The 144,179-nt window shown below is 40.1% G+C and overlaps 3 protein-coding genes and 1 pseudogene across 6 annotated transcripts; 2 read left to right on the top strand and 2 right to left on the bottom strand.

Annotated features, from left to right (window-relative positions):
• Positions 1 to 4,386: 4,386 nt before the first annotated feature.
• LOC143870938 (uncharacterized) lies at positions 4,387 to 14,320 on the bottom strand. The gene is made up of 10 exons (XM_077376637.1): positions 14,215 to 14,320; positions 13,908 to 13,958; positions 10,425 to 10,502; positions 8,444 to 8,468; positions 8,302 to 8,334; positions 7,968 to 8,089; positions 7,338 to 7,468; positions 6,964 to 7,187; positions 5,091 to 5,332; positions 4,387 to 4,744 (listed from the first exon to the last, which is right to left on the bottom strand). The coding sequence occupies exons 2-10, from the start codon at positions 13,908 to 13,910 to the stop codon at positions 4,652 to 4,654; spliced, it is 951 nt and encodes a 316-aa protein (XP_077232752.1). The 5' UTR covers positions 13,911 to 13,958; positions 14,215 to 14,320; the 3' UTR covers positions 4,387 to 4,651.
• Positions 14,321 to 26,203: 11,883 nt separating this feature from the next.
• LOC143870922 (uncharacterized protein At5g02240-like) lies at positions 26,204 to 49,772 on the top strand. Its single transcript, XM_077376636.1, has 7 exons — positions 26,204 to 26,704; positions 31,112 to 31,383; positions 31,646 to 31,682; positions 31,768 to 31,865; positions 36,332 to 36,393; positions 48,999 to 49,122; positions 49,419 to 49,772. Exons 1-7 carry the CDS (start codon positions 26,500 to 26,502, stop codon positions 49,536 to 49,538), a joined length of 918 nt encoding a protein of 305 aa, XP_077232751.1. The 5' UTR covers positions 26,204 to 26,499; the 3' UTR covers positions 49,539 to 49,772.
• Positions 49,773 to 53,689: 3,917 nt separating this feature from the next.
• LOC143870886 (membrane protein insertion efficiency factor) lies at positions 53,690 to 69,381 on the top strand. Of its 3 annotated transcripts, none has more exons than XM_077376634.1 (6): positions 53,690 to 53,991; positions 54,088 to 54,160; positions 54,264 to 54,323; positions 54,878 to 55,018; positions 63,849 to 63,934; positions 69,363 to 69,381. In XM_077376634.1, the coding sequence occupies exons 1-5, from the start codon at positions 53,830 to 53,832 to the stop codon at positions 63,905 to 63,907; spliced, it is 495 nt and encodes a 164-aa protein (XP_077232749.1). In that variant the 5' UTR covers positions 53,690 to 53,829; the 3' UTR covers positions 63,908 to 63,934; positions 69,363 to 69,381. The 3 variants fall into 3 exon arrangements, with proteins under 3 accessions (XP_077232749.1, XP_077232748.1, XP_077232747.1); XM_077376633.1 differs by lacking the exon at positions 69,363 to 69,381 and adding an exon at positions 64,015 to 64,186; XM_077376632.1 differs by lacking the exon at positions 69,363 to 69,381 and having other exon boundaries at positions 53,691 to 53,991; positions 63,849 to 64,140.
• Positions 69,382 to 100,789: 31,408 nt separating this feature from the next.
• On the bottom strand, positions 100,790 to 104,214 carry LOC143870870 (scarecrow-like protein 9 pseudogene; annotated as a pseudogene). Its single transcript, XR_013245656.1, has 2 exons — positions 101,436 to 104,214; positions 100,790 to 101,148 (listed from the first exon to the last, which is right to left on the bottom strand). The product of XR_013245656.1 is annotated as a scarecrow-like protein 9 pseudogene (transcript).
• Between the last annotated feature and the right edge of the window lie 39,965 nt (positions 104,215 to 144,179).

Below are 144,179 nucleotides of genomic sequence, written 5' to 3'. Positions count from 1 at the left end.
AGACAAACCCAATAACTTGATATTTTATCTCGTCCTAAATTTTCAGCCGAAATTATCGAAATTTCATCCGGAATTTCGGTAATTTCACCCGGAATTTCAGGAGAATATTAAATAATGTTGAAATTTCAGATTTTTTGGTTTTTCCTTAAATTTCGAGAAAAACAAAATTTCGAAATTTCAGTCGAAATTTTGTAAGGTTTTGGGTTTACCCGATTTCGGTTTCGTTCTCCACCGAAACCCAAAATTTCGAGCATATTTCGGTGATTTCAGTGGAAATTTAAAACATTGCCCGGGGTATGATTGTGTCGGGTTAGGGTTGCGGGAATGCAACCTAGGATTGGGCTAGGGTTGGCCTCAACCCTACCCGAGTTGCCCCCCTAATAGAGGTGTAGTTTTATCTTTTTAATTAAAAGCAAAAGAAACTATGATAAAGGCAAGTAGCTGCCAGTATTAAGAGGCTATTGCTGATTCCTTACTCAGCTTCCAATTCGGATTCCGTATCATTGTTCTTGGAAAATTAGTTTGGCCTAGTTTGGCTTAACTTGACAAGTGGAAGCATGGAATGGTGACCTTGTTTGCTCATTTGGTGGGGCCATAGGTCTGAAACCTCGGCCCTAATATAATCAGGAAAATATTAAAAACTTGTGCTGTTAGACTCCTTCCTAACCATAGTTACCAAAACTTCATTTTAAAATGCATTTTATTGGTGTGCCGTTGAAAACTCCGTTTAAAACTTTTAAAATGAATAAAACTCTTTTTTTTTTTTTTAGGCAAACGTTTTAAACCATTTACACATTTTTTTGGCCAATTTCCAATTTTACCCCCACCATATTTGTAAATGACAAAATTCTAAACTTTGATTGGATAAAATTCTATGTCCTTGGTTTGGTTGTATTAGGGATAGGGAAAGCTAACCCGATTGAATTTCTGATTGGATTAGGGTTGATCCCTTAGTCGGAAAACCGAACTCCATGCTCTAATTTTTATTGTAATTTTCAAAATCTTAGTGTATTTTTTGTAGTTTTTTGTTTTTTCCTTGGACCAACCCAAACCAACCTTGACCTAACCCGGCTTAGGCCTACAGATAGGTTGGGTTAGGTTTCAGAGATTTAGATGTGGGTTGGGTTAAGATTGAACCTTCTCCACCCAGGACGAGGTTTTAAATTTCGGTTTCAAAATGCGTTTCGGTCCTCACCGAAACTGAAATTTCGCGTGAAATCAGACAAACCCAATAACTTGATATTTTATCTCGTCCTGGACCGAAACTGAAATTTCGCGTGAAATCAGACAAACCCAATAACTTGATATTTTATCTCGTCCTAAATTTTCAGCCGAAATTATCGAAATTTCATCCGGAATTTCGGTAATTTCACCCGGAATTTCAGGAGAATATTAAATAATGTTGAAATTTCAGATTTTTTGGTTTTTCCTTAAATTTCGAGAAAAACAAAATTTCGAAATTTCAGTCGAAATTTTGTAAGGTTTTGGGTTTACCCGATTTCGGTTTCGTTCTCCACCGAAACCCAAAATTTCGAGCATATTTCGGTGATTTCAGTGGAAATTTAAAACATTGCCCGGGGTATGATTGTGTCGGGTTAGGGTTGCGGGAATGCAACCTAGGATTGGGCTAGGGTTGGCCTCAACCCTACCCGAGTTGCCCCCCTAATAGAGGTGTAGTTTTATCTTTTTAATTAAAAGCAAAAGAAACTATGATAAAGGCAAGTAGCTGCCAGTATTAAGAGGCTATTGCTGATTCCTTACTCAGCTTCCAATTCGGATTCCGTATCATTGTTCTTGGAAAATTAGTTTGGCCTAGTTTGGCTTAACTTGACAAGTGGAAGCATGGAATGGTGACCTTGTTTGCTCATTTGGTGGGGCCATAGGTCTGAAACCTCGGCCCTAATATAATCAGGAAAATATTAAAAACTTGTGCTGTTAGACTCCTTCCTAACCATAGTTACCAAAACTCCATTTTAAAATGCATTTTATTGGTGTGCCGTTGAAAACTCCGTTTAAAACTTTTAAAATGAATAAAACTCTTTTTTTTTTTTTTAGGCAAACGTTTTAAACCATTTACACATTTTTTTGGCCAATTTCCAATTTTACCCCCACCATATTTGTAAATGACAAAATTCTAAACTTTGATTGGATAAAATTCTATGTCCTTGACCCATCAAGTCTTGTTTAGTGTTCCCCCAAGAAAATTGAGACAGTGGATTTTTGTAGTAGTTTACCTTAGGCATGTGATGTCCCTTTAGTATGGGACCAAGGCCATGTAGCCATGTTTCATAATGTTCTACTTGGTCGGTGGTCTAGATTGCACATCATGTCCCTACCTTATGAGCAGCATCATAAAGGTCTCATTTGAATTAATGAGCTAAGCATATCTGTGGGGGACCGGTCCTACCGCTCGGGCTGAGCTTTTCAATAATTTTCATATATTTATGTTGAGGAATGCTAGATTCACAGGCGCCCTTGCAAAATAAGGGGAAAAGGACACCACAATTGGTCAAATGCCATTAAAGATGGCGCAGAAAATTACAATCATAATTGTCTTTACTGGTTTTTGACAAATACGGGCGCACTTTTCCCCGACCTTTAGATATGAAAATCGGAAACTAAATTACACCTTTTCCCTACATGAATCCAAAGGGAATGTGTAGGTCGTGGTGCTTACCAAGTATCTCAAAAGCATGGGAAAGGTCAAAGGTGCTACCATTATCTTTATTAAGCGTCCAGACCAGAGGACCACACGGCAAATCTCCAGTGCTACCATTATCTTTATTAAGCGTCGAGACCAAAGGACCACGCGGCAAATCTCCGATCTGGATCCAGTACCCTACCTAAGCCACAAGAATGACTAGAGTCGTCTCCTAGGTATACGGCCTAGGACCTGAATCAAAAGTGAATGACTAGAGTTGCCACCTAAGATAGAGCATAGGAACTGAAATTAACTCTGTTAGGGCAGTTTGTGTTGCCAATGAGCCGGGTAATTGGCTTAGTTACGGAAACAGAAGGCGTTAGGCACCCTTTCATCGCGGAATTTCCGGTCTCCTAATGTTAATTCTTAATTCTGACGTTTTATAAAGAGAAATTTACTGGGAAATTAAAGTGATTCTCTGGAAAATAGATGTTTGATCAGGGTGAATGAAACTTTCTGAAATTTAATCTTTACCAGAATTTGCGAGTGCAGGTTCTGAAATACGATAAATTCCAATTTCTCGAGACAAATATTTGTGATTATAGTTACCACTTACCAAACATTGGATAGATTCAATTTTCATCAAAATGAAAATTACGGAAATATTTTTCAGCTTAGCCAAACCTGCCCGCAATGATTTAAGCAGCCTTGGTTACAATGCATTTCATATTATTATCCATGTTTATTTATTTAAAGGCTATTGATATTGGCACTACCATGGTTTAATAATTGCACTAACTCACCTTGTCTTTTATCATTTAACCACTTTAAAATATTATATACCCATCAAAAAGAAAAAAGAAAAAAACCCATCAAAAAGAAAAAACTTTAAAATATTATAACAATTCCCCAAAAGGCTCACTACCTTTAAAAGATTATAACAATTCCCAAAAAGTTCTCAAGCCATTAAGAAAATTATTATTTAACCATCTTTCAAAGATTATTACACTTCCCAAAAACCTCTCAGAAGTAGGGGTGCAACTCGGGCGGGTCTGGTTCAGGTTGAGGCCAACCCGAACCCAACCCAAGCAACCATTTACTCAACCCAAACCCGACCCGAGTTCCAATCCGACGAGGTTCAACCCAACCCGACCTTAGCAGCCCTTTTTGCAACCCGAACCCGACCCAACCCGAGTTCAACCAGACCCAACCCAAGATTTTAAGCTTAAAAACTAAAAAAATTATTAAAAATTTCGGGTTGAACTCGGGTCGTGTTGCCCAAGCCCTGAACCCGAACCCGACCCGAACTCAACCCAGGTTGAGAAAACCCAACCCGAACCCGACTTGAACTCAACCCAACCCGAGTTTTTTCCGGGTTGAACCCGCCGGGTTCGCGTTGAGCCCGCCCGAGTTGCACCCCTACTCAGAAGCCATTTAGATAAGAAAAGACAAGATGGGTTAGTACAATTATCAAAACGTGGTCGCGCCAATATCAGTAGCCTATTTACAACTACCTACGAACTTTACCTGCATCGCCTGCAAAAGGTCTGACAGGTAAAGATCGTCCCTGCTGTTAGAAGGAGCACCCACATTTGTTTAAAACTCTCTTGGAAAACCAATAGCATTTAGATTGAAGCAAATGCATTATTTTCTCTCACAGGTTCAAGTTTTCAACATCAGAATCCAATATAACAAACTGAATTTCCAGAACACACCATAAACAAAGAAATCACAAGCACAAAGAAGGCTACAAGGCAGGCAGAGATGCCAAATTGTCTCTTTGGTTTCCAGTTCAGATGGAGAAGTTACAAAAGAATGTTATATATACAGCATCCATAACTTACCATTCTAAGAGCAACAAAATAAGTAAAACTTGGACTGGAGTAAAACAGCTTTCCAATGTGTTTGATCCATTTTCAGTAGTGAAACATCATTCTACTAAACATACTCTTAACCCCAAGATGCTTGGGAAGTAAAGTAAAACATCATCAGATAAACAAATAGATTGTCTTAACCTTTCAGAGAATATTTCTTCCCACTGAATGCTTGAAACTTCGGCTCTTCCTTCTTCGGTGGCTCCGGATTTGTTTCTTTTGCAGCAACCTACAATGAAAAGATCATTTAGGTAATGAATCAAAGAAACCAATCAAGCTTTTTACAATCTTTTCCTTCTTTCTGTTAATTTTTATGTTCGTTATGAGGGGTGTAACTGGTCAATTTTTGGGAGAATTCGGCTTTAACTTTTAACTTAAATCAGATCGGATTTGGGTTCATTCCAATTCATTTTTTAGCAAAAGCTCAACCCGACCTGACCCATGCTGCACCCTTAATGAACTACATGATGCGCTAATTAAGAAGCTAAATGGAGCCCCCCATAGATTCTTATGGGCCATGGCGGCAATATGCTAAAGGAATTACTTTCATCGGTAAACAATATAGAAAGACGTACCTTTTGTGTTCCCTTTGGAGCTTGGTTCGTGTTTGAACCAAATACAAGCTTCCCCGAAGCTTGTCGTGATGGAGCGCTTGATGAAGTGGATGCTGTCCCAGTGGTAGATTTTGATTGCGGCTCTTTTGGTGCAGAGGAAGAAACTGGCGTCACTGTTTGCTTCAAAGACTTCCCATCCAAACGTCTACCAACACCTGTAAATGGGCTGAATTTGGGTTCCTCTTTAGCAGGCTCTTCTTGAGCTGAAAGGTCAAAGAGATGAGTCATAAATTGAAGGTGACAACATACTTTCTGTAAGTTCAGACTTAAAAGAGTTTCTATAAGCCACTCATGATTGAATAACATAAGCATAGATGAACTCGAAGGAACTCATTTAACCATTTTAAGGTAGAAATGAATCATGAGTTGACTCAGGAAAAACGGGGATGTTAGTGGTCTTTGATTTTTATCTGTGGAAATGGGACAAACTTGCCTTGTTTTACATGTTTTCGCCAGCTATAAAAGGTTATTACGATTACCAATAAGCTATCAGCAGCCAATCAGATAGTGTAAAACAAAGCGGGCCATCCCATTATCAAAACATGGTCATGCTGATATCAGTGGCCTTATGAAATAGCAATGCAAACAAAAGGATCCACCTCAAAGATGACTCTCCTGTCAGAATTCGCATTGGATACATGCAGGCCATGTTCTCCACTAGATAGTTGGAGATTATATTCCAAATGGCATTATATTCAGCAACCACCAATGCAAAAATCAACATAAAAAATGTGGCAGCAGTTCTAGCAGTATGAAAACGTTATATTTTACTGTGAAACATAAGCCAAAACAAATATGCAGCTCTCATCAGTAAAGAATTGAGTCACTGAAGAATAAAAACATCTGGGCGCCAAATAAATCTTCAAACAAGAAAGTACATATAGAAATTTGACAACAAAAAAAATGAAAATAGACAATTAAAATTTCAGATTCTATCTCACAAAATAGACATAGAATCTTAAATTTTAATATGCTATTACCACAATTAAAAAAACTTAAATACAATTTTGCATTTAGAATACAAAATACAAACTAAAAAAGCAAGGTTATATGATGCAAGTCCATATTTTCCCTACGAAAATTATGTGCAGGGACAAGTACACTTGAGGGCCACTTATTTAGTCATAAAAAATTCCAAATTATTATATGCTAGCCCTTTTCATATATGGGCTACACACCAAAATTTTGCCCCACCGGTTGATTTTAAGTCTCCAACTGTGGCCTTTAAATGGGCAGTTAGAACATTAGAAAAAAAAGATAAGAAAAAAGAAAGACGGCTCACATTTATCTAAAAGAACTCCGCAGACCACAGGGTTAGGTAATCTGATGGAGGAGCATTTTGGTGAAAGAGACATCCATAATGAGGAATAACAGGACAATAGGAAAACATGGTTTCGATCATTAAACAAGTGCTTGCCACTTGTACTTCTGCCCGCTCATATTTTTTCAAGGGAACATATGGCCATGCATCATACAACAACTCTATCAAGAATGCCTACTTAAATTAGACCAACAAAAGAAACCACTTGGAAAAGAAAAAAGATACCACAGTAAAGTAGAAGGGAAAATTGTCGCTTGACTTAGTTCATCCATGCAGCAGTAAGTGTTACTAAGATTTTTTACTGGCCACAAACATAAAAGGTTCCAAACCATAGGTACAAATGAATGAAAGATGGCTCACAAAAAGCAAGTACTTTGAGACAAATGTATAAAAGACAAATGTATAAATAAACCATGGGTACAAATGCATGAAAGAACTAAACAAAAAAGTGATCAGGATCACAAACTAATCAATAATTAAAGTAATAGCAATTATGATAGCCAAACAAAATACCTTGAGCAGGTGCCTTGCTTGACGGAATAGATGGAGTAGGTTTTTCCGGCTCTTTATAATCAAGAGGAGGAGCAAAGTCCACCTCACAATCTGTCTCAATAATACTTATTGCAGCAGAGGGCTTTGTTTCGACAATATCTATGTAAAATTGCTTATTGTTATAGGCTACCATGATAGTGTCACCAGTGGTCAAGCACGAGTAGTTCCTTAATGTCGTCTCCAAACTGCATGAAACAAGAAATCAATAATTTTCCAGTTAAAGAACAATCTAGAGAATAATCAAAATGATGGTTAGTCACAAAACAAAAAATATATATTAGACAGGAAAGTGTCAACTGCATATTACACCTAATAGAATCAAAACAGAAACTTACATGGCCTTTGGATTGGATATATCTAAAAAGTCAGTTGTGTGGGGCTGCAGTTTCACATATGTTCCCTTCAAAAGAGTGGCATTTTTCACATGTACAATATCTCCTTCTTGTAAAAGCATGTTTTGCATCATCTATAGGTGCCAAGCAAAAGGAATATTAATAGAAGGTAATCGCTTAGCATCATGGATATCTACAATCGCATAGAGCAACATCAGATTACTAACCAAACTCATCCTATGTTACAAATATCTCCGATATTTTCAAAATATTGCATTTTTATTGCAACATTTTGATAAAACGACAAAATCATGAAATAATCCCGAGATTTTAAAAATATAGCGATATTTTCACTTTTATCATAAAATATCGCGATAATATCACGATATTATCCCAATATTTTTATTTTATATTTTTCTTAAATGTTACATATTTATATATTTTTTTAAATATTTTTATTTTTACAGTTTATTCCCGATATAAACCTGAAAAAATAAAAAAAATAATATATCCCGAGATTTTCCCAAAAATAATATATCCTGAGATTTTCCCTTGCCGAGAAATTCCCGACTCCCGAGAACAATATTTGTGACATAGAACTCATCAACATACAAGAAAATTTACAATGCCTACCCAATATGGCAAGTAGATCATGCCCTCATCAGCAATGAACTCCAGGACACCACAATGTGAAACTCTTTCTGTGGCAGGATTACGGAGTTCAAATAGCATTGGATAATCAATGTGCAGAGATGCTGCAGAGAGCAAAAGTCAGTATCTTAATGTACAAAGTGAAAACATAAAAAATGCATTTACTAGTAACTTAAAGTAGATGAGAGAAGTACTTAATCTGACAGCGAACAAATCATAGAAATAGAGAACAAAGGTAAAATAAAGATCAATCTTACATGCAATAGGAGGAAAGGGGGAAAAAGAAAATATTAAAATAAAGAGAAGAGTTCCTTACCTAGACGGTCAAGAGCGGAGGGTGGCATTATAACTGGAAACAACATAAAGCATAATAAATAAAACTGGTGATGCTAAGGAATAACAAGGGTGAGCATATAAACAAACAAAACTTGTATGATTAGATTGGGAAGATAACTTACTTTTATCACCAGTTTCCAGTTGGGGCTGCAAAGAGGAAAAGAAACAATAACTAATAGAACAGGAGATAGAAGAAACAAGCAAGAGAATTCGATTTCATAACATTTATCCAAAAATATAACTAAGTGAGGAGTTGTTGAAGGTTTTATTCTATTTCTTTCACCATGAGAAACTAGAAAACAAGGGTAGAGTGCCCCTTGTAAAGTAGAGAATTATCATTTTCAAATATCATTGTAGCTTGCATGCCGCTTTAAGTAAGTGGACAAGGATGTAAAGCTAGTTAATGGAGTAGAAGAATTCTATTACTTCAATTTTTATTTAAAATTAATGATATTTGTTCTGTTTTGGAAAAGATGGAACACTGAAATAGGCAGAATGTCGAAACTTAATATCTTAGTATAAAAGGCAAAATGCCCGTCAAAACAGAATATATAACTATTAGATGGGAGAGACTACTGAGTATCACATTTGGTACAGGATAACTTTAAAGCTTGCAAGTAGAATTTATTACTTAAAATCAAAGATTTAAAGTACAATTTTAAATGGGAAATGATAAATGCGCCGCTTTTCATCACTTCGGACACCCAGCTGCATTGTACGTGGCAATCAGGTGATTCAGGTCACTTCATTCCTTAAATGTGAATTACACCAGCCCCTTTGCAGTCATAGATACAATGCAGCTGGGTGTCACAAGTGATGAAAAGGGGCGCATTTATCATTTCCCTTTTAAATTCACTAAGTTCTAAATATATCCAAACATACGGATTCGCAATTTAGACACAAATTTGATGTGTTTTCTCTTTAGTATATATAAGATAGTGGAAGGCTGAAATGCATCCATGTTCAACTACTTGTTCATCAACTCAGGACTTGGCACAATCAATTTGGTTCTGTCTAACGTTGAGCACCAAATATTAACACCAATTTTGTAATGACCAGTGGAGTCTGATCAATTCAGCCCACTGATTCATTGAACCGTCACATTTCTTTATTCCTGAGGCCGAGTCAAACTAAGAAACCAGAGACTAAATTCACATTCGAGTCTGAGCTTTTAAGCATTGATTCTATCTTACATGTTTCTCAACAAATGTCATAAACTATAGGTAATTAATCTTTTTTTTAATGGTATAGGATCATTACCCAGGCTTCATGCGGTAAATATCTATCTTCTCAAGAAAATTATCAAGTAGTGAATTCCATAATTATTGTTAAGTAAATGCAACCTGGATTTGGACATTTCTTTCAAGAGGAGTTATAAAATGAAGGGCGCACTTAAAAAAAGGGATGAAAGGGCGCCCTCATTGGTTGTAAATCAACAAAGTGCATTTAATGTTCTTTGACTTTTTTTAATAGTATTTAATGTTATTTGACTTTTCATCCCATTTAATGCACTTTGGTGATTTACAGCCAATAGGAGCACCCTTTCATCTCTTTTTTGCAAGGGCGCCCTTCATTTTAGAACTCCTCTAACAGAGGTTCACATAAATTGCCTGTTGCCCCAGCTTCTAAATGCCAGTAATCCACCTTTAACATTGAATCCCAGATTCAAGGAGGCAAATGTTGTTATTCAGGGATTTTTTTTTAAATAGTATATAATGTTATTCGACTTTTCATCCCATTTAATGCACTTTGGTGATTTACAACCAATAGGGGCGCCCCCTTTCATCTCTTTTTTGCAAGATCGCCCATCATTTTAGAACTCCTCTAATAGAGGTTCACATAAATTGGCTGCTGCCCCAGCTTCTAATGCCAGTAATCCACCTTTACCATTGAATCCCAGGTTCAAGGAGGCAAATGTTGTTATTCAGGGTTATTAACCACGTAGACTAAGAGAGAGATTCAATAGGGGGAACTAAAGCTGCTAATATGTTGCAGCTGACAAGTTGGAAAGATTGAAAACAACAGATAAGATGATGAGCAGGATAAATAAACCTTTTTCAATAATTTCTTCTTCTTTTTTCTGAATGGTAAAGAGAGTTATACCTTTTCAATAAATGATGCAGGGTAGCATCGATATGTCTGCTCAAATGATCCTCTATGATAGCCATAGCCTTCAAAATACTGTAGCCATCATCAGCAAAGAGTGGAAAGTTAGAACCAACATTGCATTGCAAAAATTTGATAAACTCAAGGTATAAACACAGGCAATAGAGTTAAAACTCAAAAATCAAAATACTTAAGTTAAAACTCATTACATCAAAAAGCATAAATAATTAAGTTAAAACTCATGTATTTATGTTATCCCACAACACTGAAAAGTTACCAGTGGTTGGGGATTTGAGGATAGTAAAAAGACTACATGCATAATGGGCTTTAGGGCACGGACAAGTTGGAGAATTGTATTCAACTATTGTTATAAATTTTGCCACAGGATATTATTTCAGACCGTTCTCAGAAACTATTCCTGTTTTAGAGTTTAGACCGTGATGTTCTTCCACGCTTGCACTTTTTTGTTTTTGTAGAGCTAGCTTTCCTCCTTCCCTCATACCAGTCTTGAACCCTACACCTCATGCAACCGAGCATTTATAGGCTCTCAAACCACTAGAGCATGTAGGAGATTGGTGCTCCTTTTTTTTCTACATGACAGTGTAGGAGATTCGCGCAAACAGCCTCTCTGCAAAGCAAGGGTAAGGCTGTGTACATCTAGCCCTCCCCAGACCCCGCAATGGCGGGAGCCTCGTGCACTGGGCCACCCTTTTTCTTTCAGTGTAGGAGATTGGTATTCTTTTCTTTTATGTACTTTCTTTCTGTGTTCATAGGGCTGCTGATTTCAGTTTGTGAATAGCCAACTATCATATATGGTATCCAAATATCGTATATATCACACTGTAAGTAGGGGCACAATGTGCTACCACATTTCACTTCAAAACTATGTACATATAGTTTGATGCACAAATGATTTCTTTTTTGTTTTTGATCAAGTAAAATTTAACAAAAGAAGGAAATGAGAGCAGGTTTGGATTAAAAAAATCATTTGCACATCAAACTATATGTACATAGTTTTGAAGCAAAATATGACAGCACATTGTGCCCCTACTTGAGAGTGTGAAACATACGATATTTGGATACTATATATGATAATGGCTATTCAGAAACTCAAAACAGCAGCCCTGTGAACAAAGAAAGAAAGTACAGAAAAGAATAATCTAATCAATGATCGGGAATGGTAATAATGAGGTGACTGTAACGTTTGGATCATCCTATCATACATGTTTGATCCACCTTGATCAACATGACATGTCCATTTGGTAGGCCCCAGCTTGATTTTGGCCATGCAACATGGAGAAAATTTGCTTTGATCAGAAAAATCCTAACTATCCAATTAAGAGTCAACAAATTTAAGGTAGAAATAAAATCTAGGCAATGGTCCACATTCAACAAGCAAAAATACATTGACTTCATACTAGTATAGCATGATAAAGCAACTTTGGCCGCGGTCCTTGATATCCTAAAGGTAAAGTGGAGAAATATTTAGAATAATCTCTTATTACTTAGACTCAAATTACACATATTTGTTTTCTTTACCACCACAAGTACATAAGGCTGAACAATGCTTTCAACTTTTCTTTTCTTTTTTTATTTTTATTTTTTAAAATCGTAACAATGCTTTCAACTTTAATTTCAAAAAGCCTCATCACAATCCACATCCAAATGGGTTCTTTGAGCAACTGTGGTTGGTTTGGAAGGAGGTGAACCGTATGATTTTTAGGGTAGAGAGGCTCGAACCATTCAGAAGCAAATTCTCTTGGGTCGAGCCTCGAGGTTTCTCTAGATTTTGTAGGTATTTCAGAGTTATCTTATCTATTTGTCTTACGACATCATCTGTATAAATGCGGCCCATTTTGAATGCATTGCTCCAAGATGGTCTCCACCTCTCCCTGGGTTTGTGAAGCTAAACTTTGATGGGTCTACCATAGGGAACCAAAGCCCGACGATAATGGGAGCCTCCTTTGTAGTGCGAAGAGCATTTTTGTTATATGGGCTTTCTTGAGTCCTTTTGGAGGCGCTGATTCCATCAAGGCTGAGCTCCGTGTCCTCTTGAACGGGATCCGTCTTGTGGAGACATCTCTTCCTGATACCCTCATGGTGGAGGGTGACTCTCCCAACGTAGTCCGTTGGATGGATGGCAAAATTTTCCAGTGGAGAATTATAGGTACTATCGAGGAGGTTTTGGACTTAAGTGGAAGGGCATAAAACTTAATTCCAGCATATCATATGTTCTTCCAATGGTGAGGCAGATAAACTAGCTCAATCTGGGAGGTGTTTGATCATCTTCTCCCTTGAGGGGTATGATGTATTTTTTTTATGTTTCCCTTCACCAGCCCGGTCTAGAGGACTCTTTTTCTCTCTTTTTATCAATATATCGTTAACCTAAAAAAAAACATGATAATAGAGTTTTTAATAATGAGGTTAGAAGGGAAAACAAATTGATAGAAACCTTTTCAAGTTTGTTTTTAAATTTTTCCAACTGCATGCACAATCTCCTTCAACTAATTTTCACCCTCTTTAAGAGGCATGCATACAATAGTTCTTTCCAAAAGTGTGTCCTAGGCATAGTTCCACAAACACCCCCTCCTTGAAGGCCAGGTTATAGAAAAGCAATTCACTAACATCGTGAAATTTTTCCCATTTCTCAACGTCATCACCCTAGGAATTGCAGATTTCGGTGCTGGGTTGAATTTTTTTCCCATTTCTGCGACAATTTACGTTTGTGCTTAAGAATAAACCAAGTCATTAGAACAAAACAGCAGATGCATTAAGTAGAAAGATGACCTTATTAGTCACAGTGGCTAATGAGGTAATCAGCATGGAGTGTCTAAAGGAGCTTTATGATGTGACAACGACGAAGATTCAAAGGACACCTGGCCTAGTGTCAAATAGGTAGTCTACAGAGTTGCACATTACGGAAAGTTTTATCCTTAAAAGTAATCAGTTGTGCATTCCCAGGTGTGTTAGTTAAGCTTAAAATACTGGTGTTTACACTCCTTACCTATGTGAAATGTGGGAAGATTTATACATGGACTACTCTATTGAAGGTTCATCAAACTTCAAAGTTCAAACACATTCAGTTCTATGTTTGATTGATTAGGAGTATTTTGTTTACAGACAAGGACCGCTTCAATTGAGATTCTTCGCGAACATAAATTCAATCCTAATTTTATCTAATTTCTATCATGCCCACCTACAACCTATCCTGATTTTCGTAACCCATTAGCCCAAAAGCTTCATTGAATGAACTAAACATTGGTGTTATCTTGATAAGAATAGCAAACATATATGCGTATACTATATATACGCTTATATCCCATTGTAAACCAAAAATCCCTTGATAATGAAAAAGTACAACAACATTTCTCAAATTTGTTAAAAAAAAGAAGCTAAAACTAAGTATTTGCATCATCAAATCATTTCATAAAACAATGAGGAAAAAAAAAAAAAAAAACAGAAAATAAACAGTTGACATACCATCCTGACTTGCTTGAGACTAGGTAACCAGAAAATCACCCTTCAAAAACCCTAAGATTAAAAAAAAACAAAGAGATCAGAAAGAGAATTACAAAAATAACAAAAACCCATTAAAGGGAGACACACAATTTAATCCCAAGTTGAAGGAATTCAGCTATGAATCGCTAGAACAAGACATAACTTTCACGGCAAGTAAATAAACTAACAAACCCATCAAAGCTTTAAATATTCTTTAAGAAACCAAAAATAAATAATTAAAGATGATAATGAATATAGCTAAGATTTCAGGGAGAAATAAAAGGCATACCTTAGGTTGAAGAGGAATCCAGACAAGAGGTAAGAAGAGAAGGCGTAGAATATGGGTCAGTGAGAGGAAAGAGGGGCATATGCCCAACTATTTATAAGGGGTAGAGGAATTCTAATTTCTAAGTAACTATGAGGTGATCCAGACCGTTCGTTTATAAACCCAATTGGCCAAATTAGAGTTTAAAAAGTAGAAGGAAGGGGAAAAAAGGAAACTTATACATCCAATGGGGAAATATCAATAAACGGCTAGGATCATCTGGATAGACCCAACTATGTGAAACAATCTGGATTACCAATAGTGGGAAGCTAGAAACAATTTGCTCTCTCTTGTTTTGATATTGGCACCTCTTTTTGTTGAGAAAAGATTAATCCCACATTATTTGTGTGATCCAAACCATTCATTTGGTGGGCCCAGACATAGATAGGGGGTGCCTAGAAAATCTTATCCATAGGATGATCCTAACCCTCCAATTTGTAGGAACCTATTATCTCCTAAGGAGTCCTCCACTCCTCCGTCTCTGTGGTTTGTTGGAGTGATAAGGACTATTTGAGTCTAAATTGTTCTCAAATAGTGTATTGGTCTTCATACTTGAGAATTGAGATCGTTTTCTATTTAGGGAAGTGATATATTCGCCCCTTTTTCTTACTTGGGACAGCCACCTCTACTGTATCTTTCATGTGGGGCCCACTATCTTTTACACTAGTGGGGGCTGACCCAAGTAGAAAAATGGGGTGAATATATCATTTCCCAATGTTTTAACCTTGGGAATTGATATATATTCACCCCCTGTTCTTTCCTGGGCCACCCCTTGTAGTGTAAAAAAGGAGAAATTATATGATGGCTGGGCTGACAAACTTGTATTTTTTTTAAAGTACGGTACGGCCCACTCCATAGGATGATCCAAACTGTCCACTTGTTGGGCTACCACACAAAAGGTCGTACACAAAAAAAAAAAAAAAACCATTTCGGTAGGATGATCCTAACTCTCCAATCTATAGAGGACTGCACATTATGGAAACTTCAGTAGATCAAAGGGTTAGGATCATCCTATGGAAATGATTTTTCGGGCATAACTTATTTACGTTGTGGCCCAACAAATGGACGGTTTGGATCATCCTATGGAATGGGCCGTATTCTACTTTTGAAAAATGCGGGTTTGTATGGTTACCAATCATATAATTTCTCGTGTAAAAAGAGTAGTCATAAATAAACTAGAGGGGGTGGTAAGGGGAAGAACAGGGGGAAACTTGGGGTTGTGTATGGTGAGTGATCTGAATCATTCATTTAGTGGGTCCACTTAGGATAAATTACTATCCAAAGTTGCATCAGTTTGATGATTTAGAACAAACTATCTGAAAATCGTTATGTTGATGTAGTTATATAAGTTCTCTACATTATTGAAAAATTCTTGTAAATACCAATTTTGTATGCCTTGTTTTGCGCTTTAAAAGATCCGGAGATATTAAAAAATTCTCACATTTTTTGAACTAAAAGGGAATTAATGTAATTTTTCGAATTAAATGTGAATTTGACAATCCTCATTTTCTCATATTTTATCTGTAAATCTAATGAGAAATTTAAAAATAACCAATCTAGGTGAATACATGCATATACTTTTTCTAGTGTCTTATTTAGGAAAATAAGTGTATTAATATGGGAAATGATATGTTTGCCCTAAACTTGCCAACATAAGTTAAACCCTAGGTCATTTTAATATGTATTGATCTAAAGAATCGGATGTTTGTGTGGCATAAGACTGGGCATGATAAATGACTATAATATTTTATGAGTAAGATATGAGTGAGCAAAAACATTGCAATTTGAAGTATCGACCCTGTATAAATTAGTCGTAAAAAGCAACAACTTAGTTGAGTAGTTACTCTTGGTACAATAAGGGAAAAACTATAAAATGAAAACTGCAAAATATGGAACTACTTAAAATCAAAACTCAAATATGAGAGTGAAAAATAACCAACCGAATATATAGCTCTCAACGTCTGTAGAGTTGTTGTATGTCATCGAACGCTTCGCTTAAGACATTATTCTGCTCTATTCTGGTACAAGGGTCTAATGACCAAATTGTCTCCAGGAACACCAACGGAGTGTTGGTGTACACCTACCAAACACATTGAAGGCAAAGCTTCGAGTCTCTCTGGTTAAGCAAATCGGGCTCTACAATCTTCTTGTGGAACGTAATCTCACAAGAACGCACTGTGGACCAATATCACACAACACTTTGAGGCTTCTCCTTCTGTGGACCTCAATCTGACCCTAAGATAGTGGAACAAATCCACACGAAAATTATGGGACACACCATTTATTGGCTTTTCCTTTCTCACACCACAACAATGGTTGAAAACTTTTCTCTTTTCTGTTAGAGAAAAGCTGTACATTTTCTCTTTTTTTCGAAGCAAGCCAAGAGTCTCTTCATCTTATGGAATCACCCTTAATGAGAGCACTAAGGCACACCACTAAAATGAGAAATCCAAAGAGTCATCATTAATAGAATGCAAAGAGTTAACTAGAAAGACTAACTCTTTCGTCCTTTTGTAAAATGACTCTTAGAGTTCCAAGGAATACGAAAAGCCACCTTAAAAGCCTCTGCCCGTACTTATTTGAAACTTCGATTTGGATTCAAAATTCAATAGTTACCTTGTAGGGTAGTGATGAATTAGTATTTAAGTAGTCAACAAGTGTAATATCAATGTAGTAGTCTCCTCATAGAGTAGTCGTTAGCAGTGTTTGGTTGTCAAGTGAAGTAATTTCCTGGTGCTGAGTGTCGTCACAAAATATGGGGGCAATTGCCCATCGTCCCCAAAAACTCTTCTTTCACATAAAATTTGATTCAGCAGCCATTGATGATTTCAACTCTTTTATGCAACAAGCAGGAAATATGGCACTCCTTTTTTAAGGAATTATTCTCTGCTAACCTTTCTTAAAATGACACACCTTTTTATTTTATTTTATTTCACGGATAATGGTCGTGGTGTAATTTACTGATTTCAAAAAAGGGATTTGCTATACAATTTCCACAGAAGCCATTTTAAGACTCACTTTTGCGGAGAGAACAACCACCTCAAATGAACTAAATTAATAAGACAAAATATGCTAAAAAGTAGGGGTGCAACTAGGGTAGGGCGGGTCGGGTTTTGAAGAACCCTACGCGACCTGAGAAATATCTCGGGTCGGGTCGGGTTGGGTTTTTTTCCGGAAACCCACGATTCCCAAACCCGGCCCTACCCATGATAATTCTCAGGTCGAGGTGGGTCGGGTCGGGTTTTTTCACATTGATGCGTTGTAGAAAAAAAAAAATTCACACCAGAAATCTCTAAATTTATGCAATCAAGTGTATAAATTTAAGAAGAAAACTATATTTCCCCATAAAAAACATGATCACCTCAATGAAAACAATTAGATCAATATATTGAAAATTAATTTGCTATGTTATTCAAGAGATAATTAAAAATGTCATAGTACACCTACATAAATCGGGTCAGGTTTCGGGTTGCTTTTCTTTAAATCCGGCCCTACCCAAGATTGAACAGGGTTTTTAAACTAAAACCCAACCCTACCCAAGACCCATGATTTCTAAACCCGACCCATGCTATTTTCGGGTCGGGTCGATGCGGGTCGGGTAAAACCCGACCCAAGTTGCACCCCTACTAAAAAGTGTACTTGTGTGGCTGTTTTCTTGTGCCAAAGTAGCCATTAAATTGATTTCAACGAAATCACCTACTAGATCCCGCCAAAAAAAAAAAAACCTACCATCACCCTATTTATTCCTAGCTACAAAACAACACCAACACAACTCTACACTTTTTTGCTCATGATTAATGCAATGGGGTGTAAATATCATTTCTGTATTATATTTTTCTATTTTTTTAGAGCTTCTAAAAAAACTGTATAGCATTGTAAGCCCAATGGTTCCCACCCTTGGCATCTCATTCTTGTTTTGATGATTCCAATCTCAAGTGATTTTGTATCTGATGGGGCACAAATACGGCTACACTCCCAGATATCGCCACGTGTCATCCATGCACGAGCAGAGCCCAACCATCATGAAGAAGGGTGTTGGAAAACGGCAAAGACCACACATTCATGACACGTGTCGCCCTCTCACCACCCAGGCTTCATCATCACAAATTAGGGAAGGAAATGGCCGCCAAAGCCACGCGCGCCGGCGAGGCAGAGGGACGGCCCAATCCTGCAAAGGAAGTTTTTCCCTCCATAATGATGAAAAGGGCCGCACACCTCCCTTTAAAAGGGGAGGGAAAGGAAGAAGAAGAGGACCCTTTTTCCTTTTGGCCCCTGAAAGCAGGGAATTCACCCATCCTCCACCCCGCAATACCGGAAAAAGAGGCGAGGCAACAACAGAGGAGGCCAGGAATCCCATCCGGCCCTCCCTGATAGTCCCCTCCGACTCACTCATTTATGCACCCAGAAATATCCCCGCGCACCGGCCCTGGTAACCCTGATCAAAACCCCCTCCCTTTCTAGCTGTTATTTATATTGACTGGTCGAAGGATCTGACTTGGGTGTCGAAGTGGTCGTCCGGGACCCACCCCGGACCCCTTGACCCCCTTTTGTTTGTGATTTCAGACCCCGCGGAGGCCCTCTACCGACCGCGCGATCACAGACCCGGATCCGGAAGCCATCATATTGGCGCCATCCGTGGGACTCGTCGAGTAACTGAACGCCTTATGGCGATGAGAAACCACACCCGACAGCCAGAAACAGGGGTAATAACCAGGAGTCAGGCCCAGCGCGCACAAGCCAGCTCCTCAAGCTCCCAAGAGCGAAACTCACCGCCTTCGGACCGACCCGACGCTCCTCTAGCACGCCGCAGATGGTCCCCACCATGGAGATGTTCAACGAACTTCGCAACGAACTACTCCAGCGTTTGCCTCTTCCGGCTTCGGAAAAGCCCTGGACGACACAGGACCGGACAGAAGCCTACGACGAAGGCAACGAGGAACAGTCAAGGGAACGACATCCCCGGCGAAAGCGAGCACCGACTCGCAGAGCGCCGTCCCCATCAACAAATAGCCCCTTGCCCCACGCAGCCGGGGGACACCAGCGAGGCAGCGGGAAACAGGTTACTAACAGCCGCGCCCCCTGTCCAAGATACCCGTCTCCGGGAACCGCCCTTGGCTCGGGCAGAAGAAGTTGCAACCTCGGCACAACCGCCCAGCTTGGATCCAATAGCGGACCTGCAAAGGCAAATCCGAGAGGTAAAACTAGAAATGAAAAAACCCTACGCCCATGGCATCCTCGATGAGTGGGAAAGGGAAACGGCATCCCCGTTCACCTCCTCGGAACAGAACAGCGAGACCCCTTGGATCCTGCACGTTAACGGCTCCGCCGGCAATAAAGGACACGGAGCGGGAGTGGTCCTCCACGGCCCAGAAGAGTTCACACTGGAATATGCCCTCAGGTTGGATTTCAAAGCCTCCAATAACGAGGCCGAATACGAAGCCTTACTAGCAGGACTAAGTCTAGCCGCGGAGCTCGGCGCGGGCAAGTTGAAAGTCTATAGCGACTCACAGCTTGTCGTTAACCAAGTAAATGGAATATACGAAGCCAAGGGCTTCAGAATGAAAAAATACCTCCACAAGGTAAAAGAGAAACTGCAGGGGATGGGAGAGGTAGAGATCCTCCAGGTGCCGCGAGACATGAACAACCGAGCGGATGCATTATCAAGAATGGCCGCCGAAGAGACCCATGACTTCGGCACCGTGCTCACAGAAATCCTGCCCCACCCCAGCATCGACGAGATACAAGTTCTGGAGATTCCACCGGGGCCAAACTGGATGGACCCCATCATACGATACCTGAAAGACGGTATACTACCCGCAGATAAGCTGGAAGCCCGGCGCCTAACTGCAAGAGCCGCCCATTACGTGGTCCACGGGCCCAGGCTCTACAAATGGTCATACACATGGCCGTACCTCCGATGCCTGGTACCCTCCGAATCGGACTACGCGCTACGAGAAGTACATGAAGGGATCTGCGGAGACCATGGAGGCGGCAGGACCCTAGCCCAGAAAATCGTAAGGCACGGCTACTTCTGGCCCACGGTCCTTAGGGACGCCAAGGAATTCGTCAAAAAATGCAGCCCATGCCAAAGGTACGCAACCACCCCCCACCAACCGGCTACACCGTATACCGCGATAGCAGGACCCCTGCCTTTCGCCATGTGGGGCATGGATCTACTCGGACCATTCCCCAAGGCCCCCGGGGGGCATACAATGTTATACGTCGCCATCGACTACTTCACCAAGTGGGTTGAGGTCAAAGCCGTGGTGAAACCCAATTCCAAAGCGACGGAGAAGTTCTTCTATCACGACGTCGTTTGCCGTTTCGGCATTCCAAAGACCCTTGTAACAGACAACGATCCCCAGTTCGCAAGCGCCGAATTTGGCAGATTCTGTGATTGCCTAAGCATCGAACACCGTTTCGCCTCGGTAGCACACCCGCAGGCCAACGGACAGGTCGAGGTAACCAACAGGATTTTGCTACAAAGTCTCAAGAAGAGATTGGGAGAAGCCGGAAAAAACTGGCTGGATGCACTCCCTAGCGTCCTCTGGGCCTATCGAACAACACCACGGACCGCGACTGGAGAATCCCCTTTTAGCTTAACCTTTGGGACCGAAGCGGTCATTCCGCTAGAAATTGGCCTCCCCAGCCTCCGCACTGCGAATTACGACGAGCAGGGAAATTCCGAACTCCTCCGGAACAACCTCGATCTCGTGCTCGAGAAAAGAGAGCAAGCCCTCTTCCGAACCGCCTCCTACCAGCAAAAGGTGGCACGATACTACAACGCCCGGGTAAAAAAGCGTTCGGTAAAACCCGGAGATCTGGTGCTACGGCGTGCAGAGGTATCAGACCCCCGCAACACGGGTAAGCTCGCACCCAAATGGGAAGGACCGTACAAAGTCGTTCGAGCACTTCCACCCGGGGCCTACCAACTAGAACGCCTCGATGGGACCCCGGTCCTTCGCAGTTGGAGCATGGACAACCTCCGAAAGTTCTATCAGTGAAACGACAGGATAAGTTCTGTGTCTTTCTTTTAAAAATATGACAAGTGTTTTGGTTTCCTTTTTTTGTGTTCTAGAAGCAAAGATGTATTGTTGTCAACAAATTAATGGAAAAGCACTTCTACAAAAGCAGCGTACATCTCCACTTTCCGGCCCACGATAAATGAGGGACCCGAAAGAAAACAGGGAGTGAGACAGAGGTAACATCGGGGCCGATCCCCCCGAGAATACCCTAAAACGCTCCCCATGAAAAAAAGACCTCCCCCTTTAAGGGCAGGCGGGACCCATTAACCCCGAACTGATCATTTGAGGGGAAGATAGTCCTCCCATAAACAGACGCCCTACGGGGTGCACTAAGAATACCCTCACCAACAAAATTCGCAAAAGCCTGAGGACCAACAGCAAGAACTCGAAAACCTCGCGGCGCATCGTATATATGCAGAGATGCAATACGGTTACATACCAAACAAAAAAATAGGTAGTTCAAAAGTTATTACAGACTAAATAACCAGGAACATTAAAAGAAAAGAGCAAGCCCCCCGAGGCATTCACAACATCACTGGGCCCCCTCGGAAGTCTCGGCAACTACGCGATCCACCGGGGCGGCCACCTCCTCTCCTACCGGCTCCACCACTTCCGCCGGTACCGGCAAAGGATCAACCTCAGACTCATGCATCAGTTTATCGAGAGGGAAGGAAGGATCGACCTCTTGAACGCGCCGCCGGCATTCAGCAAACGCATCAATCTCAATATCCACGCTGAACGCAGCCGCAGCCTTAAAAAACTCCGCAGAGTCGCGCCATTCCTCCCGTGCCTTCGCCAATTCCCGGGCATGAGTTCGCCGAGCCAGCGCCAACTTATCCGACGCACGGCTCCTCCCCTCCACAGTTACCCGGAGATCTTTCCGGATTTGAGCAACAGTGTCATCAAAGGTCGCTCTCTCCGCCCGGGCTCTGTCCAATTCCTCGCGTAACTGCCGGTTTAGCTCCCCCGCAGCACTTATCTCAGCCTCATCCTCAAGAAGGCACTGCACCATCCTCCTGGCATAACTTTGGGACTGCAAAAGGCAAGTTATCAGAAAACTTCCAACATGCAATCTCGAAAACAGCGAGGAGAGAAAAATACCATCAGAAAACCGGCCACCCGTTACTTACGCAGGAAGTTGATTGAAAATACTGAGCCCCCAGGGCCCTACGGTCGTAGCCCTTCAGCTCAGCCTCGTCACAAGGAAGGGCAGTTGTCACCCCTAGCTCCACCCCAACCCGGGGATTCGCAAGAACGCTGTCCTCAACACCAATCCTCCAGCCAGGCTTAAATAGTTCCCCTCGCACCTGGAAACTCTGCGGGGGAAGCTCCGCCCGCTCCAGAAGAAGCTTGGTCATTACCGCCCCCTCCATCCGACTTGGCACGTCCTCCGCAAAGATTGAAGGACACGCCACGCGGCCGGCGACCCTCTTGGCAGGATGCTCAGACCCCGGGGGTGAGGAACTAATCGGCCCCTTCTCTCCAACCGCTCGACCAGAGGGGCTGGAAGGCATAGATGTCGCGAGCCTCGCTTGCGACCGACCCAGCCTGGCCGCGGCCATAAAGTCTGAAGGAATTTTCTTACGGCTCGACAAGCCCCTTGTCACCGCCGCAACCTCCTTCCCCTTACCAACGTCACCAGAAGAAGACATCTCTCCTGCCAAAAACAAGAAAATAACAATCGTTCGGGCACAAAAAAAAAAAAAAGAGCGCCCGGAAGGGTCGGAGCATCGTAAATCCTTGCAAACACAGAGATTCTCCATCACAAGCCAAGAACAACATTAAGAGATACGGCCCAAATACACATAAACTACCCATTGACATCCTCCTGGCCCATAGGCCTACAAAAATAAAGGGAAACAAAAAAAAAAAAACAGCACAGGGCACACAGGCCTCAGAAATCCCCGCCAGAGAAGGGGATAGACACGCAGGAAAACATAGAAAGCCAAAGCTTAATCGGAGAACGACTCTTCTCCAGAGGAGTTCCCCTCCTCCTCCCAAGAGGTCTCCAGCAGGGGGTCCACCTCATATTCCAACAACTGCTCGTTGAGAAGATGAACTTTCTTCTGTAGAACCTCGTTCTCCCGCTTCAAGTCCTCGATCTCCTGACCCATCTTCGAAACACGTCCACACAGTTCCGTTCCCTGACGATAGACTCGAGAGAAAAACTACCACTCCCGGGCAACGCGGGACCTGGACAATCTGTCCTTCCTAGGCAGGGAAGAAAGGCGAAGGGGGGGGGGGAAGCCCGACGAAGCGCCCGGGCCCCTCTTACCCTTCTTCCGACGAGCCACGAGATCCTCCCCCGGATCAGAGGACAATTCAGGGTCGCTCGACGACTCCTGGAGGAAACAGGCCTTGCCCCTAACTCGTGAAGAAGAGCCAGACATGTTGCTGGAGAATATACGAAAAGAACCCCTACTGCAAAGGAAAGAAGAAGAGCGACGAAAAGCCACAAAAAAAAGCACCAGGGTAATTCCCCTCTTTTAAACTCAGGAAAGAAGTCCTGGTGCCTCGAGACAACGCAGCCTCCCTAACGACGCTGCCGCTTCCCAAGGACAGCCGCCGGATAGAACGGCACGTCTCCTTGCACCCCGGAGCCCTCGTAAATATCCTCATCATGACTTAGCTCAAACAAAACGTTACTCCCTTGGCCCATTCAATGGACCAAAGGAGTAAGGGGGAGTTATGATGGGGCACAAATACGGCTACGCTCCCAGATATCGCCACGTGTCATTCATGCACGAGCAGAGCCCAACCATCATGAAGAAGGGTGTTGGAAAACGGCAAAGACCACACATTCATGACACGTGTCGCCCTCTCACCACCCAGGCCTCATCATCACAAATTAGGGAAGGAAATGGCCGCCAAAGCCACGCGCGCCGGCGAGGCAGAGGGACGGCCCAATCCTGCAAAGGAAGTTTTTCCCTCCATAATGATGAAAAGGGCCGCACACCTTCCTTTAAAAGGGGAGGGAAAGGAAGAAGAAGATGACCCTTTTTCTTTTTGGCCCCTGAAAGCAGGGAATTCACCCATCCTCCACCCCGCAATACCGGAAAAAGAGGCGAGGCAACAACAGAGGAGGCCGGGAATCCCATCCGGCCCTCCCTGCTAGTCCCCTCTGACTCACTCATTTATGCACCCAGAAATATCCCCGCGCACCGGCCCTGGTAACCCTGATCAAAACCCCCTCCCTTTGTAGCTGTTCTTTATATTGACTGGTCGAAGGATCTGACTTGGGTGTCGAAGTGGTCGTCCGGGACCCACCCCGGACCCCCTGACCCCCTTTTGTTTGTGATTGCAGACCCCGCGGAGGCCCTCTACCGACCGCGCGATCGCAGACCCGGATCCGGACGCCATCAGTATCACTAATGAGTTTGATTGTCTTTAGTTGTAGATTCCATTAGTATGCATTCAAGGAAACTTGGATCGAGGCCCAGAAGCTTAATTGAAAAGCATTTGTGGTGCCAAAGCTAGGAAGATCGAATAACTGAAATTGACTTGAAGCCTTGAAGTTCAAGAGAAGAATGAAGTGCTTTTCAAGTCTTTTAAAAATGTATTCTCTTCTCCTTTGTTTTTAGATATGTCAAAGGCACTTAACAAAGGTTTAAAATGAACTTGAAAATGTATTTAAAAACTTAGGACTAAAGCCCAAAGACTATGGCCCAAAGCCCCTGAATTTTATATGTTAAAATAGAATTTAACACAGGGCCGGTCAACCGGGGTGTACCGGACAAACGCGGTAGCAGTGCTGGAAATCCAGCACTTGCATTCCAATAGCGGGCCGGTCGACCGGGGTAATCCGGGTGACCGTGGAAATGGTTTTGTCGGGACATAACCATTCCAACATGGTTTGGGCGGGCAACCGCCATGAGTCGATTGACCGTGAAAAGGTTTTGAACTAAAATTTAAAATCAAACAGGTAGCCCTCGTCGGGTGACCGCCTTGGTCCGGTCGACCGCGACAGTCTGGCAAAAGAGCTGTTGGGGCTTGCGTAGGTTGACTTTTTCAACCCAGCTTATTACAGTTATACCCTCAAACTGTCATATTTTCAAATGAGCTATATATACTCTATCCAAACCTTTCTAAAATATCTTTTTGCATTATCTTGAACAACTAAAAGATTGGTGGAGTGGAGTAGGTCCTTGGTAGTAATCGAACCACTATAAATCTCGGGTGCACTATTTCTATCTCTTTCTATCGTTTTGTGCATTTGTGATTTGTTTTCATTTGTGTGCTTAAAGTTTTTAAATTGCCATTTAGTTTTTAATTCCGCAATAATTTTGGCAAAAGTTTTAAACCCAATTCACCCCCCCTCTTGGGTTGCCATCACCCCGGGGATTTCAAGCATCTACTTTAGTCTGTGTCCAATAGTGTATTCTTTAAATAAAGCTAACATAATGCGACAATATGGGGAAACCCGACCTGACCCAACCAGAGAAACTATCATGAGTAGGGCCGGGTTTATGAATAGTGGGTTTCTGAAAAAAAAAAAAAGGCCCAGCCCGACCTGACCGGAGATGGTTTCTCGAGTAGAGTAGGGTTCTTGAAAACCCGACCCGCCCGATCTGAGTTGCAACCCTAGGGTCAATCGGAGAATCATTATCAGTATAGAGTTGGAGTGTCACCATCAACACACACAGAGAGAGAGAGAGAGAGAGAGAGAGAGAGAGAGAGATGCTAAATCCGAAGACTCAGCAAAAATCAAATGACTTAGCGAGTGTCTCCTAATATTCCACATGGGCACACGAGGAAGAGACAGATGAGACAAGTAGTCGTTTCAATTTTAAATATGCAATCACTACATGCTAGAAAAGAACTTGACCTTGAATAGAAGAGAATAGAAGAAAATAATTCATATAGACGAACCCAACTAGTGTCAAGATAAGACTTTTTATCCTTAGTCAATTTGAGTCGGATAGATCCTTTCACATTCTTCATGAAAATTTTTAAAGGATTCATTAGCGGATCCCATCTAATTCGTTACTACAGGCCGGAATTATAGCATTTTGTAATTTCATATGACTAGCTAGGGTAGAAAAATAACCACATCACTACTTCACAGTTCCAGATAAGGTAGTTCAAGTGTTCAAGTGCAGCACTTCAATTACAGTATGAACACAAAAACAAAGAAATTTTTTTCCATCTTTTAAATCGACGACGAAAACGGCGGCCGAGGCGACACGACGACGATAATAAGAGTAGATTGGAGCCTTCTAAAAATATGGCAATGCTGACACGTGTCCCTCTCCTTTCTTCCTCCTCCCCCTATAAATCCCAACCCTGTTTTTCAAGCTTCTGGAATCTTCCTCCTCAGAAATCCATTTTCCTTCCCGGAAAAACTAGGGTTTCGAGAAATCTTGAAGTAGCAGCCATGGCGGATCTTTCTCCACCTTCTGTTCTCGTTACTGGAGCAGGTGGCAGAACTGGTATTCAATTCTATGCATTTTCCCCCCTTTTTTTACCCTTTTTTTTTAATTTTTTTAATTTTTTTGGTTCTCAAATTTTGTTATGTTTATTATAATTCACAAAAATCTGTCAAACCAGTTGTCAAAGTTTATTATAATTCCCAACAGCTTGTCAGAAGCCAATTAAAAAAGAAAGAAAAGACAAGGTGATTTAGTGCAATTATCAAAACATTGCAGTGCCAATAATGGTAGAGTTCTGCCTTGAATTTTTATTATCAGGTTTCAATAATTTGAGATTTTAGTTAATTTGATTAAATTTATTTGAAATTTTGTAATGGTAGTAAAATGACCTGAGTTTTGGTAATTTGGAGGATTAAAGGAGGCGTTAATTTTAATGGATTGTGATCTTTGGAATGGTTGGAAGGAGATATGCATGAGCGTTGATCAGTGTTAGTAGTATTTACAAGCTTGGAGCCCCCTCCTATGGGTTTTTAAAGCTAACTTTTGATGGGTCGAGCTTGGGAAATCTGGGTCCGGCCAGTGTAGGGAGGAGTGCTAAGAAATGAGTGAGGGGAGGTTATTTGGGTGTTTGCGGGCCCTACAGGCATTGCTGATGCAAGTGAGGTGGAGGTGCGTGCAGTTCATCAAGGCATTAAGCTCTTGGATAAGAACATCCTTGATAAAATCGTGGTTGAAGGTGACTCTTGAATGTCATTAGGTGGCTTAGAGGTTCTCAGCATCATCCGTGGAGATTCGACCATTTTTTTTATGAGATTAAGGATTGGACGGATTCTTCTTCGATTGGTTTCTATCATGTTAGGAGATCTGCAAATGATGTGGCAGATAGATTGGCCAGGGATGGGGTCATTAAGAAATCACTTGAGATTTTTTATTCCTTGCCCCCTTGAGTCTTTGCTTTTGTTGGCGCTCATTTTCTTTATTATGTATTTGCTTCCTTTCCTATTGTTGGCCTTCCTTATTCTGTATTGACCATCTCCGCTGCCTTGCTTATTAATAAAATTATTATCATCATTAAAAAAAAAGATTTTTAAAATTTATTTCTTTAAATAATTTACTGCCTTCTTCTATTGTAGATACTTCATCTTATGTCTCCTGGTGAGACTGTAGGCTCTTAGCAGATCACCTATATGAGCTGGCTTTAACCACCTCATATTTAATTTTATGTTTATTTCATAGTTTTGGTTGTGCGGTGAAAGTGGGAGACAGTTTTAGTGATTCCTGTTAGAGGAAAGTTCATTAGGGCCCATTTGGGTACCTCATATTTTGTATTTGGATTTGAAATTGAGTTTTGAATAATGAATAGATCTGCCAGCTCATGTTGAGGGAGACAGAGAGGGAAGGGGGTACTTCCTACTGGAGGGGAGCGGTTGAGGAGCAAAGAGGGTGAAGGAAACTGCCAGATTTGTGGATTTCCAATTACTTAGTTCCACAGCATTTTGTAAATCTGATTTTTTTCACTGTCAGTCGCTGATTTGGAAATCCAAGGATTTGATCCGGATCCAAATCACAATGCAAAATGGGCTGCAAATGTGAGAATTCCAAATCAAAATCTTCTCGGCATCCAAACGGGCCCTTACAGAGGGATAATTAGATTAGGTCATTAAATAAGGATTGGGGGCAGAGTTTTGCTAGGTTGTTGATTGGATATGGATAGAAATTGGTCAATTCTTCCTATCGAGGTGTTATCTTATACCAATAAAGGGTCAGCACCGAATGAGCTATCATTGTCTTGAAAGGATGTTACTCCCTGAAGTTGCAATATTGTAAAGAGGATGTCCGCTCTCCAATTGGCTTGTGTGTCAGTTTGATTTCATATATTCTTACCTTTGGTGTAATAGTATTATAGTATTGTGCGTTTTATTTTTGAAACCCTTTCTCTGTAAAAGTAAAAGCATTTCATTTTGTATTAGAGTGCTTTCCCAGGTCTTGTTTCATTTGAAGTACGCTCTGCATCTTGCCCACATCAGATCTCGGCTACAGAAATAAAGATCCGAATAGAGAGTCGATTTCTCCAAAAGGAAAAAATTTAGAAAAGGTTAAGCAAATCAAAGAAAGCTCTATAGGACAATTAGACTTTTTGGTTGAAGTTCATGGCTTGATTATAGTTATGGTCTGAAAGACTGACCAACTTTCAGATTCTTTGAAACAGTTTCAAAAAGTAATCTTAATCAGATACTCTGACCAATTTGAGGACTTCCCTGAATCACTTACTAAGCTAAGTCAAACCTCTCTATTGTTCATGAATACCAAACTGAGTTTGGAAATTAGCCAATCACACAATTGGACTAAGCGATGCTAACTTTAATAGTTTTCTTGTTAATAGACTTGTGCACAAGATCAAACATGATGTCCAAACCTTCTAACGTCGGACAATGTTATATCATTATGTCCATTACCTATTTCTATTGATTGGGGCCCTATCAGAGGATTGTTAATGATCATTATGTTGATGAGGCCTATCACCCATAAGTCACTTTTGAGTGACACTGTTTGTAATTTCTTCAAGTTATGTTTATATTTATGGTAAGACTCACCTATATGATTTTTATTTCTTTGACAATCTTTTGGTAGAAAACTGAGAAATACCTTCTCAACAAGGATCAAACACGATGACTAGCAAAAATGACAAGAAACGATACAAAGAAACACAATCACACAAGATTTGTGTGGTTCGGCAGCTTGCCTACGTCCACGGGAGAAGTGTTTCACCATTTCCGTCTAGGGTTACAAACTTTTCTTCTTGGCCAAGAAGACACAAAGAAAACCTTACTTCTTGTAACCCTAACATGTGGCTTATATATCAATACCACTAAATTGGGAAAATTACCGAAATACCCGTTAGCGGAAAACCGAAAATCAAAATTTCTTTCCGGGGTCCTTCAGGGTCCTGTATAATGCCAGAATACAAGAGATCTGCACAGCGCTTTCTTCTTGTCTTCTTCACTTTTTTCTGTAGCATAATCCCTAACTTTAACTTGGATTTAGAGCTTGGGATCAACGCTTTTGAAAGCCTTTGCATTTTTTCTCTTTTCTCGCCAGCCTCGGCTTGAATCACAATTCACAACTTGAGGGGAAAAAGCCCCGAAAATGTAGATTTGTCCGTACAGCTACTTGTACAATCATATCCACACATACGGACAAGGTTGATTTGCTTTATTGTGTTTGTATTTTTCTTATGATTGTGATTTTTCAGAGAGGTGTAAAATACATCAGATCTGGACAAGCTTCGTTAATGTTCACGTTGAAGAGAGTCGGTGGGGCAATGTGTTTTATTTCGGTCTTTCTCTTCCAGAATAAGTGATGCAGATAATAGGCCAAATAAGAGGCATATTTGCCCATTAGGATTTATTTCCATGTTATTTAGTTTCTAGGATTTATATTTCCATGTTTTAGTTTTACGATTTTATGAGCGATGATGATATTTCATGCCTTGTAGAAAAAAAAAAGCTATTTCAAAAAAAAAAAAAGTTTTACAATTTTATTTTCCATGGAATTTTATTTCAATTGCCTATAAATAGGCCTCATGTATTAGGGATTTTAACTTTGGATGAAAAAAAGATTGATTGGCTTCTCCCCTCTACAGGTTTTCTCTTCTCCTCTATTTTCCTCTCTTCTTCTACCCTAAGACTTATCTCCTCTATTCTTCTTCTCCTATTCTTCTACTTCTCCCTAAATTCTTCTCTTCTACTTCTAATCTTCTCTTATTCTTCTTTCTCCTCTTTCTTCTATTTCCCCTCCCGGTCCTACACCAATAAGTATGTGGCATTTTTTTTCATATGATTGGGGTAGTTTTTTTTTTTTTGGGGACCCATTAAATTAGAAGGATCCCAAAATTCAGATTTATCATAAAATATGATAGATTTTTTTCTTCTTATGATAGGTTTTGGGCCTCATAAAATTCAGATCGGCTATGTGTTTCAGGTCACTGAATATATTGGAATATTATAGTCAATCACATGCTAGACTCAGATTTGCATCAAATTTTGCATCAGAGCCTTAATATTAGAATGTGATTTAGACCTGGTGGTATCAAAGCATTCATGTTAGAATCAGTCTTATAGTACGATCAGATCTACTTTAGGTCTGGCATTTGAGTGTTGGACATCTAAGAATATACCTCGTGTCTTGAAAGGAGGTTGCCCCTTGAAGTGGCAATCTTGTAAGGAAGATGCTGCTGAAATTGATTTGTAACTCAGTTTGATTTCAATTATTTCTTATTCATAGTGCTTTTCTATTATTTTGCATTTTGATTTTGACATCTTTTCTTTATATAATGGTAAAGTTGTTGCCAAATTTCTTAATATCAATCTTTATTTAGCAGATAAATGAGATTTTTTTTGTTCACTTTTGAAATTGTGGGCCGTCAAGTTTTCTTTTCGACATGGTTTTTCATTGGTGGTTTTGCAGGACAAATTGTCTATAGGAAATTGAAGGAGAGAACAGATCAATTTGTTGCAAGGGGTCTGGTTAGAACAAAGGAAAGCAAGGACAAAATTGGAGGAGCCGATGATGTTTTTGTAGGTGATATAAGGGATGCTGAAAGCATTGTTCCAGCAATTGAGGGTATTGATGCCCTCATAATTCTCACTAGTGCCACACCGGTGATGAAACCAGGTTTTGATCCGAGTAAAGGTGGGCGACCTGAGTTCTATTTTGAGGATGGAGCATATCCGGAACAGGTAATTTCAGCATTTGGTTTAAGCTACTGATATTGGCACTACCATGTTTTATTAATTGCATGATCACAGCTTGTCTTTTCTTTTTAATGGGCTTCTCAGAGCTTAATGGGAACTGCAATAACTTTTGACAGCTGTTTAAATAATAAAAGACAAGATGAGTTAGTGCAATTATCAAAACATGGTAGCGCCAACATCAGTAGCCTTGGTTTATTTTTGAAGCTACCATCAGCTTTCTTTGGTTTCTTATTTTGTATGGTTATAGGTTGATTGGATTGGCCAAAAGAATCAAATAGATGCCGGTAAGTTTTCTTGTTCATTTTTTGCTACTATTATTTTAACTTGATGCTATATTGTTTTGTTGAATCATCTGATCCTTGTACACAGCTAAAGCTGTGGGAGTGAAACAAATTGTTTTGGTCGGGTCTATGGGTGGAACGAATCCCAATAATCCCTTGAATAGCATAGGGAATGGAAACATATTGGTGAGTAATTAGAAGTTGGGCTATATATTTTCTCTCTGTTGTGGTTGAAAATGCATCTTTGCTTATTCTATGCTTTAATCAGAAGTTGGGCTATATATTTTCTCTCTGTTGTGGTTGAAAATGGATCTTTGCTTATCCTATGCTTTATATTCTGGACGTGGATAATATATATATATATATATATATATATATATATATATATATATATATATATATATATATTGAATGGTTCTGAACTTGGATAAATATGACTATCATATCCTCTTCCTAATTAACCAATTTCTGTGCTGCTAAAGTTCACAAAAAAATAATTTTCTTCTGTCTTGTCCTTGTCTCTTCGCTATATTCCCGTATAGGTTATTCTGGTAATCATTTCTTTTAGTGTTTAATTTCTTTAGGGGCCATATTGCATGGTTGCTGAACTGTCAGTTGATTTAATTTGTTGGGGATGCCCTAAAAACCTGCTCAATTATGCATAAACCCCCAAGAGGACAAAAAAAAAAAAAAAAAGAAGAAAAAAAGTGAATGACCAACCAAGAGAAAACCTCTCCATTACTCTCTCTTCATCTCCCTTTCTGCATTCTATCTTCTATTCAATCTATACCTTTTTCTTTTTTCACTATTTATTAGAGAATAACTGAGCTTGTAATAACTCAGATTAACCTTTTATCTAAACCCTAGTCCAAGTCCACAACCTAAAACTGTATATGTCAACTAGATAAATCCAAGGTGCTATTTATTGCCTTCTAATTTCTATCTGACTGTAATAGTTATTGTGCTGAGAATTGATAAAGGTAACTATCATCACCCCCTCCCCCCTTTCAGGTTCACCCGTCATGCTTCGTGAAGGTATTGACCCCGGAAACCATAGATTTAAAACATGGTTTTAGCAGTGCTTTGTGGGAGACAAAAACTGGGTCATATCCATTACATGCTACAACTCATTTTGGATGAAATTCTCAAGTCATTCCTAATGCCAGGAAAAAAGAAAACTGAAAAAGAATCAGTGGAATAGAAATACTAAGCGAGAGGTGAAACCCTTCAGCGATTATCTCTATATTGGTAATAAGGTTGTGTTATACGGGGTCCTGACAATTGCAATATCATCGTAGAGATCAGTCATAGCATTTTTCATTACGAAAATATGGCTTGATGTGGAGCCATGCATATGGATCTATTGTAAGTCCAGGCGTAGGGTTTATTTATATAAAAAAAAAAAAACTTAGAAATGGAAACTTAAATAACCAAAACATAGTATGACTCAAACATAGAATAAAACAGGAGCATTTATTGAAATAGACAAGTTAATTTGTGATATAAAGATTGAAGTTAAATCAATAAAAGTCCATTTTTTTGGTGTATTGGGGTAAATTACATTGTTTTTGTATGACCACCTTGGTCATTTATCTTGTTTTTCTTTCCTCAATAAAGTATGCTAATGTTAAAAAAAAAGAAAAAAAATAACAATAAAACTTTGATGAGGTCAAAACAGTAATATTTTGACCGAAACTGAATCTTGTTTGTACAATGGTGTAGGTGGAAGCAAGTTCTTTTGATCAAATTGAGCCTGTTTGAATTGAAAGTTTGATCCTTTTTGTGAACAAAATAATAAAACTTTATGTATCGGCCTTCGATTTGTGGCATGGTTGGCGGGTGATATGTAATGGAGTTAGGGAAAAACCGAAGGTGGATCAAGTATGGGAACCACCTTTACAAGGTTTTTTGAAATTTAACTTTGATGGATCTAGCATGGGGAATCCTGGTCCGTCTGGTATTGGTGGGATGTTAAGAGATGATCAACGGAAGGTTATATGGGCCTTCTCGGGTCCAGTCGGGATTTAGGATGCGAACGAGGTGGAGGTTCGAGCCGCACATCATGGTATAAAGCTTCTTAACAATGTCTTAAATAGGGTGGAAATTGAAGGTGATTCAAAAAATGTCATAAATTGGATTAATGGGTCACACTCTCCTCCATGGAGATTTGCGGCTTTCTTTGATGAGATTCAAGACATAATTGGAGGCTTTCACCTTCACGCATATCATGTGAGAAGATCTGCAAATGGGATTGCAGATAAATTAGCCAGAGGAGGAGTTTTTAGGGAGGGTTGGAACAATTTGATCATCTTCCTCCTTGAGTTCCCGGCTTCTTCTTTATGTTTTTGGTTTCATTTCATTTTATCTTGTACGTCCCTCGGGACTTCCTCGGTCTCGTTTATTAATATTATCTATTTGCCTTTTCAAAAAAAAAATAATAATAATAAAACTTTAGTGGACATGACTGAGGTCTGCTCTCTGTTATGGATTAGAATCTTTTTCTCTAAAAGACCTAACACTATTAACCTTGTCATTGTGAAAGCTGACCCACATACTTAAGCTTTTGTTTTGTTTCTGGTTTTAATGTTTTAGTTGATGCGTGTGAAACAACCAATCACTCCAAAAGCTTAAGCTGTTGGAGATGGTGTTATTTAATCTTTTATAACTTAACACTCCTCCCTCATGTGTGGCCCCGCATTTTAGGGTTGGCCTACAAGTGGCACATGTGGCCCCTCTTTTGGGTTGGCCATTACATTTGAATTTTTAATATCAAGGACTTTTGAACCGAGGACTTTTGCTCTAATACCATGTGAAACAATCAATTACCCCAAAACCTTAAGCTGCTGGAGATGTCGTTATTTAATCTTTTATAACTTAACAATGCCCATAGTCAGCCTATTCTTTTTCTTCATTAACTATATTGAATTGACATCCTTTGGTTTTCAGTGCTTGCTAATTGTATACCACTTGAGCTAGGTTCACTTGCTAAGTGCTAATTCCTCAAATGGGCCTTCTGGCCTATGTAAGACACTTCTCAAACACGACATTGTGATTGCCTATTGCTTCTGTTAGGTGTTTTATGTTTTTTTTCTTGCTAGGCAAGCTGGGTTTAGGCAGGACCCTATCAAATTTATTAGAATGAAAGAAAAGAATTACATTATGGAGTATTCCACGCCATCACAGTCATCAATAATTATCATCCTAGGCTAGTGGGCAATAGAAGATAATGCAATACAACAATTGTATATAGGAAAGATCTTTTTGAAAGATCATCTGCAGCCTTGTTTGTTTTTTCTCTCCAAGTATGTAAAACTTTCTAATAGATGAATTTGTCAATGCTTTTCTATATATCAGCCACGTGACTTCTAGCTTTCCAAGGGCAGGTGAAGGATCCATCAATGATGTTTGCTGCTGTAAGAAAGGACGGAGATGGGGCGAGGGGGGCAACTGCCCCCCTTTCCCCCGAAAATAGGAATTTTTTCCCAAGTCGATAGGTTTAGTTAGCATATTTTTCATAATGTCCCTGTAATATTGCGTTTTTTTTCTGTACAAGAAACCTAAATTAATTCCTTCTCTATTTCTAACTTTCCATCTCTATATCCTTGATAATTCACGGACGGAAGTAGGGACAAAAATCTGGATAAGGGGACTATAAGGTAATGGCACTTTAGAGAAAATTTGAGGGGCAAAAGGAGAAATAACTGAGAAAGGGAATTATGAGATTTTGTATGTGTGCCTGTGAAGTCCAGTATTTTAAAATAGTATTGTGGGGCCCACTTCATAAGATAATCCAAGCCGTTCATATGTTGAACCACAACATAAATAGGCTGCAGCATGTAAATCATCTCCATAGGATCATCCTAAACCCCGTTATAGAAACCTTTGTACATCGGACGCTTGGTCCTGCCCCACTACTTACCACCTGGGGACTCTTCGAATGTAGATAAAAATTTTCTTGGAATTTTTTTCGTGGAAAATGAGTTTTCCAATGTTTGTTTTACTCATTTTCCATGGAACATTCTTTCCAAAATTGAAAATTTCCTTGTTTTCTAGTAAAATTTCAACCCTGCTAACCTTGGAACTTTCTTTCCAAAGAATTCTTTTTCATGGATTTTCCCTAGATATGAACAACTCTTAGGGTATCCTCAAAATTCTTTCTATCACTCAACTCTCAATCTTGTCATTCACTCTAAAGCAAGAGCAAACTGATAAAGAGACAATATACTTACAGGTTGGAAAGTCACCTTAGGAGGCTAAATCTCATCCTCCTGATAATAACCAGATCCTACATGTGTGATTAATAGGGAAAGTACTCCATGATACAAAAAATGCACACTTGTTTTCTGACAATGTGCTCCGTAACTTGCATTTATTTATTTTTCTTTATCTTTGTGAACATGATGTCTGTATGATGCTTGTGATTAATAGGGAAAGTACTCCATGATACGAAAAAATGCACACTTGTTTTCTGTCAATGTGCTCCGTAACTTGCATTTATTTATTTTTCTTTATCTTTGTGAACATGATGTCTGTATGATGCTTGCGAGTTTGAGAGTTGATGGCTAACATTACGAGTAATTTGTTACTGGTGTCTTGGTGATTTTTTACTCTAGAAAATGTAAATGGCAATAGATATTTCATTGTTTTTGCAGATTTGGAAGCGGAAGGCTGAGCAATATTTAGCAGACTCTGGTATACCATACACAATCATAAGGTACACCTAGCTTAGTTTACATTCATTGACGAATGAATTGGAGGAACTATACTTCATGTTTTTAAAATTTCAATTTCTGGTCATTTGATATGCTTTGATACCTAGATACTCCTTACCCTAAATAGTTGTCAACTTGAAGAGTAACTAGTTGAATCCAGTACCCTTGAATCCTACCTTGTTAGTGTTTTTTATAATAATTATGATACATGTTATATTGCTTGGTAGTTGATATGCTGCACATCTCTGTTTTTACAAAATTTGTCCTTTTCCTACAACTTACAATGAAAACATTCAAAGTTCAAGAGATGAATGGCAAGTACCAAACGGCAGGTCGCTATTCCATTTCCATTTAGTTCTGTCATTATTATTGATAGGGGACCATCCTTGGCCCCTTCAATTTTTTTGGCATCAATATCAAATTTTGGTCACATTTTCATGAGGGTGTCCTTATCGAACCTAAGTGCCTATGTGGTATTGAACCTCATTTTTGTGGCGTTGCCATTATCAATACTAACTGGGCACATCAAACACTTATGACATAAGATGATGCCACTTAAATGAAGCATGAGACACGCTAGCAATTCTCATGCTTTCATACGAGTCCTAGTTGTATGAGAAGTTGTTAGATATAAGTCGCAGTATTGTTTGGTAGTCTATGAAAAAGTAGGACTAGTGGTTTAGACACAGTAAGTTGAAAGAGTATTTGGTCAATTGATCATCTTGGTAGATATTAGGAGATTATACTGTTACTAGCAGGAGTCCTTGTAAAGGTTAGAATAGGAGTCTTATTGCAAGCAGAAGTCTTATGGTTGTGCAACTAGGACCAGTTGTTTTTGCAACTAGGTTAATATATGATCAAGAGCTTATCAATCTAATACTAAATCTTAAAATTATAGTCCTACAACTTTACCCTAAAACCTTAAAACCTTTTGAAAAAAAAAACATAAAACCTACCCGCAGGAACTTGTAATTTAACTTTTTTTATAACAATCTACTTCCTTGGACTCGAGGATTCTGGTTTGAGTTTCGCTCATGACGAAAATGGAAACATGTCGATTTCGGATAGAAATTTTGGTGGAAATTCTATAAAATCACATAACCTTTGGGGTGGGTTACTGCCATAGTTGGAGCGAGTCACATTTCCGATTCCATTTGGAGGGGTAGCAGTAGATCCTGTCGATTAACTCTGTCCAGCATGATGAAATCATTTGCAAATGATGGGCATTTGAGATGAAACTTTAAGAAGTGCTACAATAAACAGAAACAAATGTTAGAGTTGGTGCCCTAAAACCCAGTTTATTTCGCATGGTAATCAATAAAAAAAATTTTCATGACAATTTATGGGTACTAGAAGTTAAATATGTGTGACATGCTACTTGTTATTGATACGCATTTGTGCTTAGGTAGCAAAGTAGGAAACCCATGATCATAGATTCACAGATCCTACGAAGCAAGGAGATATGGGATTCTGGTTCTTTACTGACCTTAATAGTTCTAGTTGGGGTTGAGGTTGGACACCTCCTCCAGTATACAACTAGCATCTATCTTGCCAACATGCACGAGATGTGGAGTGACTTATCTCAATCACTCGGGTAGTGGAACCTAAGCAAGATAGAATGGGTACGACAATGAGATTGCGTACTGAACATTATCACATTAGAATAGCTTGTGGACAGGAGATAGTTGAACTATTCTACCAGACAGACCATTTACATGTCCTTTGACCTGAGGGGTCATATTGGTCCGTTGACGAGTCTCTCATTCTTGGTCTATCTAACCATGATTCTCTTAGAGTCACCAGAGGGTAGTACTGGAGTGTTGGACAAACCTTCGAGGTCAATAGTGATACCCGACATGGAATTCTCCACTTATTTTATAGGATAACACCTATGGTTTTGGTCAGAGCAGTAGGCCTAGAAAATACCTAGCCAGGTGGATTTGATAATGTATATATCAAAAAGATTTCAAAAAATAAGTTTTGAAATGGTTTTAGCAAATGCATTTGTGGGCCAACAATGCTTCACTGAAAGGTATACCGTGAGTGAGCCCATGGAGTAGTTGATGTCCACCCCCCGTAGGACTCAACTCAGTAGATGTGGACTTGGAGAAAGGACTTGCACATTTGATGTGATTAGGGGTATGATGATTTAACAGTTATCTTCAGGGTTACGTCTCGATGGAGGCCATTGACTCAATGCGATTGTAGCATTGTAGCATTGACTATGGAGCAATAATCGCAGTAGGGCCCACTTGTGGGTTCTGCTGGATCTACCGTTGAATCCCTGCTACGATTCCACTCACTACTCGATTGACCTATTATAATCTATTAGATAGAGGTCCTGCATTTATTTAGTTGCTTACACGAACTAGTTTCGTGGCATTTGATGCATTGAAATGATATATATAATATATATAGTGTATATGCACTATAGGATACATTGGGAATACCAAAATGGTTAAGTATTAACCATAAGGGTATTTTGGGAATATCATAAATTATATTGGAGCTTTAATCCTATTGGATAGGATTGGATTGCATAATTTAATTGGGCATTAAATGTGAAATGCAATGGGAATTGAGTTGGATAAGTGGACCCACATGGGACGAATTTGGGTGGGACCCATTGCCACACGCCCCATGTGGTGTGCCATTATCAATTTGGAATTCAAATAATATTTAGAATATTATTGCTTGATTTGTTTACTCAAATTAAAGCAACAAATGTGAAATTGGAGAGAGAGAGAGAAGAAACAAACCAAATTAGAAACTAAGGAACCACATGGGCAACCTAAGGGACCAATCCCTACGGGACGTCCCATATGGGTTTCCATAATGGGGAGTTGCTTGCTTGCCCAATTGGTGCTTCCAATTGTGGCTAGTCTCCATTGTTTTTGAGATTTCTCTAGAAACTTTGGATTGTGCATATGGAAATTGAGAACTTTATAAATATAAGACATATTGCTGGAGTTTTCAAGAGCTCTTCCATAATTCCATATGCTGAAAATTGGTAGACACCCCAAAGTCCTCTTCTTCTTCTCCTTCAATTCCATCAACTAGTTTTGTCTTTTCTAGATCAAAGACAAACACCCAACCAAGCTCCATTGATCTAAATACATATTCCCACATTATAATCTGATTTAGATCAGATTATAAAGTGAACAAAGAGTTGTACACAAGATCCTTTACGCAATAAAAGGAATCCATCGATTTAACTTGCGGTTTCGTGTCGATTAGATCGCCAGAGAATTTTCGAGTAGTAGATTAAGCGGATGAGTTCTTTTCTACATAAAGGTATTTATATTTGTTGAGATTGGACATTTGTAATTACTCCTCTTAACAGGGGTATTTTGGTCTTTCTATGTAACCCTACTTAACACTCAAAAATATATATATATATATATATATATATATATATATATATATATATATATATATATGTGTGTGTGTGTGTGTGTGTGTGTGTGTGTGTGTGTTATTGATGTGTGGGGAGAGAATTAATTATCTTCTCTACCGTATTCTCCATCCTCTTCTTTTCTATTCTCTACATGACCATTCAATGTTGATCTATCAACACGGTATCAAAGCACCAAGTTAGATGATCAGTGGGAAGGATGATCAAGAGTTCCTTTCATGAAGACAAAGATCACACGACCTCGTCAGGCCATACTCAAAATCGCAACTCTAATTTCATTTTTCTTTCACTTCTTCAAACCCTAGATTCATTCTATCTATCCTATAGGATAGTTTTTACACCTACGAAACCCTTGATTTGGGTTTTTTCAAAACCTAACCCTAACTGAACCATATACCCATCTTTCTTCATTTTTCTCCCATTTTTTTCCACCCCTCTACCCAACCGCCCAAGGCATTTACCCTAGTTTGTAACCCTTGCTAAACCCCCTTCTATACACACTCAATTGCCCTAGTTTATCTCTTTTCATAAAAAACAGCCCATAATATCCCTTTCATCTCCATACTCCCATTTATATTCATGATCTAAATCAGTCCTCTTCGATCTTAATAATTTCTTGGTTGATTCCGGGCACTTGGCGATTCTTCTATATTAATGGTGTTTGTGTGTGGTTTGTCCCTTATTTCTGCCACGGAATCGTCTGTTCATGTGTGCAATAGCCTCTTTGGATGTCTTTGTTATTGATATGATTGTTGTTTGATGGTGATTGTGATTCATCTTGATTGTAGTGGGGTCGTTGTTACTGTTGGAGACCAATAGTGGCTGTTATTGTTTGGAGATTAGTAATATTTATGGTGATGGTGATTGGTGGTTCTATGCGTGGATTTACCTAAGACTGTTGTGTTATCTAGTTGATTGGGTAGTAGTGGGTGGATTGTTGGCTCATTGATTGGATCATCGTGTTATGGTTTTGTGTGGATATTCACCATGACTACGCCCTCTGCTTCGTCCACTGTTTCTGGTCATTTCCGTGTTACGTCCATGACTTCCATCAAACTTGATGGATCCAATTACCCTGCTTGGAGTCAGTCGGTTAAGCTTTATCTCCGTGGCCAGGCAAAGTTGAGCTTTATTACCTCGGATCCACCATCACGTAAGGACTCCACTTATGATAAGTGGAGCCAGGAAGACGCACTTCTTCAGTCGTTGCTGTGTCAGAGTATGGAACCTCGAATTTCCAGTCATATGCTGTTCTTAGGATCATCGAGAGCTGTCTGGTTGCGTGCAGAGACACTGTACTCAGGAACTAACAATCTTACGAAGATTTGTGATGTTTATTCCGACCTCCTCCAGTCAAAGCGAGGAGAGCGATCTGTATCTGGGTATTATTCCGAGTTTGTTGGATTGTGTAAGCAGCTTGACTCCTATTTTCCGCCCTCTACAGACCCTGTTGTGTTGGCCAAGCAGAAGGAAGATTTACGTGTTGTTCAGTTTCTGGATGGCCTAGGAGGAGAGTTTCTTCCCATTCGCCAGTTGATAGTGGGTGAGGGCAGTTTACTATCACTGGATGTGGTTTTCTCTCGCGTGCAGCGTGCACTTCGAGTTGATGTTCCTGCTGATTATGTGAGTGAGCGACCTGCTCTTGTTGTTCAGTCTGTTTATAGTCGCGGTACCCGTGGGGGTCGTGGACGTGGTCGTCGTGGTTCTGGTCGAGGATTTGGTTGTGATTCAGGAGGAGGCCGTGGATCCCGCTATTGTACACATTGTGGTATGGATGGTCATACTACTGATTTCTGTTATGATTTGTATCCGGAGTTACGACCTCACAGAGCTGCACATCATGTTTCGGGGGCTCCCACTGAGAGCTCTAATGTTGTCCCCTCCATGACTACTTCCTTTGATATGCTGTTGGTTTCCCCTGCTAAGTACGAGTCACTCTTATGTTTGCAGGAAAAGGGGAAGCAGGCCGCTGCCACTTGCATCTGAAGGCAGCAAACCATCTTGCTCTCTGAGTAGCTCAAATTCATGGCTCATTGATTCTAGGGCCTCCCATCATATGACTGGTAACAATAGTCTCCTTAGTCCATTCCAACCTTCATCTACTTCTACATATGTTACTCTAGCTAATGGGGCGATGTGCCTTATTTCCGGTACAGGGGACACTCACCTTGGTCCTACTTTATCTCTTTCTCTGTGTTATGTGTTCCTAGTTTTCCCTGCAACTTACTTTCTGTTAGTCAGTTAACTCGTCGCCTTAACTGCTCTGTGACCTTCTTTCCCTCTTATTGTGTTTTTCAGGACCTTGCAACTGGGAGGAGGATTGGCTCGGCCCATGAGGTGAATGGACTCTACTACTTTGCCGCTGATGGTGACGTTCCGCCTACTGCACTACCCACTTCGGCTGACTCCTTTATGTGGCAATGCCGTCTTGGTCACCCACCAGTGGATCGTCTGCAGCATTCGTCCATTGTGTCTAGTCCAGTTAGTCCCTTTCATTGTGAGTCCTGTTAGTATGGAAAACATCATCGTGTTTCCTTTCAGTCGTGTTCTGTTAGTCGTGTCTCGCATCCGTTCGAGTTAGTTCATTCTAATGTTTGGGGTCCATGTCGGACTCCGTCCTTATTTGGCTATCGCTATTTCATTATATTTGTGGATGATTTTTCAAGGATGTCATGGGTATATGTAATAAAAGATCGTTCAGAAGTATTTACTCTGTTTCGTTCTTTTTATGCTGAGATAACTAACCTCATGTGTTTCTAATGGATTTCATGAATTTTTATCTAGTCATGGCATTATTCATCAATCCTCATGTGCTCATACCTCTCAGCAAAACGGTGTAGCAGAGAGGAAACTTAGATACCTCGTTGATATGGCTCAGACTCTTCTTCATCAGATGCACATTCCGAAGTTGTATTGGGCTGATGCGATTCTCACCTCGTGCTTCTTGGTGAACCGTCTTCCGTCGTCAGTTTTACATAATCGTTCACCATTCTCTGTTTTCCACCCTTCTGCTAATCCATTTCCCTTACTTCCTCGTGTCTTCGGTTGTACTTGTTTCGTCCATGATCTTACCCCGGGGCTCGATATGTTTGCTACTCGTGCTATCAAGTGTGTCTTCTTGGGGTACTCTCGCACTAAAAAGGGGTATCGTTGCTATAGTCCTCAACTTCGTCGTACCTATGTGTCTGCTGATGTTTCATTCTTCGACGATATCCCATATTTTACCCAATCTGGTTCTACACATGTGCCTGAGTCTCGGATTCTGTTGCCGTCACTATTTCCTACCCCAGCTGCCTCACCAGTGGTCCCAGCTCCCTCACATGTGGTCCCACCTAAGCCATTGCAAGTTTATACTCGTCGGGATAAGGAGTCGTTACCTCCTTCATGTGCAGATGACACCTCATGCCCGCCAGCTCCTCCACAATCTGCTAGGTCGCCCCCTGCTCCTGAGGTAATCGTTGCTTCTGATAATGCCCCTATTTCTTCTCGTACACGTTCACATTCTACTCATCATCCCATTTCCAAGGTAGTTTCTTATTCTCGCATGTCACCTTCTTATATGTCCTTTTTATCCTCAGTATCTTCTATTTCCATTCCTCGTTCGGTTGTAGAGGCTTTGGCTCATCCAGGTTGGCAAGCAGCAATGGATGCAGAGATGGGTGCTATGCGATCGAATAATACATGGCAATTGGTTCCTCTACCTCCAGGGGCACATGTTGTTGGCTGTCGGTGGGTGTTCACAGTTAAATATCTGCCTGATGGGACAATTGAGCGACTGAAAGCTAGATTGGTTGCAAAGGGATACACACAGACTTATGGCATTGATTACATGGATACGTTTTCTCCTGTTGCTAAAATTCCCTCCATACGGGTTTTGGTTTCTCTTGCAGTCAACATGTCCTTGCCTCTCTACCAGCTGGATGTCAAGAATGCTTTCTTATATGGTGATCTGCAGGAAGAAGTATACATGGAGCAACCTCCTGGGTATGTTGCTCAGAGGGAGATGAAGAATGCTATTTGTAGGTTACACAAGGCATTATATGGCCTTATGCAGTCTCCCGAGCTTGGTTTGGGAGGTTCAGTGAGGCAGTAATACGATTTGGATTGAAACAATGTGCTGTAGACCATTCCGTATTTAGCTCTCAGGGTAAAGATGGCAGAATATTCCTAATTGTGTATGTAGATGATATCATCATTACAGTAAGCAACAGTGCCGGCATACAAAGATTAAAGGTTTTCCTTCAGAAAGAGTTTAGTACCAAAGACCTTGGCCGTTTGCGATACTTTCTAGGGATAGAGGTAGCATATTCACGTGAAGGGCTATCTCTATCGCAAAGGAAGTACACATTAGATATATTGGAGGAGGCTGGCCTTATGGGAGCGAAGCCAGCTGAAACTCCTATGGACCCGACTGTCAAGCTTTCTCTTGATCAGGGAGAGCTACTAGCGGATCCAGGTAGATATAGACGATTGGTTGGGAGATTGATCTACTTGACTGTCACACGCCCAGATATTTCTTATGCAGTTAGTACAGTCAGTCAGTACATTAGTGCACCACGGACATCTCATTTGTCGGCAGTCACTCAGATAGTGAAGTATCTGAAGAAAGCTCCTGGTAAAGGACTCTTCTTCAAGAAACATGGACATATTAGGGTTGAAGGATATTCAGATGCAGATTGGGAGGGTCACCTGCAGATAGAAGGTCTACGAGTGGATATTGTACCTTTGTTGGAGGCAATTTGGTATCGTGGAAAAGCAAGAAGCAAGTGGTTGTGTCAAAATCAAGTGCAGAGGCAGAATATAGAGCCATGGCCTATACAGGATGCGAGTTGATTTGGTTGAGATTCTTTATGTCAGAGATTGGGTTACCCTACTCATCACCTGCGTCGTTCCATTGCGACAACAAGTCTGCTATTTATATAGCCATGAATCCTGTGTTTCACAAGAGAACTAAGCATATAGAGGTGGATTGTCACTTTATTCGTCACATAATTCAAAAAGGAGAGATTACCACTGTGTTCACAAGATTAGCTGATCAAATAGCAGATATGTTCACAAAACCACTCAATAGGGCAAGGCTTAATGACTTATGCAACATGCTGGGGATGTATGATATATACACTCTAGCTTGAGGGGGAGTGTTGAGATTGGACATTTGTAATTACTCCTCTTAACAGGGGTATTTTGGTCTTTCTATGTAACCCTACTTAAGACTCAAATATATATATATATATATATATATATATATATATATATATATATATATATGTTATTGACGTGTGGAGAGAGAATTAATTCTCTTCTCCACCGTATTCTCCATCCTCTTCTTTTCTATTCTCTACATGACCATTCAATGTTGATCAATCAACAATATTTATGTTTATTAAGTCACAATAAAAATCAATTAGTCCCTAGAAATCCTGGGTTAGAGCAAAATTTTTGTTCTGCACGGTTTATTCTTCTGCAAGGGTAGCGATTTTGCTCGGGGTGTTTCAACCAATCTAACAACAAACACTCAAAACCATAAGTAAAAAACCCACAGTGGTTTAACAACATCGAACACACAGTGAAATGTGTTGTTACTCATGTTTTATAATTCAGTACATACCACATTTCATGTATAATTCATAAAAATATATACATAATACATACTATATGCACCATTTCAAAAAAATACATACTATATGCAATGAACATAAATCTAATTATGTAACACATATTGGTATAGTATACCAGTAATACACCTATGGCAGTTTCAAGATACGCTTCAGTTTCGTTATGCGTTTCAGTGAGGTTGGAAACAAAATTATTTCGGTCGTTCCGTGTCAGTGCTGAAAATTTAAAACCATGCTTGGACTATTCCATCATTAAATCTTAGTATCTTACTATCAGTCCACTAAAATACCGTCATTCATAATCTTGGACCTTAAAATGGTAAACAAAACCTTCTGGAAGTTATTCCTATCGACTATTCGGAATTTTCTGCAAGTTATTTCCAAAACAATCGACTTTTTTTACCTATAACAGTCCTTTAAAGTTGCCTTTAAAATTCTGTAAGCAGTTTTATTTCACATGTCTAGACCTTCACCAATAGTAAAATCACTATTGATTTGGTTCTAGAACTTTACCATAGTGCTTTCGGTTGAAAATCCTATATCAAACTTGTATCATAGCTGCAACGTTAGAGATTCCTTGGCATTTCTCCTGCATAATCTGGTATCCAAGCTATATGCGAAGTGTTTCCTAGGCATCCTTCCAATATCAAATTGGCATCAGAGCCTAGATTCTCACCGTGGCAACCTGTAGTGGTCGGGCTTATCAGCCAAGGAACCCCAATCCAAAGGTGATAGAGGTGCTTTTATATCTAGCTGACAAATTGGTTTGTATGGAATGACAATTGACACTAATTAGATCTATGTATCGCAAGAGATTTTTCGAAACACCACCAAATGATCAAAGTTTTCAAGATGACTTTGGTCGGGTGTGCTAGAGAATGGTGGAGGTCGCGGGAGTCGAAACGAAACCTAAGTCATTTTAACTGCATGATAGACTAGTTTTTGGAAAGATTTGTGACGGAGACTCTAAAGTGATACAAAAAGCTACAATGCATAAGGATTTGAGAGGAGATGGCCAGGAAATCCATGACCTGTGTAGTGAGGCAATTCACTTGTCCAAGGATCCAGAAAACTTGACGAATGTATCGGACCAAACAATCAAACAAGAATAAGTTACTTCAGCGGTTCAGATTCATATTTCTGTGGGGGAATTGACCATGTGAAGAATGCTTGATGTAATCATTTAGAGTTAGATTCGCCAGCATTTAGACCGTACATATTATACAAGATTTAGGAAGGTGATAATCCTTATTCAGCATGCATGAAAAATAAGTCATTCGACAGAGTAAATAGGAGCTTCAGATAACACCAAGTTGCATATTTCATTAAATCCCTGTTTTGTTTTAGTCAGTGCAATAGAGCGTTTCGGTGTTTCATTTCAGAAAAGACGCTACGACGACTGGAAATTTTTTTAATAAAAAATCAAAAAAATATAAATTTGCTAAAAATATAAGAAAAAATTATATGAACCACATATTTTCAAAAATACTTTTTATTACTTAAAGTATTAAATTTATTACAAGACATCAAAAAATTATAAACTACATCTCAGATCTCATCGTTCAACTGTCAAACATACTTAATAAGTCATCTCCTAAATCCTTCTAAGGGATGTCATAAGCTGGTTTATCATACTCAATGAAGCGGTACCCCTCGTCATCAATAGGAATATCGCCAAGATCGGCATCCTCATCGTCGTCGTCTGAAGCAGTAACTCCATCAGGATCTTTAACATTTTGCCAACCTCAATCATCTGTTGTGACAGCAACATGGTCATCCTCTGCAACCCTAGACTAAGTGGGTCAGTAGTGCTTGTTGATTTTCTGTGTAAATCGCTGAAAAAAATCACCAACTTATATGAGTTTAAATTTAAACATAAGCTATTATGATTAAGTGGTGATAATATTAATTCAAATTAGTTTACCTTTCTCAAAACTTGAGATTATAATGGACAAACAACGGGTCATCCAATCTATGGTGCTCCAACCTTTTATAGAGTGATTTTGTTCGAAAGAACTCTAGTTCCTTTCACATCCTGTCACGCTACGGGTTTGACTTAGAATTCTGGTGGCAAAGCTCTGTAGTTCCGAGACGTCATTACCGAACTGATTCCACCATACAATTGTACAATAACCGATAGTTCAGCATTTACTTGTTGAAAGTTTAAATGAAATAAACTTCATAAAATGAACAAATTAATTTACCTAGCCCCAACTTAGTTCGATTGGCTTTATCCTATCCCACTGTTGGGGGACATTTTACATTGTGTATACATGTTTCAACGAACATCTTGTCCCCCGTCCCACAGATTTTGTAATAGTCTGTGTTTTGCTCTATTAATAAAGTTACACCTCCGTATGACGGATTGATAGTCTTCGAATCGGAAAGGCATGCAGATGAGCTTATTAGTATACTTCAACTGGGACAGGATAAAGCCATGGTTCAATGCCTAGGAAGTCTTTCAGAGGACCAAGATCTTTCATCTCAAGCAAGTTCCGTCTACAGTTTGATTAGAGAGAAACACAAGTATCATTTTTACAACTCAATAATTTTCGATAAAGAGAATAATGATAGCCAAAACTGAATTAAGAGGCCTGACTTTTCATTTTTCCTATATACTAACCTTCTATGAAAAGGAGGGATGATAGTCGGATATCCGGACCTCGTTAGAGAGCCTGGGAAGACCAAAGCCTTAACCAATTGAGTTAGAGGCTCAACCCGAACTGGAGGAAATCTGTAAGCTGATTGTGTTATAGCACTCCACTTTGTTGGACTGTTACATCGTTAAGTCTTACTATCAGTCCACTAAAACCCATAAACATTATCTTGGACCTTATAGTGGTAAATGAAACCTTCTAGAAGCCATTCCTATAGACTTTTATGAATTTTCTGCAAGCTATTTCCAAAACAGTCCACCTATTACCCACCTGGAACAGTCCATTACTGTTCCCTTTAAAATTCTCCAGCAGTTTTATCTCAAATATCTAGAGCTTCACCAATACCATAATTACTGCATGGGATTTGCTAGGCAATTTCATGGAATGCCATTTAACGGCTCACTTTTGCATGAGAGAACAGCCTCACAGACTCACTTTTGAGCAGATTCTGTCTTGTTCATTTAATTCATCTGAGGTGACTGTTCTCTCCTGCAAAATTGAGCTGCGAAATGGCTTTCCACGAAATTGCCTAGCGAATCCCTTATTACATGTAGGACTCTAGAACTTTACCATAATCCTTTTAGTTGCTGTCCTACATCAAATTAGTACCGAGCTGCAACATTAGAGATTCCTTGGCAATTTGGCATCAATCTTGGATCATTTGGTCTCATAGCTATCTCAAAATTGATTCTATCTTGCATCATTATTGGGGGGGGGGGGGGGGGGGGGGGGGGAATACAAGATGTGTAATTCTCTGATAAAGGTGGGATCTCGGAATAAAACAAACGACTTAACAGATGAAAGGATAATTTCTTGCCTTTTATCTTCGTCCAAACTCTGTAAATGGCATTATAAAGGACTATTAAGCATGAATATTACCTAGTATTGGGTTCATTATCACTGTCATGAACTATTTCCAGGGCTGGAGGTTTAAAAGACGAAGAAGGGGGTTTGCGTGACCTACTCGTTGGAAAGAACGATGAGCTTCTCGAGACCCAAACAAGAACCATACCCAGGGCTGATGTTGCAGAGGTTTGCATTCAGGTATATATCTGCAGAACTTCATGTGGAAACATGTCAGTTTTCTATTTTTATCACATGTTTACTTAATCCCTGTTGATTTTGGATTTTGAGCATTGATTGAGTCAAAAAATTATTATTGGACTCAAAATTGGGTGGACTCAAAATTAAACACAATTTGAGTCCAATAATCGGTTTCGGACACAATCCCTCAAAATCCATAACGAAAAGCTCCATGTAGAGAGGCTTGCGTGATTGTAAAGATGTGCTTTGCTTACATGCATGTTGTTTTCACCATCATTTGTTTTCTGTGAGGACAGGCATTGCAATTTGAAGAGGCAAAGTTCAAAGCATTTGATCTGTCATCAAATCCACCAGATGTTGGCACGCCGACAAAAGATTTCAAGGCTCTGTTCTCCCAAATTTTAACTCGCTTTTGAGAACTCAACCTCAAAGCTGTGTTTTTTACATTTGGAATTCCCATCACCACCTTCTATTTAGAATGGGCATATTAGATGAACTAGCAGTCTAGCATATAACCATTATTAAAAAAAAAAGAGATGAACTAGCACAGTGTATCTGGGGACAAGAGGCAAGAGAAAAGTGATTGTATGTGATACGAATTTGCAAAGATGCTCACATGCTCAGCTGAAAATGAAGGTACTTTTATGCAAGGTTTTAAATTTCGGTTTCGGTACGATTTCGGACCGGACCCCACCGAAATCCGAAATTTTGGCGAAATCCGAAATTATGGGCTGAAATCTCGTAATAATTAAAAAATATTATTTAATTAATTTTGAGATTTCGGACTGAAATTCTGACCGAAATTTCGTAATCTTTCTTAAAAAAAAAAAAGCATTTTATCGAAATTTCGGCCGAAATTCTTGAAATTCCGAAATTTCGGCCGTAATTTGGGATTTCGCGAAATTCCGGATTTCGCCAAATTTCGGTTTCGGTCTCCACCGAAAATAATCCGAAATTTAAAACCATGCTTTTATGCTTCCTTGTTGCATCCCCTTTTTTCAAATTTGGGGTTTGACTTGGTGGGAAATTTAGATGTAGTCTGCTAGAATCTTTGTGTATTTGAAAGATTTCAGGTTTTGTAGTTCCTCCTCAGGAATGTACTTGGAAATGCGCTCTCTCTGTTTTTTTTTTTTTTTTTAAATACATTTCTTCAGTATTATCTAATGGAGAAAATAATCTTTTAGTGAGAATTAATCACCTAAATAGGAAGCGTACTCTTAATTAAGAGGAAACGCAAAGGAAGCGTAAAATTTGGAAGCGAGAGGAACTTAGCTTTTGAAGTGAGTTTATGGGGAGGTGAGCTTCCGTTACGTGCCTAATTGCCCGTAACGCAAATAAACAAACGTAAAATAGAAAAGAGAGGGAGAGAGGTTTATTCGGGGCAACCGGACCTCCTAGTGGTTCAAATCGAGAGGAATCATGACTCTCCTACAAAGTTTCCTTTGCTATAATTCTCTTCTCCATTTCATTAGATGATAACATTTTAAATACAAATATATGCCACTTGGCACATCCATAATGCAACTTCTACTAACAAAACCACCCTAACCGACTACCACTACTCACATGACATCAACACCACTACTTAATAACCACACACCATTACCCACATTACATAGCACTACTTAGTAACTACACACACACCTAACACCACTAACATGCTCATAACATTCCTCTCCCCTTAGAAAGAACCTTGTCCTCAAGGTTGATTTGTTGGAGAAAATATGTTATTCCACCAGGGTCCCAAATCATAATGGAAATGATTTTGTTGAGCAACATAATTAAAATTGGACTTCCATCTTCAAAAATAACGGTTGCGATCTTGGGAACTCCACTTTCCAAATCCGCCGTGATAAAGCTCGAAAAGAAATATGACTTTTCATCTTTTTTGGCATAAACTCTCGCAGTTTTCTATATAGGAACATCAACTTCCTCAAGTTTCAATTGTTTATCTTATTTGAGCATTTCCTTGATATCCATTCTGATTTTTTTCAAGCTTTATGCAAATTGTCGGTGTTCTTTCATCATTTTCAAAGCCAGTGCTTTAATTTCTTGCAAATCTTCACATATCGATTCCCAGAACTCCGAAGATGCAGCCATGGCGCAAGATTGACGGCTCTGATACCACTTGTTACGTGCCTAATTGCCCGTAACGCAAATAAACAAACGTAAAATAGAAAAAGAGAGGGAGAGAGGTTGATTCGATGCAATCGGACCTCCTAGTGGTTCAAATCGAGAGGAACCATGACTCTCCTACAAAGTTTCCTTTGCTATAAATTCTCTTCTTCTCCATTTCATCAGATGATAACATTTGAAATACAAATATATGCCACTTGGCACATGCATAATGCAACCACTACTAACAAAACCACCCTAACCGACCACCACTACTCACATGACATCAACACCACTACTTAATAACCACATACCACTACCCACATTACATAGCACTACTTAGTAACTACACACCACTAACATGCACATACCAGCTTCCCATCCAACTAGGAAGTTTCTGATAACTATGGTTATGGTTCCGTTGCAAGGAAACAATCTAATTGCTCATACAAGCAAGACTCTTTTAAGGAAAACTTCACCACAAGAGTAAAATAGACCCCTCATGCTACAATTTTTCTTCTAGAGTGCCCACATTAAGAAGGGGAACCAAACCCCTTCCCTTTTTGGAGCTCTCTCTCTCTCTCTCTCTCTCTCTCTCTCTCTCTCATGTAACCCTTTTCTTACATAAACATGACAGGTTTGCATACTCAAAATTTCGAGCCCTTCTCCACAAATCAGAAATACACTAGAAATTGACGGGTACTGCAGAGAATAAGAAGAAACAATGTCTTCGTTGGATTGTATTAGATTTATATCTTTTTACTCTCTAGTTTCTTGGATTTTGATTGATTTTTTTTTTCGTTTGAATTGTGAACTTCTCTTCCTTTAGTCAGGATGGAGCACCAAAAACTCATCAAGACACCTACCTTGATTCAGCAAACGGTTATATATTTGAAGGACTTGCATAAAGTGGCTGAGTTTCTGTTGCTGTATACTGACTAAAGAAAACCCCACAATTCGAAAGAAAAAAAAATTATAATCGAAGAAACTAGAGAGAAGAGAGCAAGAAGATCCAACAATGATATTGTTTCTATCTTTCTTTTCACTGTATATGTAAGTGTTTCTTATCTGTGGAGAAGAGGCTTAAACCGTGAGTATATAAACCTGGCATGTTTGTATAACAAAAGAGTTGCAGTAGAAGAGATGAAGAAAATGGGATAGGAGAAGCTACAAAGGTCAGTTAGCTGCAGAAATGGAGGGGTTTGGTTTCCTTTCTTAAGGTGTACACCTGTGAGAAATGAATCTGGTGTTCTTTATGCATGGTCTCTTTCACGTTCTTATCATGGAAAATGATTTTTGTGTGAATCTCACAATGTTATTATTCGTTAGAAACAATTATTTTTTAAGATAAAGATAACTTGTCTTACCTCACATCAAAAAATTTGTCCCTAAAAATGAACAATTAACCCATCTTCTCTAGATGTGTAATCAAATAAGCTTTAGAAGACCAATTGCTTTTGAAAACAAACAATTAAAATAACTTCTCTTGATTTTAGTTCTAGATAGGTTATATCACTATAAAGTGAATAAGTAAAATAAATCTTGATCTAGATTGATTTAAGAATCAAAGCAATTATAGACATTTTTCTTTTGATCTAAGATCAAGTTAGGTTAACTTTTTTTAAAAAAATATTTAAAACATGTCTACCTCTCAAATGACTATTAGGATTTTGTTTTAGAAGATGATAGAATAACTTTTCTTGATAGAATAACCTTTCTTGATTTTAATTTAGCTTTTAGAGGACATGTCAGATCTTTCTTTGCTGTTTTGATTAATTAGGCACTGTTTGTTTTAGATTTGAGAACCGATTATGAGTCCAAAACTTTATTAAACATTATGGCTGTATTTATTTTGGATCTTGGGAACTAATTGTGAGTCCAAAACTGATCATTGGACTCAAAGTCACATTTAAACTTGATTCCAATAATCAGTTTTGGACTCAATTTTGAGTCCAATTATAAGTTTTGGACTCATAATCCGAAACAAACAGTCCTAATTTCATCATGAGGAATATAATTAATGGGAAATGTTATCAGCACTACTGTATTTTGATTATCGCACTCCTCACTTTATTAAAACTACGGTATAGCCCTCACCATAGAATGATCCAAACCGTCCATTAGATGGGACACGACCTAAATAGGTTGTGCTCCAAAAATCATTTCCATAGGTTGATCCTAACCCTCTATAAATCGGAGGGTTAGGAACAACTTATGGAAATAACTTTTGGGGCACAACCCATTTAGGCTGTGGCCCATCTAATGGACATTTTGGATCATCTTATGGTGCGGGCCATACCGTACTTTTAATAAAGTGAGAGTGCCATCATCAAAATACAGTAGTACTGATAACATTTCCCTAATTAAAATAAACTAAATTTTAAGAAAAGACAAAGAAAAGAGGGTGGCAATATCACTTTCACTCCAATAGTTGAGGTCTCGTTTCCTATCCATCTCATAGAAGCAAAAGCCTCAACTGAACATTTTCATTTTTCAGATTCGTGGAAAAAAAAAAAAATTCACCCTTCGCATTAGTAAATACACCCAATCACAATCGAGTTTTGTCCGAGTCAACCTTCCGAGTCAACAAAAATGGCGTTAATCGCCAATTCTACTTCTATTCCTTACAAAAACCTCAACTTATCATTTCCCATAGACCAAAACCAAAACCCTAGAATCAAATCTTTAACCCAACAAAACCAACAACGAAAGGATAATAACACCTTTCCCATTTCTCTTAAAACCCTCTCAAAGGTAATAATTCCTCAAAACCCAAGAAAAATCTTTCCATGGAATTCTGATTTCTCGAATTTATTCAACTCTCCCCCCTTCTTTCTTTTGCATCCATAGAAATCACCACAGCATAATCGATTTTCCCCCATCAACGGATTGGAAAAAGATTCTAAACAGAGTACGATTCAAGGTATCTCTTTATTCTTCTTTTTTTTTTTTATAGATTTTATTATCAATTAATTTCATTTTCCTAAATTTTCATTGAGTATTTCTGTTTTGTTTCTTATACCCAGATGAAGAAGTGAAGGATTTAGGGGTAAAAGCGGCATTATCTCTTCTGAAATTCTACAAAAGTGGGTTCCATTTTGTTTTTATTTCTTTAGTTTTGTGATTTTCTGGTTCTACTCATGATTTTTTATGATTCCCATATTTTAAGCTTTTCAGTTGGCTACCGATATTGGCACTACTATGTTTTAATATTTGCAGAACCTCTGCTTGTCTTTTCTGTTTTAATCGGCTTCAGAGAGCTTTTTGGGAATTGTAATAACCTTCTGCAGCTGTTTAAATAATAAAAGACGAGATGAGTTAGTGCAACTATTAAAACACGGTAGTGCTAATATCAGTAGTCTTTTTTGGTTAACTTTATGTTAAATTGAAAGACGGATTTCTCAACGCTGGAATATCTGCTTCTCCCAAGATCCACAACCAAAGTAGAAGAAGAACAAACACCAATAAGATGTACTCTAATATATGATAGAAGAACAACAATACAAGATGAGAACAATAAAAAAGAAACATTTAAAACAATGGGAAAATGGGGCAAGTTGGCACTTTGCTTCAAATTTAACGTATCTTTTGAGAATAATGACTTTCTTTTTCTTTTTGACAATGAATTGGTTGGGAGCAGGAGAGATATCGCCATTATTGCCGTCTAGCTGTCGGTATGTGCCGACGTGCAGTGAGTATTCGATGGAAGCATATAAGAAATACGGCGTTGCGAAGGGCACCATTTTGACGGCATGGCGTCTCTGTCGCTGCAATCCTTTAGGTAACTCCTCTCTTTTGATGTGATTTGAGATAAGTGATAACTTGGAATCTGCATATTTGGTAAGCACACTTCTTAATAATTTGAAAGATGCATATTTGAGATAATTTGAAAAGAGAGCTAGCTCAGTTGTAGAGAGAAGGAAACATGAAGAAGGGGAAGAAGACCCTTCTTTATTTGAAGTAAAGGATTTTTTATATCTAGTTAATCATATTTTATACAAAAATAAGGTTTATTACTTGATTTGAATTTGTAAAATTTAAATAATATTTTTTAAAGGTAACTAATTTATTTCCAAAACAAGATTACAAAGGCAGGGACAAGAAGTCCCACTCATGCAAATACTTATCATCCCTTTCCCTGTCGGTCATGATCTAACAGAAGACCTACAGCAAACAGTTAGCAGCCGCAACATAGCCGTAACCACTCCAGCCAGCTGTGGTGGCCATCTCTTCCCCCTCAACGTGTCACCATATGTCTAGAGTATTATATATTAGGAAGGTCAGCTGACACAGTTGTCATCCCTTTCCTTATCAGTGCCTTAGCCAATTTTTCAGCATCTTCACTTGTAGAGCGGCACATATGCTGGAACTATGGGGCAATATATGCCGCCCAGTCTCTAATTTCCATGACGATGTCCGCCAGTGCCCGTGGTCCTACTGCTTTGCTAGTTGCCCAAGCTATTGCTTTAGATTAGTCCTCTTCAATGATTAGCGAGCGGTTTAGAGCCATGTGAAACAAACCACTTGAGCCCCCATAAGAGCGCTTTTGCTTCTGCTTCATTGGAATCGCATATGCCATCTGGTCCTGAAAAAGAGAATATCACTCTTCCACTAATCTCTGAAAAACCCTCCGATCACTACTCTCCCTGAGTTGCCTTTAGAGCTGCCATCGACTTTCAATTTGACCCATCCGAGAGGAGGCACGTTCCATTTGGTATCTAAGGCCATCCTTTCCAAAAGAGAGTTTCCTCTCAAGAATCTTATCTAATGTGCTTTTTCCACAAGTGAATTCGAGTTGCAATTTCTCATGGGCGGTGATTTTTTCACCCCCCTTAGGAGGAGTGCGCCCCCCTTTTAACATGATTTGACGTCAAAAAGCGTTAAAGTTGCCCACAATTCACGTTAAAGGGGGTTAGGGGGGCGCATCCCTCCTACAGGGGGTGAAAAAATCATCCCCCTTTCTCATTTTCATTCTTTAATTCTTTATTTTCCAAAAATAACTTTTCAATATCAATGTAAAGCTTTTCATTTTCTTCTTTGTACTCTTTATTTTTCAAGACAAGATTTTCTTTCTTTCATTTAAAGATTTGTTCTCATCAACCAAAGAAGCATGTGAGTCACAATCTTTCTTTAGAGCATCAAATTCTTTAGTTAACTTCTATAAAGATTTAGTCAATTTTCTATTTTTTGAAACTTCAAGAAAGAGCCCTTCTTGGAACTTCTCACATGCATCATAAAATTCATCATAGGTAAAATAGACATCATCATCATTATCAATTTCAAAAGGGTCATTTACCTCTTCTTCTTGCTGTGTCTCGATCCCCATGAAGCAAATGTTGGAGTCTTCATCATCACTTGAGTCACTCCCGGATGAGCAACTCAACCCATCAAATGTTGCACTAAAGCTCTTTTTCTTGTCCTTCCCTTCCCTTTTCTTTTGTATTCTTTGTCAAGCTTGTTGAGAGGGCAATTTGGACGAATGTGTCCAAGCTTGTGGCATCTAGAATATCGGAGTGGTTCCTCATCTTTTTCTACATTTTCTTTTCTTAAAGCCTTCTCTCTCTTGAGTTTCCTTTGCTATTCTTTGTAAGTCGCTTGAATTTCTTAGTGATGAGTGCAAGACCTTCTCCCAAAGCTTTAATGTTTTCTCCTTCGCTTCCACTATCACTATCAAGATTGGCCTTGAATGCAACTCCCTTTTTCTTCAATTCATCCCTTGGGTTTTCTTGTTGTCGGGTCTCTCTCTTTTTCATCTTCATTTCATGAGTAATTAGAGAGCCCACTAGCTCTTCCAACTTAATGTTGTCTGGGTCCTTGGATTCTTCGATGGCGGTGATCTTGGGGTCCCATGAAATGGGAACTGACCGGATTAGCTTGTTTACCATCTCACCATTTGAATAGGACTTAGCTGGATTTTCCAACTCATTTATAATGTTAGTAAATCTAGTATACATTTCGGAAAGAGATTCATCATTTTTTCATTTTAAATGCTTCAAAATCACTTACTAATAAATCCATTTTGGTTTTCTTCACTTGGGTAGTTCCTTCATGGGTCACCTCCAATGTGTCCCATATTTCCGTAGCCGTTTTGAGGGTAGATACCCTATTGAACTCTTCCAGAGAAAGAGCACAAATTAGGGCATTCATTGCCTTATAATTTGTTGTGAAATCAGCTTTTTCCTTATCATTCTAAATGTCACTATCCGTGAAGGGTTCTTCATACCCCTTTTCTATACTCTTCCAAATGCCAAAATCTTGGCCTTTAAGATAAATCTTCATCCTAGCCTTCCAATAGCCATAATTCGAGCCAATATAGAAGGGTTGCCTTGATGTAGAGACCTTCATGGTTTTGGGAAGAGGAGGTTGCCATGGATATTTTTCTCTTTTAGATTTAGAATTCAAAATCTCTATGTAAGAGCCTTGGGCTCTGATATCAAATGAAATCCCAAACGCAACCCAAGAAGGGGGTGACTTGGGTAATTAAAACCTTTTGCAAATCAAATTGAGAATCGAAAATGTAAAGCAAAGATATTAGCAATCATCAACAGAATGAGGAAGAGCAATGTGAAGATGACACCGAGATTTATAGTGGTTCGGTCTTCCACCTAGAGGCCTACTCCACTCCTCAAGTTTGTCTCCTTGGGTGCTCTCCACTAAGTCGAATCCACACCAAGCCTGGATCCGAGGGTGCTCACAAACACACTAATCAAGGGATGAAACCCTTCTCACCACAATACAAGAAAGAAGATGAAATCGCTCTTAGCCTCTTAGTAGACTTGTAGTACAATTGAAGTTCTCAAATCTCTCCAAATAGGAAGTACAATCAATGCCTACGGTGATCTCCTTCTCAAGTTGAATGAACAAATCAAAGCTCTTGAAGAAGGTCGTTGGGAAATGCTTGAAAATCTTTAATGCAAGAGTAAAAATGTTTTTCAAACTATCAAAAGCTTATAAATGATTCGATTAAGTCTATATTTATAGCCCATAACAAGATATAGCCATTAGAGGGTAAAATGGGCAAGATTGGATGCAAAAAAATCCAAAAACAAAACTAGCCATATAGCCCGTAACGACTATAATTTTACCAAGTCCGGTCAACTGCCCAACACACACTGGTCCTTTTTTATTTTGCCCTTGAAAGTCTCACCAGCCATGTCTCGGCCGACCTGCTTAGTGTGATTTGCCCATTCTGGAATTTCCAGCAAGTTCATGCCCAGTCGACCGGCCTTGTTGGAGATTGCTTTTTTAATTAAAACTTAGGGCAATGGTTTGGGCCTTGGTCTATGTGTTTATCCATATTTAAAAGCATGTTTTTGGACTCATTTTGCCAATCTTTCAAAGCACAAGAGTTCAAAATGGTTTTGAAAAAGTTTGATTAAAAACCTTTTAATTATGCAAAACCACTGAAATGTGCAAATGCTTTTGAAAATAGAGGTCTCTAATACAATCTAAAATATAAAAAAGATTCTTCCCTTGATTGCATTGTCTTCAACCGTCTTCTCGTGATCTTCTACTTGTGCTTGTGAACTCTTTGGTTTGACCTGTACATGTGACTCCACTCTCTCTTGAATGAATTGACTTCGGTTCATGACTGGATCACCAACTTGAGTTCATCTCCAAGCAATGGCTCTTGGGCTATGGTACTTCTTGACTTTGACTCATGAGTGGATCACCAAGTTGTGATGTTTCGTCTTCATTAACCTGCTCAATACACATCACTTGCAAAGTACAACGGTATACTTAATCAATTTGGTTTTGAAGATCATCAAAACATAGATAGGGTTGAAAGTTGAAACCCTTGGGGTTATGGAACCTTTTTCCCCAACTTCAGGTTTCTGATACCAAGGCCACCATCCTTATTCAACCTACTCACCTTTTTCGAATTTATCGGGTGTTTGAGTTTTTTCTTGTCCTCTACCCCTTCCCATAGGAAATGTCTTTGAAGCTTTTCCTTTGTATTAGCCATTTTACTGGTATTTTATGTAGAGACAAGAAATAAACTGGGATGTTTGATAGCGTCGCCTTAATTAGTGTGATCCTCCCTCCAAAATATGGGTATCTTTTTTTCCATGCTGCCAATTTCCTTTCCATCCTTTCAACCACAGGATCCCACAATGCATTGCCTTCGATATTTCAAATCCCAAAGGTAGTCCAAGGTGGTTAATGGGGAAGCTCCTCGTCTTTGCACCCGATAATGGATGCATATGCTACCACCTCCTCCTCTACCAAGTTTATGCTTGAAATGGAGCTCTTAGAAAAGTTATTCTTTAATCCAGATACCACCTCAAACAACTTGAATATTCATTTCAGGTTCCTAACGAATGCTGCCTCCTCTAAGAAAATAAGAGTTGTCCGTGAACTGGAGATGGGATATCAGTTATCCAATCCTGCTCGCCTCTAATTTTTTAATGAACCCTTTTTCCTTTGCTTTTGATAATAATATACTCAAATCCTCTGTCACCATGATAAATAAGTATGGGGAGATCAGATCACCTTGTCTTAAATCCCTTGAGCTTCTGAAGAACCCCGCTGGAGCACAGTTTATCAAGATTGAGAATGATGTGGATATTCATTCTCAAATTCAGCCCCTCCCATCTCTGCCCAAAGCCCATCTTATCTTGGACAAATTCCAAAAAGTTCCTGACTACATGATCATAGGCCTTTTCCATATTCTTGCCTTCTCTTTTGGTTGAATCCATGACCTCATTTGCAATAAGAATTCCATTAAATATTATTTTTCAAAAAAACAAAAAAAAGAATCCCATCAAAATATTTTCCTTCCATACAAAGGCCCCTTGGAACTTGGATATGATTTTCCCCATTATTCTCTTGGCCCTCCTTGCTAATATCCCGGCTAAAATCTTCTACATACCATGAGCCAAACTTGGAATCAAAGTGATGAAAGTGGTGTTATCCTCCTTTCCCAATCTACCTCTGTGGTGGAACTCTTCAATGATTGCCATGACTTCATTTTCATTGACATTCCCAATATCTTTGGTAGACTTCCATTGGGAATCCATCGGGCCCGGGATTCTTATCCTTCTTCATGCTTTGGGTTGCCATCCATACTTCATCCGAAAACTCTCTCCAGCCAATCTCTGAAGTTTGAAGTTCCGATATTGTGAATGGCATCAGTGGAGGCGAGGGCTTTGGCTCAACAGGCATCAGTCGAGATCCTAAATGGCAAGTCTGTGGATAAGACTACTAGGGATAAGTTGAGCAGATGGTTGGGGGATTGGCAGTGCCTCTACTGCAACTACCAAAACTTTAGTTGGCTGAAAAGATGCAGAAGATGCAAGCAAGATATAATGAAATCGAGCTCTCCAACTGCTTCGCTATATGTTCGTTGGTGTGGGGTGGGGGGGTGGGGGTGGTGGGTGGGTGTTGGACCCCAAAGGGGGAGTTAAGCAAAGAGTACGCAACAGCCTTGGGGATTGGTTTTGCCCTCCATGTAAGTACCTTAACTTCAAGTGGCAGGATAAATGCTGTTGGTGTCGACAGGTTAGAAACCCTCCAAAATGGGTGACCTGTACTAGTCCAACACCCTCTCTGGAGGAGGATTGTGGTGAGGGTGAGCGGTGGTCCGACACTGGTAGAATTTCCTCACAAGCGGTCGGAGGGAACTCGACCTTATCCATCTCGGGTAGGGAAGTGGAAGTACGAATGGGTACCCTAAAAGTTTGTTTGATAAGGAGAAAAAGAGTGACCACAATGGGGCCTTAAAGGAGGATCTCTGGCTTGGGGTGCAAAAGTCTTGGGATATTCCATCTTTATTGTGCCCATGTATCTTGGTGAAGGACGAGCTCCTTTTTATGTTTGACTCAGAAAAGCATGCCTCACAGATCCTCGCTAAGGGATCTGAAGCTTTGGGGAATCAATTGCTTTCTCTCTCATCGTGGAATAGGGATTTTCTTCAAGGTGAGGAAACTCTCTCGGTCAATTTCTATGGTATCCCATTACATGCGTGGGGCATATCTACAGTGTGGGCTATAGGGAACCTCTTTGGTAAGGTTCCGGAGACAAAGATGGAAGGCAATCACCAGCATTGTATGAGTTTTGTCTCGGCCAAAATCCGAGCTCCCCGATGGAATTTTTCAGGTACCTTTGTTAAAATCAGGATCCTAGACCATGTCTATACCATCGGGATTGAAATTCAAGCAAAAAAAGGTGAATGTTCAACCATTTTTGAACGCTCCAGTTCTTTGGGGCAGCAGCCGCCTTCTTTGGTTGAAACTCCTCCGGGTCTTGCTGGCTTGGGTAATTCGACATTGCCACCGGTTGAAGGCCCTCCGAAGGTTCAGGGTTGGCTCTCCGACGAACCCTCGCATTCCTTGCTGAATTCAAATTTCAAATTGAACCAATCAAATTTCAATGGCGCGCTGCCCAAGGATGGACTTGAGAAAGGACATGAGAAACGTGTGGTGGGACTTGGAAACAAGAGTTTTGGTCAAACTTGCCTGTCTCTTGCAGGGCCCGATTCCAAGTCAATTGACCCTCCTGCCCCTAGAAGGAATTTTGTTTGGCTGGATCATTCCACCAATAAGAGTAAAAGATCTGGTCATTATCCAAAAGTAAGGAACACTTACGAATCCCTCAAATCTTGAGTTTCTGGTGAGAATCATCTTGGTTTAAAACTCAAGGCCAGGATGGCAAGATCAAAAGAAAAGTTCCTTAAAAGCATTTTGGAGAAATCTTCAAGAGCTACTTTAGTAGGGGTAAAGGAGAAAAGTTGTAGCCAGCTTCCAAAATCTCTCAAACCATTTCCCCATCCGCCCAGGGTAGGTTTTGCTTATGGATAAGTTACAAGTAGTCTCCCCCTAGTCGCTAGAAGATTTTGGTCTTTAGGGGAGTGGGGGCTCCACCTTATAGTACTTTCACTAGACTTGAGGCTATAGAGGCCAAAGCGTACTCCAGAAGTTTCCCATATTTTATTTTTCTTGGATGTTGGGGAGTGGGCCACAATCCTTACTTATTAAACATTTTAGTGCTAAAAGAAGCGTTTTGTCAGGATTACACTACCCTTCTCGACGCGTCTCAGCGTGTTGAGTGCATTTTTCTTTACTTAGCTCTTTTATCTAGGAGCGGAGGTTGTAAAGGTTTGGGATTGGAATTAGAAGGGCATCACTAGTACAATATCTTGAAGATAAGTAAGAAGCACAAAGGAGAGTTCATTGGATTTACTTGGTTAACTGGGCGATCCGTTCTCATCCTCAACCAAGCAGGAATGGATAATCAAGGTAATACGCATGGTTCATCTTCATGTTCTGGAGGTCGGAATAGGCGGTTGTTTATGGAGATTTTGGTTTTATAAAAAATTCTTAAGAGGATGAGTACGTTGATCTATGATGAAGAGAGGGCCTCCATTAACGACCCCACCCATAAAGAGATGTCGGGAGATCTTCTCCGGAAGCAATGGAAATTATTTAAGCTAGAGACCCAAGACTGTCCTTGGACACTTTATCGTCTTTGTGGGACAAACACAGTCAAAGACACCCACTCGCCGTTGCATAAATATCCTTTCTTCAAACTAATTTTGAACAAAGAAAGGGTTGCGAGGAGGCGGGACTGGGAAGCTAACAAGGTGGTGGGTATCCGGATGGTGGAAGAAAGGATTGCTAGCAGAAAAAATCCTGGATTCTTGGATCGGGTTCCTGAGGATCTTCTCATTGAAATGCCAGATTTCCAAATCCAGCACATCCTGGAGGAGTTGGAGAAGTGTTCGGCATAGGTGAGCCGTGTATAGATGAGTTCCTGCTGGAATTTTTTGAAAGAAGGGAGGTTTCCATAGCATTCGGGACATTGTTAGAATTTTAGGTCTTTTTGGTGACATAAGTACAAATGCGGAGGATTAGAGGAAGTTATTTTGGGTGTTCAAGGTCATACATCGGGTATCTTTTGTTCTGTTCTTGGGACTCCTAGTCCCTACCCTTGTAAAGATGTTTGACAGATTGAAATAAACTGTCATTTAAAAAAAAAAAAGTTTGAAGTTCGGTATTTTTATCTTTTCCATATCATATGGGATAATTTTATCATTTGATGAGTCAAACAACCTAATAACCATCAGTTTCTAATGGCACGCGGTCCTTTCACTATATTAGCAAACAGTAGATGGTTGTTTAAAATTTTAAAAACTTGAGCTGCTTTTTTAAAAAGGATTTGCTAGGGACCATCGCAGAAGGCATTTCGCGGAGTGGCTGTTGCATGAGAGTGCAGCCACATCAGATGAAGTAAATTTATAAGACAAATCCTGCTTGTCTTTCGAGCCTATGTGGCTGCTCTTGCATGCAACAGCCAGTCGTGAAATGCCTTCTCTGATGGTCCCTTGCAAATCCCTTCTAAAAATTAAGATTAAAAAATAGATCCCTAGTTCGATGTACTGTTTTGATTTAGATTGGTTAGTTCCCGTTTATCTATTAACAAATGCAGATCAAATTATCTCTTGTTAGATGATGTAGCCTACACTTGACTGGTTATAATTCCTTACTAATTTGTTTTAGCATTAGAAAAAAAATATTCAAAATCTAATAATTGTATGAAGCACTTTTTGGTGCTTGTATACAGGGTATTGCGGCTTTCTCTGTATATCAGTGAGGATTTCTTTGTTTTTGTAGGTGGTTCTGGATTCGATCCTCCTCGATGGTTTGATGAGAAAAGCCCATCTGAAGAATAAAAAGACAGTATATGTAGCTTTTTTCTGGTTGGTTTGAGCTTTAGTTCAGTTATCATTTCTTCACTTAAAATGTTATGCTAACCCAAAGTAAATATATTCTTCTACAGATTATCTTGGCTAGTTTCATGGGTAGCTCAACTTTCCTGAATCTGTTATCCGCAAATCATTTAAAAAAAAAAAAACTTAGCTCATCTTTCCTATGAATATGGAAATAATATCTTGATCTTTCAAAATGGATATATTAAAATTAGTGCAGTGGAGAGCTATGTTTTTCCTTAACATGGACACTGTTTTTTACTATTTTGTTGGGCATTGATAAAGTTTGAACTTTTGGCTCCAATGTGCCATACCAGGATAGCATAGTGTTAGCGTTTATCTTGTTTTGAAAGTTGGTTTTGTTAGGAAACCATATTCCCAAGATATGTCTCCTAACTTGACTTGGAGATAGGTTGGTAAATGTGTGCTCACTAAGTTTTCTAGTTTTACTGACAGAGAGATGACAATTTTGAAAACTGCGGAGGGCTATCTTTCTAGTTTCTTAGGGATTTGGATACATCTTTTAATCTTTGTATTCTTTTCTCATGGTAGAAGATTAATTCTTCTTTCGTGAACATGAGCATTGATTGGTTGGCATATGCGTATTTGTAGATCTTGGGCCAGATAAAAATGAATGGTCTATATTAAAACTAGATGAACACGAGAGTTAGGGAAGAGAAGAGATTAGGATTTTTTATCTTCTTACTTTTCTTTTCCTCCTAATTTGAGAGGAAAGTCAAACAGTGAAAAAGGCTTGCATTTGGAAAATTTGAAGCCGACAAAGACTGTCATGTGAATAGTAAATGACAATCAAACAAGAGAAATTATATGGTGCTCGAGCGTCAAGTCTAGGGGTGCAACTTGCGTCGGGCTCAAAATGAACCCGATGGGGTTGAACCCCATTTCGGCACAGGTTGGGTTGGCATTTCCTCGAGTTGGGTTGGGTTAGGGTTGGGAAAAGCCAACCTGATTTAATTTTGAGTTAGGTTAGGGTTGAGGCCTAGGCAACCCGACCCGAGCCCGACCTCTGTCCTCTAACTTACTATGGTTTCCTTTGGGTTATTGCATTTTTCTATTTGGCCCGAGGTGAACCTGAACCAACCCGACTCAACCCAACTAGGTTTGGGTGAGATGGGTTGGGTTAGGGTTGAGAAATTTAGAGGCAGGTTGGGTTAGGGTTGACCATCCTCAACCCGAGGCATGGGTTGGGTTGGATTGGGTTAGGGTTGAGGGAATTCCATCTCAGGTTGGGTTAGGGTTGGCCTCAGCCCGACCAGAGTTGCACCCCTAGTCAAGTCTTGTGTGGGTGGTACGACAAAAGTACCACCCTTGATGTTTGATCCAACAGCAGTATCTTAAAAAATGACCTGTTGTTGGATCAACTATCTTGAAAAGTGGTGTGGAAATATCATTTCCAATTTGAAGCATTCAGTTTGCTTCTCATTTGCATTTCATTGCATCGCCCCTGGTTTTCTGATACTTCAAAAGAAAATCAATGAAGCTTTGAAATTTTAACAAATAATGAGATTGAGTAGCTTTGGAGACCAATTTCCAAAACTTCATGATCCATATCATCTTGGAAAGGAAACAGAAAATCCTTTTTTTGTCCTTTTCTATTAATAAATTTCCATAGCGGAACTTGAAAATATATATTTTTCCCTTACTATTAATAAATTTTCATAGCGGAACTGGTAAATACTCCTGCACTTGCTAATCCAAGCAACCCAAAATCTCTCAAAGAACTCTATCAAATTACCAATTACTCCAAAAGCATAAGCTATTAGAGAAGGCGTTATTTAATCTTTTATACATTAACACTCCCCCTCACGTGTGCCCCTCTTTTTAGGGTTGGCCATTAGATGTGGATTTTTAATATCAAAGAGTTTTGAACTCAGGATCTTTGCTCTGATATCATGCGGAACGGAGACTAAAGACTAAAGTCTAGGGTTTTTAGTTTTTTGATATCTTTCTCTCTGAAGTTTTTGCTAAGCGACTCAGTCTCTGAGAGAGTAGGGTTTTTGAGTTTTGTTTCCATCCAAATCCAAGCCTCCAAAGTCCAAGCGACTCACCGCCTCACGGCCCTCAGCCCCTCACCGAACAGACTCGCTGCCTCACGGCACCGGACGGTGCGACAAATACGATTCTCGCCTTCTATATTCTCTGATCCGAGAAAAAAAGACGAATCTCATCATCTCCATTCTCTAAATCTCTGATCTGAGAAGACAAAGAAGAATTCGAGACTCTTAATCGAGGCATGCCATTTCATTTCACTATGAAACCCTTTTTTAAATGGTTTAGGCCTTTAGGGTTTAGTTTTTCATTTTTTGAATGATTTAGGGCTTTAGGTTATTATTTAAGGGTTTGATTTGTTTAATGCTTTAGGTTTTTATCTTAGGGTGTGATTTTTCAGTTTTTGAATGGTTTAGGAGTTTAGATTATAATTTAAGGGTTTGATTTTCTTATTGCTTTTGGTTTTTATCTTGCATGAATACCATTCCCCCCCCCCCCCCCCCCCCCCCCCCTCGCATGAATGCCATTTTCCTCCCTTCAAATGTTCAGTTCAATGACCCAAAAAAGAGTATTTTTGGTGAGTGCCCTACTTCAAATGTTCAGTTCAATGACCCAGAGGCCAGAAAGACTAAAAGAGTATTTTGTAGTTCAATGACCCAAAATGTTAAGTTCAAGGGATACACTTTGCTTGGGTCATTGAACTAAACATTTTAGAAGAGGGGGGGGGGGGGGGGGGGGGGGTTATTGAATTGAACATTTGAAGGGGGAAAAATACCGAAAAAGAGTATTTTGTAAAGGGCCTTGTTCGTTTAAGATTATGAGAACTGATTGTGAATTTGTGAGTGCCAAACGGCTCAAAACTATTACTCGAGTATGTTGTTGTCTGTTTTTTGTTGTTCTGGTTGTTGACTTGTTGTTTTCCCATTGCTAATTTGCTAGTTTACTACAATCCATTTTCTCCTTAGATGTTGCAAGAAGAAGCTTGTAACGCTTCTACTCCCAATGTTATTATTAGCGACCAATCCTCAAACCCCACAGACTCAAGTCACACAGTTGCAACCTCATGGAAGAGAAATGGGATAAAGCTAAGGTCAGAGGTGTGGGAGCACTTTATAAAATTTGTTAATGAGGAAGGGGAAACTAAGGGTAGGTGTAACTACTGTGAGAAGGAGTTATTTTGTGATCCGCGAAAAAATGGAACAACTGCACTTAGGAATCACATTTATTCATGCAAAAAGTTCCCCTCCAATATAAGCACAAAGCAAACACAGTTGAATTATCAACCGATTAGGGGTCAAAAGGGAGATGGTAGTGGCACCCTTACTAATTGGAAGTTCGATCATGAGACTATTAGAAATGCCTTAGCACGCATGCTCATTGTTAACGAGCTTCCGTTCAAGTTTGGAGAGAAGGAAGGGCTTAGAGATTTGATGTCGGTTGCATGTCCTCGGTTTCGTATTCCATCACGTTCGACGGTTACGAGGGATTGCTTTCAGTTCTACTTGGATGAGAGGTTAAAGTTGAAGAAGTTTTTTAAATAGTCATCTTAAAGGGTTTGTCTCACCACAGACACATGGTCATCTTTGCAAAGAATAAACTACATGTGTCTGACAGCTCATTATATAGACAATGATTGGAAATTGCACAAAAAATTATAAACTTTTTTCCAATTTCGAGTCACAAAGGTGAGGATATTAGTAGGGTAGTTGAGAAGTGTCTGCTTAACTAGGGGATTGATAAAGTGTTCACCATTCTTGTGGACAATGCAAGCTCAAATGACGTTGCAGTTGGATATTTGAGGAGAAGATTGTCAACTGGGGGTCTAGTGTTCTGCAAGGGAAATACCTCCATATGAGGTGTATTGCTCACATAATCAATCTAGTGGTGTGTGACGGGTTGAAAGAAGTTAGGATTTCAGTTGATCGTGTTCGGGCGGTAGTTAGATATGTGAGGAGTTCTCCATCAAGGTTGAAGCTCTTCAAAGAGTGTGTTGACAAGGAAATGATTCAAAGCAAGAGTTCGTTGTGTTTATACGTTTCTACTAGATGGAACTCGACTTTTTTTTATGTTAAATGTAGCTCAAAAGTTTGAAAAAGCATTTGATAGGTTTGACGATCAAAATCGTTTCTTCAGTAGTGAACTTGATTCAGGGGATGTGGATGGACTTAGGAAGCCCGTGAAGATTGGAAAAAAGTTAGGAGGATTGCTAACTTTCTTCAAAACTTCTAGGATCTCACCATACCGGTTTTGGCTTTATTGTATGTTACATCCAACACTCTATTTCATGAAATTAGTTAGGTTGAATATCTTTTGAAACAGTGGCGTGAGAGTGATGACTTTAAGTTGGTAATGATGGCAAGGCGAATGAAAGAGAAGTATGACAAATATTAGGGTGACGTAGAAAAAATGAATAAGTTGATTTATATCGCGGTTGTTCTTGACCCTCGAAATAAATTAGATTTTGTGAAGTTTGCTCTAACTGATATTTATGGAGAAGGAAAAGGCAAGGAGTTGGGGGAAAAAGTGTATGATGCCGTAGTTGAAATGTTTAATGAGTTAAACGATAAGAACACGGTCAGCACAACTCATGACAATCAAAGTATATTTGGGCTGTCAAGTTCAAGTAATAATCCTCAATCCTCACAAATGCAAGAACTGAAACATCATGTGAGGAAGATGATGAAGGAAAAGTATAAGAAGCACAAGATTGAATCCGTATGTGGGGATAATAAATCGGAGTTGGAATGATATTTAAATGAGGACAATGAAGAGGAAACTAGTGAGGACTTTGATATTTTAGGATGGTGGAAATTTCATAGTCCTAGACTTCCTATCTTGTCACAAATGGCTAGGGGTGTGTTGGCGGTTCCCATCTCCACAGTTGCTTCGGAGTCCGCATTTAGCATAGGGGGATGTGTTCTTAATGCGTTTAGGAGTTCTTTGACTCCTAAGACAGTAGAGGCTCTTATATGTGCTCAAGATTGGCTTCGATCATCATCAATGCTGGTTAACATCGAAGAGGCCTTAGAGGATCTTGAAACTTTTGAAAAGGGTAATATATATATATATATATTTTTTAATTCTACTTGATAGTTGTATGTTCTACTTATATTCTTTTTTTGGAACTTTATGTTTGATGTATTTGTATTCTTTTTTTCTCAGAATTTCCAAATATTGGAGAAGTTTCTTCAAATATTGATCTTTGAAGAATGCAAGACTGAAGTTTGTGGAGTTCTCTTTATATCTTTAGGACCTAATTTGTTAATTATTTCTATGAAATTTTTGTGTTTATTCTTGTTTATATTTAGAATGATTATATATAATTCTCCTTTTTAATGTTTTCATCACATTTAATGGGTAAGAAGAAATTTTATGTCGTTTTTAAGGGCAGACAGGTATTTTTTTGCAGTTGGCTAGAATGCCATGTGCAAGTTAATGTGTACAGTAGAGAATGCCACATGTCCTATAACAACATAGAGGAGGCGCAAGAGGCTTTGAATGCATTTCTAGAAAGCACTGCTGAAGAGGATATCCATGCCTGTGAAACTTTCAAAGAGGATTGCAAAGAGGAGATCGACGATTGTGAGGATCGGTAACCCTCAAAATATACTTTGCCATGTCTTCTTATGGTTGGAATTATTCTTGTGAGTATTGCTATGAAAGTAGCATTTTGAACTTGTGACTATTATTCTTCTTTTTGGCCCACTTAATACTTATGACTTATGTTAGGTAATAGCCTACGTAGTGCATCTGGCTATGTCCATTATTTTGGAAGTGGATTTTGGTGTTGAAATGTTGGTGACTTGGGGGTGGATTTAGTTGTTTATTTTGTTGTTGACTTGTAGGGTTTCAAACTTTCATGTGTAGTACTACTACTAGTGTATGTTCACTTGTTCAGTATTGTCATAGACTCACAGTGTCACTCACTCAATTGTTCAATACTGTCAATTTTCATTTTTATTTTGATGTTCACATGTTCAGTTTTGTCACAAATTCACACTGTCGAATTTTATGTTCATTTGTTCAGTATTGATACAGACTCACAATGTCGAATTGTATGTTCACACTTCACACTTCACAGTTCACTTTATGTTCTTTTCTTCAGTAGAAAAGAGGTATGATGAATTATACTTTATAGACTCACACTCAGTGTCCGATCCAGGCGATCGGAAAATAAAGAAATGGTTGATATATTCAAGATAATTACGTATTTACAAAATACCGTCTCAATTATCCTATTTCATTAGATCCGGGATGTGCTATGGTTCCGAAGGGAGTCGAATTGTATTGTCCCCTGGAATGGGCCAATGGGGTATGGTGAATAACACTTTATAGAATTAGTAGTGTCACCTGGAACTCAGGAATTGGAATGGGGTATTCACTATTCAATATTCACTTGTTCAGTACTTTACAATGTTCATTAAAGATCTACTTGTTTGTCTTCCCTTCTATAGTTCTATTCACACTCACAGTCACAGAGGTATTTTACAGAATTAGTACTGTCACCTGGAACTAGAATGGGGTATTCATTATTCACTTGTTCAGTACTTTACAATGTTGATTAAAGATCTAATTGTTTGTCTTTGTCTTCCCTTCTACTGTTCTAGAAGGCTAGAAGCCTTGTATCGTTGTATTAGTTATTTAGTTATTTAGTAACTTTAGTTCTAGAAGCCTTTTGCGGTATTGGTTTGGCATCTAATTTGATACACTAGTTTATTTGTTGATTCATATTCTCACTTTCTATTTATGTCCTTTTCTTCATTGGTTTGATACACTAAATTGATAAACTGATTTAGTAATTTGATACACTGGTTTAGTGGTTTCACTGGTTTGGCTTCAGACTCAGACGAGCTGTCCTTTTTTTAAATCATTTTAAGAGAAATTGTATGGTGGCCACTGGAGTATTGGAATGAGGATTTGTTCTTTGCAATGATAAAACTTGGACTATTGTTGTATTTGCATGAGGATTTGTAAATTGTATATGCCACTTTCTCACTTCTCAGTACTCTTTTAAATGTGGGATAATTGAACATGGCATAAAGCCAAAAACCACACAGACAAGAGTAAAAAACCATACTACTCATTATTCAGTTATAAATGAATAACTGAACAACCGAAATTATTTCTCGGTTTCGTTTCGGCTCGGTTATAACTTAATTCGGTTGCAGTTTCGGTTACAAATTTGTTATAACAAAAAAAAATCAGTTCGGTTATTTTTGGTGAAAACGGTTCGGTTTTACTTTTAACCGAATGCACACCCCTAGGGGGGATATCATTCCCCATAATATAATGTCATGTAAATTATCCCTTTTAATCAACAAGAAATCACTGTGTCGACTCGAACCAGTGACAAACTGAGTGATTCAGGGTTTTTGAACTATAGATCTAAATGAACCTCGACATGCCCTTTGTAGATAAAAGGAAATGATATTGGCACTCCCTCATTTCAATAATGGCACTCTTCTCTTCGTTTTTCACTTTTCTATTTAGTTGTCAACTGCTACTATTCCCTATAAGCTATCACCAGCCAATCAAATAAGAGAAAAGTATGGACTGCGGGTAATAATTACCGAAAATTAAAGATTTCGGGTACCTTTTAAATGAATCATCAAACACGGGTGATTCTTCAAAGACGGGTGGAAAAAGACCACAATACCCTTCTGACATGATCAGAGTCCTCGTATGTTGCCCTTCCTGACAAATTCACAACCCAACATCAATCATTATCTTTAAAGTAATATTTTATTATTTCTCACTTCAATTTTGAATGAAAACAACTACGTTATTGAATATTTTATTAGTTACACATCACTTTTGGTTGAGAACGGCGACGTTATTGAATATTTTAATATTTCTCTGTTAGGCCAAGGGTTCTCCATGGGTTCAACTAATCACCTTGTTTTGATGACTAACAAACCAAAATTGATTAGTCCTTTATGGACTGACGAGTTGCCTTGAGTGGTGTGCTAGAGACAGGTTTTCACAGGTCAATCCATGCTAGCACACCATTGTAGTATGGCCTAATGCTTGAGGCTGAACCATTCAAATATCAAAGTAGCTGGAACATACTTGGATCAATCATGCCTTGGAGGTTCAACAAAGGATAAGTTCACATTCAAGCCTCCCAAGCAAGTGAACAAGCGAAGGAATACCATCGAAGGCCAAAGCTTGATGATCAACACGCACAAAGGTCAAACGAGCTTGAACACAATGGCAATGTCATCCTTGGAAGATGCCAAAGTAATAAGCTCGAATGGAAGATCCCACAAGCAAGCCAAGCACTAAAACAGAGATCAATTGAAGAATGGGTCAAGAGATGTTTAAGAGAAGTTCAAGAGAGCACTTCGAATGGTAGAATGTATTTACTCTCTCTCTCTCTCTTGTGTTTTCTCTTGATTAAGGCACACTAAAAAATACCCCAAAATATTTTCAAAAGAGACCCAAAACTGAGTACACCCAAGGCCCAAGTGCTAAATTAAGCTTTAAAATGAAAATACATTAAATTAACACTTGAATTATGGATCCAGCACATAAATCATATCATAAATGATCCAATTTTTTTAAATATTTTTGAAAACAGTTTTAACAGAAAGTTCTTATCGTTTCCATTCAAATCGAGTACAAGAACATCGAAATCCGATCAGAAACGAGTGAGATACGAATTTTACAAAATCACACCTGAAATCTAGAATCCAGGTACGGAACTCCATGGGTTTTCACGGAGCTCCGTTCACGGAACTTCATGGACACTCACGGAGCTCCGTGGAGCGCTCTGGTGAAAAAATAAAAAAGGAGCATCAGTCACTACGGAGCTCCGTGGGATGCATCTGTACTAGCTGTTGGAAACCTTTAAACGGCTATATCTTGGTCTCTTCTATATAAATGAATGTCTAGAGCTTCTCTAAAGTGCCTAACACCTTGCCTAACCTTCTTTGATCATAAGACACACCTTAGCATCATTAAAGATCTCTAATCACTCTCTAAACCTCTATTTGTGCCTAAATATGTAATTACACTTGAGCGACTCTAGGATTGATTTTTACTTTTCTTTCTAAGCGAGAGAGAGTGTGTTTTATATTGTAATCAGCCTACAAAGAGGTAACGAGTGCTACAAACTTCTTTCCTTTTCTTCTTCATTTTAATTTGGCGAAAGGGGCGCTGTATTTAAGTCCCTTGGAGCGGTGGAGCTCGGATTGTAATTGGCGAGTGTTGAAGACGTGGAGCCATCTTCGGTGTATCAAGAATCGTATTTAGTGGATTGCCTCAAGGAACCAAACTTGAGAAGAGTGGAGTACACCTTGGGTTTGAAGGCCGGACCATTTTAAATCTTGTGTGCAATCATCTTCTCCTTCTTGGTGCACTCTCTCTATCCCTACTCTTTTATTTGTGCTTTCTTTGTGAATGTGATTATCTTATTCTTGAGTATTCACTTGCATAACTTTGATTTCGCCATATACATTTTGCAAGTTAGCCAAATAGTTTCTTAATCAAGCATTAGATAGGGATTTCATAAGTATCATTGTTATTGTCTTAAAGTCAATCAATTTGCCTTGATTAAGTAAACAAATAGTAACTAGGGATTAACAAGGGACTAACTAGTGTTGAGTGTTGATAATCAATCTTCTATTATTTAAGCTATTAAAAGTAACACTATAAATCTTAATAGCAAAAGTTTTTAAAAGGTAAAGTCTTTATAAGACAACCAATTTACCCCCCTCTTGGTTGCCCAACTGGGATTTCATTCTCACGTCTCTTTTGGCTTAGAACGACGATGTTATTGAATATTTTATTATTTATCACGTCTCTTTTGGATGAGAACGGTTACATTATTGAATATTTTATTATTTACACATCTCTTTTGGTTGAGAATGGCGATGTTATTGAATATTTTACTATTTCTCACGTCTCTTTTGGCTTAGAACGGTGATGTTATTGAATATTTTATTATTTCTCACGTCTCTTTTAGCTGAGAACGCTGCCAGATTCTAGAGTACGCCGTCAGATTCAAGACACACCCATCGTTCAAAGATATCAAGTACGCCGTGGGATTCTAGAGTACGCTGCCGGAATATAGAGTACACCGCCGGAATATCGAGTACGTTGCCAGATTTTCTGGGTTCAAACATGTGTTCCAAACGTATCGAGTACGCCGTCGGATTCTAGAGTACGCTGCCGGAATATCAAAAATTCCACCGGAATATCAAGGTGTACGTCGAAAATAGGGTGTACGCCGGCAGAATTCAAGGGTACACCGACGTAAATAATGGGTGCGCCGGCTTAAAGAATGGGTACGCTAGCAGAATCTCATATAGAGAGACGGTATTATTAGAAGATGCCACCATTCCATATTAATGTCCACATGTCGTGGATCCGACCGTCTATGCATATTAGCAACGGCCATGATTTAAACGAACCCAAGGGACTCTTGGTTCAAAGGAAAATTTAAATTCCAAACCAAACCAGAAGGGGAATGGGGTCTTTTTCCCATCCGTTTTTGAAGAATCACTTGTGTTTGATGATTGTTTTAAAAATTACCCGAAATCCGTAATTTCTCGAAGCTATTACCCACATTCCGTACTTTTCTCATCAAATAAGTGTCTGACAAAGTGAGTACCACCATTAGGGGTGCAACTCTGGCTGGGTTGAGTTTGGATTGAGTCGGGTTGATACCAACCCCAGCTCAATCGGAAGACTCAAAATGTAAACCCCGAGCTTTGGGTCAAGGAGGGTAAACCCTAACCCAACCCACCTTAAAATCTCTCAACCATAACTGAACCCGATTTTCTAAGTTAGGCAGGGTTAGACCGAATTGGGTTTGAGTTGGCCCAAGGCAAAAGAAAAAAAAAAATGAGAAAAAAAAACACAGTAACCTTGAGATTTTGAAATCACAATAAAATTAGGGGATGTGATTAGTTTCAAGTTGGGTCTGGTTAACTAACCCAAAATTAAATTGGGTTGGCATTTCCAAACCCTAAACCAACCAATTTGAACCAAAATCGGGTTGAACCCGTCGGGTTAGGGGTTACCTAGCCCAAGTTGCACCCCTAACCTCCATAAAAACAAGTGTTGATAACATTTGCCTAAATAAATGAAGCATTTATTGTTTAATTCCACTCTATCATGGTCTGGTATATATTTTGGGGTCGATGTCCTAAAAGACAGCTTTAAAACTACCCTGTCATTCTCTTTCCTGTAAGTGTGAATGTCTACTACTTTCTTACTTCTGCTTAAAGATAGTCTTCAGGAATGCTTTCAAATCATGTTCAGAAAAGTAGAATATACCATCTTTTGTACCTTCTAAATCTAATAATTCACAACCCCTCATTTTGATGAGACAAATGATGGCGCCGGAATCTGGGTCTGCGATCGTGCGGTGGGTAGAGGGCCTCCACTGGGGTCTGCAATCACAAACAGGGGGGGTCAGGGAGGTCCAGGGTGGGTCCTGAACGACCACTTCGACACCCAAGTCAGATTCTGGACCAACAATATAATGGACAACAAGAAATGTCTGAGGTATGATCAGGTTTACCGAGACCAATATGTAGGTTCTTTCTCTGATATCTGGGAGGACGGACGGGTCGGAGGCAGCGGGTAGGAACAAAAAAAGGGGGGGGGGGTAAGGGAATAAGGCGTCCAGCACCTCTTTCCCCTTTCTTGCCTAGGGTCCGACAATCTTGGTGACAAACCCAGAGCTTCCTTTAATGGTGCCTCATTTTTTAGAGTAGCTCCTTTCCTTTGGCCGGGTTGGAAGGGGGGAAAGAGTTGGATCCAATCCCCTTTCTTTTTCTCGAGTCATTCTCCCTCTTCTTAGGGACTTAATGGTGTATTTATACTTTGATCTTGCATGCAAATCCTCCTTAAGGGGCTCCACGTGGACCTTTTTATCATTTCAGAGAGAAAGCCTTCTTTTACTGGATTGGGATGCCCCCTGGTTAAACGGCACACGTGGCTTTGTTGTGTAATCTTGCCCATAATCGTGATGATGAAGTTTTTGGAGGCGGGGAGGTGACACGTGGCAGAATCACGTGGTCTTACCGTGTACTAAGGTCTCTTTTAATCATGATTAGATCCTTCCGCCGCATCGGTGACACGTGGTGGGATCCAACTGAAATCCAAGTAGAGACTTGGTTTGGCAACCTAGAGGGGGGGGGGGTGAATAGGATGTTTATAAAACTTTTGCCTCTTAGAAACTTTTTCTAAATTTCACCCTAATTTAATATCCCTTGGTTAATTAAGTTGAATTAGTTAAGCTTAACCAATTTTCACAAATATATATAAGCTTAAAACCCTTGTTTAAACAACCAACTTAATTAGGAGATTTATTGGGCTAATTAGCAATGTAAAGATATTCACGTTGGATGGCAATGCTAACTCACTCAATTCTAAATAATAAGACAAGCACAAATAAGAGAGTGAGAGAGGGAGTGAGAAATCGAGAAATACCAACGCAAGCGACACAAGGATTTATAGTGGTTCGGCTAACGGCCTACTCCACTCTACTCAAGGTCGCACTTGACGATTTCCACTATTGAGACCTCCACGACGCCCGGCTCCAAGGCTTTTACACTCCAAGGGAATTAAATGAGGATGCCCTTCCACCTTTACAATGACTCTCCTTCTCCGCCGAGTTCTAAGCGCTTCACCCAAGGGAATTAAAAACAACGGATGCCCTTGCCACCGATCGAATAAAGAAGAAGAAGTATTAGCCTCTTACTAGGCTTGATTACAAGTTGTAGCTCCAAGGATGCTCTCAAGAATAAACAAGTTTAAGCCTAAACCAATCTCAAATGATTTTCTCAAATCAAGGCACAAGAGGTTGGTGAGAGAAATTACCCAAAAATAGTTCACAAATAATTTTCTAGGGGTTTTTTGAAGTTGGACAGTGTTCATCTCATGTTTTAGACCCATTAGATGAGTATATATGGTGTTCCAACTCCATGTGACTGTTTGGGGGGTAAAACAGTTAAAAGTAGGTAAAAAATTCAACTAGCCGTTGCACCACAACGGCTATATTTTTTTGAAGAAAAACATTTCTCGGAGTTCCGAGAATTCAAATAGAGCTTTTATTTTTAGAACCTGGAGCATTTCTCGGAGCTCCGAGAATAATTCTCAGAGTTCCGAGACTGGATTTCCAACAAACAGTGTCTCATTTGAAAAATTCATATCTCCTTCGTTTCTTATCGGAATTTGATGTTCTTATACTCTACGGATATGAGAAAAATGAGAGCTATCTGTTAAAAATATTTGAAAATGTCTTAAACAAGTTTTGATAGGTTTTAGTTGCTGGTCCAGGTTGTTGCTTCGGAACTCTGTTTTGTTCAATGTTGTAATGAATGCCATATGGGTCCCAACATGTTGGTACACCACCATGGCCATTCACTTATCCATTTAAGTCCTTAAAGGGTGTGTTAGTCTCTTTGAAAAACATATTTTTAGGAGTTTTAAGATGTGCCTTGATAAGAGAAAACACAAGAGAGAATGGTGATACATACTACCATTCTAAGTACTCTCTTGTTCTCTTGAGGCAATCTTCATTTGATCTTCAATGGTGTGTTTGGCTTGCTTTGGGATCTTCAAGGTTGAGCTTCTTTGCTTGACACCTTCAAAGGATGATGCCACCATTTGGTTCAAGCTCCTTTGCAAGTTGTTGATCCATAAGCTTTGGCCTTCATCGATCTTTCTTTGTTTGTTCAATGCTTTGAGATGGTTGTGTGGAACTTCTCCTTGGTTGATCCTCCAAGGTATGGTTTGTCCAAATATGCTCTAGCTCTTTTGTCCTTTGTTTGGTTCATCTTCAAGCATAGGCCATCAATGGTGTGTGCTAGCATGGATTGACATGTGAATTCCCTGTGTATAGCACAACACTCAAGGCAAACAATTAGTCCATAAAAGACTAATAAATTTGTGTTTGTTAATCATCAAAACACGGTGATTGAATAACCCCATGGGAAAACCTTGGGCTTACACCAACGGTTCGTCGTGTTTATGCCCTATCATAATACACCCTACTCCTTTGGTCCATTGAATGGACCAAGGAAGTAAGTTCATTTATTTGGTCAAAAAATGTCGTGATGAGGGCATTTATGGGAGCCTTGGAGTACGAGGATATGTGCTGTTCCGTTTAGCGGTTCCTTCGTGAGGAATTGTAGTGCCATTATGTAGCATTGGCCGGTCATCCAATAGGAGGGGATACGCGTAGGGTAAGTCGCTTCGTTTCCTGACCTAGGGGTTTTTCTTTGGGTTTATAAAGGAAGGTTTTTTCCACCTTTTAGACAGATTGCTTTTCCGCACCTTCTCCTTCTTTGACAATATGTCCAAATCTTTCGCCGGCTCTTCTTCGCAGGTCAGGGAAAGGCCCCTCTTTCTCAGGAGTCTTCAAGTGACCCTGACCTGTATTTTGACTCGGAGGAAGACCTCATGGCCCATCAAAAGAAGGCCAGGAGGGATCCGGGCCCTCCTCCAGGCTTCCCCCCTCTCTGCCTCTCTTCCTTGCCTAGCAAGGACAAGTCTTCTCGTTCCTATGTTGCGAAGGAATGGTCTTTCTTCTCCAAGGCCTATCGGCAGGGGATGGAATTGTGCGACCAAGTCTTGACAATGGGCAAGGAGATTGAGGACTTGAAGCGGAAAAACGAGGAGTTGCAAAGGAAGATCTATGCTCTCAACGAACAGTTGCTCGAATATGAGGTGGACCCCCTGCTGGAGAGCTCCTGGGATGAGGAGGAGGATTCTCTGGAAGAGAAGTCTACACCTAGTCGTTCGGACTGATTTGGGGGTGGAAGACGGGCGGTCAGCTTCTCAGGGGCCAGGCTTCCTCTTTTTCTCTTTTTTTTTGTATTGGGGGTCCTGGGGACCCGGGCCGGCGTGCCCCATGTTCTGTGTCTTTCTCCCCTCCTTTTTTTGTAGGCCTGCGGGCCAAAAGAAGATAATCATCAACAATTTCTTTTTGTGCTTCTGACGTGTTTCTTATGCATCTGTGTAGTAGTTAAGTTTATTTGAGCGGAGTGGTAATAATAAGGCCGTGCCTTTGTTATGGGACCCGAGCCCTTTCCCCTGTGCTTGATATTTTTTATTCCGTGGGATTGTAGTGGCCCTGCCGGACCTTTGCGCTGGGTCCCGAGCCTTTTCCCACCGTACTTGGTATTTTCCATCTGGTGGAATTGTATGCCGGACCCTTGTGCTGGGTTCCGAGCCTTTTCCCACCGTACTTGGTATTTTTCATCCTGTGGAATTGTATGCCGGACCCTTGTACTGGGTTCCGAGCCTTTCCCATCGTACTTGGTATTCTCCATCTGGTGGAATGGTATGCCTGACCCTTGTGCTGGGTTCTGAGCCTTTTTTCCACCGTACTTGGTATTGTCCATCCGGTGGAATTGTATGTCGGACCCTTGTACTGGGTTCCTAGCCTTTTCCCACCGTACTTGGTATTTTCCATCTGGTGGAATTGTATGCCGGACCCTTGTGTTGGGTTCCGAGCCTTTTCCCACCGTACTTGGTATTTTTCATTTGGTGGAATTGTATGCCGGACCCTTGTGCTGGGTTCTGAGGGTTCTGAGCCTTTTCTCACCGTACTTGGTATTTTCCATATGGTGGAATGGGCGTCGGACCCTTGTGCTGGTTCCGAGTCTTTCCCCACCATACTTGGTATTTTTCATCTGGTGGAATGGTATGCCGGACCCTTGTGCTGGGTTCCAAGCCTTTTTCCACCGTACTTGGTATTTTTCATCTGGTGGAATTGTATGCCGGACCCTTGTACTGGGTTCCAAGCATTTTCCCACAGTACATGGTATTTTCCATCTAATGGAATTGTATGCCGGACCCTTGTACTGGGTTCCGAGCCTTTTCCCACCGTACTTGGTATTCTCCATCTGGTGGAATGGTACGCCTGGCCCTTGTGCTGGGTTCCAAGCCTTTTCCCACCGTACTTGGTATTTTTCATCCGGTGGAATTGTATGCTGGACCCTTGTACTGGGTTCCGAGCCCTTTCCCATCGTACTTGGTATTTTCCATCTGGAGGAATGGTACACCGGACCCTTGTGCTGGGTTCCGATCCTTTTCCCACCGTACTTGGTATTTTCCATTTAGTGGAATGGACGCCGGACCCTTGTGCTGGGTTCCGAGTCTTTTCCCACCGTACTTGGTATTTTCCATCCGGTGGAATTGTATGCTGGACCCTTGTACTGGGTTCCGAGCCTTTTAGCACTGTACTTGGTATTTTCCATTTGGTGGAATTGTATGCCGGACCCTTGTACTGGGTTCTGAGCCTTTCCCCACTTTACTTGGTATTTTTCATCTGGTGGAATGGTATGCCGGACCCTTGTGCTGGGTTCTGAGTCTTTCCCCACCGTACTTGGTATTTTCCATCTGGTGGAATGGTATGCCGGACCCTTGTGATGGGTTCCGAGCCTTTTCCCACCGTAGTTGGTATTTTCCATCTGGTGGAATTGAATGCCGGACCCTTGTGCTGGGTTCCAAGCCTTTTTCCACCGTACATGGTATTTTCATCTGGTGGAATTGTATGCCAGACCCTTGTACTGGGTTCCGAACTCTTTATGTTGCAGGTACGGTTGGGTGATTTAAAATCCGAGCCCTCTTTTTCATCAGGTGGGGCCAAGTTCGGGGAGGATGCTTCAAATGACGTTTCACCTTGTTTTAGGCGGGAACGTTGTAGGGATAACTTGCTTGGGAGGTTAGTTGTAGGGGTAGAAATGTCTTTTAGCCGCAAGAAATGACGCTTCGATTTTCGGCGATTTCCTCGGATTCCTTAATCGGCACCACGTGTGTACGTCCCATCCGATTGGAAAGGAAGGGAGGTTGGTCGACATGTGTCAAAGCCCTACTTTTTAAGGCTTTTTAGGGATTGTTTTGCCTTATTTCTTCGTCTTCTTTGGGTGAGGTGGGCTTTTCTCTGGCGGCCGATCTTTGTCAACTCTTCTCCAGTTCTTGTCCTTCTTCATTATTCGCTCCGGTGAGTTCCTTTTGTTTCAACTGATTTCTGCTTCTTTTACGATGTCTGATGCAACCGGTTCTCAAAGTCCATCTAATGAGTTAGTAGAAGTAGTGGAGAGGGACCCGCCAAGAAAAGGAGGCGGTTGGTAAAAGGCGGTGGTGGCGGTTCCCGAGATGCACAGATGCCCAGGGAGTTGGAAGATAGCCCCGGGGCTTCTGACTCGTCATCGGGGGCCGCTTCCTCTGAACCCCTCGCTCGAGTTCCTTCCAGTCGTGAGGCGGAGATTAGGGATATAAGGTCTGGTGCTGTTATCCGCCCTGGTCAGGTGGCTTCGTGCAAGAGTTTCTCGGAGAAAGGGGCGGCAGTTAGGATTAGAAAAGAGTATCACATTCCCGATGATTACGAGATTAGGGTCCCTTCTTCTCGGGATGGGGTGTACGAGGGCGTCACGGAGGAGGAGGTGGCTTTTTCATGGAGGCTTTTAGGGCAGGGGTTAGGTTCCCGCTCTTGGGCATTATAGTCGAGGCCCTTGAATTTTATCGGGTGTTCCCGTTCCAACTGACGCCCAACAGTTGGCTCACTCTCTTGGCCTTTGTGGCCAAAGTGGGTCTTCACAAGATACAGCCTACCCTCCCTTTGCTTAGGAGTTGCGTCGCCCTTAGCCCTTTGGTGAAGGGTGAGGACAACTGGTTGTACCTGACCCTGCATCCTCAGGTGAAGATTGTGGCGAACTTGCCTTCTTCCATTAAGAAGTGGAAAGACGAGTATGTGTTCATAATCCCTCCGTTGGATGCGGGTTGGGGCTTTCCTAGGTCCTGGAGGCGCTCTGACGAGTGGCGAAGGAAGTCCACCCCCAACGAGTCTGATTATAGCAAGTTTGATCTGGAGAAGCTTGCCTCTGGGGAGGCTATTAATGTTTCCGAGTTTAGATGGGAGGTGAATTTGAGGAGGTATGGTCTGCTCCGTGCTGTGGGTGAGGAAGTGGGGAAGAGTTCCGCCAGTCAACGTGGTAAGCCCCTCTCCTTGTTAATAATTCTTTCTAGGTTTTTCTTTCTTTGGCGTTCTTTCCTGAGCTGTTTTTCTTTGTGCTCCCTGTACCAGGTATGTCTTCTTCCGAGGATGCTGTTAAGGGAAAGGGGGTCATGGTGGAGGCGACGAGGGGTCCATCTGGTCGGCAGAAGATTCCTTCCGGTTTCATAGCCGCGGCCAGGAAAGACCGGTCGGCGGCTAGGCTTCCCGAGCCCGCGCCATCTAGCTCCTCCATCCACTCGGTTGGGGTAAAAGATATGACAAGATCTCATTCTAAGGAGTTGGAGCCTCCCGCCAAGAGGGTCATTCCCCCTCGTGCCACTCAGGGGAAAATCGGTCAGCCAGCCTGTGCTCCGACCGCACCTGCAGAGGACATGCCCAGCTGGCTGGAGGGGTCGGTCATGACCAAGCTGCTCTTGGATAGAATGGAGGTCCCAACGCATTGTTACCAGGTGCAAGGAGAAATTTTCAAGCCGGAGTGGAAGATTAGTGTTGAGGACAGTGTCCTTTCGAACCAACGGGTTGGGGTAGAGCTGGGGTTGACGATTGCTCTTTCTGGTGATGAGGCCGAGTTGGAGAACTTCCCCCGTGGGGCGTTGGGGGCCCGATACCTTCATTCTACATCCTGTGTAAGTATTGCATGGTTGACTTTCGTTTCTTCTGTTGTCTTGAGATTGCATGTGGCTAATTGCTAATGGTCCGTTTGTGGTGAGACTCTGCAGGCTCAGAGTTATGCCAGGAAGATGCTGCAGTACATGATCGAGGATGAGTCCGAGATGGGTGCTTTTGAATAGCGTATCCGTAAGCTGAGCGAGGATCTTGAGAAGGCCCAAGCCGAGAAAGCGGCGCTTGATGACACCGTCAAGAATCTTCATGGGTAGCTCCAGATGTCTGAGCAGGGGAGGGACCGGGCGAAGAATAACCTGTTGGTGGTCCGATTGGCGCATGCTGAGGAGTTGGTGAAAGTACGAGAGGAATGGCAAGATTCTGAGGAGTTCTTTAGGGTCGCGGATGCGTTTAGCATCGATGTCGAGATAGAGGCTTTTATCGAATGCCGGCGGCGCGTTCGTGATGTCGATCCTTCTTTTCCTTTGGAGAAGTTGGTGCATGATGCTGAGGACGCCGTTCCGGAGGACCTCTCTCAGTGGGTAGTGGATGCCGGGGGGCCGGTCAAGGATCTGGTGGCTGCTCCAAATGCCTCTATCGACACTGAGGCTCCATCAGGAGGCCAGTAAGATGCAGATGCTTTTGAACTTTTCCCAAACTTTGTTTCTTTAGGACCTTGTTTGAGGTCGATGTGTTTGATTTGTAATAACTCTTTGAACTTTCTTTCTTTTTTCTCCTTTCTCCCCCCTCCTTTTGTTGTGAGGACCTCGGAAATGAAGGCTCGCTTGCTTCCTGTATTTTATGTGACACTGTATATGGTTGCTGAGCCCTCTTGCAGGTTTTTCTTCTTGATGGAATGTTGTTGATTTTTAATTCTGTCGCCAGAATACCTCTAGTGCACCCTTGCAGGGCGTCACTCCTGTGTATCTTGTTCGTGGAAGGGCTATCTTCCTCTCGAGTGATCAGCTCGGAGTTGATGGGCCCTGCCTACCCTTTACCAAGGACATGTCTTTTTCTCATGGGGAGCGTTTTAGGGTATTTTTGGGGGGATCAACCCAGATGTTACCTCTGTCTCGCTCCCTTTGTTTTTTCGGCCCCCGTATATGTCACGGGCTAGAAAGTGGAGATGCGTAGATTTTTGGAGGGAACGCTATTTCATTGATCGAAAAGGAAATACATAGCTTTGTGCTGAAAATAACAAAAAAAAGACAAACAAACAAAACATTCATAACAACTTAAAAGACAACACAGCTCTTACCATTTCCTTTTACTAATAAAACTTTCGGAGGTTGTCCATGTTCCAGCTTCGAGTGACTGGGGTCTCGTCGAGGTGTTCAAGTTGGTAGGCTCTGGGGCGGAGCGCTCGAGCGACCTTGTAGGGTCCCTCCCATTTTGGTGCGAGCTTTCCAGAGTTTCGGGGGTCGGATACCTCTGCTCGTCGTAATACCAGATCCCTGGGTTTTACCGTGTGCTTTTTCACGCGGGAGATGTAGTATCGCGCCACCTTTTGTTGGTAGGAGGCGATCCGGAGACGGGCCTGCTCTCTTTTTTCTAGGACAAGGTCGAGAGTGTTCCGGAGGAGCTCAGAATTTTCATGCTCGTCGTAGTTTTCTGTGCGGAAAGTGGAGAGGCCAATTTCTACTGGGATGACCACTTCGATCCCAAAGGTTAAGCTGAAGGGATATTCCCCTGTTGCGGCCCGCTACGTTGTCCGATAGGCCCAAAGGACACTGGGGAGCGCCTCTGCCCAACACTTCCCTGCTTCTCCCAACCGCTTTTTGTGACTCTGGAGTAGGATCCTGTTGGTTACCTCCACTTGTCCGTTGGCCTGAGAGTGCGCTACGGAGGCGAACCGGTGTTCAATGCTCAGATTATCACAGAACTTGCAAAATTCAGCACTTGCGAACTGGGGTCCGTTGTCCGTTACAAGCACTTTTGGGATGCCGAAGCGATAGACCACGTCATGATAGAAAAACTTTTATGTTGCCTTAGAGTTTGGTCTTGCCACAGCTTTAACCTCGACCCACTTGGTGAAATAATCGATGGCGACATATAGCATTGTATGCCCTCTTGGGGCTTTTGGGAATGGGCCGACCAAGTCCATGCCCCACATGGAGAAGGGCAGCGGCCCCGCTACTGAGGTGTAGGGGTTGGTCGGCTGACAGAGGGTGGTGGCGAATCTCTGGCATGGGCCGCACTTTTTGACGAATTCCTGGGCGTCTCTGAGGATCGTAGGCCAAAAATAGCCGTGTCTTATGATTTTCTGGGCTAGAGTCCTTCCGCTTCCGTGGTCTCCACAGATCCCTTCGTGTACCTCCCGTAGTGCGTATTTTGATTCGAAGGATACCAGGCATCAGAGGTATGGCCATGTGTACGACCATTTGTATAACTTGGATCCATGGATTACGTAGTGGGCAGCCTTCGCGATTAGTCGCCAGGCTTCCAGTTTGTCCTCGGGTAGTATCCCGTCTTTTAGGTGTCGTACTATGGGATCCATCCAGTCTAGCCCCGCCGAGATTTCCAAGACTTGCATTTCATCGATGCTGGGGTGAAGCAGTATCTCTGTGTACACGGAACCAAAGTTATGGGTCTCTTCAGAGGCCATTTTGGAGAGGGCGTCCGCGCGATCGTTCATGCTTCGTGGCACCTTGAGAATTTCAACTTCCCCCATTCCTTTCAGCTTCTCCCTTACCTTCTGGAGGTTTCTTTTCATCCTGAGCTCTTTGGCCTCGTACGTCCTGTTTACTTGTTCGACCACTAGTTGTGAATCACTGTTGATTTTTAATTTCCCTGTGTCCAGTTCCGTGGCTAGACTCAGCCCTGCTAATAAGGCCTTGTATTCAGCCTCGTTATTTGAGGCTTTGAAGTCTAGTCATAGGGCATACTCTGCTATGAATCCATCTGTACCCTGGAGGACCACTCCTGCCCCGTACCCTCCTTTACTCGCTGAACCGTCCACGTGCAGGGTCCAGTGGACCTCGTTGTCATCTTCGGGTAATCCGGGCCCATCGTGTTTGCCTCCATGGATCGTTTGCTCGGCGGAGACCCTGGTTTCGTCCATCACCGTCGGTTCCGTGGCAGGGGCGGTAAATTCCACTATAAAAAGGGGTGGTTAATTCATTATGTTCATCCCGTCCATCTACCTACTCTTATGCATCTTGTGACTATTGTGGTAGATTTGGACATTACAAGTTTAAATGTACTTTTAAACTTGTAAAAAGTAGTAAGTTTGTTTGGGTTAAAAAGGACTTATCACCTAGGACAAACTTGCTTGGAACCAAGATGGTTTGGGTTCCAAAACCCCTAACATGATCTATATTGTGTTTATTTTAGATTAGGGGATGTGCTTTAATTGAATATCATTTGAAAATATATTTGTTGATACAATGTGCTTGTTCTTGTTTAATTTTTTTTGTATCAATACATGTTGTGCCTAAAATTGAAAATCCTTTCAAAACATGTGTATATAGATATCATATGCTCATATTTGCTTAACATATATCTATATATATCACCTTAAAATTCAAAGTCTATATGCTTAAATATAATTAATTTAAGACTTTGATATGATGAGCCTAATTGAATATCATTTTGAGTTTCCTAGTTTAAGTGCCCACATATTCTTAAAAATCATCATGCACTTAAAATATGTCACTCATCCACATGACAACCACAATAGAGCATTCAATGTGAAAACCATAAATTGATCCTTATAGAATATACAACAACATCTCTTGCCCATGTGTTCAAATTAAAAGCTTCAAGTACATCTTTAAAATTTGAACCTGTTTTGGTAGTTGGTAGGAGTTAGGCTAATTGATCACATCATTCTAGAAAAACCAAAAGAAAAGAAACCCATAGGTTTTAAGGCTTGAATTTAAATGAAATTATTTTTGGCAATAAAATAGTATTTGAGCAAAAATTGAGAAAATGCCAAAGTACTATTCTTTGAACTTTATTTTGGACAAACATGGAACTTGCTAGACAATTGAGTATTTAATTATTTTAATATATTATTTCTAGCAAAACTAAGGTATTAGATGCTATGTCTAAGAATTCACTTCAAATCCATTCTTAGACAACTTTTTGTGCCCTAGGTGAACGAACATGCACCTAGTTGTCCTATCAAAATCCATTCTATTACATGCTTAATAATTTTCATCAAATCTAATAAGAATCATAGATGGGTTAAAAATTAGTGTATTTTCAAAGAGCTTTAATTGGATAATCTCATGATTAAGATGAACCTTAATATGTATAGATATGTTATATGTATTTTGTTCAAGTAGTCATGAAAGTTCATAAATGGAATACATGTGTCTAAGGTAGTTTGCATCAATTTGATACATATATATTATAAAATCCTTGGATCTTTCCTTAAGTTCATAAAAGGATATATATTATATAGGAAAGTTAAATCATGAATCTAGATTCAATGTATGACTTGAAATGAAAATATCATAGAAATCTAGAATCATATTTGGGCATTTACTCACTTGAGTAAAATTAAAATTCACTAAGGTGGTTGTATACATTAGATTGTGATGGGAATATGTGCCTCCCACACATTTTTGGTTTTCAATGGGCCTTATGTACTTTGTGCCTAATGCCTTGTCATTTTACATGTGGTTGTGGATGTAGATGTAATGTTTGGACCATGTACATTATGTGTCATGTCCTTTGTGTCCAAACATGGTAGATTATCCATGGAAACCTTGATGATCATATCTTTCTCATAAGGTATACTCTCACCTTTATGAATCATGGATGTCTCTCTAAGACATGGTATTTTATTGACCATTCTCACTATGTCTTAGTCCTATAGAATGAACTCAAATTGGTATATACATATTCTATGGTTATCACCCCTTGTTTGATAATATCTACACATATGAGATGTTAAACCTTAATCTTAAAAGTCACTCAATTGGTGCCCTTAGCCTTCTTAGATTCTAAGAGGGAGATGGTACATTCACATTAATTAAAATATCTAACAAATTGGCCTTGTGCCAACATCTCAAACATGAATAGGTATACATTTATATGTGATCTCCCTAGCTACTTATGTATATTACATACTTAGGGTAGTAAAGCGTGAATTTGAAAAATATTAAATCACATTCAGATGTTTTTGATATTTTTTGACTCAACAGGACAGAATCCTATCATCATAAGCGTAGGATAGACTCCTGATATCCCGCAAAGGTTGGACATCATCCTATGATTTGCGGGGGGAATGAACAGAATAACAACTCTGCAAGGGTTGGACATCATCCTATACCTTGCAAGAGCGGATAAAAATCGCACGACTGGATGAGAGGATGGACCGAATCCTAACCCCTATGATGATAGGACAGACTCCTGAAACTGAAAGACTGACTCCTATGCTGAAGACTGACTCTGAAAGATGGAAGGACAGACTCCTAAACTCTCTATGACAGACTCTAAAGAGGAAGAAATCCCTTAACCTGCGAAAACTCTAAGGCAGGAAGGGAAGGGGTTGGCTCAAGAAGCATTCCGTCATAGCCCAAACCCAAATAAATTGATAAATAGTGGGCCATCGCTAACCCAATCAAAATTAAAGACGAACCCGAAGAGAAAGGACAAGACGATGAACATAGACGAATTTAAGTGAACCCCCTTTTTCCTACGTGGCAAAAGATGTCCAAACTAGTATAGCTAGTGCTCTCGTTTGGGATATATTGGCTCGGACGCTCAAGGTAACTGAAGATGGCAAGCCTTGGGAGGCTTGCAATTTGTAGTTCAATGACTGATATTAGAGCATAAATCTGATAATGGAGTTCAAAGCAGAACAAACAAGTCATGTGTACCTCAACAGCTGATAAGTAAGCTTGGTACACTTATCAAGCAGGGTAGCATCAAATGAATTTGGCGTACTCGTCAAAAACTGGATGCACCCACCATATAAGACAACGGACATTACATGGGGATCTGTAAGCCCAAGGGTTCCCCATGGGTTCATTCAATCATCTTGTTTTGATGATTAACAAACGCAAATTGATTAGTCGTTTATGGACTGATCATTTGCCTTGAGTGTTGTGCTTTAGACAGGTCCTACACAAGTCAAATCATACTAGCACACACATTGATGGCCTATGCTTGAAGATGAACCAAACAAAGGACAAAGGAGCTAGAGCATATTTGGACAAACCACCCCTTGGAGGATCAACCAAGGAGAAGTTCCACACAACAATCTCAAAGCATTGAACAAACAAAGGAAGATCAATGAAGGCCAAACCTTGTGGATCAACAACTTTCAGAGGAGCTTGAACCAAATGGTGGCATCATCCTTGGAAGGTGTCAAGTAAAGAAGCTCAACCTTGAAGATCCCAAAGCAAGCCATGCACTCAAAGAGAAGATCAAGCAATGGCTACTTCAAGAGTTCATTCAAGAGAGTGGTAAAAATGGTAGATTGTACACCTATCTCTCTTGTGTTTTCTCTTATCAAGGCACATCTTAAAACCCCTAAAAATATGTTTTTCAAAGAGACTAACACACCCTTTAAGGACTTAAATGGATAAGTGAATGGCCATGGTGGTGTACCAACATGTTGGGACCCATATGACATTCAACACAAGAATGAACAAAACAGAGTTCCGAAGCAACAACCTGGACCAGCAACTAAATCCTATCAAAACTTATTTAAAACATTTTCAAATATTTTTAAAAATATTTTTAACAGATAGCTCTCATTTTTCTCATATCCGTAGAGTATAGGAACGTCAAAATCCGACAAGAAATGAGGGAGATATGAATTTTACAAGTTCGACACTGTTTGCTGGAAACCAGTCTCGGAACTCCGAGAATTATTCTCGGAGCTCCGATCTCGGAACTCCGAGAACATTCTCGGAGCTCCGAGAAATGGTCCAGATTCTAAAATTAAAAGCTCTGTTTGAATTCTCGGAACTCCGAGAAATGTTTTTCTTCAAAAAAATATAGCCGTTGGTGTGCAACGGCTAGTTGATTTTTTGACCCAGTTTTGACTGTTTTACCCCCCAAACGGTCACATGGAGTTGGGACTTTATATATACCCATTCAAGGGTCCAAAACACTAGATGAACATTGTCCAACTTCAACAAACCCTAGAAAATCATTTGTGAACTATTTTTGGGTTAAATTCTCTCATCAACCAAACTCTTTGTGCCTTGATTTGAGAAAATCTTTTGAGATTGGTTTAGGCTTAAACTTGTTTATTCTTAAGAGTATCCTTGGAGCTTCAACTTGCATTGTAGCCTACATAGAGGCAAAGCTTTTATCTTCTTCTTTATTCGATCGGTGGCAAGGGCATCCGTTGTTTTTAATTCCCTTGGGTAAATCGCTTAGAACTCGGCGGAGAAGAAGAGTCATTGTAAAGGTGGAAGGGCATTCTTATTTAATTCCCTTGGAGTGTAAAAGCCTTGGAGCCGGGCGTCGTGGAGGTCTCAAGAGTGGAAATCCTCAAGTGCGACCTTGAGAAGAGTGGAGTAGGCCGTTTGCCGAACCACTATAAATCTTTGTGTCACTTGTGTGATTGGTATTTCTCTCACTCCCTCTCACTCTCTTATTTGATTATTTATGCTTAGAATTGAGTGAGTAGTTAGCATTGATAATCAACCTAAATATCTTAACCTTGCTAACTAGGCTATTAAAATTACCTAATTAAGTTTGCTAATCAACAAGGGTTTTGAACTTATATTAATTTGTACTATTGTTTAAGTTCAACTATTTCAAACTTAATTAAACAAGGGATAAGTCTTGGGTGAAATCTTAGGAAAAGTTTTTAAAAGGTAAAGATTTTATAAACATCCTATTCACCCCCCCTCTAGGTTGCCAAACCAAGTCACTACTTGGATTTCAGGATCCACTACATAGAAAGAAAGTTTGCCTCCAATCCCGAGATAACTTACGGAGCTTCTTCAACAAGGGATATACAATCTCATGATATTGAAGGGATGAAAGCTATTGACAATAATGGAAGAGATCAGCAGTAAATAGAGATGGAACAATAGAGGATAAATCTGAAAATCTGTACCAATGTAACAGTCCTCTTATGGTTCAAGTGCTCAAAGTAGAATACACATAAATCGCAAGCTACATGAAGTACATATTCGAGGGCAAGGTCTCCCTTTCAAAGACCGGCGATGCACACAACAATGGCAATCCTAATGACTGGATTCACAGCTTCCTGTATTAAAAAAAAAAGATGAAACTGACCTAGGAAAATCACCATTTTTCATGAAAACAAATAGGGGAAAAGTATGAATTGAGAAATCATGGTCCAAACATTTTATCTCTGCGGCAATTTCCTAATCAAGCTAACTACAAAACAATAATTGGTCACTATTGCATCACAAAGTAAACCACATGAAAAACAGGGCACCACAAAACAGAGAGTGAAGACATTACCCGAAACTTGCAGAGATCGCGCTAACGGAGACAATCAGAGCTAAGAAATGGAGATGGCGGTGGACCAACTCATGGACATTTTCTTCTTCTTTTCAAATGACTCGAAACCCTTGCCTCGAATGAAGATGGTGACCGAGGGTTAGGCAAGGTGGAGGCACGGCCAGAGCTCCGGTGATGGACAAGTTGCGGAGAGGTTGGGTTTGCAAAGAAGATAAATGGAGTGGGTTTGGGATGGAGGGATGGAAAAATGAGGGTAGTGGTTCGAAAATGGTGGTGAATGGTCGGATTTAACAGCAAATGGTCGGATTCCGGCAATATTGCCGGAATCAATGGGTTTGAGTTTGGAGGTGCATAAATGGGAGGTGATAGGAGATGGAATTGATGGTGGCTGTGCCTCTTCTCTTCTCTCTCTGCAACTCTTGGGTCCCAAAGCTCTAAAAATAACGAGGTAGCTTTAATGGAGGCTGGGTGAAATGGGTATATTATCTTGAAAAAATGGGGTAATGATTAGGGTTCCGGGGTCAAAGCAAAAGGGGTTTGGGTCGGATTCAAGGTGGGAGTGGAGGTGGCTGGCCGGAGGTGGGTTTTGGTGGAGAAAACCGAAGTGGGTTTTGGCGAAAATAGCGGAGGCGGTGGATGGGGATCGAAGATGGAGGTGGCTGGTGGTGGAGAGAGTTTGGGTTTTTTTTTGAAAATGGGTTTTGGGGAAAATAACAGAGGTTGGGGTCGGAGATGGCTTATCGGAGATGGGGTTTGTCCTTGCCGGATTCCGGCTGGCGGTGGTTGCGAACGAAGGAGTAGATGAACGGCTGGGATAGGCTTGCCGGAGAAGATGGAGGAGGGGGTGGTTGGACGAATGGTGGATGTAGGGAGGGTGGAGAAGATGGTGGCTGTGAAATGGGTTTGATGGCTGTGAAATGGATTTGATGTGGTGGAGATGATGGTGGCTGAGAAGGGGGTTTAATGGAGGTGGTGGCTTGGTGGAGGAGGAAATGGTGGAGATTCGGGCGGAATCCGGCAAGGTTGCCGGAGGAGGAGAAAAAGGGGGGTTAGAGAAGAAGGTGGAGGAGGATTGCAGAGGTATGAGGGTGGCTGGGAAGAGGCCGGAGGTTGGAGGGTGGCCGGAGGATGGTCTCTCTCTTTGCTTCTCTCTCGCTCTCTGTTTTCTCCCTCCCTCTCTTGCAAAAATGAAAAACCTCCCCCTAAACCCTAATCGATTTGGGTTTTTTAAAGAAAAGGGATGATAAATTCGTACCCCTCTTCTTTACCTGGACAGCCCCTCCTAATGCATTTTTTACCACTCCTTTTATACTACCAGGGGGGCCTTAGGTCGAAAATGGGGCGAAAATTCTGCTCTCTTCAACAGATCCTAACCCTCTAATTTGATCCAATGGCTGCCAAGAGATGCTTACACCCTAAGTAATATTGAAATTCCAAAATCACCCCTCTAAGGATGGCAAATCACCATTTTGCCAACAAAAATATCTTGTCTTTTTTGGAAAAAGGAGGGTGATATCCACACAACCATGCTTTGATAATTCTCCCTATCACAACCCAACTTTGATTATTGGACACACTTCGCCCGTCTTATTCTACATTTCTCGTCCGATTGCCATGAAATTTTGCAGGGGTATCCCTGAGAATACTAACAACCTCCTGGGGAATTTGTACCCAGGAATATGCACAATAAGATGCTCAAAGACTCAAGCCTTCTTCTCATTTTGGGCCCAGTCCTTCAGGAATTTGCTGGGATTAATTTCGGGATACATTGGGACTCGGAATTTGGGAATTTCATTGGATTTTTGAAGTTCTTATTCAATTTTGGGGACTTTAGGGCCTTGTCAAAATGGGGTGTCTACACTAACCAGTACCGCACTTACCACCGTAGGACTGACAACCAAATACAAGAACAGATCTTCCCTGGGCTTACGCTTGGTCAGCACTGGCGGTGTTTTGAGGTACTGTTTTAAGGCGTCGAAAGCTTCTTGATAGGCCGGGGTCCACTCGAACTCTCGTATGTTCTTTAGCTGCTTAAAGAATGGCTAGCATTTTTTCGCCGACCTGGACATAAAACGGCCGAGGGCGGCGACCCGTCCTGCAAGTTGCTGCACCTCTACTTTCGTTGCCGGGGGCTCCATGTTTAGGATGGCTTGGATCTCTTCAGGGTTAGCCTCGATGCCTCTTTGGCTAACCACGAATCCTAAGAATTTCTCGGAGGTCACCCCAAAGGCACACTTTGCTGGGTTGAGCTTTATTCGGGCTCGCCGCAGAGTGTCGAAGGTTTCTTGGAGGTCAGAGATGTGCTCGTGGGCTTTCAGACTTTTTACCAGCATGTGATCCACGTATACTTCCATGTTTCTGCCTATCTGCTTCTGGAATAGCTTGTTCACGAGCCACTGGTACGTGGCCCCCGCATTTTTCAACCCGAAGGGCATGACAGTATAACAGTAGATACCCTTGTCAGTGATGAACGTAGTTTTTGGAATATTGGGCTCGTGCATCTTTATCTGGTTATAACCAGAGAAGGCGTCTAGGAAGGTGAGAAGTTCGTGTCCAGAAGTGGCATCGATGAGCTGGTCTATGCGTGGAAAGGGGTAGGGGTCTTTTGGGCAAGCTCGGTTCAGATCTGTAAAGTCTATGCAGGCCCGCCACCTCCATTGGCCTTTTTGACCATGACCACATTGGACAGCCACTCGGGATACCAGATTTCCCTGACAAATCCGGCTTGTAGCAATTTTTCCACTTCCGCTTTTATGTGAGTTTGTCGTTCTGTCGCAAAGTTTCTCTTCTTTTGTTGGACGGGCTTGAGGGTCGGATTTACGTTCAGCCGATGAACCGTCATCTCCGCGGGTATGGCGGGCATGTTCTAGGCAGACCATGCGAACACATTTTTGTTGGCTCTAAGGAAGCTGATCATTTCGTCCCGTAAGGTGCCCTTTAGTAGGGAACCAATTCGGACCTCTCTCTTTGGCTGGTCCTCGGGTATAGGGATGGAGTCTAGCTCCTCAATTGGCTCCCCTCTAACCGTGCGGGCTCTCTCTCGGGGGTCTTCGCTCCCGATCGTGAAATTTTCGGCCGGGGCGTTGCTTCCTTTCAAGCTCGCCGCGTAGCAGTGGCGTGCTATCATCTGCTGCCCTCGGACTTCTCCTATCCCGGTCCGAGCGGAAAACTTCATTTTGAGGTGAGGGGTAGAAACTACGGCTCCCAGGTCTCTTAGGGCCGGGCGTCTTATGATGGCGATGTAAGTGAAAGGCATATCCACGACCAAAAGGGTGGCCATAATGGTTTTTTGGAGGGGATATGTCCTGAAGGTTACGGGTAAATCGATTTTGCCGCTGACCTGTACGGATGCCGCGGAAAACCCGTAGATGGAGTACTCCGCGGGCCCCAATCTTCTCTCGCCCAATTTCATTTCTTCGAAGGTTTCAAGGTGCAGCACGTTGACAGAGCTCCCCGTGTCTACCAAGATCTTTCCTATATCAAAGTTGGCGATGATCAACCTGATTACCAGTGCATCGTCATGCGGAACTTGCAGTCCGTTGAAGTCTTCGGAAGAGAAAGAGATGACCTGGTCTTCTCGGGGAGGATCCGTCCGGGCCTTTTTGGAAGGTATTTCCAGGGAGAATACCCGTTCTGCGTATGCTCGCCGACCGGCTGTCGTTGGCCCCCCTGCTGCAGGTCCTCCCGCGATGATGTTGATCTTTCCAACAATAGTGGGTGGCTGTTCAGGGGTCGGCGGCTGACGAGGGGGTTCTCATCTTTTGGGGGATCGGTGGTGCCATGAGCTGTGGCGGCGGCCTCGGGAGGGATGTATGCTGGGGGATCGGTGTCTGCTGCGGGATCGGTGTCTGCCTCTTGACCCGTCGGCAGGGGAAGAGCGATGCGCTTCGTGCGAGTGCTCAATTCGCGCGGGGCTCCTGAGGTATTGATTTAAATGACCCTCCTCAGCCAGTTTTTCTAACTGGAGTCTGAGATGGAAGCAATGGTCGGTTTCGTGGCTGTGGTCCCTATGAAAATCGCAAAACCTTCCGGTGGAGCGCTTCTTCGGGTCCGTGCTCATTTTCTTGGGAGGGGTTAGAAGACCTTGATCTTTGATGACGAACAGGACATGGGAGATGGGGACCTTCTAGGGAGTGTTTCCTAACCTTTCAAAGACGGGGATGGGGTTCCGGTTCGCCTGTCTTTCTTCGGCCCGCTGTTTCCCGGTCCCGCTACCATCTTCTTTCTTTTTTTCCATGGGGCCGGCCCGGCTCCGTTCCCGTACGTATGCTTCTTCCGCTGGTATGAACTTGTTAGTTTTGGATTCGATTTCCTGTAGGTTCCGCAGTGGCTAGAGGGTGAGGTGCAGTTTGAGATTTGGGTCGGTAGTAGTGTGCTTTAGAGCCGCGACCGCTATTTGGACGTCGATGTTGGAAAGTTGAGCCAACTCGGTGTTGAACTTCAGCATGAATTCTCTCAAGGTCTCGTTCCTTCCTTGCCTGAGGGCTAGGAGGGCGTCCGCCGGATCGTGGCGGAGGCTACTGTTGGCAAACCTCGTGGTAAACTTCCTTCCGAATTCGTGGAAGGATGCAATGGAGTCTGGCTCCAAACACAGGTACCGGTCGTTAGCGATTTTTCTCAGCAAGGAGGTAAAGGCTCTGCACCTAAATCCATCCGACGTGCCTCAGAGCGCCATTATCCTCCTAAAAGTTTAGAGGAACTCTAGGGGATCTGTGGTCCCTTCGTAACAACCGAATCAGGAGAGATCTATCCCTGTTTCCATGGGGGTTTTTAGGATCGGGTGAATGGGGACGCCATCTCCCTTTCCCATTCGTCCAGAATGTCGTGGGCATAGGGTTTCTTCATTTCTTGTTTAACTTCTCGAATCTGTCTCTGCAGATCGGCCGGTTGGTCTAGTCCTGGCAGTTGCGCTGAGGTAACCACCTCCTCCGCCCGTATTGGAGGCAACTCTTGGAACCAAGCCGTTCGGGTAGGGGGGCGTGGCTTTGCGTAGTTTGTTTCCCGATGTTCGGTCGGCATTCCCCGGCTAGAGGGGGGGGCAAAGGGCTATTTGTCGAAAGGGAGGCGGCTTGGACAGGTGAGCGCCTCCGCCAATGGTGACATTCTTCGGGCGATTCCCCGCTGTCCTCTTCGTAGGCTTCGGTCTGGCCGTGCGTTGTCGGGGGCATTTTCAGACCCGGAGGCTTTAAAGGTGGAGGCAACCGCAGGAAGAGCTCCTGACGAAGCTCGTTGAACATTTCCATGGTGGGGACCATTTGTGGTGTGCTGGAGGCGGGCCAATGCTGGCCCGAGGCCTGCGAGTTCTGCTCCCGGGAATTGGAAGCACGGGTTTGTGCATGCTGGGCTTGGCTCCCGGTCATCACTCCTGTTTCTTGCTGTTGGGCGTGGTTTCTCATCGTCGTAAAGCGTTCAATACTCAAACGGGTCACACAGATGTCGCCAATATGATGGCGCCGAAATCCGGGTTTGCGATCGCGCGGTGGGTAGAGGGCCTCCATTGGGGTCTGCAATCACAAACAGGGGGTCAGGGAGGTCCGGGGTGGGTCTCAGACGACCACTTCGACACCCAAGTCAGATTCTGGACCAACAATATAATAGACAACAAGAAATGGCTGAGGTATGATCAGGTTTACCAAGACCAATATGCAGGTTCTTTCTCTGATATCTGGGATGGCGGACTGGTCGGAGGCAGTGGGTAGGAACAAAAAGGGAAGGGGGGGGGGGGGGGGGAGGGAATAAGGCGTCCAGCACCTCTTTCCCCTCTCTTGCCTAGGGTCCGGCAATCTTGCTGACAAACCCAGAGCTTCCTTTAATGGTGCCTCATTTTTTAGAGTAGCTCCTTTCCTTTGGTCGGGTTGGAAGGGGGGAAAGGGTGGGATCCAATCCCCTTTCTTTTTCTCTAGTCGTTCTCCCTCTTCTTAGGGACTTAATGGTGCATTTATACTTTGATCTCGCATGTAAATCCTCTTTAAGGGGTGCCACGTGGACTTTTTTATCATTTCAGAGAGAAAGCCTTCTTTTACTGGATTGGGTTGCCCATTTGGTTAAACGGCGCACGTGGCTTTGTTGTATAATCTTGCCCATAATCGTGATGATGAAGTTTTTAGAGGCGGGGAGGTGACACGTGGCAGAATCACGTGGTCTTACCGTGTACTAAGGTCTCTTTTAATCATGATTAGATTCTTCCGCTGCATGGGTGACACGTGGTGGGATCCAACGGTCCGTCGTGTTTATGCCCTATCAACAAACTCTTTTTATTTTAAGCTTTGTCTCCTTGAATGTTACAATTCATTGGAAATCGTAAGTCACTGAGAGTATCAGACTGGGTGTATCCATAAAAAACAAGGTCCATATAAATATCAATTATTTAGATATGCATAGATTATAATTACCCATCATTTATTCAACTTCATAAACAGAAAAGAAAGAAAAAGATAGAAAAGATAAATGATTGTGGTGGTCCTCCTCTACAAATCTCACTGGACCAGAAATTCTCAAGATGTTAAGGTTTGTCACTTTCAAACCTTTTGATAGCATTTTTTTTTTGTCTTATTTATTTCTTTTCTCTGGGTATTGTTCTCATTCAATTCTCATCCATCCCCTTTAGCTACTTTTGGATAAGGATAGGGCTCCTTGCTTCATTGATGCTATCTCTTTCCCTTGTTTCTCACGCTATTCTCTCTACTTGATTCTCCTCTCCTTGCTTTTATCTGATGCTGATGGATTAGTTATCTCTATTATCAATTTATTTGCTTCTCTTTCATGTTCACATGTTTGGGGTGATTCTAAAGGAAGAGAGCAGAGTATCACTAGACTGATTATATGAAATATACATAATTCAAATGAGAATAGTGTTTCTGAGCTAGAGCTCATATAGCTTATCTGAGCTTGAGCGTAAAAAAACTCATGTGGGCCATGTTTTTTGGGGGATCCAAAGTATTCATTTAAAAGGCCCTATCATGGATAGGGTGTGTACCAAAAATCAGGTCCATAGGATCATCCTAACCCTAATCTGCCCATTTTTCCCTCCACAAATGGAAGAGTTAGAATGGTCCAATGGGAGCTGATTTTTTGTAGACACCCTATCCATGAAAGGGGCTTCCAAATGAGTGCTTTGGATCCCCAACAATGTGGGCCCACACCTGTTTCTGAGCTCGAGCTCATAAACACTATTCTCAATTCAAATTGTAATTTACTTTCCTTTAGTCTACCAAGGAGAAAAAGTTGTAGATTCTGGATATTATTTGATAAGGGTGTCAAGATGGTTCCAAAGGGTCAGACCTTAATAATTTGACAAGAAACGGTACAAGGGCTGGATATGTTGGAGATGAAATCGTGCCAGGTCGGACTCGGACATAGTTGGTAGCATCCCAGATCCTATTGGAGGCTGCTAGTGTATAAAATTGGCTTCCTATTGTAAATGAGGGTATTTTTCTCATATAAAATCCCTAATCAAAACTCTCTCTTATTCTTTTTCAAATCATATGCCCTAGTTAGTTGGACATTATATTAACCCTAGAGTCTAAATGCCTATCTGTGGACCATGTGATTCCGATTAATTCTTTTGTTTACAAGCATAATGCTACTTATTTGGAAGTCTAGATTAGTCACAGATAAGATTTGACTTGACTGAACAGCACACACACTGTAAGGTTGTGTTTGGATTGCCAGAATTAGGAATCAGAATTGACACCATACTAGGATTCTCCGGGAAAAAAATTAAAATTAAAATTTTAATTCAAAGAAATTATAATAAAAATTCCATTCTGACCGGTGGAATTAGAATACTACCTCTTGAGATGGGAAACAGATTCCAGCATTTGTCCTGCTCTATTTTCGTCCCTGTGTCAATTCTACCCATTGATTCGATTCTTTTTTAACCAAACGTCCGAGTTGGGTGGAATCAGAATCAAATCCTGATTCCAACGACTAATTCCAGCAATCCAAACGCACTACAATAATGAATAAAACATCATAAAATTTCAAAAATTTTAATCACAACATAGGTTAGGACACTGCGATGGATGATCTGATTAAAAATAGGCCATGACCCAAACACAATGCAAGATCCGAATAACACTGAATATAATCTGATAGGTTAGGAATCCAAACGGATCATGACCCAGACATAGGTGGATCCTATCCGAATTGGATCCATTGATGCCCTTATTATTTAAACAAGGTTGTACACAGTAAATCTGTGTATGCAGTCTCGATAAGTGTCAGCTTATGCTATTTAAATCAACGTGGTAATCACATACGTGATAGGCTATTTTTTCAGGTATAAATATTATAACATGGAGGGTGTAGATAAAGCTGCTGAAGGTCTGTATGTATGGCTTTATATTTAATAATGCGAGCCCTACTTAAACTAGTGTTTTTTTTTTTTATGGGTACTTAAACTAGTGTTTGTCACCAAATTATACTAGTGTTGATTTAGTATGCAGTTTCCAATAATGGGCAATGGCTGACCTTATTAGTTTGGCAATATAAGCGTGTATTATAATGCAGAAGAAGTTAGAAAGAATCATCCTTCTCTCCATTAGTATTAGACGTGGGACTAGTTTGGTGATGCCACCACACACACAAAAAAAATCAACCTTGTAAGAAAATGAGTATTTTAATTTACTCTTATTTATGAATGGGACACTAAGATTTCTCTAGAAGCTAGTCCAGTGGCTATGGGAATATACAATGCTAATCCTTTCAATCGGTGAGCTTGGATAGAAACAGTTTGAGAAAGAAAATGGGAAAATTCCCAATCTGAGGCAGGAATTCATTGAAGCTTAAGACTACTTAATGCAATTTGTGGGTTTACCAGACCCATGAATTTACAACGGTAAGAACAGCAAGCCATACAACAGGGGATCAACGTTTTGTGATACAAAGAGGTCATATAGATGTGTTAGTCAAAGAGAAAATAGCAAAGCCATTAGGTCACACACAATTGGAAAAATTGACAGGTTGGATGTATGGCAAGAATATTTGTATCTAATGTGTCAGAAAATGCATCTAGGTAAACAAAAAATTAGAGTTGCAGTCGTTCTCCACATTAAAAAAAAAAAAAAAAAAAAGGGGAAAATACAGACACACCCCTCTCTAGTTTCTGACACATTCAACTCTAACCGTAACTTTCAAAACGTGACAAGTACACCCCTGAACTTTTTTTAATGTGACAAAGTAGACGGCGAGGCAGAAATGACCAAAATACCCTCATTTTCCCCAATTGAAAATTAGGGTTTGATTCAAACCCTCGTTTATTTATCAACATAAACCCTCAATTTAGGAGTTTTATTTGTTTTCATTCACACCATTATCATGATTTGCACATAAACCCTAATATTTTAGGGCTTTTTTTTTAATTTTTATCAATATTTTTCTTTTGAAATGTGGGTTTGATGTAGCCATGGGGTGGGGCTACACTGTTTGGGGTGGCAACGGCGACGGTGGCCGAAGGTGTGGCCGGAGGTACGACGGGGCGATGGAAAATGGCGTAACCCTAACCTCTACAAATGAGGGTATTTTTGTCCTCAAAATATTAACCACGGTTAGTTTCAGCCTTTCCGTCACGTTAAACTAACGAACCGTTGACAGAGGGGGTGTACTTGTCACATTTTGAAAGTCTGGGTTAGAGTTGAATGTGTCAGAAACTAGAGGGGGTGTAAATGTAATTTTCCCAAAAACAAAAAAACAAAAAATTAGAGTTGCAGGCATTCTCCACATTTATTATGAACATAAGAATAACATGAACTCTGATGGGGGTAGATCATGTACTAAGAGTGCAGCTTATTATCCTTCAAAAAAAAAAAAAAAAACCAATGCAGCTTATTGGGAATGTTTCATTCATGTATTCAAACTCTAAAGAGGTTCATGTAAAAACGTGTAAGAATTTGTTCAGTTCTAACTTTCTACCATTCTACCATTTTCACATTACAAAATCCCAACACAATAAAACTGACTTTTGAAGGCAGAAGACTACTGGAATTCATTGATAGACAGACATGATTTTTTTTACACCTTTCACCTACCACTATACTCAATTCAGATTTCACCATCTAAAGACTAGAATTCCCACCCTCTAAAAAAAAAAAAAAAATTTACTTCCACGCCATAGGATAAAGAAATCACCAACAGAAACATATGGACAGAGGGGACTCTATATCTTCAATTCCATCTTTCTGCATGTTGCCAGACCCCCAAAAAGAACCTGCATTCAGTGAATAATCACATATAATGTTAAAAAAGAGTTCACATTCACAGTAGTAATTCACACCCATATCTCTATGTACAGAATCCCAAAGAAAGAAAGCTAGAAGTAAAGAGCTTAAAAATCAAAGCCAAAATGTACCTTTTTGCAAATTACACACAATGTTCAAAATGGGTTCACATTAACATGCATACACATTAATAATTCACACCCATATCTCTACGTACAGAATCTTAGAGAAAGATAAGCTACAAGTATAGAGCTTCAAAATCTAAGCCAAAATGTACCTGTTTGCACTGCTGCAATCTCGGCAGCAGTTTGTTGGTCCAACCTTCCCATGGCGAGTACTACTATAAACAAGCTTTTCAGGACTCAAAAGCTCATTCTATCCGGAACCCAAGCAGAAATTGCAAAAAGGATCCGTCCCTTCCATCCCTGCAACATCCACTGACTGTCATTGTCCATGACGAAATCCTTATGGTAGCAAGACTTCACCACCTTGTCCCTTGCCTTCTTCATGATCTCCGGATTCAGTGGGAGTTGCTTAAACCCAGCTCTCAGTGTCCTAACCTGCCACTGTTTGTAAGTCTCTGGCCTCTCAACCCTCTCCGAGCCCTCACATGAAATGACATTCAAAGCCTCCCGCCCAAAGATCTCTCTTTCAAGCAGTATCCTCTCTGGGTGTTCGCGAGGGACGTTCGTTTCTAGCATATCGAACAATGCGGAGAAGTAGAAGAGAGCCTCTCGAAAACGGGTGATAAAGAAGGGAGCACTGTAAGCTCCATTCACTATCCCATGTACAAAAACATCTGGGTTCATCTTTCTGATTGTGTTCAAAACTTTATTCCTCGGACAATCAACGACCACAGTCTCATCAATCAAAGTCTTACACCGATACATACAGTTGACAACGAGAACCTCATCTTTATCAATTTTCAGATCTTCAATTTGAATGGTTTCCCAATTTTGCGCAATGGCATTATATTCGAAAGGAACCTTAAAACTACGACAATAATCCGCCAAACGCCTACCAGTTTCTTCAACTCTTTCTGCAGGCCGAAAACCCGGTTGGGGGAGATCAATTCCGGTAATTCGAAGCTTAGGGGGGCCACCTGGTCTTCCAGAAAGTCTCTGGATGAGGCACGGCCATTGGAAACCATAATAGATACCATAATCTATGATGTGAAGCCTTGTTGCATTTTCAGCCGCACTGACAATCGTCTGATTAGCGAAGAAATGTGAAAGCTTCTTGAAAGGGCATGCAGCGAGATAAAGATGGTAAGCTTTCAGAATATCTGCGGCCGTTGTTCTTTTGTTAGTAAGGGCTGTGTAAATTTGGCAACCCGTGCCAGCCAACCGAGCCTCTAGCCCATCTGCAAAGCAATGAGCCAACCTCTGACAGCCATCACCAAAAGGAGAAGAGTGTTGTCTAATCTGCTTCAGAAGTTCATTTGCAGTCCTACGATCGTCCGCTGCAACAGCTTGTGCGCAGTGAATAAGGAGAGTTCTCAAGTCCACCACTTCTCGTTTGCTCTGTTTCTTACCACGGGACTTTGCACCATTTGACCCTTTCCCATTCCCATTTTGGGCGTTCTTGTTTATTCCATTCTGCAAGGCTTCTTGGAGATTAGCCAAGGGAGAGTCCTGTTGTCCTCCGGCACATAGCAACACCATATCGAATATTTCCGATCGCACGCACTCATCGGGGTAAGCAGCCAACTGTTTGGTACTCCTTCCTTCTTCCAAATCTAAATCTTCGCGGTGAGGATGTTTCTTCCCACTCAATCCATTAACCAAGTAATCTTTCTCATCCTTCTTCTCGACCTTAACCTCACCCAAGCTAGGCTCTTCCTTTGGTTCTCGCATAAATAACCCATTGTTTTCTAGATCAAAGACAAATTTATTGCTACTCGGAAGGAACTTACTTGCCTCCTCAACACCTCTCCTAAACTGCCAAACCGGCTGGCTTTCGCTAAGGAAATCGGAAACCCTAACCATATTCGTGGAAGAATCGTCCAATCCATCAACAATATTGCTAGTGCTGTTCGAAGAAGCAAACGAAGATGGAGAAGTGTGATCAGCAGAAACGCTAAATACACTCTGCGAAGATGGGTATCCTCCAACATCGCAAACCCAACTAGGATCTGCATTACTATCACTACTACCATCGCCATAATTGATAAGATTAGCGAAATTATCATCAGGGCTGTCCTCATCATGATCAACTTTAAAGGATGGTTGATCAAGCGATGGGGGATATTTCTCATTTAGTATATCGTAAAAGGGTTTCTCCGCGGCTTGAAGTGCGGAACTTTCCTGATACATACAAATCTTTTCCTCCATGTCTTCTTCCATAAGCATCTGACTAATGTATTTCAGTGCTATATCTGAGAATATCTCACAATCTTCTAGCGATTCTCCCTCAGGACTTACACTTGACGAGGGAGCGAGATTATAATTAGGGCTAAAATCAGGGGAGGAAAAAGGAAGATTCATGACACTATTATGATCTAAAAAAGGTAACTGTTCTACTTTGAATCCATTGACATGGCTGCGATTAGATTGATACGCATCTACTTTGAATCCGTTAACATAGCTATGATTCGATTGATACTTACTCATGATCTCAGACAACTCTCTAAGACCAGGATCCATAACCATCGAACCCTAACTCTGAAAATCCAAACCTCCAAAACCCTAACCCTAATCTATTTATCAATCGATCTGATCACAATACCCTATCTACCTCTTTTCGAAACCGGATCTAGACTTCTAAGTAATTAGATTCAAATTTTAAGCCATAAATGAAACCGTTCAGATCGAGAGATACAGAAACAAAACAAAAAAACTAAAGATAGATATTTTATTTCTTCATTTTTCAAGGGTTTTCGAGTCAAAAACCCTAGAAATCGATCTAATTCGACTAACTAAGTTATAGATTGAAGGAAAAAGGAGTACAAAACTGGTATTAAAAAGAAGGGAGAGGAGGAAGAAAAAAAAAGGCGTACCTTTGAAACCCTAGCTAAAAAAAAAAGCTTCAGAGCTCTGAAACTTTTTTTAGGAAATGCAAAGCTCCACATTTATTTAAAGAGGTTGAGTGATTTTGGAAGATGATAAATTCGCACCCACTGTAGGATGATTCACGTCACTCTTAAGCGCTAAAGTCTGCCACAATTCACGTTACCAGGGGTGTGAATCATCCTAAAGTGAGTGCGAATTTATCATCACTCTTGTTTTTTTTATAAGTTTTGCGAGAACCTTCAGAGAAATTGCATGTGGGGGAAATCTCAACCGTTAATACCGGTTGACGGGATTTACCGGTGGGATTTTTCGTCATAAAAACGAAAAGCTTATCCGCTGTCGACAACATTAAATCGGCGATTTTACTAAGGCTTTTTCTCAATGACGAAAACGCCTTGTGTCTTTTCAAGAATGACAGCTGACTCCTCGAATATAAGATTTTTCTCAGGGAAATGTTATCAGCACTACTGAATTTTGATGAGAGGGCACTCCTCACTTTATTAAAAGTACGGTATGGCCCGCATTATAAGATGATCCAAACCGTCCATTAGATGGGTCACAGCCTAAATAGGTTGTGCCTCAAAAATTATTTCCGTAGGTTGATCCTAACCCTCCGATCTACGAGGGTTAGAATCAACCCTCTAACATTCAGATCGGAGGGTTAGGATCAGTCTATGGAAATGATTTTTGAGGCACAAGCTATTTAGGATGTGGCCCATCTAATGGACGGTTTGGATCATCCTATGGTGCGGGCCATACCGTACTTTTAATAAAGTGAGGGGTGCCCTCATCAAAATACAGTAGTGCTGATAACATTTCCCAATAAATGATAAATGTTCCCCTTCTCATCACTTGGGACACCCCAACAGCAATGTATCAATGACTGGAGAGGGGATGATGTACTTCACGCCAGAAGGATTCAACAGATTTGATTGCCACATACACTGCATTTGATTGCCACATACACTGCAGTTGGGTGTCCCATAGTGATGAAAAGGCGCGCATTTATCATTTCCCTTTTCTCAAGGTTGGGGTTATCAATACTCTTGGAAGTTAATGTTTATGAGTGTCAACGATCCAAAAGGTCCGATGGATTTTCCGAATCCGAACTTTAATGCTCTGTTTGGATGCCGGGTTTTTTTTTTTTCCTGGGATTTATGTGGGTAAAGGTAGGAGACAAAAGAGGGGACAAACATTAATTAGAGAAAGATATTATGATGAGTGGAGAGAGAGGGTAGAGAGAGAAAGAGAGAACACCATTTTCAAGAGAAGATTTTGCTGATGTCAGCAAGAAAAAGCTGATGTGACCACTAAAACTTTACCCACATAAATCCTGGGAACAAAAAAAACCTAGCATCCAAACAGAGCATAATGGACAGTATATGGGCATACTAGAAAGATCCATCGACATGTTTTAGATCCTCATCATAGGATCCAAAAATTTTTAGGATATGATCCAAGCTTATACGTACCTCTTATGGTGTATGTGTTGTAGTTACGAAGTAGTTATTAGATGGTTGTTTTTGTTAGGGTTATGGGTGTTAATTTTAATTATGTGTCATGTTAGTGGGGTAAAGGGGTTGATGATGTGGCTCTTTCTTTGTGTTTGTATTTAAGTTCTTTATTTCAATGAAATGAGAAATACCATACTTTTAATAAAGTGAGGAGTGCCCTCATCAAATTACAGTAGTGCTCGTAACATTTCCCTAATTATAATATCTGAATTCAAAAACCCATTAGCCAATCTAATTTTGTAGGTGTGTTTGGATGTAAAATTATATAAATATATGTAATTTTTTAAAACTACAAATAGCTATCTTCATTAAGTACCGTAAAATTTTGATTTGAACATATTTGGCTGTTCTTTAAATATATAAAAAAAGATCTATGCGAGGAAGGACCATGATAAGATGATCTGAGACAAATGATACCAAAATTATCAAATAAAAAAGGCATTTTTACTATGAGAGGGATGCTAGATTCACAGCGCCCTTGCAAAATAAGGGGCAAAGGGCCTTTAATGGTTTTGGATCAATAGGGGTGCCCTTTGCCTCTTATTTTGCAAGGGCGCCTGTGAATCTAGCATTCCTCTTTTAATAAAATTCTTATTTAAACATTATGAATGTGGTGAGTTATGTTTATTTTCTCAAAATATTTAAACACTTCTTGTAGAAAAATGGACGGACAAAATTCAATCCAATCACTTGTAAAGTAATGGAAAGATAATAAAAATGCAAACACGGTAAAAAAAAAAAACACAAGCTACGCGTCGTTTGATATTGATGCTTACGTCTGTGAAACATCCAAAATACTCCAAAAGCTTAAGCTTAGAGTTGGTGTTATTTAACCAGTTATACTTCAGCAGTCCGCCTCACGTGTGGCCCCTCTTTTTGCTAGGTTGGTGGTACACATGGCACATGTGGCCCCTCATGTGCCCCTCTTTTGTGTTGGTTGTACACGTGGATTTTTAATATGTACGAGTTATTGGGTTATGAACTCAGGATCTGCCGTGAGGCAATAGCTTTGGTACCATTTGAAACAACCAAATACTTCAAAAGCTCAAAGCTGTTAGAGTTTGTGTTATTTAATCAATTTGTAACAATATTTTGCTCAAAAATTTGGTGGGAAGATTCAAAATAAGAATCTCCCTCTTGTTTTTAAATCCCTTTTCTTTTAGTGTTGCCTTGAAACTTGAATTCAAGACTGTATTGTAAGAATGTTTGAAATCCAATGAAAGATTTTTAAATACACATCAGAGAGTTGAAGAAACTATTCCATCTACAAAAGAGGTGGTGAGGCATTGAAATTATATACGTTGTTATAGGCACACAGTACAACTACTCATCAAGGGGGGGAAACTCAAAAGTTTTCAAAGCCACCCTTGAGACACCCTCGCTAAATAATTTGTCTTTTCTAATTTTAATTGGATTCTAAGTGCTTTCTAAGAACTGTAATAACCTTTGACAGTTGTTTCAATAATAAAAGACAAGATGAGTTAGTATGATTATCAACACATGGTAGTACCAATATTAGTCGCCTTGTTATATCTTTGTAGTATAGAAGTAGAAGGAAATGAAGATATATTCTCATTTCTTTACTTTCCTTTTCCCTTCTTATTTGAGAACGAAGGTCAAACAGTTAAGAAGGCAAAAAACTGTCATTTTACTTTGATATTCTCAAATATTTGGGGGCAATCAAACAAGAGATTTGGGTTGCTTTTTTGTCATTTGAGAAGAATTATATGCAACGTGGGTCGGCGAGAGTGGGCATTCACAAAATGGCCTTTTCCAACTAAGCTTGCCAACTTTCCATGTATTCATTTTTTTTGATTGGCAAGCTGAGGTTAGGCATGACCCCCACCAGATATATTAAAAATAGAGAGAAGAGTTACAGGGGGTCCACAAGGACAGCACAAGCACATAAGAAGTAACAACAAAATAAAACAGAGAGCTAACCAGAGGGGAAAGTCACAAACGAAGGTACTGAGTTCCTTTTCCATCTTCATCAATAAGGTTTGTGAGCTCAAGAGTGGATCCCGAGCCAGGCAAATTCCAACCTTTTAAAGGACAATTTCTCTTGGAGAGGTAATCAGCCGCTGAGTTTCCCTCCCTCCAGATGTGGGAAATCTTGTGATGAAGAAAATCAGACAGTGCTGTTTTAATTCTTCTGATTCTCATAAGCTGTCTCCAAGGGATCGTCGAGGAATCGTTTAGGATATGAACCGCAAACTTGGAATCAGATTCCACCCAAATATTTCTTGCATTAAGGGTAGAAGCCAGAAGAATTCCTTTTTCAATTGCATAAAGTTCAAGCTCGAAAATTTCTTCTTTTTCCACATTTTGAGAGAAAAGGGAAATGCATTTACCTGAGTTATTACGAATCAACCCACCGATTCCGCCGCCATCATCATCCAGAGATGCATCCACATTGATTTTCAGTTCATCAAGAGAGGGAGGGATCCAGGAACACCATTTTTTACTTAGATCATCAAGAGAGGGAGTATTTAATCTATACCCGAATAAGGAGGCTATTCTTTGGTTTGCAGTAGAATCGGTGTCTGTAATATTGAGAGAGTTTATTTTGAGTTTGGCTTCAACGAGAATTTCTTTCAGGATGAGAGTTTTGTGCTTGCTTATACCTTCAAAGATTCGAGAGTTTCTTTCTCGCCAGATTTTGGAAATGGCATTGGAAAAACAGAATTTAAGCACAATTGAGGACTGGTTGATCCCACAAGAGCTCTTTTTTAACCATATTGCTTCTTCAATCAGGGAATTTTTTGGGTTTCTGTGGTGCCCAGCTCTCCATAATACTTGTCTCCATATCCAGGCTGAATACCCGCAATTAAAGAACAAATGGTTTACTGATTCGGGGGCTGAATTGCATAGAACGCAAGAGGAATCAGATTGGGGGTCTCTGCTGAAAATTCGATCTTTGGTGCTCATCTTGTTTAGAAGGGCCTTCCACGATGTGACAGCATATTTAGGTACATGTCCTTTGAACCACACAATATCAGTCCAATGATGTTTTGGGTTGTGGACTCGAATAGAGTTCCAGGCACTTTTAGTGCTAAAAGATCCATCAGTAGAGGGGGTCCAAATTGGATAGTTTTTATTATCCTCATTTGTGATTGCAAGCTGGAGTAACTTGAATTCTTCTTTAAGGGAATCTTTATGCATAGAGGGGATCCATCCATCTCTTCTGAGGATTTGGGAGAGGGAATTTGCGGAGGCTAGAGACGATGCAGTACGAGATCGCAGAAACAGGGAAGAGATGGTACCTTTTGGGTGCCAAGGTTGATTCCAAAGGTCAATCTCGTCCTCTTTACCGACATTATAGCAAATGAAGGGTCTTGAAAGATCCCGAGCCTTTATCATACCTCTAACACCCCACGAAGGCTTGGCTGGCATTTTCATTGTCCAGATGTTTTTGGTCTTGAGATATTTGCTGTTAAACCATTTGGCCCAGATTGAATCTTCATTTTTGATAGTATTCCAGAACAACTTCATTTGGAGAGCTTTGTTAACATCATAGAGTTTGCAGATACCCATCCCTCCTTCAGCCTTTGGTCTGCAAAAATCCTCCCAACCTGTAGAATGGTATTTTATTTGGCCAGTATCGTGACTCCATATAAAAGCTCTGCAGATTTTTTCAATCTCTTCCATGACTCCTTTCGGTAAGTTAAATGATGAAGACCAGAAAATTTGGAAAGAATTAATTACAGATTTTATGAGTTCCACTCTTCCGGCTTGATTGAGAAATTTTGTGCTCCACCCTGAAATCCGTCTTCTAATTTTAGATATCAGCAATGAGCAGTCTTGGATTCTCAGATTTGAGGTGAACAGAGGGATCCCCAAATATCTTATTGGAAAGTTCCCTTCTTGCATTTTGAGGGTGACCGAAATTCTTCTTTTCACTCTAGTGCTTGTTCCAGAAAAGAACACTTCACTTTTGTCAAGATTAGCTTCCAAACCTGAAATCTTAGAGAAGGATTTTAGACAATTTTGAATACCCTTAGCAGTAGCTAGGTCCTCATTAAGAAAGAACATGAGATTGTCTGCAAAGAGTAAATGTGTGATGGAAATATCTTTGAAATGGAAAGGAGTAGAAATTTTTTCTTTGGAAAGAGCTTTTTCAACCAAGATGGAGAGCATTTCCATAGCAATGGTAAAAAGGAGGGGGGATAAAGGATCCCCTTGCCGTAAACCATTAGAGGAAGTGAAATGCCCTTGAGGAGTGCCATTAATCAAGACCGAAAAGGAGGGTTTCTCGATACAAGCTCGGATCCATTGGATCCAAATACTGTTAAATCCTTGGTCAGACATGAAGGAGAGAAGAGATTCCCTGCAAATGTTATCAAAAGCTTTGGATAGATCAACTTTGAGACACATAGAAGATTTGGAGGAATCAAGATGAAATCTATGAAGGATATCATGGGTTAAGAGAATGTTTTCATGAATACTTCTACCTTTGATGAAAGCTGATTGGGCAGGATTTATGAGACAATGGATTTTGGATCTAAGTCTATCAGCAAGGATTTTGGTTATTATTTTGTATGAGAAGTTACAGAGGGAAATCGGACGAAATTTTGCAGGCGAGGATGCATTAGGGCCTTTGGGGATGAGAGAGATGAATGTGTCATTTACCTCCGAGAGAAGCTTGCCGTGCTTGAAGAAGTTCTTGATTGCTTTAATGAAGTCATTACCTACAACATACCAAAATTTTTTGAAGAAAGAGGCATTGAAACCATCCGGGCCAGGGGCTTTATCTCCATTTGCTTTGAAAACTGCAGAAGTGATTTCTTCATCGGTGACGGGAATGGTAAGGCTATCTGCATCTTCAGGGGAGAGAAATCTGCAGGGAGAAGGGTTTCTTTTCTGCTGAGATTTTCCATTGTTCAGAGCTTTGTTGAAAAATTCAACGAAAATTTGAGCTATTTTCTTAGGATCAGTGGCTGAGGAACCATCCGCTCTCTGGGTAGCTCGGATATTGTTTCTGTTCTGACGGCTCTTGATGGCGGAGTAAAAAAATTTGGAATTTGAATCTCCAAGATTCAGCCATTGGATGCGAGATTTTTGTCTGAGAAGGCTTTCTTCTTTTTCCATGGCAAATTTGAGATCGATACAAAGGTTTTCTTTAGCCTGATAGAGATCTGCATTTCCCGGGTTTGAAGCAATCAAAGATTGAGTATGATCCAAGTCCCTTCGAATGAAAGGAACAATGTTGTCTACACGCCCAAACACCTGATGATTCCACTCCTTGATTTTCAATCTAACTTCCTTCAATTTTTTTGTAAGAACATACATTGGATTTCCAATAATTTTGATGTGCCAGGCATTTTCAACAATCGGGTAGAGAGACAAATCTTGGAGCCACATGTTCATGAATTTGAAAGGTTTAGGACCAAGGCTGACATAAGGAGAAAGGGTAACCGTGAATTTGGAATGGTCAGAGATACCTTCCGTAAGAAAATCGGCAAAGGATTGAGGGTTTTGAGAGATCCAAAGGTCGTTTACTAATACCCGATCGAGCTTAGCAAACTTTCTCTGCACTTGATTATTCGACCAGGTATAAATATGACCAACAGAGAATAAGTCATCTAAAAAATAATTTGCAATGCAACTGTTGAGCTCTTCCATTTCGGAGATGGATCCCAAGCTTCCTCCCAATCTTTCATTTTGGAAACGGACCACATTAAAATCTCCAGCAACCAGCCAAGGGCGAGTAATTCTCGAGGTTATGTCCTCCAAATCAGACCAGAGAGACCTGCGGGAGATATAGTAATTGTGTGCATATACTACAGTTAGATCGAACATGAACTTTGATTGAAGGAAAAGGACCTCACAGTGAATAAGCTGGCTGGATTCTTCTTTTATTGAAATTTCTACAATGGAGGGATCCCAAAGGATCCAGATCCTCCCTTTGACGACGGCTGAATAATTTCCATGAGATTTCCATCCTTGGCAAATTTTATCAGTAACTTCTGCAAGCTTATGGGCTTTGGCTTTAGTTTCAAGCAGGCAGCAGATTGGGAGATTTTTTGAGCGAATAAAATTAGTGATCTCCTTTCTCTTTGAGTTAGAACAGATCCCTCTAATGTTCCAGGTTCCTAAAATCATTGGGAAATATTGGGGGATATTTGAGAATGGGGGGCTCCTTTAGAGGCGACAGTGATAGGTGGTGGGATAGAGAGAGAGGAGGACGGAGGTGGGGTACCTGATGGATGGGTACTAGAAGAGCAAGGTGAATATCCAGTAACTTTCCATGTATTCATCCTATAAAAGTACAAGCTATTCTGGTCCCAGGAATATTTGTTCCCTAAGAAACCCAATGTGCTACACGTGCTAAAAAGACAAAATTGAGGGAATAATCTTTGGGAAATGATACGTTCACGCCCCCTTTTCTTACTCGGGGCAGCTCCCTAGTGTAAAAGAGCAGTCATAAATACACTAGACGGGTGGTCCCACTTAAGAAAAGGGGGTGACTATATCACTTCCCTAATCTTTAGGGCAAAATTTTGCGTCCACTAAAATTACCAAAACATCCTTATATTTTGGCGTAAAAGAATAGGGATTTTGGTGATTATCCAAATCCCATTTTGAAAGTGTTTTTCTATTCAAAATATCCGGAATGCTAAACTGAAGGGCGCCCTTTCAGAAACTTAGTCCCAAGAATGCCCTATTGTACCACGCCACATCGCCATCAACCACATTTATAGCACTGTAAAAAATATATAATTAAAGAAATGATAATGCGGTTGGGTAATGTGGATATAATCGGGCACCATTGTGGCTGGGTTTTTGCAAGGGCGGCCTTAAGTTTAGCATTCTTCTTGCTTAGACCTTTGAGTTGAATTACCAGATTGAGTAAATGCTCGTATCAAGGTTGAGTTATGCGACCCTAGTCTTCATGTTTACTATTCAACTATTATGTTCGTCGGGCTGCTATTTCCCCGTGGTCTTTCTTCTATTTAATTTGACACATTTTAAGGGTGATTTGGACGTGAGTATGGTGGGCTATCATGTCAAAGTTTAACATAGAGGGTATACTACGTTAGCCAATGGCTCACATTTCAACTTAAAATATGAAAAATTCAAAGAAGATGGAAGCAATAATCTATCAACCTTTAGGCTATTTGGATTGCTAGAATCGGGAATCGGGAATCGGGAATCGGAATCCTATTCCAACGGAATAAAAAAATAAATAATAATAATAATAATAATAGAAAGAGAAAACGGTTTCTACACAATTGTAGATAAGTTATCTACACACTAGCTTAAAATACAGTGAAGAGCATATTGTTTGGGTGATCTAAACCATTCATTTGATTAGTCCTCACATAGATAGAGTGTCCACAAAAAATCAGCTCCATAGGATCATCCCAACCCTAGATTTGTGGAGTTAAAATGGACATGTATAAACCTTCACAAATCTGTCCATTTTTTGCCTCCACGGTTCGAAGGGTTAGGACGATCCTATGGAGCTGATTTTTTGTGGACACCCTATCTATGCGAAGGCCAATCAAATGATTGGTTTGGATCACCCAAACAATGTGGGCCTCCACTGTGTTTTAAGCTAGTGTGTAGATAACTTATCTACACTAGTGTGTAGAAACCATTTTCTCTAATAAAAAACTCCATTAAAATTTTCATTTTGGCTTGGGTAGAATTAGAATACCATCTCTTGGGAAGGGAAAAAATACTGTTATTTTTCTCCCATTAATTCCGCCCACTGTAAATTCGGCCCCTATTCTATTCATTTTTTTGAATTAGGAGCCGGAATTGAGTGAAATCGAAGTAGGATGGCGATTCTAGCAATCCAAATGGACCCTTATGCTCTATTTGGTTGCTGGAAGTTGGCTGGGAGATTAGGAGAAGAAGATAGGGAGAAGATTAGAGGAAGAGTGGTAAGTAGTGTTTGGTTGCGTGTTGATTCCAGACAAGCATGGAAGATGGGAGAAGATTAGAGGAAAAGTGGTAAGTAGTGTTTGGTTGCGCGGCATCCGTGAGAAGATTAGCGGAAGATGTATAAGCCAAGAATATTCTCCAAATCTTCTTCCCAAATTCCACCAAAATGGAGAAAGATAGGGAGAAGATTAGAGGGGGAAACATTGTCACCACGTAGGAAAAAAGCTAATAATGATGTATGAAAGTTGTCTGGTGGTCAAAGGGAGTCTAGGCAACCAAACATGCTTTGGGTAGAATTAGTGAAAATTTGGAGAATCATTTCTTGCTCATTGAAGGAAAACGCATCTATTATACAAGAGGATCCCAAGGGATAGATATAGAATCCAACTAATAAGGGATGGATAAGATTACAACATATACAATGTTGTGGATTTAGGAAATAATATGGCTTACTAGATTTCTATTGAGGAACAGAAAAACAAACAAACAATGTTAGTGAAACCTTTTCCGATGCGGCGAGAAGAGGCACGGACTATGTCTCTTTCTTTAAGGTGAATTTGCGCCTCTACGGAAACTAATTCCGATGCAGCAGATTACTGGCCGCAATCACCCCCAAGATACAACAGCCCGACGCACCGTCGATCTCCAAGAATTGCACGATTAAAGAGATTTGAACCACCCGAGAATATTGCCCAACAAAATACGTAAAATAGAAAGAAGAAGAAATAAAACTCTGTTTACGGTAAAATAGTGAAAATAAGAAGAAAACAGTAAACTTCTGTAATGGTTTTCGTTCTGATGTGTTGTTATTTAAGAAAACACAGAGAACTTCCTCTTTTATAAACCAAAATGTGTCTGATCAACACACCCTTTAATGTAGTAAAGGCGCCCTTTAAGAAAATAGCCCTTCAAAAGACGTTACAGATGCGAAAGGTCGCATCCCAACAGCCACAATGTTTAGGAACGGCACAGTTATTTGTAAAATAACGACAGCATTATTTACCCAGTTATTCGACGTTCCAGTAAGCCGGCTTACCTAATAACGCCGGCGTTCCTTTTGAAGAATGGCGAAGGTAAAGATAATGTTTTGAAGGGCAAAAATAAAAAATTAAAATATAGGGGAAGGAAAAATCTTGACTCACACGCGGCCAGCCGAGCCGCGCCGGGCTGGGCGGTGTGCATGTATGGTATAGCCAAAAGCCCGTTGGGTCCACTTCGTGGCTCATCCACGTGGACCCCCTTTCTCCTCTTCTCATTCACAAAGCTAAAGAAGTAAAAAAGCTATATATACACATGAAGCTTTTCTCCACCTTCTAATAAGGGACTATTTGCTTTTGTGAAGGAAGTGAGTAAACTCATTTTTCAAAACCAAAGTGGCTTCTTTTTGTGAACAAAACAACTTTGTAAAATACTGACAAGGGCCACTTTTGTATTAAAATACGAACAATCCCCCACTTATTTTAATAGAAAACGTTTAAAAATAAATATAACTTGTGATGGGCAACCGGCGAAGCAACACGCATAATAAAGGTAACTATGTCTGGAACTTTTACTTAGTGTAAGTGTATTCTAACTACTAGGAATTGAAGTGACTATGTCTTGAACTACAACCGTTGGGGACAGAAAGAAATACACCACACGCATGAAGCTAAAGTGTTCTATTGGTTCTTCCAAGCTTGCACATTATGGCCCTGTGCTAATCCCAGTGTCCATGCAAGCAAAAGAGAATTAAGCCCACATTCTCTTTGGAAGCGGCCCACTTCCTAGCAAACGCGTAGGTGAGTCTATCAAGGATGCTCCTGTAGCCTAGACATCCCACTCATATGAGTTATAGATCTCATTAAGAGTAAAATACTCAACCTTACAAACCTTCAGGATATCATGCTGGGTTACACCATAGGGATGGACTTCGAGATAAACTCATATTTAGCATGATTGTCCGCCAATTACACTATGACTCATTTTTTCCATTGAAAATCTAGTTCTTGGGATCTCCAGTCCCTAGATTGGGTATCCATCATAGGTAATTACTCATTAATAGGCTTAAGTCCCATCCCCCTCGATGTAATGCAGATTTTCTCCCTTGATAAGGACTTAGTTAAGGGATCTGCTAAGTTATCACCTGATCTCACAAAATCAACGGTAATTGCGCCATTGGATATCAACTCTCTCACAGTACTGTGCTTTCTTCGTATCTGTCACGACTTTCCATTATAGTACTTGTTCAATACTCTTCCAATGGCTGCCATGTTGTCACAATGAGTCAAAACTGTAGAAACAGGTCTATCCCAAACAGGTATGTCAGATAAAAAATTACTTAACCAAGTTGATTCTTCACAAGTAGAGGATAGAGCAATTTGTTATGATTCCATAGTAGATTAAGCGATTATAGTTTGTTTCTTGGATCTCCAAGAGACCGCACCACCACCAATAGTAAATACATAACCTGTGGTAGCCTTGGAATCTTCTGACAAAGTATTCCAATATGCATCGCTGAATCCTTCCAAGACAGCAGGAAATCTCTAAAAATGAATCCCATTAGTAATAGTATGTTTAAGATATCTTATTACACGTGATATAACATTCTGATGTTCTATACTAGGACAACAAGTATATCTACGTAGCAAACCAACAACATATGCAATATCAGGTCTAGTGCAATCTATAGCATATCTTAAACTACCAACAATATTAGCATACTCTTTTTTATTTCACTATCATCATCATTAGCATACAGTCTAATACTTGGATCAAAAGGAGTACAAACAGGTTTACAGTCAAAATACTTATAATTTTTAAGTATTTTCTCAATATAATGAGATTGATCAAGAGAAATACCATTTTTAGATCTAGTTATTTTGATTTCCAAAATTACATTTGCTTCACCAAGATCTTTCATATCAAAGTTTTGCATGAGCAAGCTTTTGGTTTTATTAACTACTTCTAAGGTAGAATAAAAAATAAAAGATCATCAACATACAAGCAAATGATAATATAACATGAATCAAAATACTTGTAGTAAATGCATTTATCACTTTCATTAATAAACCCATTTGATATAATAACATTATCAAATTTTTTATGCCATTGTTTTTTGTGCTTTTTTAAGACCATAAGTGATTTCAACAATTTACAGACTTTGTTTTCTTGACCAAAGGCAACAAAACCAACAGGTTGATCCATATAGATCTCCTCTTCTAAACTACAATTTAGAAATGCAGTCGTTACATCCATTTGATGTATAACAAGGTTATAGATGGTTGCTACTGCAATTAAGACTCTGATAGATGTGATTCTAGTTACTGGAGAGTAAGTGTCAAAGAAATCTATGTTTTCTTTCTGTTTAAAGCCTTTGGCCACAAGCCTTGCTTTAAACTTATCTATGGTTCCATCTGGTTTTAGCTTTCTTCTAAGAACCCATTTACAACCAATAATTTTACATCATGGAGGTAAGTCTACCAATTTCCAAGTTTGGTTAGACATCAAGGAGGTTAGACATTAAGGATTCCATCTCATCATTGATGGCTTCTTTCCAAAAATCAGCATCCGAAGAGGATAATGCTTACTCTAAGGAAGATGGATCTCTCTCTAAGGTAAAGGCATAGAAGTCAGGGCCAAAATCTTTGGTTATTCTGGCCCTCTTACTTCGCCTTGGTTTAATTTTAGTTTTAGTGTGTTCATCTAAACTATGTTTCGTACCCCCACTATTTACAATAGTTTTGGTACCCCCACTATGTCTAGATTTAAAAGGAAATTTGTCCTAAAAAAATTCAGCATCTACTAATTCAACAATTATATTATTTTTTAGGTCAAGAAACCTATATGTTTTACTTGTTAACGAATAACCCAAAAAGGCACACTCTATGGTTCTACTTCCTAGTTTGGGTCTTTTAAGATCAGGGAGTCTCACATAGGCTAAATAGCCCCATACTCTAAAGTAACTCATATTTGGTTTCCTATTTTTTCACAACTCAAGTGGTGACAATTTAGTTTTATAATTTGGGATCCTATTAAGAACATAGTTTGAAGTTAGAATTGCTTCACCCCATAGGTTAGAAGGGGCTCCTGAACTTAGAAGTAAGTTCAACTAATGTTCTATTCTTCCTTTCTGCAACCCCATTTGAGGCAGGGGAGTAAGGAGCAGTGGTTTCATGTATAATCCCTAGAGATTTAACAAAATCAGTTAACTCTAGTAATTCATACTCACCACCTTTATCACTTCTAAGTCTCTTGATTCATGTGAAATTGGTTCTAAACTTCTAACAAATATTCCTTAAACATTTTCAAGGTTCACTATTTTGTCTTATCAAATAAATAATTGAATATTTAGAAAAATCATCTATGAAAGTTCTGAAGTATATTTTACCACTACGGGTTAAGATACCATCTAACTCACAGATGTTAGTATGGACCAACTCTAATAACTCTGAATTTCTTTCAACACTTTTGAAAGGTTTTCTAGTTATTTTTGCCATACTACAAGTTTCACACTTTTGAAAATCTTCTTACTTTATTTTTGAGATTAAACCAAGAGTACTCATACCATGCACATACTTCTTATTTATGTGACATAATCTAGCATGCTATGAATTCACACAATCAAGCATATAAGCAGAAGAAGAAATTTCATTCATTTCGACATTAAGTTTAAACATCCCATAACAAGCATATCATTTTCCACTCATCTTTCTCTTTCCATTTATAGGGTTTTTGTTTTCCTCTTCATACATCTATCAGACTATCATCTCAGTAGCAGAAAGAGTGGTGGATTTTCAGGTACATGAGTACATCTATCATCTCATCTTTCTCTTTCCATTTCTAGGGTTTATTTTTTTTGAAGCCCAGAAGCTATGAATTTGTGTTTATTTACTGTTTGGAACTTTGGATTGCAAGAACAACTTTTCTGATGGAAAAGTTTTCTCCTGAGAATTTTTTTTCATTCCATGATAAAGAGGGAAATTATTTTACTATGCTTAATTTGGAGGGAAATTATTTTAGCATAAATTTTAGGGATGTCCAAGTCAAAGTTGAATAGGGCTTGGTTCAAGTTATCTTTTTCATGTGTTAAAAAAGTAGGGAATTTTAGAAAGATTTTAGGCTTTTTGAACTTTCGACTTTGTAAATTTGGGATTTGTTTTTGTTTTTTTCCATGATTTTTGGCATCTTTCTTTTTGTTCTTGATTCTACTTCCATGTTCATCTATATGTCATGATTCTTGCATTATACTGTTTTAGTTCTTTAACATCTGATTTTTTTAAGTTTTGGTTCTTGATCTCTTGCTATCTTTCTTTAGTGACTCATTTCATTGCTTAGGTTTTTATTATTCCCCCGTTGTTGATTTGTCTATTTTCCAGAGTAAAAGACTATTTGCTCAAGGGGCTGTCATTGTTAGAATCATTCTATCTTCTTTGGCTATTTGGCATTTGCTATTTTGCTATTTGGTATGAAGGTAATATAACACTTAATCACTTATGACTCATGTTATTCTCATAATCTCATTTGCTGCGTATATTGTTTTCTATTAGGTAGCTTATAATGTGTTGGGCAATGCGTGTCTTAGTGTCTTGTTTCTATTATTTTTGTAGATGTCGAAAGAAGGAGAAGCTTGTAATGTTATTTCTAGCGAGCAATCTTCAAACCCCACAGACTCAAACCAACCGGTTGGAACCGCAAGGAAGAGAAAGACGATGAAGTCAAGGTCAGATGTGTGGGACCATTTTACAAAATTTGTTAATGAGGTGGGTGAACATAAGGCTAGTTGTATGTATTGTGAGAGGGAGTTTTGTTGTGATCCGAAGAAAAATGGAACTTCCTCACTTAAGAATCACATCACCGCATGCAAAAAGTTCCCTGCCAATATGAACACAACACAGGCATAGTTGAATTACCAACCAATCAAGGGTCAAGAGGGGGATGGTAGTGGAACCCTTTCTATTTGGAAGTTTGACCAAGAGGCCATTAGAAATGAGTTAGCCCGTATGATTATTAATGATGAGCTTCCATTTAAGTTTGTTGAGAAGGAAGGATTTTGACATTTGATATCAGTTGCATATCCTCGCTTTCATATCCTGTCACGTTCGACGGTTGCGAGAGATTGTTATCAATTCTTTATGGAAGAGAGGTCAAAGTTGAAGAAGTTTTTTAAACAATCATGTCAAAGGATTTGTCTCATTACAGACACATGGTCCTTGTAGACACGCCATTTTGACTGTGCCCTAAACCCTTCATGATTGAGTAAAACCCTATCAACCAATTCTTTAGGATCCCAAATTTCACCTCAACCTAGCTTAGGGTCCCACCAAGGTCCCCGCAAAATTTCGTCGAATTCCGAGCGCGTTTGCCTAGCGAACGAGATGGGAGAATGCCCATAGTGTAAATCGGGAAGGGGGGTGAATTTATCCGGATAGGGGGGCGAGTTTATCCTGGAGAGGGTTGAACTTGGCCATATAGGATGCGCTCAACCGCGCGCTTATCAATTTTTCTGCGCAACTGTGCGCCTATCAAATTGGAGTGTGGATATCAGCAACCTTTGTTTTCCTATAAATAGAAAACTAACCCTCATTAAAAAAAAAAAATCGCAGAGAGAGAGAGCGCTAGGGTTTCATCTCCTCCTTTTTCTTCTCCGGCAACTTGCCAAAGCTCCGATCAGCTCTGATCAGGGAAGAAATTTCAAAAAAAAGAAGATATGTGGAAAGCAAGCTCAGATCTAAGCAGGAGATCTCATTTTTGTGAAAAAATTCCAGAGAGAGAAAGAAGGGAGAAAGAGGTTAGGGTTTCCCAATTTTTTTTTCAGATCATATGCTTTCTCCGGCGGAATTTTTCGGCCGGTCTTCTTTCTTTAAGCTATTTTCTCTGTTCTCTGTTAGATTTAACATCTCTACTCTCTTCTTCACTGGCCAAACCTTTTCTCTTTTAACCTAAACCCTAATTCCAAGAAGATCCATGGATTTAGGCCACTCCAAACTCAAGATCCAAACTCTTAAGCCCTAGATCTACCTTCCGAAACCCTAGAAAAACCCTAACTCCTCATTGTTTGGTGGCTTACCGGAATCCGACGGATCTCCATAGATTCCGGACGTTTCTTCAAACTCCAGCCGCCAAAATCAGAGGGGAAGGAATATTTCAGAGAGAAAATCTGAGAGAGAGAGATTTGAGAGAGAAACGATCCAAACCCTAGCTCCGTACACTTTCTTCTCTGGTGAGTCTTCGGTCAAGTTCCGATTAATTTCCAGTTGATCAATCAAAACTTCCGATCATTTTCCTTGTGGTCATCGTATTCTTTCTTCATAATTTCAGAATCTATTTCCTTAAAACCTTGATTTGAATCTTAGATCCTTTGAAAATCTCAGGATCTGACCTTCATTAACCTTTTTCCTCTATAAATTGGTGAAATATCAGTCGATTGAGAGAGGTTTGAACTTCTCAGATACAATTGTTTTTTTGAAAAGTTTGTTTGAGCTCTAATCTGCAGATTTCAAGTCTAGAGCGAGAGATTTTAAGTAGAATTTGAACATATTCTATCTGAAAGAAGACAGAGGAGTTTGGAGCTCATAGTTTGTTGTTTCGACAAGTAATTTCAAGCTTTAATTACCTTTTATTCAACAAGAGTGTCATTAGCATCTTAGATCCAGCAGCAAAAGGAAGGAGAAATAGATCAGCTCACTTTTACAAGATAAATCTCGAAATCGGCGATTCCTTATAATATTGGTGAGGTATTCTGTTTGGATTGAAGTCTTGTTAATTGCCTCTCTGTTCCATCCATCTCAAATTTCAGGTAATCTTTTCTACTTCTTATGTTTGCATTGATCTTAGATCATGGTTTTCATAGAATTGGTTGATTATATTTGGCTGTTGTGATATTAGTTTAGAATTTTCTTCATTATTCCATGATTTGCTGAAGTTAGAATTTTAATATGAAGATAAGTATCCTTAGTGTTGTTGACTCTTCCGTTTCTAAAAAAAAATTAGCATAAAGCTTTTTGAAAAGAAAAATTGAGAATCAATTGTCAAAGCTTCATGATTTTGTTGATGTTGTGATATTAGTTTAGAATCTAGAAAACTAAACAAAGCAGAAAAGACAAGTTCAATTTGGCTACATTTCAATTGAAATGTAGCCAAATTGAACTTGTCTTTTCTGCTTTGTTTAGTTTTCTAGATTCCTTGGAGAACTTTCATGGTCCATAAAAACTTTTTTTTAACTTCAAGAAATGGGATAGGCTGGGTATGATCATTCGAACAGGGAGATGCTGATGTCAATATTCATTTATAAGCACTGCCATGTTTTGCTAACTGAGCCAACTTGGCTCATTTTTCCCTTGTTATTAATTGACTTGTGAGAGTTTTATGTGTTGGTAGAACAATTAATTTTTTTTAACAGTAAAAGACGAGACAGGAAAGTACAATTAAGGAAACATAGTTCTAGTAACATCATTCCTTAAGGTAGTTTTAGGGGCTGGTATTTGTACTACCACAAGTTTTTGGCACGCCTCTGTTACTTTGTACTATTCTGATCAGTTTCACTTTCTTTTGATAACGGTTTCAAGTGCAACATATTTCTAATTGAGTTGATATTTGAGCTGATTAGGGTGTAGAAAGGCAAGTGTGAGTTGTTGTGAGAATACCGCAGTATAAGTTTCTGTAACTCCTCTTTGATTCTCATTTTTTTTTTGTTTTGCTAGTATTCTCTACCATTGAGATTGTAAAATTTGTTTAGGAGCGGGCGATGAAGGCGCTAGCCCAAGCCCATCCTTAGGGGACTTGCTCAGTCAAAGTAGCACTCTCCTCTTTCATTTAAAAGATTTGCCCAGTCTTTTAGATGTATACCCTTGAACATTAGAAACCCTTTCATGGCAATGGCAATGAAAGAGTTATCTAGAGCCCACCCTTTTAGGAGACAAGCTATGTCTCGGTAGAAAAGTCATCCATCTTTCGGAGACAGGCTTTGTCTCATTAGTGAATCATCCATAGAGGACTCGCTTAGTCCAAGTAGCCGTCCCCTTGTTTATTTTCAAGACTTGTCTAGTCTGTTGGATACCCTTAAGCATTATGAGCCTTTTCATTATAAGGGTAATAAAATAGTCATCTTGAGCATGGAGGAGACAGGCTATGTCTCATGTAGGAAAATTCAAACCGTTTGGAGACAGGCTTTGTCTCATTGGCCCTAGTTATCCTTTTGTTTTAGGAGACATGTCATGTCTCATTAGAGCCCTTCTCAGAGTCATTAGCATAGGAGTCTGTCCTTTAGTGTTAGGAGTCAGTCTTTCAGTTTCAGGAGTCAATCCTATCATCATAGGGGTTAGGATTATTTCCAACCTCTCATCAAATCATGTGATTTTTATCCACTCTTGCAAGGTATAGGATGCTGTCCAATCCTTACAGAGTCGCGATTCAGCCATTTTTCCTCGCAAAGCATAGGATGTTGTCCAACCTTTGCGGGATATTCAGGAGTTTGTCCTACCCTTACGTTGATAGGATTCTGTCCTATTGTGTCAAAACAACAAAAACATTTCAAAAACCAAAAATCTCAAAAATCAAGAGTCATTAGGAGTAGTTAGGAATTTCTTTTTCGAACTACGTTGGCTTGATCCCTTTCAACAGGGTACGTAGTGCAGCTTAGGATTCATATCCCAAGTCCAGCCAAACCTTTCAAAATAAGCATTTTAAACCTTCAAAAAATATAAAATTCTTCAAAACCTTTTCAAAAAGATCTTCCCCTAGAGTTAGGAGTCTGTCCTAGTTGTTTAGGGTGTATAGAGTTAGGAGGCTGTCTTGATTTGTATTGATACGGTGTGTCCTGTCGTGTGAGTGTCCCTAGAGTTAGGAGGCCTCGAGTCGATCGGTTAGACATTTAGTCGAACCGATGGCTAGACTAGGAAGCATATAGTTAGCCCATGGTTTTTATTAGATTGCACAGACTAGTTACACATAGGGTGTAGGGCCCACCTGCATTAGCTTAAGACTAACCAACTTGCATTAGTTAGGGCATATAGAGAGTCAAAAAAATTACAATTCCCATGAACTTAAGCAATTGTACAAAAAGCTTTAAAAATCAGTCAAGTCTAGTGGATCGAGTCTAGGATAGCGGTTCTAAATGGTTAGGCATTGTAGTTAGAATAGGTCATCGAACTACGTTGACTCCGATTCTTTCCGAGGCCGGGATACGTAGAGCAGCTGGGATGGACGGCCATTTTGGTCATAGTCAAGTATTGCATTTTAGGATTTGTCTTGTCCAGTCGTGTATATAATTGATTTATGTTGTGTGTTTTGCTGTGTTTTCTTACTTTCATGTACAGATCATATACCTTTAGCTGTAGCATGCATGTATTTGCACACCAGAACTCAGACACTAATTAGGTATGACACTCATAACCTAGCTATTCTCAGGTGACACTTATTTCATTTCTTTTATGTGTGCTTATTTTTCCTCCGAGACATGCATGATTAGATAGACGTCTTCTCGGAGATATGTGTTCCCATTTCACATGACTTTTGCCCAAAACTCTTCAAAATCAATAAATAAATGGCATAAGAGACCAGATGTTTGCACTTGGGCGGATGAGGTGCTCTTCGGACCTTCCAAATTCGTAACCAGGCACGAACCTTTCTTTTATAATCTCTGGTTATCCGTTGCAACAGAGCATAGTATGGGATCCGGGGCCCACTTCGTTGGATGGCGACTCTTCTTTGTTTAAGGTACGCCTCGAATCTGGGCTATTCCCCGAATCGAGAGGTATCTCACCTTTTATCGCCACTCATACTGTGAGGAGCACTTCTTTCGAGAGTTCCTTGGTAGAGCTCTCCATTCACGTGGATGATCCTGAGACTCGTGTGGGGGCTCGTCCCCCGCCTCTCTCGGATCGGGGTCCACAGTCCTCTATTCAAATAGTAAACTACATGTGTCTCACGGCTCATTATATAGACAATGATTGGAAATTGCACAAAAAGATACTAAAATTTTGTCCAATTTCTAGTCATAGAGGTGAGGCTCTTGGTATGGCGGTTGAAAAGTGTCTTCTTGAGTGGGGGATTGATAGAGTGTTCATTGTTACTGTAGACAATGCTAGTTCAAACGATGTTGCGGTTGGATATTTGAGGAGAAGACTTATGAATTGGGGGTCAAGCATTTTACAAGAAAAATACCTTCATATGAGGTGTGTAGCATACATAATTAATCTAGTTGTCTGTGATGGATTAAAAGGAGTGGAAATTTCAGTTGATCGTGTTCGGGCAGTGGTTAGATATGTGAGGAGGTCTCCGGCTAGGCTGAAGCAATTCAAAAAATGTGTTGAGATCGAAAGGATTCAGAGCAAGAGTTTGTTGTGCCTAGATGTATCTACTAGATGGAACTCCACATACTTGATGTTAAACACAACTGTGAAATTTGAAAAAGCATTTGATAGGTTTGACACTGAAAATCCTTTTTTCAGTAGTGAACTTGATTCAGGTGATGTGGATGGGATTAGAAACCTAGATCATGAAGATTGGAAAAACGTAAGGAGGATGGCGACCTTGCTTCAAAATTTCTATGAGCTCACATACGGGTTTTAGGATCATTATATGTTACATCCAACACTTTATTTCCTGAAATTGTTGAGGTTGAAAACCTTTTGCAAGAGTGGCTTGAGAGTGAAGACTTTAACTTGATAATGATGGCGGGGAGAATGAAAGAGAAGTATGACAAGTATTGGGGCGACATTGACAAGATGAATAAATTAATTTATAACGCGGTTGTTCTTGGCCCTCTACACAAAATGGAGTTTGTTAAGTTTGCTCTTATTGGTATGTATGGAGAGGGAAAAGGCAACGAGTTGGGGAAAAAGTGTACCATACCACCGTTGAATTGTTTAACGAGTGAAACAATAAGAACACAACCAACATATCTCAAGACAATCAAGTTAACTTGGGCCAATCAACTTTAAGAGAGCATTCTCAAGAACCGAGCTAATGTGTGAGGAAGATGGTGAAGGAAAGGTTTAAGAAGCACAAGATTGAATCAGGAAGTGGGGATAATAAATCAGAGTGAGATAGATATTTAAGTGAAGACACCGAAGAAGGTCCCGATGAATTTGATAGTTTAGGGGGATGGAAAGTTAACAGTGCTAGATTTCCTTGTCAGAAATGGCTCGCAATGTGTTGGCGGTTCCCATCTCGACTGTTGCTTCAGAGAGTACATTTAGCACGGGGGGCGTGTTCTTGATGCATTTAGGAGTTCTTTAACTCCTTAGATAGCAAAAGCTCTCATAGGTGCTCAAGATTGGCTTAAATCATCGTCAATGCCAGTTAATGTCGAAGAAGCATCAGATGATCTTGAAAATGTTGAAAATGGTAATAATTGTATTTATTTTATTTTTCATTTTTTTAGTGGACTTCTATTATTCTATATATTGCTTTTGAGTTGGAACTTGATGTTTGTTATATTTAACAATTTGAATTCCTATTTTCAGAATTTCCAAACCTTGGTGATGTTTCTTCAAATCTTGACCTTTGAAGTATAGAAGACTAGAAGAGTTGAAGAGGAAGAATGTTTCAGGTTTGTAATTGTATCGACAATCTCATCATTTATTACTGTGCCCTCTACAAACTATTGTTGTTTAGTTTTTATAAGTACTCTTAAGATTCTCTTATCTGCACTCTTTTCATTTTCCTTGCTAACCGATTGCTACCTCACAACCTATTGTTTGTTTGTATTTTCTAAGTACTCTTAAGGTTTTCTTATATGCATGCCTTTCATTTTTCCTTGCTAATGTATTGCTACTCCACGTAGGATTTTTTTGGGAGCTTTTGAAGGGAGAATGCCTCATGCATAAGAAACATGCAGACAACTTCATTTTCTTGGTGTTTTTTACTTTTGGCTTTTGATATCTATAGTTCTATACTATTTCAAACATGCACACAACTTCATTTTCTTGGTGTTTTGGCTTTTGTTTCAATTAAATTACCTGACATTTACTGTGAAATGTGAATCACTGAATTGGCAGTTGGCAGTCCCTCAGTGTTGATTCTTTGCCCCTTGTTTTAAGCCCATTTGATAGCAAATTTTTCTGTAAGCGTGTTGGGCAAGTAATTCTTTTTGCATGAAAATGTTCACATTGTATTTTTGTTCACTTTCACCACTATCCTCTATGCCATTTCTACCACCTGCACTTGTGAATCATTGCATTGGTAGATCTATTTGAATTTTGCAAGGAATCAGAGCTCTCCATGCTAGGTCTTTGGTGATATTAAACCTCGACTTTGTATGGTGATCACATTTTAGTTTACTGATACTCACATTGCTTAGCATAGAATTTGAAACTTCAGAAGTAGCAGCTTCTGTATGAGGAAATTACTCATTGAGGAAAGGTGCTTGCTAGCCTTGCTTATTGCTTAATACTTGCCGAAACCATTCTGTGAGCTGCATTGCTCTTGTAAATTTGTAATCTAAGGGAATTGTGTTGCTTCAAATAGTTATGGAGTTGAATATTTGGTGATTTTGCATAGAGAATTGTTAAACTACAAGAAGTATCAAAATTAGCTTGAAGGAGAATAGGATTGTGTACATTTCGGTGCTACCTGTTTGCTCAAATTAGCTGTTTTATCTTTTTAACTTGAGAGAGACTAGTCCTGTAGTGGGATTGAAGAAAAAACTTATAATACATGTGACACTTGGACCCACCACTTGCACTTGTGAATCACTGCATTAGCAGTTAGCACAGTGAGGAAAAATTGTGAAATGTGAATCATTGCAGTTGATTAATGTGCATCCCTACTTGTGAGTTGTGAATCACATTTTTTCCTTAACATTTCCTTCTCTTACATGTAAAATGTAATGTAAAACCCAGATATCAGTTTTCATTTTAGAATGAAAACCGAACCGAACCCGAAACCGAAAACTGAAAAAGAGATAAACTGAGAATTCGATTTTTTCGGTTAAAACCGAAAAACCGATTTTGATTTTCGGTTTTGGTTCGAATTTTGGGTATCCGACATAAATTCGGTTTCAAGTTTTCGAATTTTTCGGTTCGGTTTTAATCGAATAAGCACCCCTATTACCTAATAACGTCGGCGTTCCGTTTGAAGAACGGCGAAGGTAAAGGTAATGTTTTGACAGACAAAAATCAAAAATTAAAATATAGGGGAAGGAAAAACCTTGACTCACGCGCGCGGCCAGCCTAGCCGAGCCGCACACATGTGTGGTATAGCCAAAAGCCCACCGGGTCCACTTGGTGGCTCATGCGCGTAGACCCCTTTTCTCTTTCACAAAGCTAAAGAAGTGAAAAGCTATATAAACATATGAAGCTTTTCTCCACTTTCCAATACGGGACTATTCGCTTTTGTGAAGGAAGTGAGTGAACTCATTTTCCAAAACTGACTTCTTTTTGTAAACAAAACAACTTTGTAAAATACTAACAAGGGCCACTTTTGTATTAAAATACCAACATACAAAATGAAAAAGAGTGCTAATAGAGGAAGAAATGTTAGGAATTAATCCTAACTGTGGATGTGGCTTTTGCAAGATCAAAGACCTAGATCATTTGGTTAGTTAATTGCTTTTGTGAAAAAGCATTAAGTGAGAAGCCATAAAGTGAAAATGTATAAACCTTAAGTAGGGGTGTCAATTTGGGCTCGGGCTCGGAAGCTCGCTCTTGCTCGGCTCGAGCTCGGCTTGAATCCTTAACGAGCCGAGCCCGAGCTACGCCAGGCTCAGCTCGTTAAGGCTCGTTAAGAATTTAATATATTTAAATATATATTATATATATAGATAAAGATTAAAGAGAAAACACTTCTCTTTTTTTTGAAAGCCCAAAGGGCATTTAAATGCTCATGAGAGGGCGCCCCCATTGGTTGAAACCCCAAAGGGCATTTAATGCCTTTTGACTTTTTACATTTCCGGTACTATTATAAATGCACTTTGGTGGGTTTAAACCAATGGGGGGCCCTTTCATCTTATTTATGCGCTCGAGGGGAACTTTAGTGCATTTATCATTAGCAAGGTCTAGTAGAAAAATGGGTCATACTCAGATGTTGAATAAGTAGGCCCCACTTCAGCATCCCCATGTTTTACCATAATCATGACATTGACAGTAGCACCATTATGATTGCGGCAATACTCACTTTGTATTATACTTTTCTTACTAGTTGCAGACATCGCACGGGGCGATAAAGAAATGCTTTTGAAATGGTTCTTAAAAACATGCAATTAGGAAATGCAGGTTGTATAAAAAGAGAAAAACAAAAGCAAAACAAATATTAAATCTACTCGCGATTCAACAACAAAACAATAACTAAAGAATCAAATCCAACGGACCTAACTGCCATATATAATATCCAATTTTTAAGTGGAATGCAATAGAGAGATGATAGCTGAGATCTCACTCTCATTTTTCTATTTGTGAGAGGACAAAGGACCATGACCTAATTAAGTTTCAAATTTTAAGTAGCTAGTGTGTAATCATCGAGCGAAAGGTCCTAAAATCCAAAATACATAAACCATGAGAAAAAGCAAATTAATAAGGGGAATTAGAACCCATATGAAATTTTTTAAACATTTATATACCTCTTCAGAGGCCAGTTACAATTCCATCAATAATATGAAAGCCAATGTAACCAAAGGCATATTAAAGAATATTCCTTAATATACAACAGATAAGAAGACTTTCTATTCTTGAATTGAAAAATGGATATGACATTAATCAATAGAAAATACAATATAAATTTTGCCCTATTAGAAGCTGAGCAAGGAACTTATGAATGGGTTTATAATTACAAATTAGGGAGAGAACTAATGACTTGGATTAAGTTGAACACCCCACTTATCATTCAGGGCATTTTTTTTTTGTTTTACCTTCTCTCGGTGCAAAAATCATATTCAAAGAAGACCAAACGATAACAGAGAACCCACAGTCATCCACCTTAGCAGGAATCAATATGATGTTTTATGCTTGGAACAAAAAAACATGTCATTAAAAAAACTTAAAAATTTGTTTAGAAATGATATTAGAAATGGAGAGGTCTTTAAACAGCTTTTGGATGAGAACCACTATCTTTATTTCCTACATGGAAAAGAATCCTCCATGCGAGGCCCTATTTTTCAATGGTACCTTTGTATATATGTATGAGCCATGGGGTTACATCTAACCCAGTTTTGAATGATTTCCAAGTTTTCAATTTATGGACACACAATCGGATCTCAACATCCAAAACGCTCCCTCCTCCATAAATCAGATATATATTCCTTCTCACCTGTAAAATCACCATACACATAGCCAAGCTAACCATACACAGATCCAAATGCTAAATCAAAATACCCTAAAAAGAAAAAGCTGAATCAAGAACACATGGTTTTTGAGAAATAGGGTTGAAAGAAAATTTGCCACTTGAAAAAATCCAAAATTTTCATCCCTCTGTCTCACTCGAATAAGCCAAATCTCCTGTAGACACAGGGTCGATTCTGCAGATGCAGAAAGTGGGCTTGCTGTGTAACCTCCGGCACCTATCTTCAAAGTGGGAAAGTTGGCAAATCAATATTCTCGGCGAGAATTATGGAGAGAGATATATGAGACTGGTTTGTATATAGATATAGTCGCCAAAAAAACTGGTTGACTGTAGATTACGTATTGTAGATGGAGAATATAACATTCCACATTCTGTCGTCTAACAGAATTTAAATCTAATATTAACGTAAAAAAAAATATAATATAGAGATACGCAATAGGAAATGGAACCTCCTCTCCTTTCCTGAAATTTCCCTGAAACTAAATACCCTGCCAGCACAAAAAGGATCGTTACAAAATGTACGTACACGTAATTATCAACTAACCAGATCATTAAAACATAGTTGGAATCCAATAAAAATAAACTTGGACACTGCTCTGTCAGGAGCGATTAAAATTGCTACCTATATAATTATCTTAGCAGATTAGAAATGGAAAAAAAAAACCCACAGAGCATAGCACCCAAAACAGCAACAACTACTTAGTTTTTTGGATTTCAAGAGAACACCTAAATGGTGGAAAAGGAAAAAAAAATCAACCATATAGAAATTTCAACCTCATCATCAGAGTTTCTTTAGAGACCCAAAGATATCCGAAAATCGGGCGTGGTTTTACCACAAATACGTGTTTGTACGTGCTTGTCATGGAGAGGGAAAGAGAGAGGGGGGAAGGATTATGCCTGTGGAAAGGAAACCTTCTACGAACAGCCATGGAGATGTGGTTTTTAGGATTTCAATTCGGTGGATGTCGATAACTTAGGTGAAAAAACTTGTAATATAAACCGTTTTTTAAGGAGCTGGGAGAAAATCCTTGAATGACAAACTCGTACGTTTTTTGAATTTACTGATAATACAAACAGATATATGAGGTGGATATCAAATGGCATAAATTTTGGAAAACAAAACGAAATTGAAACGAATTAAATGCCATGAGTTTTGGAAACAAAACGAAATTGAAACGAATTAAATGCCATCAATTTTGGAAACAAAACGAATTTGGAAACAAATTATTAAAAGATAAGCGTATGGAAAGGAAAATGCCATAAATGAGATAGCTTGCAAATAGGAAGGCGAAGAGACGTTGGATTTGATCAATTTAATTCCATACTTATCCAATAACACTTTCTAATTCCAACGATTCTCAAGTGGGAACCTTCCCATATTAAAGGATAGATTAGGAAGATCTTAAATGCTTTTAAAATTGCCTTAAAAGTAGCCGTTTTTTAAATAATCGTGGGGGTTATGGGGAGTGGATATCCGGGAAAACTGCAGTCGTTTGTAAATCGTATTTACTTCTTTCTTTCTTTCTTTACGGGAAAATGGTGATAAAAATAGGATGCCAGCTCAAAAATTAGCTGCCAAATAGGCTTAAAATAAGGAAAAACAAACGTTATTGGAAATTTAGAAATTTAGACTTTTTAAATTTTCAGGATAGAGGAGGGCTACCACGTGGCTGCACCCACCTTAAGTTTTTAGAGGATATACAAAACGTTAGAGGATAGGTGTATATTAGAGGAGATTTAATAGGTTTTAAGAGGAGATTTAATAACTTTCTATAATTGAGAGATTTACCAAAATGTGATCAAGAGGGATTTTTAAAATTGCGGGATGGAGGAGGGGCTGACACGTGGCACCACCACAGCTTGTAGGATTCCGCTTTACATATATATACTAGTTGCAGACCCGTGCGATGCACCGGGGGAGGGGAAAAATTATTATAATTTTTTTTTTTTGAAAAAGAGTAGAAACAATCGTTAGAAAGATATATCCGTAAAATAGATTAGATAGATTTGTAGAGTTTTTCTTTATATATGGGTCAAATTTTATATATCTAAAATGAATTTTTAAAATCACCCTTGAACTATTGCATGCTTCTTTGAAGATAGTAGTATCTTTCCTGCGAAGAATTTTTTGAAATATTTCAAAATATTTTTGCAATGGTCCCTAATAGTAGGAATTTAGAATCTATATAATGAAAACATAAAGCCCAACTCAAATCTGGGGGGGCGGAATACAAAAAATCCATAACTGAGTGGGACCAAATTTGTGATGCATGGGATGTCAACCTAAATGAGTAAAGATTTCTGAAATTGAAGAAAGGGATAAAAAAATAGATGACAAAAATAAATTAAAACTAACTAAAAAATGCAGTGTTATGACAAAAAGATAATGGGACCCATCATTTATTCAAAAGACTTTTCTTCACAGATTTCTATCATTTATGACAGGCTGTTTGGATATAGAGAAAATTATAAGATTTTGTTTTACAAAATCTATATTTATTTTTATTTTTAAGTAATATTGCAAACACCCTAGACCATATACTTTGTATTTCATGGAATGTTTTTTCCTTGGAAAAATTTCTTTTTCTTAGATACAAATGCCCCAGTAGAGGACTTTTCCTTTGTATGGTCTTTCAACCACACCGGCTCACTTTTGAACAGATTTTGTCTTCATTCATTTATTCATCTAACGTGGCTACTCTCACATGCAACATACCATCCGCGAAATGCCTTCCGCTATGGACGCTAGCAAAATTTATTATTTTTAGATCCAATTGATATATGCAATCTCTACAGTGGAACCTACCTAACCAACCACACACACCTAAAAAATGATAATTGCACCCCTTTTAATTGTCTTTTTTCTGAAAATGATATTTCAAAAAAATCCAAGCAATAATTGTAAAAGTGCTGCGAAAGGTGGGTGTATATAATCATTTTAACTGTAGAATCTAAAGCTTGGAACACATTCACTTTGACAATGAAGATCATTAGTATATAAAACCATTTTATGTCTAAGTGAGTTTGTTAATCATCAAAACATATCAATGGGAGTACTTGTTGAACCCTTGGGCTAACGGTGTTTTAATAATCCACCTAATTAAGCCAAAGATTTTTTAATTAACCAATTCACCCCCCCTCTTGGGTTGTCACACTTGTATTTCATTTGGTATCAAAGCTTAAGCTCTTAAAGAGATTTTTAAATTTAAAATCTATAAGAGAAAAGATTCATGATAACTCAAATGGATTTTGAGGAAGGTCGATCCGCTCTAATTCTTTCATTTTTTTCCTCCCTAAAAATACCCATTTAGGCTTCAAGAATCTCTGGCACGTTTCCACTAACACTATATATTAAAAATTATATATTCGTTACGGGGAACAAAGCCCAGCCAAAATGGGGGAAATAATGGCTGGGTGTTGTTTCTCTTTTCTCAAAAAATAATAAAAGAGTTGTAAAATAATAGAACATAAATTAGCACAATAAAAGAGTACTTGTGTCTGATAATAATCTTGGATCCGAAGCAAAATAAATTAGAAGAAACAGATATAGGATTCACGAAGGGCAGAGGCAAGGAGAAGATGGTGTGGAGGACTATAGATTGGAATATTGAAGTTTCTAGATTGGAATATTGAATTTGGAATAGAAGGATGCAATGCTGAAATGTATTTCATTTGGTGGAGGGGAAGAGGCATTTCTGAAAAGATGTAATGTTTGATTAAATGATAGCTACCTATTCGCATCAATTGGTATTTCACATCGATTGGTATTCGCATCGGTATAGACTTTTCTGTTGAATGGTGATTGGAATGCGGTTTACATATTTATTAATATTAATTTAATAAATAGGACATATGATTGAAAGATATATCTTGGAATGCGTGTAGATTTTATTTGTAGTTTTTTCCGTAATTGTCATACTTTACTACATTGTTTTGGTATTTTTTCCGTAATTTTTCAACTTTGCTTCCATTTGTCCGTAATTTTTCATTTTAAACTTAGTATTCTGCCAATCTTTTTTCACATAGCAGTAATGATTATTATTTTTTGCTAGATTTATTGCTAGCCACCTTTGCACAAATAGTACTTCGGCCAATCTTTGCACCTCGAAGTAAGCACAGGCGAGTTATAGCTTCGGCGATGGTGGGTAGCAAATTCCTACAAAAAAAAAATTCTTAAAAACTCCGGTTTAAAAAATCCGATTATAGAGGGGGTACCACATGGTAGCACCACAGCACCACGGTTTGGGTTTTTTGCGTTAAAAAAAGGGCTGGATGCGGTTTGCAGAGGGGGTGCCACGTGGCACACCCTCAGCGTACCACATCCAGCTTTATATATAAGTAATAGATAGATTCTTAAAAAATCCGGTTATAGAGGGAGTGCCACGTGGCAGCACCACAGCACCACGGTTTGGGTTTTTTGCGTTAAAAAAAAAGGGCTGGGTGCGATTTGCAGAGGGGGTGCCACGTGGCACACCCTTAGCGTACCACATCGAGCTTTATGTATAAGTAATAGATAGGATAGGATGGAGAGAGAACCTCTTGAGAGTAGTGTAACAGCCTTGAAAAGCTAATTTAAAAGGTATAAAACAAAGTGAGTAGTCCCGTTATCAAAATATGGCAGTGCACGTACAAGTCCCTTAAAGATATTGGTCTACATAAAACAAAGCTCGATAAGGCTCACGAGCCTGGCCGAGCTCGAGCCTGGTTCGAGCCTGAGCTTAAGTAATGAGCTTAAAGAGCCGAGCCGAGCTGGGCGAAGCTCGGCTCGGCTTGGCTCGTTTACATCCCTAACCTTAAGAGAGGAGAGGGATAGTGTGATTAGGAGTTGCATCCCTTCCACAAACATCTATAAAAGAAACTCTTGAGTCTCTGCTTGCACACACCATATTCGTTTCCAAATCTCTGTGAATCCACATCAGAGAGGAAACCAGTCCCATCAATGTCGGTTGTAGAGCAAGGAGAAACTCTGAGAGAGAAATATCCCTTCTAATGAGAAGAGAACAAGATTCATAGCTTTCAGTATGTTCTTTTCCTGTTTAGTTTCAAAACCATAAATTAATTGCGTTTTCTCAGAATTGACCAACAAGATCCGTTACCGGTGTTTATATTCTGTCAAACACTAACATTATGGTATCAGAGCCAACTAAAGATAGACGAAAACTCAATAATAGTTCTTTGCTCTGATACCATGAAAATTTTGGAGAGAATAGTATCGGTTATACAAGAGGATCCCAATTGAAGGGATAAATATAGAATCCCAACTTATAATAAGGGATAGAAAAGATTACAGGATATACAAAAAGAAAGAAAATGCTAACAGGGGAAAAAACATGATGTGTTGAGAGAGTCCAAGCAAATCTGGAAAATCAAATCCAAGCTAAATTTCATCACGACTCCAACAACTCCAAGAAATTCGTAACACTTGGGTTTGCTTCAATACTTGGTCTCAAATTGATCATTTTTGAGTTGATTAGATTAGATGGCTAGGATTGATTGAGTAGGCCCCACTCCTCTTTTATGGGTCATAAAAAAAATAGTTGGAACTAGTATGCATTTTGTTTAATGATCAGAACCATTCATCTCCTAAAACTGTACTGATATATGTCCCTTGTTGCGCAATCCGAACCCTTTGAGTTGTGCGCAACAAATGAAATAGATGAAATGGTTAAAAAAAGAAGTTACATATCCACCCCCTTTTTTATTTGGACAGCCACCTCTGGTGTATCTAAGACTGCAGAGGGTGCGATTTACTTCACGTGGGAAGGATTCAACGGGCCTAATTGCCACATACACTGTAGGTGGCTGCCCCATGTCAAAAGGGGGGAGAATTTATCATTTCCCAAAAACAAAATAGCGCAAACCACACACATTTAGCAAGAAAATCGAGGGATGGTATCAATCGATGGAGGAGATGTTTTAGGCCCTGTTTTTTTGGATTTTGAGAATTGATTATGATTCCAAACAGATTATTACCCTCAAAATTGTTTTTATTTTGAAGTTTTTCGTCTCTGTTTTTTTCACCTCAAATGTGTGTAAAATTTGATTGACCTCCACTTTACGTGGAAAGAAACAAAGTCAAGTAGCTATCACAACAGCTATTGAGAAATGTGGACAAAATAATAAAGAGGAAAGTGCTAAGAACAAAAACAGAGCACAGATATCATCTCCACTAGATAACAACATATAGGGAAATGATATGTTCACCCATTTCTTATTTGGGACAGCCCCGTCTAGTGTAAAAGAGTAATCCTAAATAAACTAGAGGAGTCTGTCCCAAGTATAAAAAATCCCTAACTTTTATAACATATCGCAATCAAGATAATTTAAAAGACAACCTTTTCTATATAAACCTTCATAGACAAGTATATGCCTCCAGATCCTTCCTCATCCGATTAATCGGCTAACTGCCGATTTTTTTTAAATTTTTACATAAAATCGGGTCAGGTTAATTTGGACCCATTCACCGGCTGCCCCCGGTCACATATCATATTATTTACTTGCTGCCCAAGCCTCTCTCTCTTTCTCTCGTGTTGACCAAAAGAGTGAGTGGAGGTTGAGAGTGAGTGGAGGTTGAGGTGTTGTTTTCCCACTGGCTTTGACATGCAAACAAAATAAAAAAGAAAGTTGAAGAAAGAGCACTGTCAAAGTGCATTAATGGAGTTTTTAAACTAATCCATGTTCATACCTCCCATTCAATTACATAGAATATTGCATTTTATATAGTACTCAATGATAAATATCAGATAAATCTTAGAAAAATGAGATGATTTTGTTTTAATCTTTGTTAATTGTCTCCAATTCATGAATTTAAATCCCCCTTTGTCCATAATCATAGACCCATTAAGGAGAAGATGCCTACTCCTTTTCTTTTTACTTATAAAAAAATAAGAGTAATATATTTATTTGAACTTTGAAAGCTAAAATTATGCCTTTCTATTAATAACATGTGAAGATGGCAATTTTTTTATCATTCCAAAGAGAGGTCAAAAGAGTCCCCACCACAAAAAAAAATCTTTCGACGGGTCCCTTTCTCTGGATGGGTTCTTTTCTTTTCAACTTGGATAATGATATATTTGCACCCTTTTCTTCTATGAGGCTACCAGCTTGTAGTGCTAAAAGGAGTAGTTATAAATATACTGGATATTTTAGTAAATAACCAAAGATAACACTTGGGCTAAGGTTCAAGTTGATAGAATGCTAGGTATCATTTACGCCCCCAAAGAAAAGCACCTATTTCTAACAAGATTAAGTGAAACATGTTGGGGTAAAATCGGCATTAACCGTGGATGAACGACACGTGGCACCTCCGAATGATTAGGAACCGACCTATAGGAAGGATAACACAATTTTATCCTCTCATTATAATTAGCAACGACCATATTTGGGAAACCGCCCCTCTAAGAAGTAACACGCCCTAAGGCGTTGGCTTTCTAAGAGAATGAGTCACATTAATAGTAGCTTACTCGTTCAGGGAAAGAGGATATCTATCTAAAATAGATATCTATTAATCTCCTGGGAAAGTCGACCAATTGAGGAAGACTCCTAAAATAGTAAGATTCTAACTATCGTGGACTCCATTCTCTATAAAAGGGATCCTCATATTCATAATGGAACTACGTTAGACTTGATCCTCAATAAAGGGGTACGTAGGCAGCTTGGGAAGACCAGGTTCAGTCAAATCATTTCCTACCTCTTCTTTGTTGGTAATGCTTCTGAGTCCCATCTCCTTCCCTTCAATTCACCTGTGATTCTGATTTCTAGCTTAAATATTGAAGTATCATAATTCTGGTACTACTAACATCTTTTTGTGAGTACAAGTTGCTTGCAGGAATAACTCTATTACTACTAGATTGTATAGAATAGATTTCGGCATCATCAGATTGGCGCTATCCTAGGGACTCGAACCCATGACCACGTACGAGATCAAAAACTTCGAAATCTGTCGTAGCTAATCCACAGGGCGAAGGAATAATGATCAGGAGTCAAGCACAGGGTACAATCCCCGAGAATCAAGTTCCGGAGGAAATGCCTAATAACGACGATACTACTCCAGTCACTATGACCATGTTCAACCAACTTGCATTGCAAGTGGGGAACGTTTCGGTCGCCCTTCAGGAAATATTGAGATGTTTACCACCCCCCATCGATAGTTCAAAACGTCAATATTCCTCCACTAATTGCGGAAGTGCGTAGTCCGCATTTAGAGGAAGAACAAGACGAATCGCCTTACGGCAGAAACCCTCACATTCGAAGGCCAGTAAATCACCGACCTTCTGCTTCGATTACTAGTCCCAAGCCGAATTATAGAAACGGGGAGGCAAATGACCGATGAGCACCAGAATTGACTTTTAGGCCTATTCCAACCCAAAACGACAACATCCCCCAAATAGCTAATAGCGCGGGAAACCCAAACCAAGGGCAAGACAACCCGCATCACAATTTGAGAGATAGAATTAATGCGCCTGATTCTGAATTCCTTGCCAAACTTCAGCGACAAGTCAGGGAGATGCAACGCCATATTAAGAAACCTTACGAACTAGAACTCCCAACTGAATGGGAGAATGAAATACAGTCACCGTTTGTAGAGGCCATAGCACAAGCTCAATTGATATTGAATTTTGACCTACAGAGACTTGATCTCTACGATGGTACAACGGATCCATTGGAATATCTTCAATCCTAGAAGAGGGCAATGGGATTCAAAAGTGCTAACGACATCACTATGTGTCGCGCCTTCTCTTCATATTTGAAAAGATGAGTGAATAGTTGGTATGGTCGCCTTAAACCTAACTCCATATCCTCTTTATGAGAGCTAGGTAGGGAGTTTGTGACCTACTTCGCCAATAGTCGGCCACAGAAAAAACCTGTCGACGCACTCCTCGCTCTCCGCCAAGGAAAGGAAGAAACCTTACGATCTTTTATAGGTCGATTTAGGGCTGAATTATCACAAATCAAAGACCCTAATCATGAGATGGTTAGAGCAGCGATGAAATCGGCTGTCCACGACAGGGATCTCAAGGTAGCCCTGAATATCGACCATCGCCGAGATCTCCAGGAACTAATGGCGGTAGCTGACAAATATGTCAACAACGAAGAATCTTTCGCCATGGAAAGAGAATTAGAACTCACCAAAGCTCCAGAGAAGCGGAAGGAGGAGGCTCATACGAATCATGGTCAGGCTAAACCTCCTCGATCCGATAATCGACAGTCACAATCTGGTAACCGAGCTCCCTCGCAACAGTTCGAAAGGTACAACTACACTCCTTTAAATACATCTGTAGCAAATATCCTTTACGAAATCCGAGGAAAGGAGGATCTCCAATGGCCACCAAAGATGAAAGGTACCGGTCGAAAGCGTAATACTAGCAAATATTGCCATTTTCATGGCGACCATGGTCACATAACAGATAATTGTTATAATCTGAAGAATGAAATGAAAAGGTTGGTAGGGCTCGGGAATGTCGATAAATTCTTGTTGAACCCGAAGAATAATGGACCTTCCCATAAATCTGAGGTTCGAAAGACGCCCGGTCCTTCTAATCCGACCCAATCGATCGTCGGGACTGACCAAACCAGACAGATTTCCAAAATTAAACAACTCTCGGACATAAGGATCAATGCTCCAGTCAGAATCGCAGGGAGCATCGATGTAATCGTTGGAGGACTGGCCTTAGGAGGACCAACAATTTCCGAGCAGAAGGCGTATGCCACCCAAATTCATGCGGTGGAGACTCCAGGAAAGAAGTTGCGATCGGATTCTACTGATAGCGAGGAACAAATAGTCTTTTCCAAAAGAGACTACGACGATGTTCACCTTCCGCATGATGATGTGATCGTTGTCCGCCTCATTATCGCCAATTTCAATGTGAGTAAAGTAATGATAGACACTGGTAGCTCTGTCAATATTTTATATTACAATGCTTTTAAAGAGATGCACCTAGGATTGGACAGGCTTACACCAGTAGAATGGTCAATCTATGGATTTTCTGGCACATCTATTCGTATCAAAGGAAGGATAGACCTACCTATTACGTTCGGTACCGAACCTCGCCAGAAGACCATTGTGCAAACTTTCCTGGTAGTTAAGGTCCCCTCCACCTATAATGCTATCATAGGACGTCCAGCTTTGAATAAGCTTGAAGCGGTCGTCTCCACACCTCATCTCAAAATCAAATTCCCGACAAAAGCAGGAGTCGGAGAAGTAAGAGGAGATCAGGAACGAGCTAGAAATTGTTATGTTGATTACACCAAAGTGGTGAAAAAAGCAAAGGAATCTCTCCAAATAGCCGGTACCGACCCACATTCGGATAATTACCAGACACGCGGAGAACCGGTAGAAGAACTGACTCAAGTACCGCTTTTTGGAGAGGACGACGAGCGAACAGTCCAAATTGGATCACTTCTCACAAGTAAGACCAGAACCAACTTGGTAAATTTTTTGAAAACTAACGTAGAAGTTTTTGCATGGTCTGCTTTAGATATGCCAGGTATCCCGACGTATGTTGCCATCCACCGGCTCAGCGTCGACCCCTCTCATAGACCCGTTAAACAAAATAAACGGAACTTCGCTCCTGAGCGATAGAAAGATATAAAAGAGGAGGTCGATAAACTCCTACAAGACGGGTTCATCCGATAAATACATTATCTAGAGTGGCTCACCAATGTAGTAATGGTAAAAAAGGCGAGCGGGAAGTGGCGGATATGCGTGGATTTTACTGACCTAAACAAAGCCTGTCCAAAAGACCACTACCCCCTCCCTCGGATCGATATGCTGATAGACGCTCAATCTGGCCACGAGATGCTCAGCTTTATGGATGCTTTCTCTGGATATAATCAGATACGTATGTATTCTCTGATATCCCCAAAACATCATTTGTCACAGAATAAGGACTATTTTGTTATAAGGTCATGCCTTTCGGCCTTAAGAATGCGGGAGCCACGTATCAGCAGTTGGTGAATAAAATCTTCGCCCCATAAATCGGTCAAAACATGGAAGTATATGTTGACAACATGCTTGTTAAAAGCTTGAAAACTACGAGCCACATTATGACCTTTAGGAAGCTTTTGCGGTATTACGAAAATATCAGATGAAGCTCAACCCCTCAAAGTGCGCCTTTGGGGTAACTTTTGGGAAGTTCCTCGGATTCATGGTTAGTCAACGAGGTACAGAGGCTAATCCTGAGAAAATCCAAGCCATCCTCGATATGACACCAGCAAAAATCGTGAATGAAGTATAGCGACTCGCGGGAAGGATAACAGCTTTGAGCCGATTCATGTCCAAATCTGCCGAGAGGTGCCTTCCATTCTTGAGAAACATGAAAGATTATCAATGGACGAACGAATTCCAGAAAGCATTCGACAAACTCAAACATTACCTCCAGTCTCCTCCGGTGTTGATGAAACCACTACCGAATGAAGAGTTATACCTCTATCTAGCGGTAAGCCCTCTAACTGTTAGCGCTGTACTTGTCAGGCAAGAGCAAAGGATGGAGCACCCCATATATTATGTCAGCCGAGTACTACACGACGCCGAAACAAGGTATCAGAACATCAAAAAGTTTGCATTTTCGGTAGTCGTTGCCGCCAGAAAATTACGTCCATACTTTCAAGCCCACACCGTAGTTGTTCTTACCGAACAACCATTGCACAAAATCCTTCAAAAACCAGACACTTCGGGACGATTAATCAATTGGGTGGTAGAACTTGGCAAATTTGACATACAAGTGCGACCTCGTCCAGCAATTAAGTCGCAAGTACTTGTCGACTTTGTGGTAGAATGCACGGCTCCGACTAAAGACTTGGGGGGGGGGGGAGGAGGAGATAAAAGATGAACAAGAAAAACAATATCCATAGATGTTGTTTGTCAATGGATCAGCTAATGTAGGCGGAAGAGGAGCAGGATTAGTCATGGCCGGACCCGATAAATTTCTAGTAGAATATGCTCTGAAACTCGACTTCGATGCTTCCAACAACGAGGCCGAGTATGAGGCACTACTGGCCGGAATGGCATTAGCCCTTGAACTAGAAGCCTACCAACTAAAAGCCCATAGTGATTCACAACTCGTTGTTGGACATATTAATGGACTCTATGAGGCAAAAGATCGAATGATGCTTAGATACCTAGAAAAGGTGAGAGCAAAATTCTCCCTTTTCAAAGAATTTGAGATTGTGCAAATTTCTAGAACCCTTAATGCAAGAGCCGATGCCCTATCCAAAATGGCATCCTCGGAAACCACTAGCTGGGGAAATGTGTATACTGAGGTTCTCTCCCGTCCCAGCATAGAGAGAGAGAGAGAGACACAAAGTTACTCATATTGATCGTGAACCCAGCTGGATGGACCCCATAATACAGTACCTGAAAGACGGTACCTTGTCAGAGGACCGAAAGGAAGCTAGGAGAATTACTGCCAAATCCGCCCTTTACATCCTGAACGGTGAAGTGCGCTATGAACGATCATTTTGTTGGCCACTACTAAAGTGTCTCTGACTCACAGACGCCGATCGAGCAATGGCTGAGTGTGGACCCCGATCCGAGAGAGGCGGGGGGACGTGCCCCCAGACGAGTCTCTAGATCATCCACGTGAAGGAGAGCTCCACCAAGGAACTCTCGAAAGAGTGCCCCTCACAGCATGAGCGGCGATGTAAAGTGAGATACCTCTCGATTCGGGGACCAGCCCGGATTCGAGACGCACCTTAAACAAAGAGAGAGTCGCTATCCAAGGAAGTAGGCCTTGGATCCCATGCTGTGCTCTGTCGCAACAGATAACCAGAGATACAAAAGGTCCTTGCCTGATGAAGAATAGGGAAGGGGTTAGGCGCTCCCAATTGGCCCGAGTGCAAGCACCTGGTCTCTTATGCCATTTATTATTAACTTTGAAGAGTTTTGGGCAAAAATCATGCGAAATGGGAACGAATATCCCCGAGATAACGTCTAGCTAATCATGCATGTCTCGGAGATAAACAAGAAGCACAAAAAAAATAAATGAAAGACATGTCACCTAAGAATAGCTAGGTTATGAGTGTCATGCCTAATTGGTGTCTAAGTTCTGATGGGCAAACACATGCATGCTACAGCTAAAGGTAAATGATCTGTGCATGAAAGTAAGAAAACACAGCAAAACATACAGCACAACCCATGACTCGACACGACAAACCCTAAACTCTAAGGTGATACTTGACTCGGATCGAGATGGCCATCCATCCTGGCTGCACTACGTATCCCGGCCTCGGGAAGAATCATAGTCAACGTAGTTCAGCGGCCTATGCTAAACTACAATGCCTAACCCTCTAGGACCGCTACCCTAGACTCGATCAACTAGACCTGACTAGTTTTAAAGCTTCTTGTGCCATTACTTAAGTTCAAGTGAATGGTAATTTTTAGGACTCCCTATATGCCCTAACTAATGCAGGTGGGCCCTACACCCTATGTGTGACTAGGCTGTGTGTCTTAAGGAAAACTATGGGCTATCTAAATGCGTTCTAGTCTAGCCATCAGATCGACTAAGTGTCTAGCCGACCACGATTCGAGGCCTCCTAACTCTAGAGACACTCACACGACTAGACACAGCATATCAACACAAAATAAGGATAGACTCCTAACTCTAAGACACCCCAAATGCCTAGGACAGACTCCTGACTCTATGGGAAGATCTTTTGAAAATTGTTGGTAAGGTTCTTTTGAAGAATTTTTGTATTTTGGGAAGATTTGAAAGGTTTTGAAGCTTATGGAACTTTTTGAAATTGTGAAAGTTGTGACTGAACTCGGGATGCCAGCTGCAAGCCCGAGCTGCCTACGTACCCCTCAGCTAGGGATCAAGCCATCCGTAGTTCGGACCAGAATTTCCTAACTACTCCTAATGACTCTTGATTTTTGAGATTTTTGGTTTTTAGATGTGTTTTTGTTATTTTTGACACAAGAGGACAGAATTCTATCATCATAAGGGTAGGACAGACTCCTGATATCCCGCAAAGATTGGACGGCATCCTATGCTTTGCGGGGGGATTGGACAGAATCACAACTCTGCAACGGTTGGACGGCATCCTATACCCTGCAAGAGCGGATAAAAATCACATGACTTGATGAGAGGATGGACAGAATTCTAACCCCTATGATGATAGGACAGACTCCTGAAAGATTGACTCTCTAAGTAAGGACAGACTCCTATGCTAAAGGACTGACTCTGAAAGATGGAAGGACGGAATCCTAAACTTTATGAAGGGATAGGACAGAATCCTAAACTCTACAAGGGTAGGACAGACTCCTAAACCCTAGGATGGTAGGACAGACTCCTAAACTCTCTATGACTGACTCTAAAGAGGAAGAAATCCCTTAACCTGCGAAGACTCTAAGGC

This window comes from Tasmannia lanceolata, unplaced genomic scaffold (genome assembly GCF_043159265.1).
Source record: "Tasmannia lanceolata isolate RefF3 unplaced genomic scaffold, GAP_Taslan_0.1 ptg000002l, whole genome shotgun sequence".
Lineage (NCBI taxonomy): Eukaryota > Viridiplantae > Streptophyta > Magnoliopsida > Canellales > Winteraceae > Tasmannia > Tasmannia lanceolata.
The sequence above is the reverse complement of the archived record's forward strand: the minus strand, read 5'-3'. Positions and strand labels throughout refer to the sequence as shown.

What these genes read in the sequence shown, in the direction of transcription:
- LOC143870922 (XM_077376636.1), top strand. Translation starts at nt 26,500, where the DNA reads ATGGCAATGCTGACACGTGTCCCTCTCCTTTCTTCCTCCTCCCCCTAT. An exon ending in TAGGGAATGGAAACATATTG is followed by an intron (nt 31,866 to 36,331) that starts GTGAGTAATTAG and finishes TTGTTTTTGCAG; the next exon opens with ATTTGGAAGCGGAAGGCTGA. An exon ending in TTGCAGAGGTTTGCATTCAG is followed by an intron (nt 49,123 to 49,418) that starts GTATATATCTGC and finishes CTGTGAGGACAG; the next exon opens with GCATTGCAATTTGAAGAGGC.
- LOC143870886 (XM_077376634.1), top strand. Translation starts at nt 53,830, where the DNA reads ATGGCGTTAATCGCCAATTCTACTTCTATTCCTTACAAAAACCTCAAC. An exon ending in CTCTTAAAACCCTCTCAAAG is followed by an intron (nt 53,992 to 54,087) that starts GTAATAATTCCT and finishes TTGCATCCATAG; the next exon opens with AAATCACCACAGCATAATCG. An exon ending in CTGTCGCTGCAATCCTTTAG is followed by an intron (nt 55,019 to 63,848) that starts GTAACTCCTCTC and finishes TTGTTTTTGTAG; the next exon opens with GTGGTTCTGGATTCGATCCT.
- LOC143870938 (XM_077376637.1), bottom strand. An exon ending in TGATCTACTTGCCATATTGG is followed by an intron (nt 7,469 to 7,967) that starts GTAGGCATTGTA and finishes TGGCACCTATAG; the next exon opens with ATGATGCAAAACATGCTTTT. An exon ending in CTCCAAAGGGAACACAAAAG is followed by an intron (nt 4,745 to 5,090) that starts GTACGTCTTTCT and finishes TTTTCATTGTAG; the next exon opens with GTTGCTGCAAAAGAAACAAA.